This window comes from Melanerpes formicivorus, unplaced genomic scaffold (genome assembly GCF_026170545.1).
Source record: "Melanerpes formicivorus ecotype bairdi unplaced genomic scaffold, bMelFor1.0.p_v2 SCAF_21, whole genome shotgun sequence".
Classification (NCBI taxonomy): domain Eukaryota; kingdom Metazoa; phylum Chordata; class Aves; order Piciformes; family Picidae; genus Melanerpes; species Melanerpes formicivorus.
Window position 1 is genome coordinate 11,040,824 of NW_027142373.1, and position 106,467 is coordinate 11,147,290.

The 106,467-nt window shown below is 53.9% G+C and overlaps 4 protein-coding genes across 9 annotated transcripts in view; 2 read left to right on the plus strand and 2 right to left on the minus strand.

Annotated features, from left to right (window-relative positions):
* The window catches only part of GRIN2C (glutamate ionotropic receptor NMDA type subunit 2C), a 17,485-nt gene extending 353 nt beyond the window's left edge, over nt 1–17,132 (plus strand). The window contains exons 1-13 of one of the 2 annotated variants that reach the window (XM_068151588.1): nt 646–682; nt 4,036–4,459; nt 6,051–6,646; nt 7,391–7,505; nt 8,279–8,490; nt 8,863–9,031; nt 10,404–10,557; nt 12,392–12,517; nt 12,609–12,838; nt 13,186–13,346; nt 13,862–14,049; nt 14,789–15,021; nt 15,400–17,132. In XM_068151588.1, the coding sequence (XP_068007689.1) occupies nt 663–682; nt 4,036–4,459; nt 6,051–6,646; nt 7,391–7,505; nt 8,279–8,490; nt 8,863–9,031; nt 10,404–10,557; nt 12,392–12,517; nt 12,609–12,838; nt 13,186–13,346; nt 13,862–14,049; nt 14,789–15,021; nt 15,400–16,824 (4,053 nt within the window). In that variant the 5' untranslated portion in view covers nt 646–662 and the 3' untranslated portion in view covers nt 16,825–17,132. Of the gene's footprint in view, nt 1–645; nt 683–4,035; nt 4,460–6,050; nt 6,647–7,390; nt 7,506–8,278; nt 8,491–8,862; nt 9,032–10,403; nt 10,558–12,391; nt 12,518–12,608; nt 12,839–13,185; nt 13,347–13,861; nt 14,050–14,788; nt 15,022–15,399 lie in introns of those variants that run through there. The other variant, XM_068151587.1, reaches the window with a different exon arrangement.
* A 5,811-nt stretch (nt 17,133–22,943) lies between these two features.
* On the minus strand, nt 22,944–85,480 carry TMEM104 (transmembrane protein 104). Of its 3 annotated transcripts, none has more exons than XM_068151591.1 (10): nt 85,400–85,480; nt 83,492–83,615; nt 80,939–81,060; nt 78,270–78,351; nt 76,580–76,682; nt 75,480–75,560; nt 67,754–67,853; nt 66,865–66,970; nt 44,151–44,244; nt 22,944–26,563 (listed from the first exon to the last, which is right to left on the minus strand). In XM_068151591.1, exons 2-10 carry the CDS (start codon nt 83,534–83,536, stop codon nt 25,803–25,805), a joined length of 1,494 nt encoding a protein of 497 aa, XP_068007692.1. In that variant the 5' UTR covers nt 83,537–83,615; nt 85,400–85,480; the 3' UTR covers nt 22,944–25,802. The 3 variants fall into 3 exon arrangements, with proteins under 3 accessions (XP_068007692.1, XP_068007690.1, XP_068007691.1); XM_068151589.1 differs by having other exon boundaries at nt 66,865–66,973; XM_068151590.1 differs by lacking the exon at nt 85,400–85,480 and adding an exon at nt 83,724–83,783 and having other exon boundaries at nt 66,865–66,973.
* Nucleotides 85,481–85,579: 99 nt separating this feature from the next.
* NAT9 (N-acetyltransferase 9) lies at nt 85,580–91,351 on the plus strand. 3 transcript variants are annotated; one of them, XM_068151593.1, is made up of 7 exons: nt 85,580–85,663; nt 86,168–86,254; nt 87,852–87,961; nt 88,888–89,019; nt 89,206–89,265; nt 89,442–89,536; nt 89,616–91,351. In XM_068151593.1, the coding sequence occupies exons 1-7, from the start codon at nt 85,593–85,595 to the stop codon at nt 89,760–89,762; spliced, it is 702 nt and encodes a 233-aa protein (XP_068007694.1). In that variant the 5' UTR covers nt 85,580–85,592; the 3' UTR covers nt 89,763–91,351. The 3 variants fall into 3 exon arrangements, with proteins under 3 accessions (XP_068007694.1, XP_068007695.1, XP_068007696.1); XM_068151594.1 differs by having other exon boundaries at nt 85,632–85,663; nt 86,173–86,254; XM_068151595.1 differs by lacking the exons at nt 85,580–85,663; nt 86,168–86,254 and adding an exon at nt 86,316–86,439.
* Nucleotides 91,352–92,879: 1,528 nt separating this feature from the next.
* Nucleotides 92,880–104,130, minus strand: NHERF1 (NHERF family PDZ scaffold protein 1). The gene is made up of 6 exons (XM_068151592.1): nt 103,686–104,130; nt 96,221–96,382; nt 95,307–95,460; nt 94,703–94,743; nt 94,136–94,234; nt 92,880–94,024 (listed from the first exon to the last, which is right to left on the minus strand). Exons 1-6 carry the CDS (start codon nt 104,091–104,093, stop codon nt 93,860–93,862), a joined length of 1,029 nt encoding a protein of 342 aa, XP_068007693.1. The 5' UTR covers nt 104,094–104,130; the 3' UTR covers nt 92,880–93,859.
* Between the last annotated feature and the right edge of the window lie 2,337 nt (nt 104,131–106,467).

Below are 106,467 nucleotides of genomic sequence, written 5' to 3' on the forward strand. Positions count from 1 at the left end.
GGGGCGGGGGGTTCTCTTTGGGTTGTGGGGGGGTTTGCCTTTGACATTTATCTCTGCCTCAGCATCCCCGAGAGCTCCTGCTCACGTCCTGGGCTGGGGACGGGATAAGCCTGGAATGCGGGAGCCGCGCTGTGGGGATTTTTTGGGGGGGAGCGGGAGGCAGGAACAAGCAAGGAGACCTCCCTGGGTGCCACCAGCCCTGCGTCCCCCCCTCTGCCACCTTGCGTAACCCAGCGACAGGCAGGACACTTGCCGTTTATTTTTGGTTAATCCATATTCGACCTTTTTAAGCTGCGTTTCGGCGCGGGCGAGCGCGGCCCCCACCCCCAGCCCCCCGGCCCGCAGCCCCCGGCCCGCAACTGTTGCTGTCGGAGGTGCGGGGGGAAGAAAAGGGGAGTGATGCTGGCTACCGGCAGATGAAGGTTGAAAGGAGACTGGCACCAGGCGGGGGCTGCCCGTGCTCCTTCCTCCCGAGTTGTCCTCCCTGCGAGGGGACAGGGATGGCGACGAGTTGTCTGTGGGGAGGTTTTGTTGTTTTCCCTCCTTTGGAGGAGGGGGGCTCCCGTCGAGCTCTCCTTGCTCTAAAGGGATGTTCCCCATCCAGGAAATGACAAGCCCTGGCAGAACCTGGTGCCCTCCCCGATGCCCCCTGTCCTCCCTGCATGGCTCCCACCACATTCAGGTTTGCTCTGCTCTTTGCATCCTTCGGCAGCAGATGCCCCTTCCCTGGCACAGGCTGCTCCTTCCGTGTGCTTTTGGGCTTGGAGGCTGTTTGAGGGGGGTGGGAGGGGATGAGGTTTCTTTTTCTTGAGCCACATTTTGCATCTGGGGATTTGATTTCTCCCTTCCCCGAGGTCAAAATATCTGCATGAGCTTCCTCCACCTCCGAGCAGGGGAGAGAGAGGGCAAAAAGGAGGTTCAGAGTTAGGAGTAAGCTTTCCCTGTTGCACTGAAATGCCATTTCAGGGGGTGGTGGGAGGTAAGGCCTCGCTTTTGGCGCCTTTAGCAGGAGGTTTCTGCGGGTGTTTGGTGTGTCAGGTGAAGCTGTGCCCAGCAAGGGGCTTAACCTGCTCAAATCCACTCCAAAGCAACCAAAACAAACCCCAAGTGCCAAAGCCACTGAGCAGCTCTGTGGGTGTCCTCTGGTCCCCAGGGAGGCTGCTGGGAGGTAGGATTGCCCAGCCTGAGCTTCCCAGAGCCACCTTTCTGCTGCTCTGCCAGCCCTTTGCCCAGCTGGAAAAGCTCCCTTTTGGGAAGGCCTTTTTCCAGAGGAGCAACCCCACACTGCTTGCTACAAGAGGTTGGAAAATGTGTGGGGGGGGTTGTTTGTTTGTTTGTTTGTGGGTTTTTGGAAAGCCCATGAGGGCTTTGCTGTGTTGTGCTGAGCCTGGGAGCAGCCCTGGCTCAGGCAGTGGCACAGGGACAGGCTCTGTTCCTCCTCTGCCCTCCACCACTTTCCTGCCATTTACCTTCCTCACCCCAAACCCACACTTTCCTGTACCCCTCCCGCATCCTCATGTTAAGGTCAGGCTGGAAGCAGAGAGTCAGCAGGGCTGGAGGGTCTGGCTGCTCTTCACATCCCTAAATCCAGCCATTTTGGAGCAGCCTTGGCTCTGACCCCTCTATGGAGCCCCTGCCAGCCCCAGCCTCACTGGCCCTGAACTCCTCCATCCTCTTCCTCTGCAACCACCGAGGGCTCTGGCTGGTGGCCTGAGATTCCTGGGAAGAATGTAAATTCATTCCCCTGGTTGTCTCAGCCAGTGCTGAAGGTTGTGATGTGCCCATGCCTGCCTCCCCTCTGCCACTGCCTGCACCAGTTGAGAGCACTGGGGATGCTTTCTACCTGTGGCTCAGTCCACTGGGAAACCAAACCTGTCCAAACCTGCCTCCAGTTGCAGCTGGGAGAACAGCAACCCCTTGGCAGGAGTCTTTGGCATCATGGGAGGGGGCAGCTGGCCTGTGCTTGGGTTACTCGGTTCTAGGAGAGGCTCCTGGGTGCCGGTAAGAGCTGGGCTGAGGAAGAAAAGGCTACAGGCCTGGGATGGGTGAGATGCCAGGGCTGGCACAAGCCAACCCAAGCAGTCCCCAGGAGGGCCCAGAGTACATTTAAATGTCCTTGAGGAGGGCTCAGATTGGCAGAGCTGCTGGGAGAGAGGCTGGGTTTGTTTTGGGTGACATGCTGCTCCCCTTCCTCTGGACTCGGGTAGCTGGTGTTGGATTCCCAATGAATTATTTATCATGGGACTAAAAATACTCAGGGATTTGTGGTGAGGAGCGGGTGGCACAGGCTGCCCCACCACTGGGCTGGCCATGCCAGGGCGTGGGACGCTGCCAGCATGGCATGACTCACCCACCACCCTCTCCAGCCCTGCCTGTGCCCATCGGTGTGGCGTTGTCGCTCCTGTGGCTCAGCTGGCTGCCATGTGGGTGGCAAGGGGCATGCGGCCAGGCAGGGCAAACCCAGCTTGGGTGAGGGTGGGTGCTGAGGGTGAGAGACCCAGCAGGCCAAGAGAGAGGCTGCCTGGTGAGCATTGGTGCCCAACTGTTTGCTCAAGCCCTGCCGGTACCCACATGGGGTGCAGGATTAGGGCACAGGGATTGTGTCCCTTGTCTGTCGGGGGGAGGGGGGACACATGGAGCCCTGGTGCTCAGAATCTCATCAAGCAGCTCTTTCAGGGTGCCCAGCAGCTCTGTCAGGATGCCCAGCCAGGCATCCTGCATCCGTGTCCTGCCTTTTGGTCCTTTCGCGGTGTGCCAGGGGTTGCGCATCACTGCGGCAAGGAGCGGTGCTGGGGTGAGGCTCCCCAGGGCAGCCTAGACCCCAACACTAACCAGGACTCAGCGAGGGGCTCCTCTGGCTGTGCCGAGGATGTGTTAAGCAACAGCAGCTTTTAATTGCTAGTGACGTTTTGGAGCAGCAGCTGGCAGCTTGCTGCATGGAGAGACACCAGTGCGTGGCCGGTGCCACCGCAGAGGCATCCTTGTCCCCCTCCCTGCTGCGCAGTGTGGCACTGGGGCGGTGGCACTGGGAGGGTGGCACTGGGAGGATGTCAATTCCTGCAGCGGGGGTCAGAGAGGCTTGGGTGTCCCTGGATGCAGGTCTCACCATGGGTTGGTTTTGCTGGTGGGCTCTGAGGAAGAGGTGAGCTCCAACAAGGGAAGGTATTGCCATGGGCAGAGAGGTGTGCCTCCCCAAAACCTGTCACCCTGCCTGCTGTGGGATGGGCATCCACACTCGGGGGCAGATTGGGGGCCTGGCAGGGAGGATGTGCCCAAACACCTCCCTCCAGAGCCTGGCTTTTGGGTGCTGCTGGCAGGGACACGGCGTGGTGGGTGTCTCAGCTGGGTGGGCAATGGCAGTGGGGGACGAGCATGAGGGGTATGGGTGAGCAGGGGTACATCTGAAGGATGGTGCCTGGGGGGAACATCTGGAGATGGTGGACCAAGTGGTGCTTTGGATGGGATTTGGGAAGTGGCAGTGAGGGGGCTGGGGCAGGGAGATGGGCAGGAGACAGCTGCTCTGGGGACCGTGTGCCTTGCGGAATCCCAGCACGGGGGTTGCAGAGTTGAGCCCTACCTCAAGGGCAAAGCCTTGAAGGGCTAAAGGTGGCTGTTAGCTGTGGGGAGAGGCACCAGGGAGCGGCCAGCTCCTCCTGTCACCTCTCGCTGTTGTCCCCTCCCCTGGCTGAAGGGGCCATAAGGAGCATCCACCAGTGATGTCTTCTAGAGAGGGGGTAAGGGTAGGGGGGGATGGTGACGGTGATATTAGGATAGAGCTGTAGAGGGAAGGGAAGGCCAGCCTGAAGAAGTTTTTGGTGGGACTGGGGACAGGAGACACAACACTGGGCTGTGCAGTGGGTAGAGCCCTGTGGTCACCCCTCCACCACTTCCATCCCCCAAAGAACAAGGGTCTCCCTCTCGTCCTGGGGTCAGCGCGCCCTGTGCAGTGCCGGGGTGGCGGAGAGGGCTGGGGCGAGTGGGGCTGGGGGTCCTGGCAGGCGGCTGGATGCGAGGGGCTGTGTCCTGTCCTGGCAGGGACGCGGCGGTGGACATGGGCAGAGCGCCGGCGCACGCTCTGCTCCTGTCCATGGTGCTGGGCTGCTCGGCTGCCTTCACGGACCTCCTGCTGCCGGGCCCCGAGGAGCCGGTGGTCAACGTGGCCGTGGTGTTTGGGGGCACATCCTACCCCCTGCACATCCGCTCCCGCCTGAGTCCCCAGAGCTTCCTGGACATGCCCCTGGAGATCCATCCCATCACCGTCGTGGTCAACAACACCAACCCCAGCACCCTCCTCACTCAGATCTGCGACATCCTCGCCAGCCACAAGATCCACGGCATCGTCTTTGAGGACAACGTCGGCACCGAGGCTGTGGCCCAGATCCTCGACTTCATCTCCTCCCAAACCCAGGTCCCTGTCATCAGCATCAGCGGGGGGTCTGCCGTGGTCCTCACCCCGAAGGTGAGCCATTTGCTGGGGGCTCTCTCAGGGGCGGGTGGGTGAAAGGAGAGGTTACTGGAGAGGGGCAGATGTGGAGAGTGAAGTGCTGGAGGACAGAGGAGCTGCTGGGCTGCAGTGTGGGGGTTCAGGGGCAGGAGTGGGCAGTGGCTGCAGCAGTGTGGCCAGCTGGGGTGGCAGGACACGGAGTGGACTTCAAGGAGGTGTCCTGTTATGGGAAAGGGACCTCAGAAGGATCTTCCCTGGTGTCATGGTTCCCATCCCCTCCAGGATGTACCCACCATGGGGTGCCAGGGCAGTGTGGGGTTGGCAGTCCCTGTCCTCTTCCTTCCCCACTGCACTGGGGCCAGATCCAGCCCTGAAATGGCCGGGAAGGCAGCGTGGAGAATCTTTGCTCCTCTGTGGCAGCCATCTCAGGTGCACCATGGCCTAAACTGGGATTTTTGGCTTCTTTGCTCCTCACTGGCATCAGATGCTGTCACTGTCACTGTCACTGTCATTGTCACTTGCCTGCAGGGAAGTGCTGGTGGCAGGGAGAGCTGGATCTGGGCTAGAGGGTGCTGGGCAGGAGGCAGTGAACTGCAGAAAGGTTCCTGTCCCTCCCTGGGAGATTTGGGTTATCTCCTGCTGGCTGCTTCTCTCACCCTTCCCAGCCTGGGCAGTGGAGGGGTCCTGACACTGACTCCTTCCCATGGCAGCAGCACCTGGCTGCTCCTCAGGGCACTGCTTTCATGATCTGCTTGCCCAGAGGTTTTGGGGGTTAGACTCCCAGCTTGGCAGCCCTGCCTGCACCCATTGGTGTCTCCGGACCACCCAGAGCTGCAGCTCACTGTGGATGGGTGGCAGAGGGTGCAATAGACTCGTGGGGGTTCAGTGGACTTGGGTGGGTGCAGGATGCTCAGATGAAGCCCCAAGCAACTCAAACCCATGGGTTTGCTGTGACCTGGCTGTTTTAATGCAGCTTTCTCTAGGTGTTGGGTATTTTGGGGGTTATGGAGGGACTTGTCTGAAGGTTCAGTCTCCTCCACCCATGGGTCAGAGGTACCTGCAGCTCCCCGGGGCTCACCCCTCACCAGGGAAATTACTTCTCTGGAGTTGGAGGAGGTCAGGGTGGCAAACCCCTGGTGCCTGCATATGACCTTCTGCAAATGCCATTGGCTGAATCATTTAAGACAGAATCAGATCAATTAAGATTTGCTAATGAGAGGCCAGATGGCCAGGGAGGTGGGGCGGGAGGGAAGGAGCAGTCTGGGCTCCGACAGCAGGTAGCAAGTCAGAGCTGGGATGGTATTTACACTCCTGGCAGAGCCCTTGTTCCCTCCTTCTCCTGTCTGAGAAGAAATCCTTGATCTCCTTTGGAGGATGGATGAATTTTTGCTCTATAAACTGAGAAACAGAGGAGAGGCTTTGGCCCTTTGTATGGGATGAGATGCTTGGAGATCACCAGTGGATCAGCCCCCTTTAGGGTGTCTCTAGCCCATGGACCACTCTGGTTCCAGGCTCACTCCAAACCCTTCCTGATGGTGAATTCAGGGGGGTGCAAGAGCCCTGGACCGTGGTGCCGAGCAGCCCCTGACCCCTTCTCGTCCCGCAGGAGCCCGGCTCAGCTTTCCTGCAGCTGGGTGTCTCCATCGAGCAGCAGATCCAGGTGATCTTCAAGGTGCTGGAGGAGTACGACTGGAGCTCCTTCACGGTCATCACCAGCCTCTACCCGGGCTACAGCATCTTCCTGGAGGCCATCCGCTCCTTCACGGACGCCAGCTACTTCGGCTGGGAGCTGCAGGAGGTGCTCACCTTCGAGATGAGCCAGGAGCGGAGCGACTCCAGGACGCAGCGGCTCCTGCGGCAGGTCGACGCCCAGGTCCTCATCGTCTACTGCTCGCGGGAGGAGGCCGAGTACCTCTTTGCCATGGCGGAGCAGGCCGGCCTGGTGGGGCCGGGCTACGTCTGGATCGTGCCCAGCCTGACGGTGGGCAACATGGAGGTGCCGCCCGCCTCCTTCCCCGTGGGCCTCGTCAGCGTGGTGACGGAGAGCTGGAAGCTGAGCCTGCGGCAGAAGGTGCGCGACGGGGTGGCCATCATCGCCATGGGGGCGGCCAGCTTCTTCCGGGCCCACGGCTACCTCCCGGAGGTGGGCAGGGACTGCTGGGCCCCTGCTGGGGCCACCACTGCCAACAACAGCTTCTACCGGTGAGGCTCTGGGGACCCCCCGGGCTGGGCGTGGAATGGGGACGTCGTAGAACTGTAGGACCGTAAAATGTGTTGGGTTGGAAGGGATCCTCAAAGGTCATCTTGTCCAACCCCCCCCTCCCCACAGACACCAGGGATGTTTCCAACTCAATCAGGTTGCTCAGAGCCTCATCAAGTTTGACCTTGAATGTCTCCAGGGATGGGGCCTCCACCACCCCTCTGGGCAGCCTTTTCCCGTATTTCACCTCCCTATGGAGATGGAAGGGGTGGAGGAGGAGGATGGAGCTGGTAGGCAGGATGGTGATGCTTGCTGTGGGCTGCAGCTGCTGGTCCATGCCTCTTGATTGGGTTTCTCCTGGGGCATCTGTTACGGGGTGCATCAGCATCTCCCCAGAGAAGCTCTTGCCTTTTCCTGTGCTTGTCAGCAACCCAGAAACCATGGAAGGTCTCAGGGTGGGGGAAGGTTCACATCTCTGCTTTGCAGTGCAGATATGGCACCACAGGGCTGCTCCGGCAGTCTGTGCGTCCTCAACTATGCAGCTGTCCAGCTTCGGTGCCTCCTTGATGCCAGGGCTTCCTCCAGCTGCTTGCTGTCCCTTGCAGAGGAGATAAACCTAATCCTCAGCTCTCAGATCCACATCTCTCCATGGGACCTATGGCAGCCTGCCTAGAGCTGGAGGAGGAGGAGTGCTGCATGGGGCTGGGATGCACAGACAGGGGCTTATGGGCGTTGTGTCCTGCCAGGCATCTCCTCAACGTGACATGGGAGCACAGAGACTTCTCCTTCAATGAAGGTGGCTACCTGGTCAGACCTACCATGGTGGTGATCACGCTCAACCAGCATCGGCTCTGGGAGATGGTAGGACCCCTGACTCCCCAGGATGGGCACAGCCAGGGGTGGCTAGGCAGGGAGAGCCTGGAGCCATGCACAGGCTGAGGCCTCACTCTGGGGCAGGTTGTATGAAGCTCCCTGTGGAGCTTTGCAGCAGTGCTGGGCACCACAGCTCTGCCAACAACTGGGGTTTTTTTTTCCTGTAATGTGGCTGAAAAATTCCCAAAGAGGCAAAAATACAGCTCTGGAGAGCAGCACCCAACCATCTAGACCTGAACCAAGCTGTGTGAAGGGGCTTTTCTAGTCTAAAAATCCCACATTGGGTGAAGTTTGGCCAGGTTTGTGCTCACCACGGACACCATCTCGGGTGGTGCCATTGGTGGGACAGATGGAGAGGACTCATTTTGCAAGCACCTTCTTCTGAGCTAGAGAATCTGCATTGTGTTGTAGTATAGATTAAGGAGCAGTTGAAAAGGATCTCTCCTTTCATCCCTAAGGTACATGCAGGATGAAGCATAATTTGTTGGCATCTTACACTGTCAGGCGCTGGCTTCAGTGAGAGTTGTCCAACAGAAAGGGACGAGAGTCAGCAAAGCTTTTTCCCTGGTGCTTGGGACCCAGGAGAAAGCACCTTGAAGTGGGTGCATGGGGAGAAGGGTGCTGAGATAGGTCTCACCATGGCTGAGCTCCAGCCTAACAAAGCTGTGGGAGAAACAAGGCGTGGGGAGGATGGACATGAGGCCTTGTGTGACCTCCAGGGCGCCTCACTGGGGTGACTGTGTGCTCTCCCTCATGGGCAGGTGGGCAAGTGGGAGAAAGGCATCATCCACATGAAGTACCCAGTGTGGCCTCGCTACGGCTCCTTCATGCAGCCTGTGGTGGACAACCGGCACCTGACGGTGGCCACGCTGGAGGAGAGGCCTTTTGTCATCGTGGAGAACACCGACCCCAGCACCGGGGTCTGCGTGCGCAACACCGTGCCCTGCCGCAAGCAGACCAACTCCTCCCAGAGGTGAGCACCCAGCGTGGAGCTTGGCACTCTTGGCCACCGCTCCCACCAGGCAAAAGGTGTCCAGGGGGGCACCCAGGTGCTCAGAGCATCTTTGCTTACAGAATACAGAATTAACCAGGTTGGGAAAAGACCTCCAAGATCATCAAATCCAACCTCTCACCCAGCGCCATCTAATCAACTAAACCATGGCACCAAGTGCCTCATCCAGGCTCTTCTTAAACACCTCCAGTGATGGTGACTCCACCACCTCCCTGGGCAGCCCATCCCAATGGCCAATCTCCCTTTCTGTGATTGCAAGCTCCTTGTTTCTAACACCCAGCCTAAACCTCCCCCGAGGCTGGGCCAAACCATTTTGTCCTCCTGTGGTTTCAGTGTCAATGGCCTCGTGGATCCCTACACCAAGCTGTGCTGCAAAGGCTTCTGCATTGACATCCTGAAGAAGCTGGCCAAGGCAGTGAAGTTCTCCTATGACCTCTATCTGGTGACCAATGGCAAACATGGCAAGATTGTCCGTGGGGTCTGGAACGGCATGATTGGGGAGGTGAGAGTGGGCATGGCTTTTAGTCTGGGCTTTTTAGTCTGGAAAAGAGAAGACTTGGAGGGGATTTAATAAATGTTTATAAATATCTGAAGGCTGGGGGGCAGGAGGGAGGGGACAGGCTCTGCTCACTTGCTCCCTGGGATAGGACAAGGAGCAATGGGTGTAAGCTGCAGCACAGGAGGTTCCACCCCATCACAAGGGGGAACTTTACTATAAAGGTCACAGAGCACTGGAGCAGGCTGCCCAGAGAGGTTGTGGAGTCTCCTTCTCTGGAGACTTTCAAGGCCCTATTTGGATGTGTTCCTCTGTCACCTGAGCTAGATTGTATGGTCCTGCTCTGGCAGGAGGTTTGGACTCGACAGTCTCTTTGGGTCCTTTCCAACCCCTGACATCCTGTGATCCCGTGATGGCTCAGACCCTACTTCCAGCCCTCCCTGGGGATGCTGCTGCCCTGGGACATAGAACCATAGAGTGGTTTGGGTTGGAAAGGACCTCCAAAAGTCATCCAGTCCAACCCTCTCTGCAGTAGGCAGGGGCACCCTCAACTAGATCATGTTGCCCAGAGCCTCACCCTGAATATTTCCAGGGATGGGGCCTCAACTACCTCCCTGAGCAACCCATTCCAGTGTTCCACTACCCTCATGGTAAAGAACCTGAGAACTCCCTGCTGGAGATGGGGGTCAGGGTGCCTGTGGTGGGACCCTTGGCAGGGGACAGCTCGGCATGAGCCCAGCTTATGGGGAAAGCTTGGTGGAGGAGGACGAGGAGAGAGTCAGCTGCAAATGTGTGAGCCCACATCTGGCTGTGGTTGTGCCACAGTGGTCATTTAAGAAGCTAATATTAAAAAGCAAACCAAACAAATGAAAAAGAGAGAGAGACACACACATACACAAAAAAGGCAAAAGAAAAAAAGCCACAAAAAAAAAGAGAGAAAAAAGATGAAAGAGAAAAGAAAATAAATGAGAAAAATACAAAAGAAAAAAGACCAAATAAAAAGAAAATAAAAAGACAAAATAAAACGGACAAAAAAGAGAGGAAAAAAAAGACAAAATAGAGAGAAAAAAAGACAAAAGAGAAATAAAAAAGAAAAAAAAAACAGAAAAAAAGAAAAAAAAGATAAAAGAAAAAAAGACAAAGGAAAAAGACCAAAAAAAGAAAGGAAAAAAGACAAAAAAGAGAAAAGAGAAAAAAAGACAAAAAAAAGAGGGAAAAGAAGACAAAAGAAGAAAAAAAAAGACAAAAATGAATTTAAAGAAAGGACAAAATGCAGGGGTTTGAACCGTTGGGGATGAGGGAATGCCTGGGGAAGGTGCTCTGGATCCCTCTGCCGGGCCACGTGCTCCCCCCCCGAGCCCGGCTGCCCCTCCTGCAGGTGTACTACCGGCGTGCAGACATGGCCATCGGCTCCCTCACCATCAACGAGGAGCGCTCCGAGATCGTGGACTTCTCCGTGCCCTTCGTGGAGACAGGCATCAGTGTCATGGTGGCCAGAAGCAACGGCACCGTCTCCCCCTCTGCCTTCCTGGGTGAGTCCCAAGTCCCTCCTCCTCTCTGTCTGTCGGTCTGTCTGCATGCTCGTCTCAGGCTGCTGGCTAAAGGAGATCAGAAATCTCGTTCATGTTTAATAACTTCAGGGGGAGGGATGGGGGGTGGGAAGCCAAAGTCATAAGGGAAGGAGATTGTGCTGCTGGCTTTGGGGCTTCTTCCTCTCCTCGCCTGAATAATCCTTTTATTGAGGAGATGGAGGCTGGGATGGGTGGTTGCCTCCTCTTCATTACTTGTGTGGAGGAGGGAGGATGAGGACATGGGGGGAAACCAGGCAGGGATTTGCCAGCTCTGAGCTCAGCTCTGGGCAGCTCTTCCCTGCCACCACCACCAGAGCCTGGTGGCTGAACTGGGCTTAGGAAATCACCAGGGCTAAAAACTTCTATTTACTGAGTCTTAGAAAAGCAGAGCTGCAGCCTGGGAAGGGGAGGAGACTGCCCAAGGTCAGCAGGAGATGTAGGATGAGAGGTTGGCAGGGCCTGGGGCTCTCAGCAAGGGCACAGTGGTGTCACTGTGGCTCAGCTGGAGGGAGGGGCTGGGTGCCAGGGATGCTGTGGGATGGAGGAGGCAGGGATGTTGTGGGGTGTGGGTAGCAGGGATGCTGTGGGGTGTGGGTACCAGAAATATTGTGGGGTGTGGATGGGTGTGGGTACCAGGGATGCTGTGGGGTGTGGGTACCAGGGATGCTGTGGGGTGTGGGTACCAGGGATGCTGTAACGTGCAGGTGGGTGTGGCTGTCAGGGATGCTGTGGGTTGTAGGACATCATCGGCCTGGACACATCTTATCCCTCCTGTCCCCCACCATACCACAGGTCCTGACCACCCTCCTTTCAGAGTGGGGGTCACCTTCAGCAGGCCCTTGTTTCGGCAGGGCAGGAGCCAGTGGTCCCTGCAGCTCCGCTCCCTCCTCGCTAATGAGCTGCATCCCCGTCAGGGCAGGCCTGTCCTGGCTGACAGCGAAGGACGCGCTGACAAATGGACCTCGGCAGCCACACGTTGAGGTCTCAGATGCCTCCTGCTGCCCCATCCCAGCTCAGCCCGGCCAGGCAGGGGATTGCTGCCCACTCCCAGCTCTGGAGGGGCTCTGCCAGGGCCTAAATGGGGCTGAGGGGCTGGTCCTGTGCCTGCTGCAGGCATGATCCTGTGGTCAGAGCCATGAAGGGCTTTACGATCCCATGGGAAACCCTTCTGCAGATGGCCCTGGAGATGGGCAGCATTTCATAAGTATCTTTCCACTGATGAGAGCCTCAGAGCACCCCCCTTCTCTCCTGATTCACAGGAAGAGGATTGGGAGGGACCTTTGAAGAACATAGAGTCCAACCCCCTGCCAGAGCAGGATCGCCTAAAGCAGATCACACAGGAAACACATCCAGGTGGCCTTGAAAGTCTCCAGAGATGGAGACTCCACCACCTCTCTGGGCAGCCTGCTCCAGTGCTCTGCCACCCCCAAAGTAAAGAAGTCCCTTCTCTTGTTTAGATGGAACTTCTTATGTTCAAGTTTATGCCCTGTCACTGGGGACCACTGAGAGGTGTCTGGCTCCAGCTTTCTGGCACCCATCCTTTACATATTTGTAAAGCTCCCCCCTCAGCCTCCTCCCAGCTAACCAGCCCCAGGTCTCTCAGCCTTTCCTCCTTTGCCAGATGTCCCAGTCCCCTGTGGATCTGTTTGACTGTGGTGCTGCTAGCCCCTGGCTCCTCTCCAAGGAGTGACAATATTCAGCAGGATGAACCCTGACCACTGGGGAGGGTTCCTGAGGGTCTCTAGGGGGCTGTGGGGTGTCCCAGGGGGCTGACAGAGTCCTGCTTGCCTTGCAGAGCCTTACAGCCCGGCCGTGTGGGTGATGATGTTTGTGATGTGCCTCACCGTGGTGGCCATCACTGTCTTCGTGTTTGAGTATTTCAGCCCTGTTGGCTACAACCAGAACCTCACCAGCGGCAAGAGTGAGTTGCAGGAGGAGGGAGCTGGGCAGGAGGGGGTGGTGCACGTCCCCAGCTGTGCTGGCAGCTGTCCCCTCTGTCCCCTGTCCTCCAGGACCAGGCGGCCCCACCTTCACCATCGGCAAGTCAGTGTGGCTGCTGTGGGCTCTGGTCTTCAACAACTCTGTGCCCATCGAGAACCCCAAAGGCACCACCAGCAAGATCATGGTGCTCATCTGGGCCTTCTTCGCCGTCATCTTCCTCGCCAGCTACACAGCCAACCTGGCTGCCTTCATGATCCAGGAGCAGTACATCGACACCGTGTCGGGGCTGAGCGACAGGAAGGTGGGGCTGACACCTGGCCTGGGATCCCCAGAACATAACCCTGGGTTTGGGTGGGCAGAACCTGGGGGAGGTGGGGGTGCTGCATGTCACCAGCACCTGGGCTGGGATCCCCAGAACATAACCCTGGGTTTGGGTGGGCAGAACCTGGGGGAAGTGGGGCCACTGCGTGTCACCACCACCTGAGCTGGGATCCCCAGAACATAATCCTAGGCTTGGGTGGGGAAATCTTGGGGTGAGGCTGCATGCCCCTGGCAGGCAGGTGGGAGTGGAGGCCGTCTGTGGGGAGAGGGGAGACGGCAGGGACACGGCCACAGTGTGATGCGGCTCCCTGGGGCTCCCCATGTCAGTTTCAGAAGCCGCAGGAGCAGTACCCTCCCTTCCGCTTCGGCACCGTCCCCAACGGCAGCACCGAGAGGAACATCCGCAGCAACTACCCCGACATGCACACCCACATGGTGAAGTACAACCAGCGCTCCGTGGAGGATGCCCTCACCAGCCTCAAAATGGGGTACGGCCCCTCCAGAGGGGATACAGCACCCCCAGATGAAATATGCCCCCCCCGGAACGGGGACAGAGACTCCCAGATGGGGTGGGGCTTCCTCAGCTGGGGTCACAAATGAGATAAGGGCTCCCTAGGCTGGCTAAAGCTCTCCCAGATGGGGATGGCTCTGTAAGGCACCTCTGCATGAGGTACAACCCCCTCGCCAACTCCCAAAAGGGTACAGCGCCCCTGAGGATGTGCTATAGTTTCATACAGCTCCCCTCAAAAGGGATGAAGCCTCCCCAGATAGAATATGGCTTCTCCAAATGGGATACAGCATTCCCTCCCCGCCCCAAGTTGGGTACTTCCCTTCCAAATGGGGTTAAAGCTCTCCAAGATGGGGCAGAGACCCTCAGAGAGGACACACCTCCCTCCGAGACAGGCTACAGCTTCCCAAAAGGAGTAGAGCTCTCGCAAAGAGGTACAGCCCCCCGCCCCAAACCAGCCCCTCCCCCTCACCCTCTGTCCCGCTGGCGGAGCAGGAAGCTGGATGCCTTCATCTACGACGCGGCGGTGCTCAACTACATGGCAGGCAAGGACGAGGGCTGCAAGCTGGTGACCATCGGCAGCGGGAAGGTGTTTGCCACCACCGGCTACGGCATCGCCCTGCAGAAGGACTCGCGGTGGAAGAGAGCAATCGACCTGGCCCTGCTCCAGTTCCTGGGAGATGGTGGGTGTCCTCCTGAGCTTCTCCTTACCCTGTCCCCTGAACTTCTCCTTAGCCTTGTCCCCTGAACTTCTCCTTAGCCCTGACCCCTGAGATCCTCCTTAGCCCTGTCCCCTGAGCTTCTCCTTAGCCCTGTCCCCTCAACTTCTCCTTAGCCCTGTTCCCTGAGCTTCTCCTTACCCTGTCCCCGAGCTTCTCCTTACCCTGTCCCCTGAACTTCTCCTTAGCCTTGTCCCCATCCTTATTCCCACCCCAGCCCTGCAAGTTAACCCAGAGAGAAGCACTTCAGTCACCAGGCCCTGTGCAGCTCCTTGCAGGATGCCACCAAGGGGCTTCTCCACCAGCTATGTTCAGGGGACATTAAATCCAGCAGCAGTTCTCATGCTGAGTGCTGGGGGTGGTTGTTCCATCCAGGGCTCCCTCCTCTTCCTGCAGGCTGTAAAGTTCTGGAGCTGGCCTTGCAGGACATCAGAGGGTCAGGGGGAGAATCTTGGGAAGGGGACAATGAGCACAGCTGGCTGATGCATGGGTGGGGAGACAGAGTCCTGGAGAAGGACAAGTGACTGGTGGAATTCTCAGGCCCAGGGCAAGGCCTAGGTGATAACAGCTCCAGGGGCCTTGTGCATGGCATTCTTCTCCTTCAGACATGGTGGAGTGGGGCTGGACTGGGGCTGTCCTTGGGGAGATGATGCCCAGGAGGGTCATGTTCACCCCCACCATCACTGTGTGTGTCTGTGGCCAGGTGAGACCCAGAAGCTGGAGACAGTCTGGCTGTCAGGGATCTGCCAGAATGAGAAGAACGAGGTGATGAGCAGCAAGCTGGACATCGACAACATGGCTGGGGTTTTCTACATGCTGCTGGTGGCCATGGGGCTGAGCCTCCTGGTCTTCGCCTGGGAGCACCTCGTCTACTGGAAGCTGCGTCACTCTGTCCCCAAGTCCCACAAGCTTGACTTCCTCCTGGCCATCAGCAGGGTGAGTGATGCTGGCAGGGGCTCTTGAGGGGCTCAGATGTCTGCCCACAGTGTCATGGTGATGGGCATGGCTTGGTGTGCATTGTCCCTTTGACTCCCACAGGAGGGAATGGAGATGTTCATGCTGATGTGACCTTTCCTTTGGGAGGTTTTGGGGAAAGAGCTCAGCTCTGGGAATGATCCCATGTCCATATTAGCATCCCTGGGGAAAGGGGTGATGGAAGATGGTGTCATCCACCCTGGCACGGCTGGGGGATGCTGGGCAGGGGACGTCGGTGCCATCAGCTGCTTCAGCAGCAGCATCTCCGCTTGGCAAGTTTGTGGGTGCAGGACCCCAGTGCCCCCGCTGATGGTGAGCCCCCTCCTCTTCCCTCTGCAGGGCATCTACAGCTGCTTCAGCGGGGTGCAGACCCTGGCGAGCCCCAGGCGGGTGCCCACGCCTGACGTCACTGCCAGCTCTGCCCAGGCCAACGTGCTGAAGATGCTGCAGGCAGCCAAGGAGATGGTGTCCACGGCCAGCGTGGGCGGCTCCTTGGAGCAGGCCACCCGCACCATCGAGGACTGGAGCAACCGCAGCGAGCACCTCCAGACCACCTTCTCCCTGAGGGCACCCCAGCTCGTGGTGCAGAACAGCACTGGTGCCCACCGAGCCCCCTCCTCCTGCCCGGCCCCCTCTGAGAGAGTGGGGAGAGGCTACGCTCCCAAAGGTGCTTCTCTGGGGCCACCGCTGCCCCAGCCTGTCCCTGTGGACCCTCGGCTGCCCGGGGAGGACAAGTGGAGAGGGGCGAACGAGCACGACCCCCGCCTCCTCCACCCTCTCAAGTTCCGGGGTGGCTGTGCAGGGGATGAAGCCCTGGTGGGTTTCCCCCACCTCCTGGTGAAGACCTCTCCAGGGGCGGAATTTGGGGAGCAGGTGCTGGTGGGGAACCATGTTGGACCTCCCCTCCCACCGCCCACATCCCCCAGGGACCTTCCGCCACCGGACATCTACAGGGAGCACAAGCGGCCGGCAGGGCGAGGGGACCGGCTGCAGAACACTCTCCTCCTGCAAGGGGATGGGGGACACAGGGGACACGGGGGCTCGGGGACGCTGCCTCGGGTGCTCTCAGCAGCAGAGAAGAGGCGGGAGGTGGGCAGCCCCTTCCTGCCTGCATCTTGCCCTCGTGGAGCCTTCCCGAAGGCCACCAGGACTTGCAGAGCCAAGACTGAGCCTGCCCGGCCGGAGGCTGCGGGGCTGGAGCGGGAGAGGCTGAGCCGCCGGGCGAGCAGTGCCAGGGTGCCAGGGGAGAGGGGCGAGAAGCGGCGGCCCGGGGGGCTGCGGCGCTGCGCTGCCGCCCACCCGCTCACCCGCGCCGACGTGCCCGACCTCTTCCCCGAAGTCGAGGCCGCCTACGGCTGTGGCTCCCGCTGCTTCCAGGCCACCGGCCGGCTGGCACCGCGCTCGCCCATGGCCAGGCTGCCGTCCTACCGTGAAGCTTGCCGGCAGAACCCCCGTGCCACCGCCACCGTGCCGGCGTGCACGACGTACTCCTGCATCAACTCCTACGCCAACCTCCCTCTCTACCTGGGACACCTCTCACGGGGATCGCCGCCGGCCCGTGACCACCCCGGGGTGCCAGCGGGCTGTGCCCGGGGGGCCGGGCGCTGGGAAGGAGGCTGCAGAGACTGCGGGAGGCGCGGGGAGCCGACCCTGCTGCGGGCGGCGGGCACGGAGAGGAGGGACCCTCCGGTAGTCCGTGGGGTGACGATTCCCTGCGCCGGCGGGTCCTGGCGGAGGGTCTCTAGCCTGGAGTCAGAGGTGTGATGGAGGGGCACGGGGGGGAGGGCGTCTGCATCTCTCTGCCTGCCCTTTGCCACGGCATCCCCATGGGCTGGCCAGTGGCTCCCAGCTGGGCTCCAGCCTTCCAGGATCCTGTGGTGCCGGCAGCAGGATGCTCCAAGCAGCTCGGCGGGTCCAGAAGAGCTTGGTGGGGGGCGCCCAGCGTGCACTGGCTTGGGCTCAACCCACAGGCAGCGCTGGCATCGGGGACACCAGACTCATTGCCACCGTGTTGCTGTCACGTTCTGGTTTCATTTAAGGGACTTGAAACTCCATGTCCTGGTCATTAAAGAGACATTTTCAACCAGCTGGGGACCCTTCTTCCATCCTCCAGCAATGAGTCTGGGGCTGCCCTTGGCTTTATCCCACCACTGGTGCTCGTGGTCCTGTGCACCCCCTCCCTGTTCACCTCTCTTTGCTGCTGAACTCTGGCACATGCTTGTCTGACCACAAAGGAAAATGGCAATTCACCAGACTGGGCTGAGGAATAATTCCTGTGCCAAAGCTGGAGCCCAGCACTGCAGCCAGAGTTGTGGCACTTGCTCAGGTTTTTGGGGTGCTGGGCTTGGTTGGCTGTGAGCCCAGGTCAGAGAGGGCTGCTCCCAAACCAGGCAGGGAGCTGTGACATGACATGGCACAGCAGGCCCGGGAGGGTGTGCTGTGGGGGAATGAGGAAGGGAAATAAATCCCTCTCACCAGCCCAGGGCTGATGGAACCATAAATCAGGTGCGATGGATGAGCTGGGTTCAGTTCCTCTCCTGATGATCATGTCTCACACAGCACTATCCCTGCCGGGCCCGTGGGTGCAGGCAGGGGGACTCTGTGATTCCCAGGCAGCGCTGGGCAAGGGAGAGGAGTTTTGGGAAGCAGGATCAAAGGACAAAGCCACCAGGGCCTGGGGCAGCAGAGAAGGCTTTGCTGGGAGGTCCTGGCCCCATTGTGGGGCAGCTGCCCATGAAGGGCAGTTGGTTGTTGCTGGGAGGTTCTCCAGGGAGGTGCCAAGCCCCAGTTCCTCTTCCTGGCTGTTTCAGCATCACTTCCCTCGATGAATGTCCCTCCCAAGAAGCTGCTCTAAAGCTTCATTATGTTTGAGGTTTTATTTCTCCATTTCAAAGCAGCTGTTGGGGTTGCTGGCAGGCACTGAGCAGTGGGGCCAGCACCAGCATGGGGATGACAGCCAGGGCTGCTCCCAGGTACCTAGCTCTGCCCCAAGGATGGCTGCAAAACCCCAGGGAGGTCAGGAAGGGGCTGGTCACATGCAGCCCAGGAATGAAAGCCTTGGCAATGTCTTGCTGTCCATCCATCTGTCTGTCTGTCCATCCATCTGTCCATCAACCCATCCACCCACCTGCCTGGGGTTAAATGCAGCCAGTTCTCCTCCTCAGCCCCCCAGCCTGGCTGCCATCACAGGCTGGTGCCCGTGCTTTGATTCCTGTTACTTATTTATCATCCCAATTGTCTCTTAATTGCTTTGGCAGCCCCTCTGAAGCCTCTGGCAGGGAAGGAGGTGCTGGGATATAAATAAAGGCCATAAATAAATAAACTCAGTTGAAGACAAGGGGATCCTTGCTGGGCTGCCCCAGGCAATGGCATCTATTTGCTAGGGCAGCTTGCCCCAGCTGGGGGGCCCTGAACACCCCTGGGGGTGACAGGCTGGTCCCCAGAAGGCTCCAATGTGCCCTGGGGGAGTCTTCCCCCAAAATTGTGGCTTTCTGGTTCCAAGGCAGCCAGCGCACACAGCTGCACCTTCGGGATACAGGCCAAATCTGAGCTGGAGCTGGAGCTTTGAGACCAAAAAAGAGCAGAAAAGGGAAAAAGGAGAAAAAAGTATCAAAAATCCCCAGTCTACATTTTAAATTAATTAGTGATGTCCCTGGTGACTCAGCAGAGGCCAAATGGATTTGCTTCATGTTTTATGGAAGGGCTTTGCTGCGGGAGGCTGAGGGCAGCGAGGGACAGGGAGGCAGGGACACAGTGCCCCAGGCGTGGGTGTCAGCACCATGGGGGAAGGCCAAAGCCATCCTGGGTGCCCCACGTGGGTGCCCACACTCTGCTCTCTTGCCACCACGGTGGCACTTGCATAATCATCTTTATATGCTAATTGGGAAGGCAGTGCAGTGGTTTTCTTCCATTGTGGTGCTTGGGGTGGTCTAAACAGGGTGCTGCTAGGACAGAAGCCAAATGGGGCAGAGGGCAACCAGCAGCTCGGAGTGGGTGAGATCTAAGAAGATCTGGGCTGCTCACAGTATCACAGTATCACAGTATAACTTAGGTTGGAAAGGACCTCGAGGATCATTGAGTCCAACCTATCAACACAGACCCCATGACTAGACCATGGCACCAAGTGCCACATCCAATCCCCTCTTGAACACCTCCAGGGTCAATGACTCAACCACCTCCCTGGGCAGCACATTCCAATGGCTAACAACTCGCTCGGTGAAGAACTTCCTCCTCACCTCGAGTCTAAACCTCCCCTGGCACAGCTTGAGACTGTGTCCCCTTGTTCTGGTGCTGGTTGCCTGGGAGAAGAGACCAACCCTCACCTGGCTACAACCACCTTTCAGGTAGTTGTAGAGAGCAATGAGGTCACCCCTGAGCCTCCTCTTCTCCAGGCTAAGCAACCCCAGCTCCCTCAGCCTCTCCTCACAGGGCTGTGTTCAAGGCCTCTCCCCAGCCTTGTTGCCCTTCTCTGGACACGTTCAAGTCTCTCAATGTCCTTCTTAAACTGAGGAGCCCAGAACTGGACACAGGACTCAAGGTGTGGCCTAACCAATGCAGAGCACAGGGGCACAATGACTTCCCTGCTCCTGCTGGCCACACTATTCCTAATGCAGGCCAGGATGCCATTGGCCCTCTTGGCCACCTGGGCACACTGCTGGCTCATATTCAGGCGGCTGTCGATCAGCACCCCCAGGTCCCTCTCTGTTTGGGAGCTCTCAGTCACTCTGACCCCAGCCTGTAGCTCTGCATGGGATTGCTGTAGCCAAAGTGCAGCACTCGGCACTTGGACTTGTTGAATGCCATCCCATTGGACACTGCCCATCTGTCCAGTCGGTTGAGGTCCCTCTGCAGAGCCTTTCTACCCTCTAACTGACTAACATCTGCTCCTAACTTGGTGTCATCTGCAAACTTGCTGATGACTGACTCGACCCCCTCATCCAGATCATCAATGAAGATGTTAAAGAGGATGGGGCCCAGCACTGATCCCTGGGGGACACTCCTGGGGGGGGACGCTCCCTGGGGGGACATTGCTCCTGCAACATCCCCTCAGCCTGGGGGAGAAATCCACAGGGAAGCAGCAGTCTGGAAGCACCCTCTGAGCAGGCTTTCCAAGCAGGGCTTGGCTAGTTTAGTGCTTAACAACCTCTGAGGGATATTATTGCCTTTTTTTTTTTGGTGAAATTGTCTAATCAATCACTTTTTAATTCAGCCAGCTCTGGCACCCAAGCTGCCCTGGGATGCTGTGGGCTATGTGCAAAGAGAAATATGGCCGCTCGGGGCTGGCCACCCACCTCCCCGGGTTCAGCCCTGCCGGGGAGGAGCAGGCAGTGCCCCTCCAGGTGTATTCTGTTCACTGCCCTCATTATTCAGCACTGTCAGAGGCAGAAGGAAGAGGGAACAAGGCAGCACGGATAAGCCATGGGGAGAAGGTTTCCACAGGTTTCCAGCGTCATGGATGTGCTGATGATCAGGGCAGGGGCAGCTGCTTAAATCACAAACCAGGAAAGACATGGGACTGGGAAGGTGCTGGTGGCAGGGTGGGGAGAGCCGGGTATCGCCATGCCTGTGGCCAAGGATGCTCACGGGAGCAGCACCTGCACCCACCTCCCAGTTCCTGCCTCTTGCCAGGGCAAAGCTGTGGCACAAACCTTTCCCCAGGGCCCCAAGCAGGGTACAGCACCTCTGTCCTGCTCCCTGGGCTGAGGAGAGCTGCAGCACCTCGTGGAAGTCAGCAAGATGCTGCTGGGCACCAGCTTCTGACCCAGTGGAAGTCACCTGAACATCACCTTGGGCTACCAGCAGCCCTCATGGCCAAGCCTGCATGACTGAGCAACCTTCCCCAGACTGCCCACAGCTCCTGGTGTCAGAGCCCAGCTGCCCACTGCTGGGGGTGGGGGGGGAGGAAAGGCTGGTGGGCACAGGCTGGTGGGCACCTTCCCCCAAACCTTTCAACAGCAAAAAGCCCTGAGTGACACAGTGCTCCCACATGATGCTTGAGCCTTGCCTAAGCCTCCCTCCCAAGCACAAAGTTTCTCTTTCTCCTTCCCCGGCCCTTCCTCTTGGAGGCGTTGCAAAAGCCCCAAATCCATCCTCAGCGGCAGTTTGAGCTCAGATTTACTGCCCCAGCCCCCAAATCCTCCTCTGCCTGTGAGGTCCTTCGAGAGAATCCCAGCAGAAAGTGTTTATTTCCATCATAAAGAGCTGGTGTAATATTTTACCATAAATCAAGCCGCGCTTTATGGTGACAATAAATTGGTTGGCAGAAACTGCCTTTGCAGCCCGAGGCGGTGGAGCAATTCAATTTGTTTGGTTTTAAGTGTAAGGAGCAGTAATTGAGAAGGGGAAAGTACCAGCTGTTTTAATTGAGTCTGCTGCTACCCCCCCCGAGTTGCAGGAGGCTAATAGAGAAGAAGAGGTGAGGGTCTCCATTAGCCTCTCTGCTTGTCGTTTCTCCTTGGCCCACAGCCCCATCAGTCACAGCCATCCCCTGGGGAATGGCAGCTCCCTGCACGCCCAGGAGAGGAGGATGGGATACAAAGATGCTGAGGGGACTGGAATGTCTCCCTTAAGAGGAAAGGCTGAGAGAACTGGGGCTTTTTAGTCTGGAGAGGAAAAGGCTGAGGAGGGAATCTCATTGATGCTTACAGCTTGAGTACTGCGTCTAGTTCTGGGCCCTCAGTGTAGGAAAGATGTGGAGTTGCTGGAACGTGTCCAGAGAAGGGCAACAAAGCTGGGGAGGGGTTTGGAGCACAGCCCTGTGAGGAGAGGCTGAGGGAGCTGGGGTGGCTTAGCCTGAAGGCTCAGGGGAGACCTAATTGCTGTCTACAACTACCTGAAGGGAGGTTGTAGCCAAGTGGGGGTTAAAATAGAATTAACCAGGTTGGAAAAGACCTTCGAGATCATCACATCCAACCTATCACCCAACACCATCTAATCAACTAAATCATGGCACGAAGAAAACACCTCCAGTGATGATGACTCCACCACCCCCCTGGGCAGCACATTCCAATAGCCAATCTCTCTTTCTATGAAGAACTTCTTCCTAACATCCAGTCCCTGGCACAGCTTGAGACTGTGTCCTCTTGTTCTGGTGCTGGGTGCCTGGGAGAAGAGACCAACCCCCGCCTGGCTACAACCTCCCTTCAGGGAGTTGGAGAGAGCAAGAAGGTCTCCCCTGAGCCTCCTCTTCTGCAGGCTAGGCCACCCCAGCTCCCTCAGCCTCTCCTCACAGGGCTGTGCTCCAGACCCCTCCCCAGCTTTGTTGCCCTTCTCTGGACACTTGGTCTCTTCTCCCAGGCAACCACCAACAGAACAAGAGGACACAGTCTCAAGCTGTGCCAGGGGAGGTTTAGGCTGGGTGTTAGGAAGATGTTCTTCACAGAGAGATTGGCCATTGGGATGTGCTGCCCAGGGGGGTGGTGGAGTCACCATCACTGGAGGTGTTTAGGAAGAGTCTAGATGGGGCGCTTGGGGCCATGGCTTAGTCGATGAGATGGTGTTGGGTGAGAGGTTGGACTTGATGAACTCAAAGGTCTTTTCCAACCTGGTTAATTCTGTATTCTGTGACTATTTAAGGGTGGGTGTCAGGAGGATGGGACCAGGCTTTTTTTCAGTGGGGCCCAGTGACAAGAGGTGATGGGCACAAACTTGAACATAAGTTCTACATGGATGCACTTCTTTAATTTCAAGGTGATGGAGCCCTGGAGGACACTGTCCAGAGAGGTGCTGCAGTCATTCAAAACTCACCTGCACCTGTTCCTGTGTGACCTTTTCTAGGTGAACCTGCCTTGGCAGGGGGGTTGGACTGAATGATCTCCAGAGATCCCTTCCAATCCCCACCCATTCTGTGGAAGGAGGGGATAAAGAAGTCAGAGCAAAGCAGATGTATAATGTGCAGTTTATTGGTTTTAATCCCACTTTAGGAAAACTAATTACAGTCAGGACAAGCATCACATGAGAATCTGTAATAAGGAGTTGTTAGTGTTGGTAACAGCCACACAAAAATAGACTCCTTTGTGATGGGTGAGAGAGGAGGCAGCTCCTGCCCAGGCCGGGCTGGGGTCACCCAGCGTCCCCACAGCTGAGCCCTCCCCTCCCTGCTTCCTCCAGTAAATTTTAAGGCATTGCTCTGTCATGTTTGATATGAAAAATGTTCTCTCTGCTGTAGAGCTACTTTCCCTTCATCACCCCCAGCCCTGGGACAGATTTGTGGTGCTGCTGAGCAAGGACAGACTGGTTGTTCATTTCAGAAAGTGCTCGTGCTCCCTGGGGAGCAGAGTGCTCCTTGGTGAGGTACCAGGGCAAAGGATGGGAGCCCTCACCCTGCCACTGCTTCCCAACCCTGAACCCCAGCAGCTGAGAGGTAAGGCCCCTTAGAGTGCACTGCCACAAACCCTGCTGAGGAGGAGAAGAGGTCACCCAGGCCAGGGAGGAGAAGGCACATCTTTAAAGAGATGGCAGGAGAGGGGATGCCAAGCTCCCTCCCTCCTCCCACCCCAGGCAAGAAGCTATGCTGTATGAAATACAGGAGGGAGGGAGGGAGCCCAAGGGCAGCCTGAAGCGGGGAAGGGAGGATGAGAGAGGAAATAATGAGAACAGCCCCCTTCTTCTCAGGCTGGCAATGAAATGTGAAGGCAAGAGACCAAAATGGGCACTTGAAGGGACAGGGGCTGAGCCAAGATCCTTGTGAAGCACACACAGCCTGGGGCAGGTGGAGCAGTAGGAAAGGCCTCAGCCCCCTCTATAACCCTGCACCTGTGCACTTGTGCAGAGGAACAGCCCCCACAGCCTCTCCAGCTTCCCAAAGGCTCATTTCACCAGCATGAAACACCTCCCTCCAGCTCTGCCCAGCTCCCAGCTGCCTCACAGGTGGCTCCCAGCTCAGCTGCCCCCACAATTCCTCCTCCAACCTGCCTCTTCCTAAACGAGATACCAGCATTAGCTACCTGTACACCAACTTGTTCATTTGGCACTGAAGATGCCACCTCAGCTTCCCCAGAGCACTTGGGGGTGTTTAAACTCACTAGGCAAGAGCTGTTTAGGCTCAAGCTGGAGAGGAGACAAACAGTTTCTCCCCCCAACCCCGGATGCTCTCCAGGCAGCTCGGCAAGGACGCAGCGGCGGTGCTCAGGCTCGAGAGGTGCAGGGTTTTTGCTTTAAAAGCCATGAAGTGTTTTTATACAGCTCCAGGTACTTGCATATTCCCCCAGGAGGAGCACTTCAGGTCATATGGAAACCAGAAAGTCCTACTTGAAAACAGAGCTTGATTAAAAAGAGCTGCAGTTCAAAGCTTGCTTTAGCGAGCGGTGACATTTAATACGGCAGCGAGAGCAGAGGGCAAGAGGCTCTAACAGGAGTGACATGCACCTGGCTCTGAACTCCCTTTAAAAATAAGGGGAGGGGGCATTTAAAATAGTTCAGATGGAAACTTTTAAAGTAGTTCCTTTTGTCAGGAAAACCTGTGTGGTCTTTGCCCAAGGGCCTCAGAGCACAGGACCTGCTGCTGCTTGTCACCGTGTGGTGTAAGAGCGGCCACCAGCAGCCCTCAAAGCAGGGACTCACCTGGAGCACTGGCTGCTGAAGGTGACAGGCAGCCCAGTGCTCAGACAAGCTAGGCAGGATAAGCCCAGAGCCCACCATAACCCCCTGCAGAGAGAGAGGATCAGGGAGATCCAAGCTCAGTTCCAGCAGGGTTTGGTTTTGCGCTCCTACAGCACTCAGAGCTCTACCGCTGCAGGCAGGGCACTGCCACTGCCTCCTGGCACCAGCCCAGTCCCTGGAGTGAACACCCACCTTGTTTCAAGGCTAATTACCCAGCACAGGAGGCTGGGAACCAGCAGTGTGCAGAGAGCCCTCACAGGCCTTCTGCGTGTCAGGACTGGGTAATTAGCACCTCTCAGCCAGCACCAAGCCTGACCGCTGGAGCCAGGCTCTGCCTGCTTGTACCAGCACCTCGCAAAGGTGGGAAAGGGAGAAGGGCTCTGCCAGCTGGAGCTGCTGAGCTGCAAGCAGAGCCAAGGGGAGCAAGGCTGCAGATTCCTCTCCAGAGGTGAGGAGCTGTAGCCCTGTCCATCTGGGGCAGGAGAAGAGGATGAGAAGTGCGAATGTAAACTCCTGGGCTGCAAAAATCCAGCTGTAAGCTAAAGATCCCAGACCCCAGGCAATCCATGGGGCACAAGTGGGCTGATGCCTCCATAAAATGTAACAGAGCACAAAGTTGTTTTCCTCTGAATTAGGTCTATGCCCACCCTAATTTCACCCCTCACCTGGCACAGGAGGTTGGTTTGAAGGAGTCTCAGAGGAAGGAACAGACTCAGTTCTCCCAAACTCCTGCTGGATCCTGCCTCTGGCAGCAGGGGCACTCAGCCGACGAGGCTGTCTGCTCTCCTGTGTGCTGGCACCCGCAGCACACCAGAGCTGCTGTGGGGATGCAGAGTGCCATGCTCCAGCTGAGGGCTCAAGTGGCTGGACACTGGTTAACTGTGCAGGCTGCCAAGGGCTCAGCCCCATGGCTTTGTGGAAGAGGTCTGAGAACCAGGGCTCTAAGCAGGGCTGAGCCCACTCCATCCCCACCCAAAACGGAGCGAAGAAAGTCCGTGTCCAGGCCTAGCCTGCGCCACCAAGCTGATGACCTGGATGCTTCCCTTTACACCGCCTCTCCCCACCCCTCAGTCCCAGAGGGGGAGCTGCAGCGCTGGGGTCTCTGGAGCCCAGGAGGGAGCGAGCTTCCCGCCGCCCCCGCGTCAGAGCTTGGACTCGCTCAGGACGATGTTTGCAGTCACAAACACGAAGCAGGAGAAGCCCCAGATGAGCACAAAGACGATCCAGAAGGAGTGGTGGAAGGGGGAGCGGTGCTTGTTAACCGCCCCGCTGCCAAACGCCAGCTCGGTGTCCTTGCGGCTGCAGTAGGCCAGGAAGGCCGGGATGAGGTACTGGATCCCGTTCCCAGCGTAGGCTCCCGTGATGCCCACCAAAGCCTCCAGGTCGTGGGTGCAGAAAGCCACCAGCACCGGAGGCGCGAGGGTGATGGCAGGGAAGACGACCCTGTCCACCAGCCAGGGGTAGGTGCCCCCCTCCCGGTGGAACAGGGTCTTCCAGTTGTTGCGGAGGGTCACGGCGATGATGGGGAAGTTGGTGCTGATGGTGAAGACGGGGAAGAGGCCCAGGAAGTAGCGGATGAAGGCCAGGCTGGTGATGTCACAGCTGGTGAAGTTGAGCGTGTACATGTCCAGCAGCGAGTCGTTGCGGAAGCAGTATATGGCGGTGAAGGAGAGGAGGCTGTAGAAGGCCAGGATCAGGATGTAGTCGAGCAGCACCAGCCGGCTGATGTGCTGCTTCTTGGAGATGGGGGTGAGCAGGGAGGGCAGGGAGTGCTGGCACATGAAGGAGTAGACGCACACCCCGAAGAGATTGCGGATGCCTGACAGCTGGGCCATGGACGGGTGACCTTCAGCCTGGCCTCTGCTGATGCGGATGAGGGCCAGAATAATCATGAGGATGAAAGCTGCAGGGAGAGAAGGTTTCAGGTCAAGCCCAGGTCTACGCTGCCCATGACCCCCAGCCCATCAGCAGCCTTGGCACCGGCTCTGCCCTGCTCCAGAGCACCTCCTGATCTTTGCACAAGGTGCTACATCAAAGGCAGGCTGAGCAGGAATTAATCACCACCTGCTCTCAGTGCTACTCGGCAGATAAGGGAATGGGATAAGGCAGGCATCTCCCTCCAGCCTCCTCCCTGCGGGGACTCAGCCTCCCACCCCCAACAGCAAATGGTTGCTCTGGGCCTGTCAGAAGTGTAACACTAACACAGCTGAGCCCAGAGCCCTCAAGCATCTCAGCCCATGGCTGCTTCTGCCATGCACCTTGGCCAAGGGTCACCAGTTACAAAGAGCTTAGAGATGTTTGGGCTTTGACCTCTAAAAGAAGAGATCAAACCCAGCTGCAGTCAATCCCAGCAGTATTCCTACGCATTTGCAACGGGACTAAGGTCTGCAGCAGCTCACCTCCATGCACAGGCAGGTGCATGGGAGCACTACCAAGCTCTCCTGTCCCTGGGATCTGTCAAGCACGACAGAGCAAGAACCAGCCAGCCATTTCCTGGGCAGCAGGAGCAGGCTGGCTGTAGTTAATCCCAGGGTGAAGCTGGTCTGGAAGGGACTACAGCAGCACCGAACAGGCTGCTATTAAAATTCATCACTCCTAGGCACAAAGTCTGCTCCTCTAGCCTTTACCTGTGTCAGGGAGAAGCCTAACAACATTTTACAAAGCTGATCACAAAAAGCAGCGTGCTAGGGACAGGAATGAATTGAGGAGCCTGGGCTAATGCCCTTATTTACTCTGCTGCTGGAAATTCCAGCCAGCAGCAGTTACTGCTCGACTGTTATTCCTAGCATGGCACATAAAACCAGCAGAAAACCAATTCTGGTGTGTCAGAAATCACATCAGCCTGGGAAAGGATGATCATCAGCTGCAGGAGTTAACAAGGAACCGGGTAGGGGGAAAGGCTGCCTAGCAGGGCAGCGAGCAGTTAAGATTTACAGGCTGGTGCTGGCCATGGATGATGAGCCACTGTGGCTGGCACTGGGCTGGCTCCTGCACTGGTTTGAGGCATGGCAGCAGAGCTGTGAATTATCAGGTAATGGAAGAAGTAACAGAATGCTGAGGCTACTGCTACAGACAGCTCTGAGTGTCAGCAATACAAAGAGAGGAGCTAACCAGAGCAGCAGGCAAGGCAGTGTTGAATCGTTTGGTTGCAGAAGACCTCCAAGATCGTTGACTCTGTCAACCCAACACCACATGGCCATCAAACCATGGCCCCAAGTGCCATGTCTGCACATTTCTTGAATGCCTCAGGGATGGTGACTTCACCACCTCCCTGACCACTCTTGCAGCAAAGAATTTTTCCCTCCTCTCCAACCTAACCCTCCCCTGGCACAATTTCAGGCCATTTCCTTTCCTTCTGTCACCTGATACTAGGGAGAAGAGACCCACCTCACTCCAACCTCCTTTCAGGGGGTTGTAGAGAGTGACAACGTGTCCCTTCAGCCTCTTTTTCTCCAGACTAAACGATTCCAGGTGCCTCAGCACTCCTCCTGCAGCCAAGCCCACAGGAGGCTGGCCAGGGGCACTGCGAACTGAGCTGGCTCACCATGGCTTGACAGGGACATTGGCTTGCTCCATGCCCAGTACTACTCCAGGCAGCTGGTGGTGGGAAGCTTCCTGCCAAGGATGGGGCTGGCAGTTACAGACCAGTTAGTGAGCACTGCTGCTCTCCAGTGAGACCAGATTAACCTGAAGTGAAGGCTGCTCCCCAAGCCCAGGTTCTCCTCTTGCATCAATCCTCCTGCTCCTCCTGTGGCCAGCATCAGCGTCCCGCTGAGCCCTCAGCAAGCCCCACACCACACTGCACCTCCTGCTGCCTCAGGAAACCTCTTGCTTCCCAGTGACAGGGCAGAGCTAACAGCTCTCTGCAAACATTGGCCTGATGACAGCAGATCCATTCCTTCATGGCACCAGTGGGGCCAGGCCACTTTGGGAGTGCTGGGCTCTATTTACCACCCCAAGAGCAGCTGCAGAGAGCAATGGAAAGCAACCACTCATTACTCTGGGGTTGTGCAGCCCCCCTTGCCTCCACTCAAGCCAGCAAATGAGGAGCACTGAGCACTGGGAGGGTTGTGGTGCCTCCTCTCCATGGCTCCCCGGAGGGGAGATGTGTGCCAGCCGTATCCGCTACAGCAAGAGAGCTGGAAAGAGCTGTGCTCAGGTGATGTGACATTGGCTGTGCTCCCTGGGGCTGCACAGGCTACAAGGAAGAGGAGAAAATGCCCTGAACAAGAAGACAAACCAGGTTAGGTAGCTCTGGAAATACACTGAGACTGTTCCTTTCCTCCTTGTCTGAGAGAGGTGGTCAGCCTCTGCAGCCCAGTCCTGAGCTGGTCCTGGACTGGGTGGAATTCTTCCCCTGCACACCAGACAGGAAACCTCCACCTGCTCTGCTCAGCAGAGTGAAAAGTGACCTATTTCCACTCCCCAAGCTCACTCTCTCCCATCAACTCAAAGCCCCACTTTCCACAGCAGTGTTATCAGGACCAGCTCAGGGGAACTTCCAGGCTGCCAGCCCATGCTCAGAACATCTCTTCAGCCAGAGACCCACAGGTTCCCCTTTGCCCCAATGTGCTTTGCTGGTAGGAACCACTGAAAGCAGAGAATTTCTGTAGTGATGAATAGAAATCCTCGGTTTAAGCAGCTGGAATTCAAACCTTTGCTCTTCCTTAAATGCTTCATTCAAAAATGAAAGCCCTTAAAGTTACAAGGAGCTATGATGCAACACCAAGACCTCACCAAGGCAAGCTGTGCTCCCCCTGCCCCCATGCAGATGCAGGATCCTTGAGGGGTGGGTGCTGGGTAAACTGGAAACCATCCCAGCACAAAGCCAGCCCCAGAGGAGGTAACAGCAACCCTGCCCCAGCAGTTGTGTTTGCCCTCTCACTCCCTGCAGCAGCAGAAGAATCTCTCACTCCTGGAACTGGAGAGCTAGAACATTTGCATGCCAGATTTATCTGCTTGCCCCTGGGAGGAAGCAAGTCCAAAACTGCAACTCAACCCTAGTCATGCTGGATGATACATCAAGATGAAGGGAAGATGACAGACAGCTTTGAGCAGACAAGAGGCAGCTCAGGATCCTCAGGCACACTCAAAGCTCCTGCTCACACTCTCCTCTACCTGGACAGCAGGCTGAAGGCAGAGTCACACCACACCACTTCAAGTCACCTGCAGTGGCCACATCAGCTGTCCAACAGTGTTCCTGCACCACAAGGGCCCTGGCAAAGTCAGACATCAGTTCATTGAAAAAAAAAAAGAAAAAGCCTTGACCTGTTCCTCTAGAGGCAGGACAGAGGATATAAACAACAAGCCCCAGGGGGTGCTGGTGCATGAGAAGCTCAACAGGAGCTCTCAGTGTGCACTTGCAGCCCGCAAAGCCAATCAGATCCTGGGCTGCATCAGGAGAAGTGTGGCCAGCAGGTCAAGGGAGGTGATCCTCCCCCTCTACTCAGCTCTGGGGAGACTCCACCTGGAGTACTGCCTCCAGTTGTGGAGCCCCTATTACAAGAGGGATCTGGAGGTGCTGGAAGGTGTCCAGAGAAGGGCCATGAAGATGAGCAGAGGGCTGGAGCACCTCTCCTATGAGGACAGACTGAAGGAGTTGGGGCTGTTCAGTCTGCAGAAGAGAAGGCTCCAAGGTGACCTCATTGTGGCCTTCCAGTATCTGAAGGGGGTCTACAGGAAGGCTGGGGAGGGACTGCTCAGGATCTCAGGTAGTGATAGGACTAGGGGAAATGGAATGAAGCTGGAGGTGGGGAGATTCAGGCTGGAGGGGAGGAGGAAGTTCTTCCCCATGAGAGTGGTGAAGCCCTGGAATGGGTTATCCAGGGAGGTGGTTGGGGTGCCATCCCTGGAGGTGTTTAAGCCCAGGCTGGATGAGGCTCTGGCCAGGCTGATCTAGTGTGGGGTGTCCCTGCCCATGGCAGAGGGGTTGGAACTGGATGATCCTTGTGGTCCCTTCCAACCCTGACTGATACTATGATACCCTGGCCAACAGCCCCCTGAGCCACAAAATGAGGGGGGGCAACGATGCCACCATGGACTGGCAGTAGGTTACATCAAAATTAAGGTTTAAGCCACATTCTATACAAGGGCTTAAAAAGCAATCCAGGGCTTTGCTTCTCCTGATTGTTCAGTGGTGTCCAACCCCTCACACCACAGACAGGCTCAGCAGCCAGCAAGGCACAGGGGACACACTTCCTGCCTCATGTCCTCTCCTCCAGGTGTTTGAGCATCGTTGTTACTGAAGGATGTAAGTGAGGCTGCAGGGAGGAAAAAAAAACCCACAGCACAAAAAACAAAGGATGTGTATCATGAAGGAAGGGTTGTGATGAATCTCACCACAACTGCTCAGCCACCTCCCCTCCAGACCCCTTCCTTGAGGAGCAAACCCTGGCCCTTCTCAAAGCAGGCAGTTCCAGCTGCCTGTCCTGCTCCACTTGGGAGATGTCGAGTCAGAGACAGGGCAGCTCTGCTGTGGTCCTTGCAGGTGGGAGGAGGATGAATATGGATGAGCACACATCCAAGTGAGAGCACTTTGGGAAAGATGGGAGTCTGGGGAGATTAAGAAATACATTTTTGTGAACTTTGGTGGAAGTCTGAGAGAGCTGCAGAGGAGCAGGGAAGATAATTTAGCCATTGAGTGCAAGGACCGTTTTGCAGAGTCAAAGCAAACAGCTCTGGACATGAAGGATGCTGTTTGCACTCCAGCTTCATCTCTCTGCAGAAAGCCCTATTGCAGAGAAAAAGAAAGGCAAGGCTAAATCATAGCTCTTCTTGGGTTTCTTTTTCTCCCATCATGGTAGGGCTCCTGGAGGAATGTGGTGGGTTGAGAAAATTCCTCCCAACATTAAGTTTGCCAGCCCAGCCCAGCCGGAAGCAGCTGAAGCTGTGTTTACAGGCAAAACTACAATCTACAATGAAATGCCATGCATGTGTACAAAACATACAGCATCTACAAACATTTACAGGCATTTACAAGTGATAAACAGCACAAGAACCCCACTGGCCAAAACCCAGGGCAGCTAAGAGCTTCCCACTCCCTGCCCCCACCCCTACCCCCTTGGACACAAAGGGACATGAGAAAGAGCTGAGATATGTTAGACTTAGCCAAAACAATGCAGCCAAGGTCAAGCAGAAGCCAGCACAGCCCAAAGTTAGTATCTGCCAGCCCAAGGAAGCAAGGAGAGAGAGAAAGATTGCTCTGTAGAACTAGTTGAAGTCCATTATCTCTCCATGGAATTGTTCAGAGTTATTTGTATAGCTGTTTAGAGAAGGCTCCGAGGAGACCTTCTTGTGGCCTTCCAGGATCTGAAGGGAGCTACAAGAAAGCTGGGGAGGGACTTTTGAGGGTGTCAGGGAGTGATAGGACTGGGGGGAATGGAACAAAACTAGAAATGGGGAGATTCAGATTGCACGTTAGGAAGAAGTTCTTCCCCAGGAGGGTGGGGAGACACTGGCACAGGTTGCCCAGGGAGGTGGTGGCAGCCTCATCCCTGGAGGTTTTTGCAGCCAGGCTGGATGTGGCTCTGAGCAACCTGATCTAGCCTTGAACACTTAGAGGGTGGAGAGGTCCACAGCCTCCCTGGACATCCCATTCCAGAGTCTCACCACTTTTGTAGTGAAGAACTTCTTCCTAAGATCCAGTCTAAACCTACTCTCCCTCAAAGCCAGTCTCCCTTGTCCTGTGTCTAGACACCACTATGACAAGTCCCTCTGCAGCCTTTCTGCAGGCTCCCTTCAGGTATTAGAAAGCAGCTCTAAGGTCTCCCCAGAGTCTTCCCTTCTCCAGCTGAACAACCCCAGCTCCCTCAGCCCCATCCTCACAGCAGAGGTGCTCCAACCCTTGGATCATCCTTGTGGCCTTGCCTGGACTCACTCCAAAGCTTCTATATCCTTCTTACGATGGGGACAGCAGAATGGAGGTGGGGGTCTCACCTCCTCCAACCCTATCTCCAACTCTCATTCCTTCTCCCAGAAGCAAAGCTTGGTGAAACCACCACCCTACCCACCTGCCACCCTTCCTAGAGATATGGAGCAGCAGTGGCATCCAGCCACAGCACCCTGCTGCCAGGAGGGCCCACAGCCGGCTGCAGCCCTGTCCCCCAGCCTGGCCGCGCCGGCGCAGGCAGCGCCATCCGTCACAGCGGCTGCAGGGCTGGCAGAGCTCCCCTGTCGAAGCAGAGAAGCAGGATGCCAGGACATAATGATAATGAATCACCCTCCCCCACGCCTGCCACTCGCTCCCCTTTTCATACATTAAGTGGCATGATGGATTCTCCAGCAGGACAATGTTTGCATGAGCTTCTGAGCCCGTTCTCTGTGGAAGGAGGAAGAGCTCTCCCCAGCTTAACCTTGGTCTCGATGCTTCCTCAAGCCAAAACACAGCAGACCTGTCTTAACCAGAGGAACAGATCTCATTTAGCTTAACCTTAAGCAGCTCTTTCAGGAGAAAGGACATCAAACTAGGAGCATGGATGGGATCCTGTGTGACCTGCATTAGGTGATGTGTGGGAAGAGGTTGATCTACCTAACAACAGTGATCCTACTCTGGCAGTGGGGTTGGACTGGATCATCTTTTGTGGTCCCTTCCAACCCCTAACATTCTGTAAAGAGCATCTGCTCTGTGCACACTGAGCAGCACAGCACTGGGCCATAGAAACATTAAGGTTGGAGAAGACCTCCAAGAACAAGTCCAAGGGAGCCTAACCTCTGCACCCCTACTCAACACTGTAGTTGTCTACTTCACCACCACCCCCTAGGATGCTGGTGTACCCCTGTGGGAGTTTTCAACCCACCACAACCCCTTGGAGCCAGATACCTTCCATCTTCCAACTTTTGGGTAAGTTTAGGAGCCCACTGCAACTCTGGAAGTGCCAGGCATCATGGAAGCTGTGGCATCGGGCATGGCTGGAGCTCACCATGCTGGCAGAGCAATGAAGACATCAATTCTTCAATTGAAAACTCATTTACCCACTTTCTCCTGCAGAAGCTATATCCTGGCACTTAGATTCATAGAATCAGTAAGCTTGGAAGAGACCTCAAAGATCATCCAGTCCAACCTGTCACCCAACACCTCATGAGTACTAAACCATGGCAACAAGTGCCATGTTCAATCCCCTCTTGAACACCTCCAGGGACAGCGACTCCACCACCTCCCTGGGCAGCACATCCCAATGGCTAACAACTCTCTCTGGGAAGAACTTTCTCCTCACCTCCAGCCTAAACCTCCCCTGGCACAGCTTGAGACTGTGTCCTCTTGTTCTGGTGCTGGTTGCCTGGGAGAATAGACCAACCCCCTCTTGGCTACAACCTCCCTTCAGGTAGTTGCAGAGAGCAGTAAGGTCTCCCCTGAGCCTCCTCTTCTCCAGGCTGAACAACCCCAGCTCCCTCAGCCTCTCCTCATGACCTCCAGCTTGCTGTAAACTCCAGAGGACTACATTTCTCCAACCTTCAGAGGAGGTTTCTATATCAAATGGAAGTACAGAGGCAACATGAAAACCAGGTTTACTCCATCAAGATGTGGGAGCTGGAGTAGTTAAGGAACAGATTTGGCAATGACAGAGCCTAAAACACCACCCTGAGGAAGATGAAGGATTTATGAGTACAGAGACTGCAGGGAAGCAAGATGGATCTGTTCATAGAAGACAGCAATTCTCTGGAGAGAGATGCCAGAAGGAGAAGAGGAGAGAAATTACTTCCCAAAAGAAAGGTATGAGCAAAAGCTGTGGGACCTCAAAGTGGCTTCTACCAGAAAGCAGAGACTTGCAGGGACAGTGCTACCCTTCGTGCTATAAAGGCTAAGGCAGGGGACCACTGCTTGTACAGTAGTGGAAGCTCAGCCACATATGGGCATGTGAAGACCACAGAAGTGGGATGCAGCTTACAAGAAGGCAATAAAAAGCCTCTTGGGCACCTCCATTCCCCTGCCATGTCGCCCTCTCTGCTGGGCTTAGGCTAGCTCCTGCTGCAAGCACCTCCGACAACGCTGCGGCTGCCCTGGCTGCGGGCCAGGCAGAGCCCATTGTGCCCACAAACTTGATTACAAAGTACCACCAGGACTTTTGGGCTGGCAGCAGCAGTTCAGCAGGGCTGCTGTGCTCTGAAGGCATCATCATTTCCCAGCTTCAGCGTCTGGGGGGAGAGTTTGCTATGCGACAACCAAGATTTACAAGCAGCCTCCCCCGCCACAGTAACAACTTCTGCTGCGGAACCAACCCGTGGAGCTGCCCTCTCTCTCAGCCCACATCAGCTGCTCTCCACAGACATCTGCACAGCAGCAACAGTTCACAGGGAAGAAAAAAAAACACCCAAACAAACCCAAACAGCTCTCTGCACTGTAGCGTTTCTCACGGATGCTTTATCTCAACATATGGGAAGGAGAGAGCAGCCAGCGAGGCTTGTTTGCTTCTGGTGGAAAATTACCCACGTCGTTTATTGTCCTCTCTCCCCCAGTCACCTTTGGCAGGAGCACCACAAAGCCTCTGCAACCAGAACAAGGCTCTCAGCTCTGCTGTTGACTGGGTCTGTTAGCTTTGACAGTCACTTCTCTCTCCGCGTCAGGATTTACTCTCCTGTCAGAAGGGACCAGCGCCTGCTGTGGGGTCACCACCAGCCTCAGCTGGGGCTGGCCAGGCTTTGGGAAGCACTGGGTGCAGTGCACTTGTGTCCAATGGAACCCAGATGCCCTGCAACCTACTCCCATCCTGCTTTGGATCCTACTCAGTGAAGTTTGTATCCAAAGCAAACCAAACAGAGTGGAGGTTTGAATGCCTCACAGCCACTCTGACAACCTGGGCTGGGACCCATCATGGAATTGTTTTGGTTGGGAAACACCAAAGCGTTCAACCATCAACCTAAGGCCAGCATGGCCATTAAAGCACAGAATCATACAATTGTCATGGTTGGAAGGCACCTCAAGGATCAGCCAGTTCCAACTCCCTGCCATGGGCAGGGACACCTCACACTGCAGCAGGTTGCTCACAGCCACATCCAGCCTGGCTGCAAACACCTCCAGGCATGAGGCTTCCATCACCTCCCTGGGCAACCTGTGCCAGTCTCTCACCACCCTCATGGGGAACAACTTCCTAACATCCAATCTGAATCTCCTCATTTCTTGTTTTTTTCCACTCCCCCCAGTCCTATCACTCCCTGACACCCTCAAAAGACCCTCCCCAGCTTTCCTGTAGCCCTCTTCAGATACTGGAAGGCCACAATTAGGTCTCCTCGGAGCCTTCTCCAGACTGAACAGCCCCGGCTCTCTCAGTCTGTATCAAAGTGCCACATCAACACATTTCTTGAACACCTCCAGGGCTGGAGACTCCACCACCTCCCTGGGCAGCCTGTTCCAATCCCTGACCACTCTTTCAGGAAAGAAATTTTTCCTAGTATCCAACCTAAACCTCCCCTGGCCCAACTTGGGGCTGGTTCCTCTCATCCTATCACTTGATACTAAGGAGAAGACCAGACCTTTCTGCAGGGCTGAACATGTCCTTATGTTTCCAGCTCCCCTTCTCCAGCTCTCAGAGGCAGCAGCTCATCTCCTGCTGCCTGGATCAAGTGTTCTTTTCAGGAACACTTCAGGCAGGATCTCAGTGGCCCTATCCAGCACTGCATGTCACTCTCCATCTGCATCTGAAGCTAACAAGGCTCTTCCCCTCACCCAGGCACTGCTTCATCCCACTGCCCCCCACAAGCAGCACTGGGATGAGCTCCTCAGCAGACAGCCCTGAAAGCAGGCATGACAGAAGCACAGCCTTTTAGCTAACTCTTCATGAATATATTCACTTCTCTTAGTGAATTATTTACCCTAGGCTCTGGGAGCAGCTTTCTCTGCTCCAAAAGGGAGGCAGGAACGTGAAGTAACTTTGTTGAAGCAGCTTTGCCAGAATGAGCATGCAACAGCGTCCTGATTTACAGGCCAGTTCCCCCTTCCTTGCCACTCCTGGGTGCCCTGCTCTGTGAAAGAGAAGGGGTAGAGATCAGACTTGTCCCTTCTTTAGCTGCTTGCACAAAACTCCATTTCTGAGGTGGAAAAGAGGCCACCTTGAGGACTGGGGACACTGGCAGACTAAGCTCTCTGCAGGAGACTGGAAATGCAGGGCTTCAGGTAATTGTCACACCCTGTCCTGTGTCAGCCTCCTCTGTAATTCTCATTCTCTGCAGCTGAAGGGGCATAGCAGAGTGACTCCTGGTTTCCGCACCAAATCAGACCCTCTAAGGATGGCAGCTCTACCTACTATAGCAGCTGAAATCTTCCCAAGTGAGATGGTTTGAGACCAGCTCTCTGCAGAGAAGTGGTGGGGAGTAAAGAGCAGGGTTCTGGTGGAGAGAGCAGAGCTGGCAGAGAAAGTAGTGGATATGGAAAGTCAAGCACACCAGCATGCTCTAGAGAGGCCTTCCCCAGTTTCTTGCCTCAAAGCCTTCTACCAAGTGTCCTGGCAGGAGAGATAAAGAGCTTAACACAGAGTTCCTGGCCATTCTTGTCTTCTTTTTCCTCTCTCCTCTGGCCAGGGAAAAGAGTTAGGGGAAAGGATTTATTTGTGGGCATGTAGCTGTGAGACTGTAATTTGGGCAGGGCTGGGAATGGTCTGTCCCAAGGGCTGCAGTTGATTGGATAGATGGGCTATGATCTGGCTGTGCTTCAGGGAGAGAAGCAAGCCTGCAGCAAGCAAGCCCACAAGCTTCTTCCCCTCTAAAATATCTCTTTATTAAAATACAATACTTTCTAATAACTCCAATCCAGCATCCAGGGCAGCACACAGAGCAAATGTGCCACGTGGGAGCCGTCTGGGAACATTTGCTGGGGACTATTCAATAGCAGCAGCGATGATCATGCTACCAGTGTCTTGAAAGCCAACAGTCCCCACCTGTAGCGCTGGGCAGCTCAGGCTGGAGCGGGCTGCAATTAATCGGGTTAGCTGCTTAGTGCACAACAGCCCAACGTTTGCTGCTGAGCTCCACCAAGCCCCTGGCCTTTTGTTCCCTTGCCTAATCCACAGCCTTCCCCATGACGCTGCTGGACAGTTATTATCCAATGTTATCCAATAATGAAGAGGGAGGGATGTGTCCCAGGGAGCTGTGTCCCCTCCTCTGCTTCGAGAGCGCAGCAGAGCGGCCTGGCTCAGTCCCTTGTGCCCTGCGTGCCCTCCAGCAGCTCATCCCTAACACCACCCACTTGAACAGGATTGGAGAAGGGGGACACACACACACACGCACACAAACCAAACCCAGCCCAGCTAGATATTCAAGTCTCTTTAGGGAGCAATTCATCAGCACCACAGATTTAAACCCTCCAGAGAAAATGAGCCTGAAGGCCAAACAGCAGAACTGAAAATACCAACAGCTCTAATTTATTGATGGCTTGGTTGGCTTAGCCTTCTGCAAGAGATGCCCTTTTCCAAGAGCCTTGTAGAAGACCTGGAAGTGGGCTCCAAAATGGGTGAAGGGCTTAGCTTAATAACAGCTCCACACTTTTGGGAGGCTGAGGTGGAAGGGAGAAGAAAGGAAGGAAGGAATTGAAGTTTGGGGAAGAAATCCTCATCCCAAGGGGACAATTCATACTGACCTGGTCAACTAGTCTGGGGCCTGTCTCTGCTCTTAAGAGCACTGCTCAGGAGCTGGGTGAGCCAGCAAGGTTTGATCCCTAATTCAAATCAAGACTTCACTGTAAGCACCAGGGTTTCAAACAAGTAGTTTTCCTGAGCAGCCCTTTCTCCAGGAGAGCACAGCAGACATGTTCCCCATCACACCCCTCAGGGTGTCTGTGCTCAGTCTCCCAACGGCTAATGAAGCAGCCTAAGGAGTTTCTGGAGCTGGAAAAGGGCTGAGAGCTTGTGCAGGCAAATCCCTACCCAGCGACAGCTCCCAGGGAACAGAGATCTCTGAGCACAGACAGGGCCAGCAGTTCAAGCATTGACTGCTGCACTGAATTTAACCACTGGCACTCACCCATGCGAGGTGGCAATCAGTTCTGCAGCCAAGTGTGTAAGTTGTTACTCTCCAGAAGACTGCCAACAGCTCAATGCCTCTGGAAGCCCTCGCTGCCATCAACCCTGCTCCACCTGGAGATGCAGATCCACCCTCTGTGCTCTATCAGTCCTGACAGGGAAACGCCTTGCTGTGCCAGCCTGGTTTCCAGATGAGCTCACTGTGTTCAGCAGGCCCAGACAACCACAGTCCATCTGTCTGGGCTGTCTAGCAGGACAGCACTTGGGCTTGCAGCTCCTCCTTCAACTTTCTCCTTTCTGAGGCTTCAAAGGTGCCTGTCTCTGCTAGTCCCTTCCCACAGGCAGCTGAAGGGCTGATCCCGGCCACATCTTCACGTTCTTTCAGCTGGCCCTTTTTGAATTCCCAGGGTTTAGTACTGTACTTCTCAGAGACAGACTGAGTCTTGTCTGGGAGGTGTGGAAAGAGACTGCTGTAGGCTTTGTAAGCTGCTGTGCAGCCTGCGACGAGCACGCGGCTCTGGGAAGAGGCTAGTGACATTTGATTATCACTTAGATTGGGAGGAAGAGGGAAGGCAACCTTCAAAGGCAAGGCTGACACTGTTACAAACACCAGCAGAAATGACCTTCACACACAGCTAGCTCTCCCTGCTGCCAAGAACCATCCTCTCAGCCACTGTCATCTGAATCGCCAGTACACCTGGGGCACTGCAGCTTACATCAGCCGCCGCCGCTCCTCCATCCAGGGGCTCCACAGCAGGCTGGGGAGAAGGCTGCACAGAGGGGCCTGCTGTAGGCACGTTGCAGAGCTTGTGCTGGCCTCTCAGCTCAAGGGGGCCTGAGGGTTTTTTCATTTCCCCCCCCCGCCAGGATCATGATGCAAAACGTGGGGCAGCTTCCCGTCCACACCAGAGCAGCGGGCACAGATAAGCTGCAGGAGCCACTATCCCCCTGAGAAGTTTTGTATTAGCAATTCCTTCCTGTGAGGGGTGGTGAGATACTGGAACAGGGTGCCCAGGGATGTCATGGATGGTCCCTCCCTGAAGGTGTTCAAAGTCAGGCCTCCAGCAGCCTGTTTTACTGTAAGGTGTCCCTGCCCATGGTAGGGGCATTGGAGCTAGATGATCTTCAAGGTCCCTTCCAACCCATTCTATGACTCTGTGAAAGAGGTAGGCTGGCAGCTCTGTGTTCAGCTCTAGCTAGATGATCAAGGTCCCTTCCAACCCAACCCATTCTAGGACTCTGTGAAAGAGGTAGGCTGGCAGCTCTGTGTTCAGCTCTAGCTAGATGATCTTCAAGGTCCCTTCCACCCCAACCCATTCTATGACTCTGTGAAACAAAGAGGTAGGCTGGCAGCTCTGTGTTCAGCTCTAGCTAGATGATCTTCAAGGTCCCTTCCAACCCATTCTATGACTCTGTGAAACAAAGAGGTAGGCTGGCAGCTCTGTGTTCAGCTCTAGCTAGATGATCAAGGTCCCTTCCAACCCAACCCATTCTATGACTCTGTGAAACAAAGAGGTAGGCTGGCAGCTCTGTGTTCAGCTCTAGCTAGATGATCTTCAAGGTCTCTTCCACCCCAACCCCTTCTATGATTCCGTGAAGCAAAGAGGTAGGCTGACAGCTCTGTGTTCAGCTCTAGCTAGATGATCTTCAAGGTCCCTTCCACCCCAACCCATTCTATGACTCTGTGAAACAAAGAGGTAGGCTGGCAGCTCTGTGTTCAGCTCTAGCTAGATGATCTTCAAGGTCCCTTCCACCCCAACCCATTCTATGACTCTGTGAAAGAGGTAGGCTGACAGCTCTGTGTTCAGCTCTAGCTGGATGATCTTCAAGGTCCCCTCCAACCCATTCTATGACTCTGTGAAACAAAGAGGTAGGCTGGCAGCTCTGTGTTCAGCTCTACCTAGATGATCTTCAAGGTCCCTTCCACCCCAACCCCTTCTATGACTCTGTGAAGCAAAGAGGTAGGCTGGCAGCTCTGTGTTCAGCTCTAGCTAGATGATCTTCAAGGTCCCTTCCACCCCAACCCATTCTATGACTCTGTGAAACAAAGAGGTAGGCTGGCAGCTCTGTGTTCAGCTCTAGCTAGGTGATCTTCAAGGTCCCTTCCAACCCAACCCATTCTATGACTCTGTGAAACCAAGAGGTAGGCTGGCAGCTCTGTGTTCAGCTCTAGCTAGGTGATCTTCAAGGTCCCTTCCACCCCAACCCATTCTATGGCTCTGTGAAACAAAGAGGTAGGCTGACAGCTCTGTGTTCAGCTCTAGCTAGGTGATCTTCAAGGTCCCTTCCAACCCATTCTATGGCTCTGTGAAACAAAGAGGTAGGCTGACAGCTCTGTGTTCAGCTCTAGCTAGGTGATCTTCAAGGTCCCTTCCAACCCATTCTATGGCTCTGTGAAACAAAGAGGTAGGCTGGCAGCTCCGTGTTCAGCTCTAGCTAGATGATCAAGGTCCCTTCCACCCCAACCCATTCTATGACTCTGTGAAAGAGGTAGGCTGGCAGCTCTGTGTTCAGCTCTAGCTAGATGATCTTCAAGGTCCCTTCCAACCCAACCCCTTCTATGACTCTGTGAAACAAAGAGGTAGGCTGACAGCTCTGTGTTCAGCTCTAGCTAGGTGATCTTCAAGGTCCCTTCCACCCCAACCCATTCTATGACTCTGAAACAAAGAGGTAGGCTGACAGCTCTGTGTTCAGCTCTAGATGGCTTTGCAGGAGATCACCTTCACTACCACATGGCTCAAAAACAGCTAGAGGAGGATAAAGAAAAGCCATCTGTGACTCTGGAAAGGCACAGATGACGGCAGGACAACATCCCTGCATCTGGTCACTGGCATTCAGGCAGAAGAAGTTCAGAAGATCACAAAACACCAGCCAAGACCATTCTTTAGGATCTAAGCTCTCAAAGCATCAACAAAAGACCAGCTCACAGCTCTGCTTTTGGAGGAGGGGAGAGGAGTGATGTGAGGACATGGGAGAAGCCAGCTTGACAAATAGGGGCAGGCCAGGATCCATCCTCAGCCCGCGGTCCGCAGGCAGAGCTATGCTCCGTTCCCTCCGTCACGTGGCTGTTTGATAAATTGTCTTTCCTAATAAATCTATCCCTCACTGTACACATAAGGAATCTGTAGCTCTAAGTAGCCACTGAGGTGCTGTCAGGGTCATTAAATATCATTATCTGGGGCAGCTGTTCCCCAGCGTGCTGACGCAGGAATCAATCAGGCTAAAGCATGAATTTCCCCTACCCTTCTCCAAACACTGCCTTTGTCCCTCTCCATCAAGTGATGAAAAAGGGAAACTGTTCTGCCTCTCTGCCAAGCTTTAGCAATCCTCAGACTGCAAGGAGCTGGCTGGAGGGAAACCAGTGGCAGAGCAGGCAGGCAGGCATCAGGTTGTCACAGAGACAGGATGAGGTCTGACCGATGTCTTTAGCAGCAAAGGGGATGTGGGGCGACTGGAAACAAGCAGAGGTTACACTTTTCTGCTAACAAAACCCACCCCAGAACTTCCTTTAATACCCCTTAGGAGATAACCTCTATCTCTGAAGAGCATGGGGGGGGGCTTTCAACCCTTTCATGTGCTCAGACCACAAAAGGGAAAACCAGACACTCTGGATTTGCACAGCATCCAAGGTCAGGATTTGTTAACTCGAGCTCCTCAGCAGCTGAGACTCAAGGGCTTAAAAGCCAACCTTATTTTCCTGGGTGATAACTTCTTAACCCTGCCTCAGATGTTCTCAAGAACAGAGAATCTCTGTTCCTCTCCAGTGACTGCCAGTCACTTCCAAAGAGACCCACAGGCCTCTGAACCCACAGAGAGTGGATGATACCCAACTGAAGTCAGGGCAAGTGGAGGTGTGTGGTGGGGAATAGTCTGAGAGTGGCTTTTATTCCTGTTCCAGGTCAGTGATGAGTATATACAGAATCAATTCTGTGCTTGAGTGGTGTGGACCCATGAACCAGGAGGCAGTCTGAAATGCTGCTGGTGCTGTAAATCTCTCTGCTAGCCATGAGCAGTTTCTCTGTCTAGGTCACACAAAACAATGCAAACCTTAATATACGGATTCTGAGATAAGCCTCCAGAACACCACCTCCTCCTCCCCAGCCTTTAAGGGTATGCTCACACATGAGGCAGAGGAGAGACAGCTGCATCTTTGGATGACAAAAGCACTGCAGTAGCAACATCTTACTTCCCTGAAGGGAACTCTTGTCTCCACCAGAGCTCTTCTTGGCAATAAGATGTTGAAAAGAAGTCACAAGAGAGGATGTTCCCAAGCACAACAGACCTGGGTTTGGGGCTTCCAGTGCAGCACATCCTATGCTAAAGCAAGGCCCAGGGAAAAGCAATGCAAAGAGATGCTAAACCAAGGGTGGGAAGCCTGACAGAAGTGCCTTTTGTTCTCAGTCCAAAACAAAGAGTGTGCAAAATCTGTTGGCCACATGCTGAGAAAGTGAGAACCTCACTGCTGAACAGCAACTGGTGGGAAACATAGAATCAGAATTGGTTTGGGTTGGAAAAGACCTTTGAGATCATAGAGTCCAAGCACACTCTGATTCTACCAAGTCTGGTGCTAAACCATGCCCCTCAGCACCACATCTCTGTGTCTTCTAAACACCTCCAGGGATGGACATTTAACTACCTCCCTGGGGAACCTGTTTCAGTCTTTGAGAGTTCTGGAACTCTTGATCCAGAGGCTGGAGAATTCTTTCAGTGACGAAATTTTGTGTAATATCCAACCTAAACCTCCCCTGGTACAGTTTGAAGCCATTTCCTCTTGTCCTACTGCTTGTTCCTTTGGAGAAGATACCAATCCCCAGCTGGTTCCCACCTGGCCTCCTCTTCTCCAGACTAAACCACCCCAGATCCCTCAGCTGCTCCTCAAGAGACTTGTACTCCAGACCCTTCATCTTCACTGCCCATCTCTGGACCCACTCCATCACCTCCATGTCCTTTGAATGAGAGGCTCAAAACTGAATGTAATACACAAGGTATGGCCTCACCAATTCCCAGTACAAGGTCCAATGACTACCCTGCTCCTACTGGCTACACTGGTTTTGACACAGACCAGGAAGCTGTTGGTCTTCTTGGCCACCTGAGCACACACTGGCTCACATTCATCTGAGTGTCTGCCAACACCCCCAGGACTTTCTCTGCTGAGCAGCTTTTCAGCCACTCTGCCCCAAGGCTGGAGTGCTGCAAGGGGTTGTTGTGACCCAAGTGCAGGACTTGGCACTTGGCACATTGTTAACCCCCTGCACAGCAGACTCTTCCAAAGCTCCTCTGCCTCTCACACAAACCAGATTCAACCTTCCTCTACCAGCTCCCACCTGACTCAGAACTGTGTGTTCTGTTTTAATCTGAAATTTCATCCTAGAACAAAAATCCTGTTTCTCAAAAGTTTATCAGGCCTGGACAACCCTCCTCAGAGAGGCAGTTCTGGCAAGCACTGGCTTCCAAACAGGAGCACCTGGCCTAAGAGCTGCACTGGCAGCATGACTCAGGTTCTACCTATGGTAAAGAGGTAGCCAAGACTCTGCCAAGACTCACCTATCCATCTCATCAGGGATGTCACAATCTGAAGATATTTGGTCTTCTGCACGTTGAAGAAGGTGAAAGGACCCAGAAGGAGAGTGAATGCTGCCTGGAAGGACAACAAAAACACACAATAGATTAAAAGCCAGAAATGCTACAACCACAGAATAGTTTGGGTTGGAAGGGACCTTAATAGCCTTCTTGTTCCAACCCCCTGCCACAGGCAGGGATAGCTTCCACTAGCCCAGCTTGCTCAAGGCCCTTTCCAGCCTGGCCTTGTACACCTCCAAGGAGGGGACATCCACAACTTCCTTGGGCAACCTTTTGCAGTGTCTCACCACCAAATTCTGCTAGTAAGATGAATTTGTCAGTAAAGCAAAAGCTGGCCTTGGATGCTCACCTCCAGACACATCTGTTTTTTGTGGACCTTTCCTTGTTGCTTAATGTTACAGCTAAGTTGGCTGAAAAACAAGGGGTCAAGCAAGCTGTTCAGTATCAGAGAACATGCCTCAGGCAGAAACAGAGCACAGGATCCTCTTGGCTCTGGCTGCTCCAGCACTCCTTTACTGACACATTTCAGTTAGAGCTCAGGGTGCAGCCTTATGGAACATGAAATATTAAACTGTGGCCTCTTTGTCTCAGTACATGCTCAGTTTAGGTTTGAATAGCAATAGCCATGCCCAGTCTGCTCACATTAACATTGATGGGGGAGCTTCAGGGTGGCCCAGGCTCAACAGCAGTGGAGCCAGCTCTGCCCATGCTTTAAGCTGTCCCTTTTGGAGCAGGAGGCTAGAGTGTTAACAGTTAAGCTGCTGACTTGCAAGCTGAAAACTTGGGCAAATTGAGGAAGTAAAACTAATCAAAGAGATACCCAGAAGAAAGGCCTTCATTCAGGGTGGAAATTACAGGCCCTGTCAATGAAGACAAATCTTTCTGCACTGCCCTCCAAGACAGATATTAAGAGCCCAGTGTTTCTCAGTAAGTCAAACTGGGAGATGCTGCAGTACCAGTCTGCTGCATCTCTTTCAGCTGGCTGCAAAAGTATATCCAACCAAGCTGGAAATTCACATTACACAGCTTCCCACACTGAGTTTCTTCTAGCAGTCTCCTAGGACACCAGGCAACCAAAGTCATGGAGTACTCCAACTATGGAGTGCCATGCCCAGCTCTGGAGTCTTCAGAACATGGACCTGTTGGAGTGGGTCTGGAAGACTGGAAACTCTCTGCTCTGAGGACAGGCTGAGAGAGTGGGGGTTGCTCAGCTTGAAGAAAAAAAGGCTCCAGGGAGACCTTATTGAAGCCTTTCAGTACTTGTATGAGATAAGAAGAAAGCTCAGGACAGACTTGAGCAGGGCCTGCTGTGACAGGACAAGGGGTGATGGTTTAAAACTAAGAGAGATTCAGACTGAAGAGAAGGAAGCAGTGTTTGACAGAGGCTGGTGAGACCCTGGTTCAGGTTGCCCAGAGAGGTGGGAGATGCCCTATCCCCAGAACTATTAGAGGTCAGGTTGCTGGGGGACTCCGAGTAATCTGCTCTAGTTGCAGATGTGCCTGATGACTGCAAGGGTTTGGACTAGATGAGCTTTAAAGGTCCTTTCCAACCCAAACCATTCTGTGCTGTCAGCCCAAGCACAGAGCAGCAGTGTCCCATTCAGCACCATCTCTTCTGCTTGGGTTCTGAGCAGAACTTGAGTCCTGCCTAGACCAGGCAGAAGAGAAAAGGCTTCACTGAAGGCAAACCACAGGCCTGGACTGAGGTCTGAACATGAACTGAGAGAAGTTACTGAAACCAGGAAGGCAATGTGGGTGCTGTAACACCAGAGAGAGCCCTGCCTGTCATTCATGGGATGGCACAGGCTAGTGATACACAACAGGTCCAAAAGCTGTTAAGCCAGAGCTCTCCAGCAAGTCACAGCACACATTGTACAGATTTGTTGGGCATCCCAAAGGGATTTTTAAACACCAACATGCAACATTAATATTTACACATTGCTCTTTGCCATGACTCTTTCAAAGCACTACCCAAAAAAAACACCCAGGTGTCACCAGAAGGGAAGGACTGGGATTCAAAAGGGCAGGCTGTGGAGCCTCAAGGTCTCTGTCAGCCCCAACAGAGTCAGTGCCAGAACAGAACTGAAGCTATTTTAAGAGCAGTCCAACCCCAAGAAACCTTTTTTTTGAGACAGTTTCAGAATATCTGCAAGGCAAATTGGAAACACCTCACATCCTAAGTATTCTCAGGTGACCAAAGTAAATCCAGAAGGGGAGCAGAGGGGAGCACCTTTGGTTTCACACGTTGCTTGCTGCAGATGGATTCTGATCTGAAGCCACCAGTTACACCAAGTCTTGTTTTTTCCCTCCTTGGAGGGGGTGGGGAGGGATGGGACACAGAAAACAGGCCCAGAATTTAGATTTGGGAAGCAACTGAGAATCCTTGGAGGGAATGCTGAAATCACACCATCACAGGCACCACTGGGAAGACTAAGAGCTAAACCAGCCTCAACACTTCCAGTTTTACCACAGAAGCAAACCAGCCAGTTGCAATCACAGCATTGAAGGGTACAACTACCTGGAGGGGCCAGGAGGGGGTTGCCTCTTCTCCCAGGCAACCAGCACCAGAATGAGAGGACACAGTCTCAAGCTGCACCAGGCTGGAGGTGAGGAGAAAGTTCTTCCCAGAGAGTTGTTAGCCATTGGGATGTGCTGCCCAGCGAGGTGGCAGAGTTGCCATCTCTGGAGGTGTTCAAGAGGGGATTGGACATGGCACTTGGTGTCATGGTCTAGTAGACATGAGGTCTTGGGGGACAGGTTGGACTTGATGATCTTTGAGGTCTTTTCCAACCTTGTTGACTCTATGATTGCTTTGGTTGGCAAAGCTCTCCAAGATTATCAACTCCAACCACCAGCCTAACACCACCATGGCCACTAACCCTGTCCCCAAGTGCCATGGCCACACATTTCTTGAACACCTCCAGGGATGGTGACTCCACCACTTCCCTGGGCAGCCTCTTGCAGTGTCTGACCACTCTTGCAGTGAAAAAATTTCTCCTCATCTCCAATCTAACCCTCCCCTGGCACAATTTCAGGCTGTTTCCTCTTGTTCTATCACCTGATACTAGGGAGAAGAGACCAACCCTCACCTCACCCACACCTCCTTTCACAGAGTTGTAGAGAAAAAGCACTGTTCTTTTAATGAAGAACTTAGAGCTAGTGTGAGGTGTCCCTGCCCATGACAGGGGGGTTGGAACTAGATGATCCTTGAGGTCCCTTCCAACCCTAACAGTTCTATGATTCTTCTCTCACCTTCTCCTGTCCTCCACAGCCTTGGGACAGCGCACGAGCTGCTGAAGAGACTCAAGAGTGACATAGGTGAAGGACTCAGAGGCACAGGAGACACCAACTCCCTCACTGGAAATTGGTCTGGAGTTTGTGACTAATTTCTTTCAGGCTCTTCTCCCAGCACACAGCCTGCTCAGTGCAGCCTCCCTTCAAGCCGTGTTAATAGCTGATGTGTCAGAAAGAGGCGAAACAAAACGAGCCGGAGGAAGGATGGTGGCAATTAAGGAACAGGTGTCCTCTGCAGATTAGAATGCTCCAGAACCAATTGCCAAGGCAGCACCTCAAACCACAGCAAAGACTGACACAAGATCACTGAGCACCAAAGCAGATGGGCCTGGAAACCTGATTTTCCTTGAGCAGAAGGAAGGAGCTGTGTTAAAGTGGACTTCAGGCTCAGCTGCTGAATAGCAGCATAAGGAGCTGGAAGAATGGCTTCAAATGGGAAGAAGCTTGATGCAGAGTAGAGCAGAGTAGAGCAGAGTAGACCTTTGAGATCATCAACACCATCTAATCAACTAAAGCATGGCACCAAGCACCCCATCAAGTCTCTTCCTAAACTCCTCCAGTGATGGTGACTCCACCACCTCCCTGGGCAGCACATACCCATGGCCAATCTCTCTTTCTGGGAAGAACTTCTTCCTAACATCCAGCCTAAACCTCCCCTGGTGCACCTTGAGAGATGAGGTATTAGAAGGGAATTCTTCCCCATGAGGGAGCTGAGGCACTGGAACAGGTAGCTCAGAGAAGTTGGGGAGGCTCCAACCCTGGAACTGTTCAAAGCCAGGCTGGATGAGGCCTTGAGCAACCTGGTCTAGTAGGAGGTGACCTTGTCCACACAAAGCGGGCTAAGAACTTGGTGACCTTCAAGGGCTCTTCCAACCCAAACCTTTCTGTGATCTCCTAATGAAGCACAAGGAATTCTTCTGGATGTTCCACTCTACTTCTTGCAGTTATTCTCCAGTGCTCAAGGCATCTTAAAACAACTAAATCCATGCAATTACTCTCTCAACTCTTTGTCTCCTCTTGGGGGCTTTTCTGCTCCATTCATGGGGAAAAGATACAAGTCTCTCTGCCTGCACGGTCAGATTCCTCTCCCATCCTTTAGGAGGGTGTTTCTCTTCCTAACAAGATCCTGGAACTGGTCCAAAGGGACCAAGTGAGAGATGAATTGAAATGCAGCAGAAATATATCAACTTTTCCACTTGATGCCTATTAAGCAAAGCAAGATGGATACCCGTGGATCAATACAAACAATGCCAAGGGCTGGGAATGAGATCAGGCTGCTTTGCTTTGCAGAGATTTGTGCCAATCAGGGCACACTGAGCTGCTTGAAAGGAGAGAGCAGAAGAGGGCATTAAACAGCCAGGATAACAGCACTTCAAAGGGAAATTTTGTCAGCTCCCCAGGGTTCAGCACCGGGAAGGAAGGAGGGGTCAGAGCCTCACCAATAACCAGGAGGCCCCACCTTGAGTGCTGGGTTCAGTTTTGGGGCTCTCCCTACAAGAAGGACATTTGTTGGGCAGAGAGGGCAATGAAGCTGGTGAAGGGTCTGGAAAAGAAGCCTTGTGAGGAGCAGCTGAAGGAACTGGGGTTGTTCAGACGTAAGAAAAAGAGGCTGAGGAAAGATCTCCTCACTCTCTACAGCTTCCTTTTCAGGAGAAAGGAAGTTAGACTGAGGTGAGGGTTGGGCTCTTCTCCCAAGTGAGAGGACAAGAGGGAATGGGAATTCCTCCTTGGGGTGAATCAGAAATAGCCTCAGGCTGCCCCAGGGAAGGTTTAGGTCAGACATTAGAAGAAACTTCTTCACTGAAATAGTTCTCCAACAGTGGAACAGGCTCCCCGTGGAGCTGGTTGAATCCCCATCCCTGGAGGTGTTTCAAAGAGGCAGAGATGTGGTGCTGTGGGCCATGGTTTAGCACCAGCCTTGGTAGAGTCAGAAGATGGCTGGACTCAATCTTCAGTCTTTTCCAGCTAAAACTATTCTCTGATTCTGTGACACAAGGGACAATGACTCAGTCCCTGGATTAGAGCTCATCTCATCATCAACTGTCAAAAGACTCCCAAGACCAGGAAGCCTGTTTAAAAACACATCCTCAAAAGAATGAGAAGAGACCATGATGCTTAGGAGGAGGAGGTCTACTTTCTCTACCTCCCTGTGCCAGACACCTTAATGCTCTTCTGACCCAGTGATTACACATGAAGAAAAGCTTTTTCCCCCCCTGTCAGGGAACACTGGAAGAGGCTGCCCAGGGAGGTTGTGGAATCTCCTTCTTTGGAGATATCCAAAGCCTACCTAGATGTCTTCCTGTGTGACCTATTCCAGGTGATCCTGCTTTGGCAGGGGGTTTGGACTGGATGATCTCTGAAGGTCCCTTCCAACCCCTAACATTCTGTGATTCTCTAAGTAGTTCCATAGCTTCTAAGTAAAAAGGAACCCCAAAATAAGCACCTCTAACAGACCCAAACTTTCCACCCTCAGGTTCCCCCCAGAGGGACATAATTCACAAAGTGTTTTTGTCACCCCTGCAGTTCAAACCAGCTCAAAACCACACAGAGAACTGCACCATTCAGCCCTGCCACAAGTCAATGCTGCAGAGCTCCTCCACATCCAATAGCGCTCTCAAGTTTTCCAGACCGCCTCTTGAGCCAGCTGAGATGTTTCCTTGGCTTTTTCCCCTCCCACCCCCACTCATCTAAAGCTTCAGCAAAATAACCCAAGGCAGAATGAGCACAGTCTCCTTTGATTAAAGGTTTTTCCACCACCAGTGAGGTGGTTTCCCTATTAGGACCAGGCAGGAGTACGTGGCTGATTCACTGCTGAACTCCAACAAGGTAAAGGAGTCCTTCCTTCAGCTAACTTAAGGAGGATCAGGTCTATTAAATGCTCTTTACATTCACAGGGTGGCACAGAGAGAAACCTTTACTGTGTTTTAGCACTGGAGTTGTTCCCTCCTTTCTCCTCAGGCTCCTCCATGAATCAGAAAGGGTCAGACAAGAGGCCAGGCTTGCTGAAGAGGGTCTGTGGAATCCACAGGCAGCAAACAAACGCAACAGACACAAACCTCTCTACTTCCCCTTCCTTTCCTATGCTGGAAAACAACATGAAGAGCCAGCACATCAGTGACCAAAAAAGCTGAAGTGTTTTTCTTGCTTTTACTGACACTTCCAGTCAGATAATTAGAAGCCAGCTAGTGTAGAGGAAAGAACAGCAGCTTGTCACCCTGCATTACGCTCTTCCCTGCAGGCTAGTAGGAGCACTGAGCAGTGCAGCAGCTTGCTCAACCCCTGGGAGGGTCTTGCCATCCACTCCTCCCACCAAGGCAAGCCATGCCAGCACAGGCAACGGAGGTTTGGGAGCCTCTCTGAGCCCACAACTCAGCTGACACTGCTTTCCCAGCCTCTGCACCTGTCAGCTCTTGGCATTTCAAAGTGCAAAGCAGGCTGGTCAGCTCGAGTCCTCTTGCCACAGGGGAGACTAGCTGGGGCTTACCACTGCCTGGGGTGTATTTGTCCATACACTTCTGCAAGTACATGTTATTAAAGCTCTTATGTTAAAAATTGGTTACATAACCTTGTTTATTGGCTTAGCTTCAAAAAGCAAAAGTAAGATCAAAGTGCTAATAGGACATCTGGCTGGTTTTATCAGCTTAGTTTCAAGCCAAGAGGGCCACCAAGAGAGCTCTCAACTACTAAGTGATGGCCAGCTAATGCCAAGAGTCTTTCAGACCATACAAGCACGTTTTAAACCACTCCAAGGACTGTATTGACCAAACAGGCTCTTCATTGACCTGAAGAGTCCATCTATCACTGAAATCAGCGTGGTTCAATAGCTTTCATCTAGTTGCCAGCAGGCAACTTCTGCACAGAAAGCCACTGGAGTACAGGAAGCACCATTAGCATCTCGAAGGGAGCTGACTCATGGATTAGGAGGCAGGAGCTACAGCATTAAGCCTACTGCCTGCACACATTGGCAGGAGGACCATCTGAAAGCCAGCTTCATTCATAACTGTCATCAGAACCTGCTTGTTTTCATGCTCCACAACCTCATCTGTAAGACTTGCATCTGTCTGTGGAGCTTGCTGAGTAGTGAATTAAAAAACAGGGGAGCTGCTGTTTCTTGTTGATTCAGAGCCTGGAAACTTTCTGACAGGTTGAGAAGCAGCAGCAAATTTACCTGAGCAATGGAGACGGTGAAGACTGACCTGGTTGAATGCAGCAAACACACCAGGAGCAGAGCAAAAAGAGTTGGAGGGGTTTTGGATAAATGCATTTGTGTGGTGTGGGGCTACCATACCAATACTAAGTCTCAGACATCAGGGCAAGGATCCCTCAGGTTTAATATGAAGACAGTAAAAAGTAATGCTCTCTCCTCAAGTACCTTTGGACTGGGGCCCTTCCTTTTCTCTTCATCCTCACTCAAAACCAGAACTCACCCCAAACCAAATCCTTCCTCAGAGACTCTTGCTTCTTCTTGATAAAAGGCTGGAAAAGACCTTTAAGATCAGCAAGTCCAACCACTACCAAGTCTACCTCAGACAAACTTCCTTCTAGGATAGTCTCAACTCCACCTCTGCAGACAATGATGTTTGGATTTCACAGAATCACAGACTAGTAGGGGTTGGAAGGGACCTCTGAAGATCATCTAGTCCAACTCCATTGCCAAAGCAGGGTCACCTAGGGCAGGTCATACAGGAACATGGCTAAAAGGGTTTGGAATCTCTCCAGACAAGGAGACTCCACCACCTCTCTGGGCAGCCTGCTCCAGGGTTCCAGCATCCTCACAGTAAAGAAGTTTTTTCTCACATTGAGGTGGAACTTCCTGTGCTCTCCTGTGGAACTGACTGTGTCAGTCTCCACTGGCCCTTGTCCTATCACTGGGCACCACTGAAAAGTGGCTGGCCCCTTCTTCTTGACACCCACCCCTCAGATATTTGTAAACATTAGTAAGATCCCCTCTCAGTCTTCTCTTTTCCAGGCCAAACAGCCCCAGGCCTCTCAGCCTTTCCTCATCAGAGAGATGTTCTATTCCCTTAATTACCTTGTAGCCTCCAGGGGACTCTCTCCAGTAGTTCCCTCTTTTGAACTGAGGAGCCCAGAACTGGACACAATACTCCAGATGAGGCCTCACTAGGGCAGAGTAGAAGGGGAGGAGAATTTCACAACTGTTAGCAATAGTGCCTCTCTCCCACAACAGAGAGCACAGCAAATAACCCAACTCTAATGGGGAAGCAAGCTGAGTTTTAAAGAAAAAAGTTACTGGTTGAACAGAAGAGGTTCTGCCCCCTTGGCTGGGAAGCTGAGACAGGACAATGTGCACACAGCATCCCCACAGCAAGGCAAGGTACGGGCAGGATGAAGCAAGCTCTCCTGAGCCAGCACCTCCCAGAGTAAGCCTTGTTTGATTCAGTGCTCAGGCACAAGGAGAGCCTCCTTCAGCAGAGCAGGGAGAGGCAGACATTTCATACATGCTGTCAGGAGTAGCAGCCCTGACACCCGTTCTGCTTCTGCAAGACAGCCCCGAGCTCGGAGCGATTTCACAACCCAGATGAGCACTAGAGGGGACAGACAAAACACTCCAAGGAAACCACACTGCACAAGTGCCAACATCAAACAAGATGTTAGCAGAACAAGGGGCCTGGCTGCTCTGCTCCCACCTCTGCAGTGTCTAAGGAGGCATCCAGGAAATGAGCAAACCAAAAAGCAAAACCTGATTTACCAGCATTGACAGAGGGTCAGAGGTTCTAGCCCTGGCTGGAAGCTTGAAGCAAACCTCTTTGTCTTCAGCAGAGCAGTTTCTTACGAGCCACTGCTCCTATTCACACCTCCAGGGGAACCTAGTGTTGGCTTTGGAGAGAAATATTAAATGCAATTTACAGTTCCAGCTCCTGTCTGTGACCCCTAGGTAAAGAAAGCAGAGCTTTGTAACATTTCAGAGCTGCCTGCAGCCTCTGGTAGTTCCTCTGCACCCCTTTCAAGTTGTGGCAACTGCTATACTACCCAGCAGCAGGCTCCAGCTGCTCATGCCAGGGCTTCAGCGCTTTTCAGCTAAAGGGTATCAAGGGGACAGGGTCTCAAGTGCAACACAGTGTCCCCTCTGCTATCTCTCCTCCCCTTCACTAGGGTGACAAGGCCACATTTCTCTCCAGCATGAGCTCATATCTCAAGCTAGAGAGCCAGATGGCACATCAGTGAGGGCAGCAATCCAAGCTTTCGTTGGTAAAGCTTTACCCCTCGCAGTGGACGGTACAAATATAAATACATGAAAGGAGTCTGATTGTTCAGGAAGGAGCTTTTTAGAGAACTGAAGGAGAAAAAAAAAGTAATAGAGCTGAAGGTCCACAGCCTCTCAAGGCTGGAGGCAGGGCTGCAGCAGGGGTTGTGCTGATAGGCAGCAAGTTATCATCAGACAAGCGATAATGAAGCTCAGAGCTGGTTGAAGGGAGATAAACCAGCCACAGAACATGGATTGGTCGAAGAAGTTGAGAGGCAAGAGGGATTTTAACCTCCAGATCCCCTGTTGAGGCAGGAAGTCACAACAGAGGGAGGATGCAACTGCCAGATATCCCACAAGGAATATTTATAGATAAAGCAACAAGGGCAGTTCTGCTCCGAGTACCGCAGGCATCTGCTGCCACAGCAGCTCGGGTGATTAACATCCTGCTCTTGGGACACCTGGCAGAGGCTTGGGCTCATAACTCACATGCAGCATAATGCTGGCACTGAGGAGCCCTCACCCACCTTTCTCCCAGTACCTCCAGGCAGGGAGGAGGTATCCTCCAAGAACTAAGACCTCAGCTGCTGCCAGGTTGGTTTTAGCCAGCGAAGCAAGTGGCATTTCACCCACCTGCACCTGTGGTACCCTTCAAGCTGGATGATGTCTCTCATGGTTCCTCTGCCACCACATGCCCAGCACTCCCTCCAAATGGAAGGCCTTCAAGAGCTGGCAAGAAACACCTGTATCCCCAAAAGTACTGACTTCAGCAGAGCTGAATATGACCTAGAGATGTTCAAAGGCTCTAGTTCAGCATCAGCTTCTGATTTTGACTTCCCAGGTAGCACACAAGTGTACTTGTCCCAGCTGCTGCCCTTGGAAGCAATGATGGAGCTGTTCAAAAAGACCATGGCACTTCAGGATGTGGTTTAATGGGCATGGGGGTGTTGGGCTGACAGTTGGACTCGATGATCTTAGAGGTCTTTTCCAACCCTAATGATTCTATGATCTTGCTGGGCACCCAACAGACCAAGGGCCAAGCAAGCAACTGAGCAGCCTCTACATGCAGCTCTAGGAGGTCAAGGCAGAAGCAGCACAAGGACAGCAAGGTGGTACCAGAAGGTGCTGCTCTCCTCTCCCCATCCTGGCTCAGGACCACAGCCAGTTTCTGGAACTGGCCCATCTCTGAGCAGGAGAAGCTTTCCACTTTGGAAAGAACACCCTGGAAAACCAGTTCTTCCTCCCCTTTAAAGTGAAGAAATCCAGACCCAAAGTCATTCAGTGCAAGGATTGCAGCTCCTGGCACACCTGGGATGTGCAGGATCACAGCCAGCGGCAGGCTCGCTCTCTCTGGGGTAAATACACTTCCATTATCATTTTTCACAACAGAAGGAAGATGGAGGCCAGTAATAACCCTGAGGTGACTGGCATCTAATTTTTCATCATTGGAGTATTTATGGCACAGCCATTTGCAGCATCTTGTAATCACTTTACCGCCTCCTTGACCCCTGGCTCCCCCTTATTCTGCATCTCCTAATTGCATCTGAACGAGCAGGAGGAAAGCAGCAAAGTGGAGAGATGCAGGAGAGCTGAATGGTTGGTTTGTGATACTTGGAAGGACAGCAGAGGAGTTGCAGAGCCAGGTTTGGCTGTACCTCCCACCACCAGCTTGCTTTGGCCTCCCACAGGCACTGAAACAGGAGCCTTCCTCCCTCCTGACACCATGAGGAGCTGTCCTCTGCCTCCCCTATTTATCAGCACGGTACCAGAGATTAATGAGTTCCCTCCACCAAAGTGTGAGGGCACAGCCATCACACAGAGACACTGCCCCAAATCCTTGTGCATTCACAGCCTCTCCTGGCAGGGTATTGGCAACTACAACAATATTTATATTGACTGCAAAAGCCCCTGGGTTAGACAGCAGCAAGCGAGGGAGACGCGGAGCAGTGTGACATGGATGCTCCGAGGGCCCTGCAAACCTATCAAGCTACAAACTGCCAGGGTTAGGAAGCACTTGGGTTCAGCAAGGATGACTGTTCCTGAAGGCCACTAACTCCTTGTCTGCCACAACACAACCAGGGCCTCCACCACTAAGTCATCACTTCCCTTTTTCACTCTACAGACTTCTCAGTTGAGTTTCCCACGATTCTTCAGCCGGAGTTTTGGGCTCTCCTGTTCAAGAGGGGCAGGAACCTACTGGAGAGTGTCCAATGGAAAGCTATGAGGATGATGAAGGGACCTGAACATCTCTCCTATGAAGAAAGCCTGAGTCCTGGGGCTGTTTAGTATTGAAAAGAAAAGGCTCAGAGAAGCTCTTACTGATGTTTATAAATATCTGAGGGGTGGGTGTCAAGATGAAGGAGCCAGGCTCTTTCCAGTGCCCAGTGACAGGGCAAGGAACAATGGGTACCAGCTGGCACACAGGAGGTTCCACCTCAACATGAGGAGAAACTTCTTTACTGTGAGGGTGACAGAACACTGGAGCAAGCTGCCCAGATAAGTTGTGGAGTCTCCTCTGGAGATTCCAAACCCACCTAGATGCATTCCTGTGTGACCTGACCTGGGTGATCCCGGTTTGTCAGGGGGACTGAACTAGATGATCTCTAGAGGTCCCTTCCAAGCTCTAACATTCTATGATCCATTCCCTTCAGGCAGCTCCTGCCTGACACTGCAAAAGGAATGGTCCCACACTTTGTAACTCCTCTGCAGCAGCGCAAAAGCAAGAGGTAAAGCCTTGCTGCTTGGGGCTAGTGGGGAGCCTGCTTGCTCCAGGCCTTCCCCGTACAGTGCCGACCAAACTGCTGCAACAGGCTTCGGAGATCAGCCCTGCCTGAGAGCATTATACCTACTCCAACTGACAAGATAAATCCCAGCTGCATTATTTGTATTTATAGTCCTGCTTACAGAAGCATGAGCCACGTGTGGGATTTGCTGATGTAGTCCAAAAAATCCACATTTTTGGACAAGAGCGTCCGTGATCTCACCCAGACAGAGAGCGCGATTTAGGAGGCTGTTAAGAAGCTCCAGACTTATTTAGGAGCATCAAGAGATACCAGTGCATCCAAAGCTCTGCCCTCCACGGCCTCTGCTAACGTTCAGAGTGCCCAGGCTGCACAGTTCTGCAGCCCTGCTGCTCCCTACCTGTGTGTTAAGGAATTCATGATCGTTTCAGGGGAGGAGAGCTCAAGATTGCTGTCTTAACCGGCTGAAAACGCTGATGTGAATCAGGCAGGCAGCAAGGTCAGACCTCTGCTCAGAGACAAAACTGGTGTTAAAGCACTGACCAAAATGCTGGAAAATGAGCTGGGGAGAAAAATGCTGGTGTTGCACCTCCCAGGGGAGCACTTAGCTGACTTAACAGGTCTCCTCCAAGGCTGGATTCTAGGGTGCTGTCACTATCACTGCGCAAAATAACAGCATGCAGGGGAAGTGCATTTAGTGCTTGTTTTCTACAAGCATGCCCCCAGTGAAAGATCTGAGAGTCTGCTGGAACAGTCTTGACCAAGCAAAGAGGCTTTAAAAGGCTCTTTTTATAGAATCACAGAATGGTTTGGGTTGGAAAGGACCTTAAAGATCATCTTGTTCCACACCCCCCCCACCGCCATGAGACTGGACACCTTCCTCTAGAGCAGGTTGCTCAAGACCCTGTCCAGCCTGGCCTTGAACAGGGCATTGAGTCCATCATCAGGAAATTTGCACCAAACTGGGGTGCAGGAGTTGATCTGCTGGAGGGTAGAGGGGCTTTGAAGAGGGACCCCGACAGGTTGGACAGATGGGCAGAGTCCAAGGGCATGAGATTGAACACATCCAAGTGCCAGGTTCTGCACATTGGCCACAGCAACCCCAGGCAGTGCTACAGGCTGGGGTCAGAGTGGCTGCAGAGCAGCCAGGCATAGAGGGACCTGGGGGTACTGATTGACAGCTGCTGAACATGAGCCTGCAGTGTGCCCAGGCAGCCAAGAGGGCCAATGGCATCCTGGCCTGCATTAGGAATAGTGTGGCCAGCAGGAGCAGGGAGGTCATTGTGCCCTGTACTCAGCAGTGGTTAGGCCACACCTTGAGTCCTGTGTCCAGTTCTGGGCCCCTCAGTTTAGGAAAGATGTTGAGTTGCTGGAAGTGTCCAGAGAAGGGCAACAAAGCTGGGGAGGGGTTTGGCACATAAGCCCTATAAAGAGAGGCTGAGGGAGCTGGGGTTGCTTAGGCTGGAGGAGAGGAGGCTCAGGGGAGACCTTCTTGCTCTTTATAACTACCTGAAGGGAGGTTGTAGCCAGGTGGGGGTTGGTCTCTTCTCCCAGGCAAGCAGCACCAGAACAAGAGGATAGAGTCTCAAGCTGTGCCAAGGGAGGTTTAGGCTGGAGGTGAGAAGAAAGTTCTTCCCAGAGAGAGTTGTTAGCCATTGGAATGTGCTGCCCAGGGAGGTGGTGGAGTCATCATCATTGGAGGTGTTTAGGAAGAGACTTGATAGGGTGCTTGGTTGCATGGTTTAGTTGATTAGGTGGTGTTGGATGATGGGTTGGATGTGATGACCTTGAAGGGCTCTTCCAACCTGGTCTATTCTATACTATTTCCAGGGAGGGGGCATCCACAATGCTTACAGTATGCTGCAGTGAGTGGGTGGTCACAAACAGGTGTTGGTTCTGACACTGTCCCTGCTTGGGAAAGATTGATTTCCAGGACCAAGAGAGACCAGTGTCAACTCTGGTGTCCTGCTGCTGAGCTCACTCCCAAGCACAGCTTTCTTTAGAAGGAGCAGCAGCAGTGTGGCCTCTCAGCCCTGACAGGGTGACTCTGTTGGGAAGCAGAAGCTGTGGCCCGAGCCCAGAACACACCACTGAGGAGTTTGTAACTGCAAGGACTGCACAAAAGCAAAGACAGATACATCTAGGGCCACTTCTCTGCCCAGTGTGCTCAGCTGGCTTGCTTCCAACGTTCATGTCCACCATCCATCATCACAAAGAATCACAGAATCATTAAGGCTGGAAAAGACCTTTAAAATCATCAAGTCCAACCATAACCTAGTGCTGCCAAGTTGTCACTAAACCATGTCCCTCAGCACCACATCTACACAGCTTCTAAATCCCTCCAGGGATTGGGACTCAAACCAAGCACTGAAGTGTGCAGCCCATTTTTCTCTGGGGAAGCCAAGTGCATCTGAGCTCATCCAAGGCCTCTGCCCATCACAGCAGCCACCTTGCTGCTCTTAAGGGCTGACAGCACCCGCAGCACATCTGGCCAGGCACACAACCAGCAAGCCCAGCACTGTTCTGTCCTACAAAGCCCTTGCCAACCAGCTGGAAGTGGCAGAAGGCAAGGACTGGCCCTCTGGAAAAGCTCAGCATCCCAGTGGCAGCATAACCCAAGCTCCATTTAAAGAAAAAAAAAACCCACTTCTCACTGTGAAAGGAACAGACAGCTCTGTGCAGAGAACACATTCCAGTCCCCTGCACTATTGATTTTCCAGTGAAAAGAGACAAGCTAATCCTTTAAAGTTAGTTGCTTCAACCTGCAGGTCTTGCAGTTGCTCCACTATTGCATTGAGGGCTGCCTCTCCCACCCAGCCCTGGCAGCAGGGAGCCTTCCCTCTTGGCTTTCTTTACTCACAATGCAATCAGTTTCAAGAAAAGCCAGAAAAATCACACAGCAGAGCCTGAACTCCAGCTCCTGGGTCACTGGGAGAACAAGTTAAGGTTCCACAGAATCAACAAGCTTGGAAGAGACCTCAAAGACCATCAAGTCCAACCTGTCACCACAGACCTCGTGACTAAACCATGCACTTCCACAACACCACACTCCTCCACCTCTGCTCTTGCCAGGTCAGGGAAAAAAAACAAACTTCTTATTCACAGGGCCAGTTATGAACAGAAGTTTCCTTTGCAGCAGAAAACAGAAGGGGTGTGGGGAAGACCAGAAGAGTCAGTTTATCTGTCACAGGCCTATGACGAGTTAGCAATTGAAAGAATTTATTGACAAGCCCACAGAAGAAGGATGGCCCAGGATGAAGGAGGCAGGATTTATGCCACATTAACGAGGCTGTGTGCCAATTTCAACCTTATTAGTTTCACACTAACAGATAGCTGAGAGCTGCCTTTCCCCATCCCACATCCAGACGCCATTTATCTGAAACAAACTTGGCTCCTGTCCTTCTTTAACCACTTCAAAGCAACAACTTCACTGACCTTACTTTTTGGAAGCTGACTAGATGAGATGCATGAGAAGAGTCTGACCAGCCTCTGAGGCTGGGCTTTTAGCCAAGCCAAGCTGTATTTCAGAGGCACCTGTAACAAACAGTTGGGGCTATTGATATTTATGCTTAATGCGGTACTAATTCCTCTGCTACCACAGCAATGCCTCAAAGCTCAGGTGCCTCTACAGCACAAATGGTACAATATTCCAGACCCTTGAGAGGCTTTTTCCCCCTCTTTTGAAGGCTTTCAGAACTGCATCTCTGCACAGAAGGCATTTTTTTTCTTTGGGCACATTCATTGCTATTTCTAAATCAGCATCACAATAAAGCACTTCAGAGCGTTTGTGGGAAGGAAAATAATGCAATTATCTTGGGCAGGAAGGTCTTGCCAGGAATCACTTCTTACAGGATCTGCAGGGTGACATGTCAACAGTCCTGCTGTATTCTCACTGCAAACTGGGTTAACTGGAACACAACCATGTTACAGCTTGAGTGGTTCAGTTAAACAAGGTGATGGCTTCACACCAGCAGGTTAACCTTCCAGCAGCTTTCCTTCCTTTCCCCTGGGAAAAGCACCCCAAACCTTCCTGATTGATGTGCTGTGAAAGCAGCCCTCCCTGCTCCAGCCACCTGCCACTGAAGCAGCTACTTTCCCCAATGCTGGTTCTCAAGGTCTCTAGACACTGAGACCTGTAAGAATAAATATCCAGGAGACAGCAGCTGTGACCCATTTATTACCGGATGCTGCTGCAGGGCACAGCTGAGGAAGGCAGGGCAGAGGAGAAGCACTTGCTGCAGAGGGAACGCGAGGAGCAAATCCAGGTGTCCTTGGAAGAAGCACTCTGCTTGCAGCACTGCTCCAGATCTGTCTCTCCACCTCTCAGCTGGCAAGAGACAGCTTAGATCAAGCCTGGATGTTCAAGTACTGCCACGAGGGCTGGCCTCACATCGCTGCTGGGTGGTAAAAAGGTAAATCAAACCCCCCCCAAAGAAAGCCCACCATGGAGAGAGAGAGAGAGGACACCAGAGTCTCCTGCACTGAACAGCCTGACAGAACTACCCTAGTGCAGGCAAATGTATCTGGAAGGATCCGTTTTGACAGCAAAGATCAGAGCTACCTTTGCCCAGAGCAGGGGCTGCACACACACGTGGCACAGGCAGGAAGGAGAAGCGCTGGGGAGGGAAGCGCAGCACAGTACACCAGTGGCACAGGGTGCAGCGCTCCAGCCAGCGCCAGAGAGGCAGCAGAGCAGCGAGGCAGAGGCTCTACATCAACACTTATCAGTGCAGCCCTGCACTCGCCGATTAAGTTCCGCTGGCACTGAGCAATTGTCCCTGTCCTCAGCCTACCTCCTCAGCCCCCTGCACTGCCTCCCGCGGCCGCCAGCCCGGCTGCGCTCCGGCGGCTGGGTGTTCTGATCAGAGAGTCGGGCTGGGGTGACATTGTCCCCTCCTGAAGAGGGCCGGGAAGGGCCCTGCAAGCCCTCTCATTTTATTCACTGCACAAGCACGTTTCCAACTGGGATAATCTCCATTAAACCATCTGCGCTCCCATCCTCGGCCGGCCCGCACCCGCTGGGCTGCCTGCGGTACTGCAGCATCTGCGAAGCGGCAGCAGCGGATGCCACGTCCCCTTCCCCAATCAGCTCAAAGCCCAGCAGAGACTCAGACAGAACAGATGCACCTGGTGGCTTTGACGCGCTACTGAGCCAGGCTACCAGGAGTACCTGTGCCAGTGCCTCTTCTGAAAGGCACAGGGCTCCCCTGGAGGGTTGAAGCCATTTCCTCTCCACCCTGGGAAGGCACCGTGCCCCAAATGGCCAGGAGAGGGCTGAGAGGAGAGGTTTTAGCTACAACGGTGCAGAAGAGAGGCACTGTTTGCCAGGTCATGAAGGCATTTTGGATCAGACACTCTGAATGGCTGCTGATCCCCAGGATTTAATCTCTTCTTTATCTCAGGATCTGCTTTCTAGAAACAGGGACTATCATGTCACATTCCTGCAGTACTGGAACAGAGCGACAAGGAAGTGTTGAGAGACCTGAAATGTAAGATCTGCTGCCCCTTCCCCTCAGTCTCCCCAGAAAACACCCAGAAAGCAGGACAGAGCAGCTGCACCAAAGAGTGAATTCACCACGGAGCAAAGCTGACCCTGTCCTTAGCATTGCCATGGAGGCAGCCAAGGGACTCAGCAGTCACTTGGGCTGCTGAGGACATGGCAGCACGGCGAGGAGCTGAAGCGAAGATAGAAAGCCATCGATTTGCTTTATCTGCAATCAGTGCTTGCCTTCAACAAGGACAAGGGACCATCCAACACGTGCCTTCCCTCCAGCTGACTTACCCTGCGTGCCCTCACAGGGGTGGGACAGCATGGCAAGGCTCACCTTTTTAACCTCCCAGCACTCCGGTGGTCCCAAAGAGAAGGCAAATATTAGCAGCAAGTGATGGGACAGGCACTAAAACCTATTTCAGTGCTTCCTGTGCTTGCCTTCACTTGGTTTTGGAAGCCTTTATCTTCCAAGGCAATTTACCAACAAGCAGCAAGATAACCATTTGCTCAGACAAAGGTTAATAGGGGCCCAGTGGTCTCTGAAGGCTCTGCAGTCACACTTAGGTGTGAAATTTCGGAGCGGCAATAAAGATGCTGCCCAGACAAGCCAGTCTCAGGAGAAGAATTTAATCTGTCTAAATATTCTCATTATGTACATAGCTTTCAGTTCCCATTCACAGTGATCAGAGCAGACAGCTTCCAGAGGCCTTTTTGGACAATACACCGTGAAATAGGATTTTTTACATCAGTCATTATTCCCCTTCTCCACCTCCAGCTCAGAAAAGTCAATGTTTGAAGTGGGTTTTGTTGAAAAGAAGACCTGGTATTGGGAGAGAAAGAGCTGACAGGAGGAAGGCAGCACAGATCTTTGGCAGACTGGTGGTACTTGGCATCAGACAGCTCCCATTGGCATCATTTTCCCAGAAAACCTTAAATAGATTATTTCTCCTGGTAGTCCAAAAAAAGGCTTTCTGCAGGGTCAGGCACAGAGTAAGAAATGTAACACTGCATCCAGAGCCCTGCTTCACTGGAATGGGCAAGAAGCTCTAGTTACACCCACCCATCCTGCTCCTGAAAGTCCCTTATACCTAAAGAAATTAACAAGATGAGATGAGAAACACTAGAGGCCAGCATCTAGGACGAGAGGGCTGATCCAAAACCTCAGCTGCTTTCTTTTAGGATCGCAGTGTCCATCTGTCCCCTTGCCACAGGGGAACGTAGCCTGCAAAGAGAGACCTTGTTTGCCCACTGAAACGTGGAACCTGTATTATTCCAACAAGCAAGAACTCCAGAAAGAACAAGTCAAGACAACAGAGCAAGTTCTTGATGGCTATGATCCCCTGGAAGCAAGGGAACAGCTCTGCTCTTGATGCATCCCATCCCTCCTCACTTCAGTGCTGTTTTCTCCCCTTCAGACAGGCAGGTCACAGCTTTTCTTACATCTCCAAGACTGCACTTGAACAAGAAGCTTGGACAAAAGTTGTAGGGACAGTGACAGAGTTTTGCTATTGCATTTTTCAGCTGAAAGTCATAGAATCATAGAAATTACCTTAAAGATCATCTAGTTCCAACCCCTCTGCCCATGGGCAAGGACACCCCCTAATAAATCAGATTGCTTAAGGCTCCATCCAGCCTGGCTTTGAATACTTTCAGGATTGGAGACTCTACAACCTCAAGCAACTTCCTCTCCCTGGACTTTCATCCCCAGGGCCCTCTCAAAAAATTTAAGAGCTTCAGCTACTGATCTGCTAGGGGAAAAGTATTAATCAGCACAGACTCTTCAGGGGTAGCCCAACCCCCAAGCTTGAAGGTGGTGTCAGCACTGTGGGCCTGAATGTTTTATGAGTGATTACATTCCTCTCTGTGGAGAACATCATCATTTCTGCTTTCTGGAGAATAAAGCCACCCAGGTCATGCAGAGTGAGGCTAGCAGAGCTGGTGGTACAAGCACCAGTTTAACCATACAATGGCCTAGGCTGGAAGGGCCCTTAAGAGATCATATACTGTAATCTCCCCACCAGGGGCAAGAACACCTCTCGACTAGACTCAGCCGCTCTAGACCTCATCAAGTCTGACCTTGGACACCCTCAAGGAGGAGGCATCCAAAACCTTCCTGGGCAACCTATTCCAGAGTCTCACCACCCTCCTACCAAAGAACTTCTTCCTAAGATCCAGTCTAAACCTACTCTCTCTCAGCTTAAAACCATTCCCACGTGTCCTATTGGTAGATACCCTTATGAAGAATCCCTCTCCAGCCTTCCTGTGGGCTCCCTTCAGGTACTGGAAGGCACCTCTAAGGTCTCCCAGGAGACCTTAGACCAGGGTGAACAACCCCTCAGACTATCCTCACAGTAGGAGGGGTCTCAGCCCTCTCCAGGCTCACTCCAACAGCTCTGTGTCCTTAGAATCGTAGAATCAACAAGGTTGGAAGAGACCTCAAAGATCATCGAGTCCAACCTGTCACCACAGACCTCATGACTAGACCATGGCACCAAGTGTCACATCCAATCCCCTCTTGAACACCTCCAGGGATGGGGACTCCACCACCTCCCTGGGCAGCACATTCTAATGATGAATGACTCGCTCAGTGAAGAACTTTCTCCTCACCTCCAGCCTAAGCTTCCCCTGGTGCAGCTTGAGACTGTGTCCTCTTGTTCTGGTGCTGGGTGCCTGAGAGAAGAGACCAACCCCTACCTGGCTACAACCACCCTTCAGGTAGTTGTAGAGAGCAATGAGGTCTCCCCTTAGACTCCTCCTCTCCAGGCTAAGCAACCCCAGCTCCCTCAGCCTCTCCTCACAGGACTGTGCTCAAGGCCTCTCCCCAGCCTTGTTGCCCTTCTCTGGACACCTTCAAGTATCTTGATGTCCTTCTTAAACTGAGGGGCCCAGAACTGGACAGAGGATCAAGGTGTGGCCTAACCAGTGCTGAGCACAGGGCAGACTGACTTCCCTGCTCCTGCTGGCCACACTATTCCTAATGCAGGCCAGGATGCCATTGGCCTTCTTGGCCACCTGGGCACACTGCTGGCTCATGTTCAGGCGGCTGTCACTCAGCACCCCCAGGTCCCTCTCTGTTTGGCAGCTCTCCAGCCACCCTGACCCCTTCCCTCTTTCTAAGGCAGAGCAGAGCGGGGGGGGGGGGGGGGGGGGGGAAAGCACTGAAACCCTCCTCTCAATTACTGAGCAGGGAGGGATTAAGCACTACCAAAGACTTTGCAGATATTTGTTCTCCAAATCCACGAGAGGAGAGAAGCAGAGGGCGGGGAGGGGGGGGAAGCTCCTCAGAGAGTTCTGTACACAGCCAGCAAGTCGACTGCTTACACAGTCTTAATTTTTTAATTTCTCAAGTCCTCCCCACAATTATCTTCATGAATTATAGACACAATATCCGAGAGATGCAGGCAGTAATTAATGCATGCCTGCCTTTCTCTGACTAGCTCCTTCTGCTGGGTCAGGGAGAGTTATTGAAATTCAGGGAGGAAATCTTCCATCTCCTGGCAGTTTTAAAGAAACAGACCAAGCCACAATTTAATAAGGCAATAATATTTCTCTTAAATAATTAACTAGGCTTTGACAGTGCCTAATATTTCTGAGGCCCAGCTCTCACTTTTGTAATAAGTCTGGGACAAGTGCTTGCAGGGATGTGAGCCGCTGCAGGTCCAAAACGTACTGACCGGCAAATTTGCTTCTGAGGGTCTTTGCCCCTGGATAAGAAGCATAAGAAGGACATAGAACTGCTGGAGCGGGTCCAGAGGAGGCCTCAAAGATGATCAGAGGGCTGGAGCCCCTCTACTACGCAGACAGGCTGAGAGAGTTGCTGTTGCTCAGCCTGGAGAACAGACGACTCCAGGGAAAGCGTAGAGCAGCCTCCAGTACCTGAAGGGGGATACAGGAGAGCTGGGGAGTGACTGTTGACAAGGGCTTGTGGTGATATAGGATAAGGGGCAATGGCTTCAAGCTTGAGGAGGGCAGATATAGACTGGAGATTAGAAAGAAATTCTTCAGAGTGAGGGTGGTGAGACACTGGACAAGATGCCCAGGGAGGTTGTGGATGTCCCCTCCCTGAAGGTGTTCAAGGCCAGCTGGACAGGGCCTTGAGCAACCTGGGTTAGTGGGAGGTGTCCCTGCCTATGGCAGGGGGGGTTGGAACTGGATGATCTTTAAAGGTTCCTTCCAAGCCAAACCATTCCATGAATCTGTGGATTTCTCTGCACCCACATAGCCACTTTCACTCTTTTTTCTTAACATTCTCACTGAGACCCTCAACAGAAGCCCTCCTATGCAGCACTGCCATATCTCCCCCTTCTCATTCTGCCCTACTGCTATCTGTCTCCAGGTACAGGCACTCAGCTTTTCCCCAGCTCAGAAGTGGCATTTATCATCCTTTGGGAAAAGCCTTGATTCCACAGCAGCACCAGGGCACAGTAATAGATGCAATAGACCATCTTAAACTAGACAGAAAGCCATTACTAAAGCAGCATACAGCACTGGATGTTGCTTAAGAGAGCTGTTTCCATCATCTCTCAAAAAGCAGATTCTCCTGCAGCATAAACAATTTTATCCACATAAAGCATGTACTGAAGACAGCTTAATATACTCAACTATATTGACAACAATTACCTCAAAGCAGGAATTACTTAGCCAGCCACTGAGAAAAACCCCACCCTGTGGCATGGACTTATCACCTGCTTAAGCAATATATAACTCCACAAGAAGGACAAAAGCCCAACTCAGAAGCACAAGGATTATTCTGATGGCTGAACTGCAACTCAGCCAACGTCCCCGAGCAGAGAGGGAGAGAGAGAGGGCATTCAGCCAAAATGGTCAGACTGAACTGACTGAAGCTTCACACCTCTGCTGTTCACTTGAGCCACATCATCTCCACAGGTAAGAGTCCCTGCCCAGCAGAAGTAGAGTTGAACTGGAATGCCAGTTTCAGGAACTCACCAGGTAGAGTCTGTAGGCATCGATCCGTCGGATTGGCCCCCAGCACTTGTCTGTGTCGTTGTACTTTGTGCCATCTCCAACGCTGCAAGAATGGTTGCCAGTGGCACTGCTGGGAAAGGAGGGAGGAACAAAAGACAGTAATTAACTCCTAGCAGATGTCTTCCTCTCTCCTGCATTCGAGAGAGGAATGGTCAGAGGCCTGCAGTGTTCATTCCTACCCTCCCTCCCTGAACGCTGGGCTGTGGGGCAGAGCAAGACACTGAGCACTGTACAGTTAAAAGGTAAATTCTTGACTTGCCTGTAGTTATTTACAAGTTTGGGCAGTCAGCCCTCAACCCAGCAAGTCTGGGTGATACACAGGGCCCTGAGGATTTTAATTTCCATGTCTAGAGTCCAAATCCAGCACAGCACAGATTTGCTCAAGCAAATCTCATTTGTTATCTGTTTCTGTGAGAAAAGCTGGTCTCAGTCCTGAGCTAAATCCATGTAATGTCACCACTCACTGGTCACAGACCAGGTAAGCATCACACCTCTCACCTCTAATCTAAAGAGACAGAGAAGACAACATATTGCACAGAGTATGGCAATCAAACTGGTAAGCAACAGGTCCCACATCTGCAAGGGTGCTGAAGCTGGAAGAAGTACTTCAGACCTGAGGAGCACTCTGAAATCAGGTCAGCTACTTTTCAGGCAGGCAGCTGGCACTGAGGTGGGGAATCTACACCAACTTCACCTTCCCACCCACAAACAATGAGCTGTCCTTGAGTCATTTCTCCACGCTCGTCTTGAGGAAGTAGAGCTGATCCCAGTCAGACTTCTCACCCCATCAAATGCCAAGCCTGCTCTCTTCTCTGGTAGCACACAACCCCCCAGCAGCAAGCACACTCACCAGGTCACTTGCATGAGGGAGACTGGAACAGCCGCCGCGTAGATGGCCAGGTCCCCGTAGAGGTAGATAATTATGCAGAAATAGAAGAGGTTGACACCCACTGCAGGAAAAGAAAGTGTTGTACAGAGACAGCAGAGCACACAGAGGCTCTTGAACACTGCACTTCAAAGCCAAAGGCTTCTCAAGGTCTCAAAAATAAATCACTATTTGCCTCCACAGCTTACTTCGTTCTGCAGCCAGCTCCACCCAAGGGTGCCATCAGCAGCTTAGGGAGCTTGGACACAGCAGAACCTGATGGGACATGAGCTGCCTCAGAGCTCAGCTCTGCCTCAGCCCTTTGGTTCAAGCCCATCCTCCAGTGGCTGGTCAAGGCCAACAGGTCTCACATAAGTCATCTGCCAGTTGAAGCTGTCAGCTCAGAGCAGCCACAGGCAAACATCTAGCTGATGCTCACAGACGTGGTGCAAGTGCAGCTTGACAAGCAGTGAAACGAAAGAAGATGCTTTTAGTCTCTGTTGATTCCAACCCCTCTGCTTTGCAAACCTGCAGGACCTTCACAGCAGGCATTTGGCCCTGCAGAGATCAGATTCCACAGGGCTGAAATGGAGCTGCTTTGGGAGATTCCTTATCAACAGCAACTTGAGCCAAGGCTCAAACCTGCAAAGCTCTGAAACTGTTTCTCTGACCCTCTTACCCTACAGCCACAACCTGTGCTATTCCTGCCCCATACTTCCCCTTGGCTTTTTTCTGCCCTGCCTTCACCTAGGAGATTAAAAGAAAAACAGAGTCTATCACAAGTTAACTAGGTGCAGAGCCCAGCCTTACTGGGGCACAAGAAGACAGTGCTGGGGAGGGCTAAAGTCTGCAGGGATAAAGAAATGCTTGATGAGATCCCAGGATTCTTTTCTTCCGAGCAAGTCAGTATAAATCACACCAAGAAAACCAGACTGGTACATGTTTTAGTTCAAAGACAAGTGAGCTGCAGAAAGAAAAGACAAGAAATGAAAACAAAAACCCCTCAGATTTATTTCATTTAGAAAGCTGACACTGAGAGAAGACAGCCCAAGGAGCTTGCCCATATTTTCAGGTTGTGCTGCTGCTGTCCAAAACCTGGGTTCCATGCCTGGTGTGCGAGGAATAATTGGCACACAGAGTCGAGATGCTTGTTTTGTTCCAGCTCTCTGCAGACAAGAGGGCTGGGTGGCAAACTGCAAAGCTACCACATCTAGTTACAGCTACCCAGAACATTTACATTATATAGGATACATAAACACTCCTAGTGAGGGTAGAAGCACACTCCTACTTGATAACCATTCTTTGCTTGGTTGAAAGTGTCAGGTTCTACACACTGGCCACAGCAACCCAATGCAGTGCTACAGGCTGGGGACAGAGTGGCTGGAAAGCAGCCAGGCAGAAAGGGAGCTGGGGGTACTGGTTGATAGTAGGCTGAACATGAGCCTGCAGTGTGCCCAGGTTGCCAAGAAGGCCAATGGCATCCTGGCCTGGATCAGAAACAGTGTGGCCAGCAGGAGCAGGGAGGTGATTCTCACCCGGTACTCAGCACTGGTTAGGCCACACCTTGAGTCCTGTGTCCAGTTCTGGGCCCCTCAGTTTAGGAAAGATGTTGACTTGCTGGAAGGTGTCCAGAGAAGGGCAACACAGATGGGGAGGGGTCTGGAGCACAGCCCTGTGAGGAGAGGCTGAGGGAGCTGGGGTTGCTTAGCCTGGAGAAGAGGAGGCTCAGGGGAGACCTTCTTGCTGTCTACGACTACCTGAAGGGAGGTTGTAGCCAGGTGGGGGTTGGTCTCTTCTCCCAGGCACCCAGCACCAGAACAAGAGGACACAGTCTCAAGCTGTGCCAGGGGAGGTTTAGGCTGGATGTTAGGAAGAAATTCTTCATAGAGAGATTGGCCATTGGAATGGGCTGCCTAGGGAGGTGTTGGAGTCACCATCACTGGAGGTGTTCAGGAGGAGACTGGATGGGGTGCTTGGTGCCATGGTTTAGTTGATGAGATGGTGTTGGGTGATAGGTTGGACTTGATGATCCCAAAGGTCTCTTCCAACCTGGTTAATTCTATTCTAAAAGTACAGGGTATTCTGAATGTCCTGTGCATGCTCAGTAGGTTGGGGTCTTTACTTGGAGGTAGGTACCAAGTTCTGGAAGTGTGATTTTCACACTACAATGAACTAAGCTTATCTAAAGGACACAACTCAAGCAGTTTATACAGAAACTTATACAGAATTAGCCAGGCTGGAAAAGACCTCAGAGATCATCAAGTCCAACCTATCACCCACCCAACACCATCTCATCAACTAAACCATGGCACTGAGCGCCTCATCCAGCCTCTTCTTAAACACCTCCAGTGATGGTGACTCCACCACCTCCCTGGGCAGCACATCCCAATGGCCAATCACTCTTGCAGTGAAGAATTTCTTCCTAACACCCAGCCTAAACCTCTTGTGGTGTCTCTGGCCCCCAGGACCAGGTGAACCTCCTTGTTTCTTGCTTGAAAGTCTGCTTGCTTCTTATTTTCCCTGTTTGAAAGGCTCTTCTGCTGAGCACTCCAGCCTAGTCCCTCTCCCCAAGGCCTGCTCTTGGGGAATGTGTCCTTCTGTTTTAATTTTTAACCTTTCACCAGTGCCACCTGATGCTTAATCCTAATGCAGTTTGGGCAACTCAGTTCACCTCTCCAAGCCTGTCACAGCTATCCAACAGGGCTGGCATTATGGCAAGAACATGGACTAACATTCCTACGGTGCCTGCATGCCCCAAAGTCTCACCAGGCTTTGTCATCACACTGCCTGGATCTCTGGATGTCAGGAAACATTAACAGGCCCTCTCCTTCATTTAAATCAATTATTCTATGTGCTTAGCATAAAACAAAGGCTGTATTGGGAAAGCAGCAAGAAAACCTTCCTGGTCCTGCCAAGCAGCACACTAAGGCAGTCCTCTGGAGTTGGTCCTGGTTTCCCTAAACAGATGGAGATCTTAAAGAAATTGTCAGATAATTTCACATAGTTCCTCCCCCCACCCCCCTCCCCCAATCCTTGTTTTCTTCCCCTGGGAAAGATTTAAGATGGCTTCACACTTGAGGAGTCTCTGCATTGCTCTGAAGATGGCAACAAACTACCCATCAGTTTTCTCCAATTTCCCATTAAAAGAGTTGAAGGTTGTAACAAATGTCTGAGGCAGGACAGAAGCTGCAAGACAGAGGACTACACAGTCCCAGAGAGAGACTCTGTCTTAGGATCTGCTTAAGATTTGAGGTCTCAGCTGCCCCCCATCCCCCAAATAAGGGTAACATGGCCAGCTAAGCCACAGCAGCACCACCAGGTACCCACCAAACACACTCTGTATCTCTATTCTAGTGCCCACCTATCTGGCTGTGGGAGGTCCAGGTGACACTCCTCTCTCAAACTCATCCTCTTGAAGGCAGGAAGACTTCAGCATCAGTTCTTTTACAAACTGCTGCTGACCCTCCCTAATCAATACTTTCATTACTGGACACAAAACAGGGTAAAAATAAAAATCATTGGCTTCCTGTGAGGCAACAGCATGATAGATGTGCCTGGAATCCATTACTGCAATAAATGACTGCTCAGTCCCAGGGGACAGCACCCAGCACTGCAAACTGAAAGAAAGCAGAAAACAGAAGCTGCAGGTCCTCAGAGGCAGCTGCCTTGAAAGAGCAGGGAGGCCCCTCACAGCTCAAACCTAAGCCAGCTCCCTTTAAGAGAGCAGACAGTCTGAAATGGAGATTTATCTCCAGCTTACCTCCCAGGACTGCAGATTCAACTGCTGTCAGACTGGTGAAAATAAAAATCAGTCAAGAGAAAGGAGCAGACAACTGGCTGGAAATCAAGAGGCTTGGGGGTCTGCTGCAAAGCTCTCACCAAGCTTCCCTCGGAAGGGCTGCGAAGCCCTCGGACACCCTGGGTCTGGATCCAGGCTTTGGATGGCATGAGCAAAAACCCCCCCAGATGGCTGCACCACTGAAGCTGGGGCCTGGAACTGGGACTTCCCAAGCACAGCCCAGCTTCTCAGCAGTGGCAACTGGGCACCGAGCAGCTGCCCCTAGTGAAGGCCCTTCCGTGCCGAGGAAGCAGCTCAGCAAGGACCTGCAGAGGGAGGTACTTAGCTGGTCCCTTCTCTGCAACACACCAGCAGACCAGACAGTGACTCTGAGCTAGGACTTGGCACCAGTGCAGGGATGGAGCCTCACTGCTGAGCACAGAGGAAGGGAAAGCAGCATACAAGCTCCAGCTGCCCCAGAGCCCTCACTGGGTGTCCCTCATCTCATCAGGAAGGCACCACTGGTTTCAAGCTACGGTCTGCAGCTGTTCCTTGTTTCCCTTCATCCCTTTGTACTGGGCTGAGGAGGTCCCAGGGAGGATCCCTAACAGAGAAATCAGATAACTCCATCTAAAGCAACATTAAGAAGAGGGATTAAGATTTAGATACTAAGCAGTTTATATCACTTTGCCAGGCAGCCCACATCGGCGCTCGACAGGAGGCAGGATGTGGGTTTCCAGCACCCTCTACTGACTGAGCAGCAGCCAGCACCAAGGCAGAGGCATAGAAGGCAACTGCCCGGTGTTTGACTGGCTTTAGGGGGTCCTGACCATCACCCCGTGTGGCACACGCTAAGCAGGGGCTTTCTGGAACTTGTTCATGGGATCACTCTGCCTCCTGCAGCCTCCCAGCCCTCCTGCAGCTGAGCAGACCCACTCTCAGCCCCCCAGCAGCCGAGCAGACCCATCCTGCAGCCCTCCTAGCTCTCCTGCAGCCGAGCAGACCCATCCTGCAGCCCTCCTAGCTCTCCTGCAGCCAAGCAGACCCATCCTGCAGCCCTCCTAGCTCTCCTGCAGCCGAGCAGACCCATCCTGCAGCCCTCCTAGCCCTCCTGCAGCCGAGCAGACCCATCCTGCAGCCCTCCTAGCTCTCCTGCAGCCAAGCAGACCCACCCTCAGCCCTCCTAGCTCTGCTGCAGCTGAGCAGACCCACCCTCAGCCCCCCTGCGGCTGGGCAGACCCACCCTCAGCCCTCCCAGCCCCCCTGCGGCCGGGCAGAGCCAGCCTGCAGCCAGGCAGAGCCAGTCTCAGCCCCCCTGCGGCCAGGCAGAGCCAGCCTGCAGCCCCTCTGCGGCCAGGCAGAGCCACCCCCAGCCTTCCCAGCCCCCCTGCGGCTGGGCAGGGCCAGCCTGCAGCCAGGCAGAGCCAGCCTCAGCCCCCCTGCAGCCAGGCAGAGCCAGCCTGCAGCCAGGCAGAGCCAGCCTCAGCCCCCCTGCGGCCGGGCAGAGCCAGCCTCAGCCCCCCTGCGGCCGGGCAGAGCCAGCCTCAGCCTTCCCAGCCCCCCTGCGGCCGGGCACAGCCACCCTCAGCCTCCCCAGCCCTCCTGTGGCCGGGTAGAACCACCCCCAGCAGTGCTGCTATGGCCTGTAACACAGTGCTTGCTCTCCCAGCACTTCCCAAACATCCCTCCCTGGAGGGTGACAGAGAGCCAGGGAAGCACCCAGGGTGTTTTGCACGTGGCAAAGTATCCAAGCCAGAAAATTTGCCTAAAGTCAGAGCAGCCCAGTGCCACAAGCAAGACCAGGAACAAGGGGTTTCTGAGTCTCCAACCTCCCCAAATCTCCTCTCCTCTGACTAGAAGAGTGGCAGCCTGGGCCAGGGTGGGTTGTTTTGACAGTCACAGAATTGTTAAAGCTGGAAAAGACCTCCCAGATCGAGTCCAACCATCAACCCAGCACCACCATGACCACTAAACCGTGTCCTACAGTGCCACATCCACACATGTCCTGAACACCTCCAGGGCTGGGGACTCCACCACCACCCTGGACAGCCTGTTCCAATCCCTGACCACTCCTGCAGGAAAGAAATTTTTCTCAATATCCTACCAGCCCTCCCCTGGTGCAATCTGAGGCCATTTCCTCTTGTTCTGGCAGCTGATACCAGGGAGGAAAAAGGCCCAGAAGAGGCCTGCAGGGAAATTAGAAAGGTTTTCCAATAGGACTTTCCATCAGAAACAATCTAGATCAAAACTCCTCTCTCCTTAAGCCCAGCTGTCCTTCAGAGGCAAGAGTCTTACACTGGCATAAAGCTGATGTAATGTAGTGGAAAAACCCAGCCTGTCCTGTCTTTGTGAGGTGGCCAGCAAACAAGAGGAAAATGTCACTTTCCACAAGGAACAGGGCCTGACAGGCTCCAAACTCCACAGCCACAGTGTCTGATGACTTCCTGGCTCCAGACAGCACTGCAAATGGACTCTTCTGCCAGGGGGAGAATTCCCAACCTTGCTGTCTGCACTTCCATAGAATAGAATAGAATTAACCAGGATGGAAAAGACCTTTGAGATCATCAAGTCCAACCTATCACCCAACACCATCTAATCAACTAAACCATGGCACCTAGGGCCTCATCCAGGCTCCTCTTGAACACCTTCAGGGACTGTGACTCCACCACCTGCCTAGGCAGCACATCCCAATGGGCAATCACTCTTGCAGTGAAGAATTTCTTCCTAACACCCAGCCTAAACCTCCCCTGGCACAGCTTGAGACTGTGTCCTCTTGTTCTGGTGCTGGTTGCCTGGGAGAAGAGACCAACCCCCACCTGGCTACAACTTCCCTTCAGGCAGTTGGAATGGAGTAGGAGTAGACCAAACCAGGCTGGAAGAGACCTTCCAGATCATTCAGAGTCCAACCTATCAATCCAACACCATCTAATCAACTAAACCATGGCACCCAGCACCACTGCATGCAGCAATGGAGAGGGCTCTGCTGCAGCAGGGTTACAAGTCTGCTCCCTTGCATGCAAGAGACATTTCTTGCTTTTAAAAGCAGAAAGACAAGAGAGCTGCTTATCACATGCACAACAAGGACCCTTTCAGCATTTCCTCTCCCAGCAGCTCTCTGGCTGACTCCCTAGACACACACCATTCTCAGAAATTCTGCCCTGAAGCCTCTCTCCCTCAGGCTGCTGCTTCCAGAGTTCAGGGAAGCCTCAGCATCTCAGTCTCAAATGCTAGAACCAAACTGGAACTAGGGAACACAGCAGCTGAGTTCTGCTGCTTTAGACTGTGGAGATCAGAGTTCAAACAGGTTAAGGGCAGGCAGAAAAAGCACTGAATTGCAGTTATCTGTCTAGAGAAACTGGGCCCACACCCTGCAGTACTTTGGCTAGTTCTACCACCACAGCACCCTCTCCCCTTCAGGCAGGTTCAGGCTCACCTGGCCTATAAATACTCTTTGTATAAAACACCAGAGGGATGAACACAGCTCACAAGAGAGAAACACAGAAGAGCAGGTTGGAAGGGACCCCAAGGACCACCTGGTCCAGCCTTTAAAGGAATGGCACTTTTGGGTAGAACCATCACAAACACAGGATGCAACCCACAGTCAACTCAGTTCAGTGGTTTTAAACTAAAAGAGGGAGATTTGGAGATTAGAAGGAAGAATTTTCTTATGCTGAGGGTGGTGAGCCCCTGGCTCAGGTTGCCCAGAAAGGTGGGAGATGCCCCATCCCTGGAGCCACTCCAGGTCAGGTTGGTTGGGGCTGTGAGCAACCTGCTCCAGCTGCAGATGTCCCTGCTGACTCCAGAGGGGTCTGACCAGATGAGCTTTAAAAGGTTCCCTTCCAACTCAAAGCACTCTGTGCAACTTCAGGACAGAGCTACAGAGCAGACATGCAGGAGGACCTGAAGGGCCTTTTGAAGACATGAATCACTTGCCTTTATTGAAGAACATGGAGGCCATCTGGCCCATTTCCACCCTCTCAGTGATTTCAAAGATGTTGGGGGAGCCACGTCTCTCTGCAAGGTGAAAACAGGAAGGGTTGCAACCAGTCCCTCCAACAAACTCAGAGACCAGGCTACCTGAAGAGCCTCAGGCAGCTCTACCAACAGTCTGAAGGACAGGACTGTAACTCCACAGCTGCAGAGTCACTGGTCCAATTACTCTGAGGAAGTTAGCTTAAAAGTGTTTCCAAAGTAAGATGTTCTCATCTTAGTGACCTAGAAGGAAAAGATCTCTATCAGACTGCAGAGGGTGAATTGAATTCTCAATGAGTCTTATCTGGCACCTGCTAAGGACTTTGGGATGTGAGCACGTGGAGTTAAGGGTGAAATGGACAGAAGAGTTCTGCTCACTTACTGGAGCCCACTGGGACACTGCAGAGAAGAGACATCAAATGAAGTGGAAGCATGCCTTAGTGGTACTTGGAGCCCACTGGGACACTGCAGGGCAGAGAGCTCAGAGGCAGTGGAAGGGTGACCTGGTGGTCCTTGGAGCCCACTGGGACACTCTGCAGGGCAGAGAGCTCAGATGCAGTGAAAGGGTGACCTGGTGGTACTTGGAGCCCACTGGGACACTCTGCAGGGCAGAGAGCTCAGAGGCAGTGGAAGGGTGACCTGGTGGTACTTGGAGCCCACTGGGACACTCTGCAGGACAGAGAGCTCAGAGGCAGTGGAAGGGTGACCTGGTGGTACTTGGAGCCCACTGGGACACTCTGCAGGACAGAGAGCTCAGAGGCAGTGGAAAGGTGACCTGGTGGTACTTGGAGCCCACTGGGACACTCTGCAGGGCAGAGAGCTCAGAGGCAGTGGAAGGGTGACCTGGTGGTACTTGGAGCCCACTGGGACACTCTGCAGGGCAGAGAGCTCTGATGCAGTGGAAGGGTGACCTGGTGGTACTTGGAGCCCACTGGGACACTCTGCAGGGCAGAGAGCTCAGAGGCAGTGGAAGGGTGACCTGGTGGTCCTTGGAGCCCACTGGGACACTCTGCAGGGCAGAGAGCTCAGAGGCAGTGGAAGGGTGACCTGCTGGTACTTACGCACTGACAGGATAGGTCGCGTCTCTGCTCGCTCATAGCCATCTTGGATGAGAACATCACTGTCAGATACTCCAGAGGAAGAATCCTCATCCTCATCATCCTCCTAGAAGAAAAGGCCAGAGCACTGCTGAGGTGTCTGCTACCCACAATACAGGCTGTAGCATCCCCAGTGTCATGGTTTAACTCAAAGGAAGGTCCCAATTAGGGACAGGACTTGCAAACCAGGGCAGCAATCCCAGGCCTGGGGTGCTGTGCAGAGCAGGCTGAAGTGAGTGACAGGCTCTGCTGTCCTCCCCTAGGTCATGCACAGTGTCAGGTTCATGCAGTGACATATGGTAGAAGGAAGTTAGGCCCTCCTGGCAGATAAACAAAATGAAATTGTATCTGGTGAACGCTGGGAGGTCTGGCTCCTGACTCCCACCCACTAAGAGCAGGGAAGGCAGGCTGGGCAGTCACTGGCTGGAAAGCAGCCCTGAGGAGAGAGACTTGGGGGTGCTGGGGGACAAGAAGCTCAACAGGAGCTCTCAATGTGCACTTGCAGCCCAGAAAGCCAATCAGATCCTGGGCTGCATCAGGAGAAGTGTGGCCAGCAGGGCAAGGGAGGTGATCCTCCCCCTCTACTCAGCTCTGGGGAGACTCCACCTGGAGTACTGCCTCCAGTTCTGGAGCCCCTATTACAAGAGGGATCTGGAGGAGCTAGAAGGTGTCCAGAGAAGGGCCAGGAGGATGAGCAGAGGGCTGGAGCACCTCTCCTGTGAGGACAGACTGAAGGAGCTGGGGCTGTTCAGTCTGGAGAAGAGAAGGCTCCGAGGTGACCTCATTGTGGCCTTCCAGTATCTGAAGGGGGCCTACAGGAAGGCTGGGGAGGGACTGCTCAGGATCTCAGGTAGTGATAGGACTAGGGGGAATGGAATGAAGCTGGAGGTGGGGAGATTCAGGCTGAATGTGAGGAGGAAGTTCTTCCCTATGAGAGTGGTGAAGCCCTGGAATGGGTTGTCCAGGGAGGTGGTTGGGGCCCTGTCCCTGGGGGTGTTTAAGCCCAGGCTGGATGAGGCTCTGGCCAGGCTGATCTAGTGTGGGGTGTCCCTGGCCATGGCAGGGGGGCTGGAACTAGCTGATCCTTGTGGTCCCTTCCAACCCTGACTGATCCTATGATACTATGACCTCAAGCAGTGCAACCAAGCCTGCCTCACACTGGTCCAGAAAAGCCACTAAAGGCAGGATCCAAAAAATCCCCAAGGCAGTTCTACAGCAAGGACATACTTCAGGAGTGTCCATTCCCTGGGAGACAGCCCAAGTGACAGCAAGAACATCCAAGCTGTCCCAGTTAAATGACCTGAGATCAGCAAGGATTTACAGACCTCAGCACACTCCAAATGGCACCAATATATTGGCTGCCACCTCTCCACGTTCACAAGCAGTGCTTCTGGGCAAGGAGAGCACAATCAGGGAGAAATGTGAACAGCACAAGAGATTTCTCAAAGCAGGAACAGAAAATCCTGTCTTTAATGAGCAACCCCACAGGGAACCAACAGCAGTATTTTAGATGGCAAAGTTAAGTACAGGAGAAATTTATTCCTTTAGAGTTCCTAATGAGGCAAGGCAAAGATACAAGGGAATCTCAGGCAAGTCCTGCAGGATAAAAGAACAAGGGGAAAATGGAAAGCTGAGAACTGAACCCCACACAAACCTTGTGTTTTTCCATTCTCTTCCATCTCAGCTGGGCATTTGCAGCAGCCATGGCTTCCACCACAAAGGTTGTGGTCATATAGCTAGAGAGAGAGAGAGAATCCATTGATATCCATAACAGTCAAGAACTGCCACTGAAGGGAGATGGAGAATTATCCCCAGCTGTTTGTAGGAACAAACCAACCAACCAAAACAACCCTTCAGAAGCTCCCCTCCCACACAGTGTGCTGCTGGTGCAGTGTTTCATCTCAGTTTGCTGCTCCCTTCTGCTCCTGAGATTCATGTGCTCAAGCAGACCACAAAACACAGCAAAATATAACAGGCCTTCAGATCTAAGGCAGCAATTCAGCTATCTGGAAGGCACCTTCCTGCTGCTTCTGTGGGTAAGCAAGCAAGAGGACTGTGCCCTTGGCTAGAAAGCAGATTTCCTTCCTCTTTTTAGGGCCTAGGAGAAGCACAGCACTATTGTAAAACTTATCTCTTGGGGCCTGTGGCAAAGGCACTTATGGTCCCTTAAAGGATCTTACAGCATCAGAAGCAGAGCAACAATACAAGACCAAGGAGCAGATTACATCTGCATGCAAACAGACTTTGCTGAAGGCCATAGAAATGCTGTCCAGGAAGAGAGTGAGAGCCCCTGATAGAAAGAAAAATCAAACTCAGGTGAAAAGCAGCCCTACCATAAAAAAGCAACAACCTACAAGAGTGAACAATCCAACCTCCAATCAATCTTACTTAAGGCTTTAAAGTGGGTTCTCACAGCTTCAGGAAGTGGACTCACTCACCAATTAAAAGCAAGAAGCCCTGTCCTGAGCCCTGTGTAGCAATTTCCCCCTGGACTCTTCATGCACCAAAGGGTCCCCCAGTGAGCACGAGGAAGTCACGAGCACCAGAACAAAAGCAACAGGGCAAGGGAGCTGCCTGGGCATGAAGCACTTGGAGCTGTGCCTTCCCAGTTGAAACCAGTGCAGTTTTAGTTTGCTGGTTGATGCTCTTCCACTGACCTTGAAGGATTGCCTGCTGCTGCCGAGTTTCATGTGGTGAATTTACACTTTTAAACTGATGTATGCAAAAGGAATTGCCTCCAAAGCCCCTGAAACTCCCACAGTGGTCTCTTCTCCCAGGCAAGCAGCACCAGAACAAGAGGACACAGTCTCAAGCTGCTCCAGGGGAGGTTCAGGCTGGGTGTTAGGAGGAAGTTCTACACAGAGAGAGTTGTTAGGCATTGGGATGGGCTGCCCAGGGAGGTGGTGGAGTCACCATCACTGGAGGTGTTTAGGAGGAGACTTGATGGGGTGCTTGGTGCCATGGTTTAGTTGATTAGGTGGTGTTGGATGATGGGCTGGACACGACAATCTTGAAGGTCTCTTCCAACATGGTTTATTCTATTCTAATTAATGATAACCTAAGGCTTTGCAGCACACAGCTTTGAACTCATAAGCATTGCTACAGTCAGGCCTATGCCCCTGGCTCAGCAGCACCTAACAGGTTCCAAAAGCACTGCCTCCGAATCAAGGGCATGTTCTGGCTGACCCAGCTGGTTACTGACAAGAAAGGGACCTCTCAGTGCCACTCCTGCAAACAGCAGGAATGGATTTTGGTTTATTTGATTGTAGAACTAAGCAAGAAGGGATCCACAGCCTGTCAGAATTATGATTCCATTGATAGCAACTTAGACATCAGTGCTGTATCTGCAGCCTCCAGCTCCACCTGCTGCTGCTGCAGCAGGGAGACATCTGGGCAGAAGCTCATGGTGAGCCAGTGAGGACGTCACAGAGACCAGCTCCAAGGTCCTGAGCAGCAAAGGTGTGGGGGGAGTAAGAAAGGCCTGGCTATACAGTGACTTGTTTTCCTGATACTTGCAGCTGCCCAGAGCACTGCTGGAAGCCAGGAGAAAGTGAAACACAACAGGTCTGCAGCACATCTGCACCTCACAAAGCAGAGAAACAGCCACCTGTCACCTGGTTAGTGAATGAATCATAGAATTGCTCTGGTTGGAAAAGACCTCTGAGAAGGTCTTGAACTGATCCAGGACAGAAGCAAGCATGGGATGTATCCACAGCAAGGAGAGAGAAAGAAAAAAGGAGGAAGGTAAAAGTCCCAGAAGCCTCCAGACTGGAGAAAAAAACCTTTCCCATAAGTCAGGAAATAGGATGGGATAGAATAGACCAGACCAGGTTGGAAAAGACCTTTGAAGTCATCAAGTCCAACACCATCTAATCAACTAAACCATGGCACCAAGTGCCTCAACCAGTCTCCTCCTAAACACTTCCAGTGATGGTGACTCCACCACCTCCCTGGGCAGTACATTCCAATGGCCAATCTCTCTCTCTGTGAAGAACTTCTTCCTCACCTCCAGCCTAAACCTCCCCTGGTGCAGCTTGAGACTGTGTCCTCTTGTTCTGGTGCTGCTTGCCTGGGAGAAGAGACCAACCCCCACCTGGCTCAACCTCCTTTCAGGTAGTTGTAGACAGCAGTAAGGTCTAAAAGGATGTAGCACTCAGAAAACACATCCCTCCAAATAAGGTCCACAGGTAACATGAGTGCAGAGACCAAAGCCCAAGCAGCAGCAGAGGGACCTGGTTACCCAGAAAAGTCTTAGCACTGTCCTTGCAGTCCCACCTAACCAACCCCCCACCAACTCCCTGAAGGCAGAGGCTCATGTCCTACCTCATAAACCCCAGGAACATCAGGAGAACGAGGCTGACAAGCCACCCTGCTGTTGCAAAGGCCTTTGGCATGGTCAGGGCTCCTGTTCCAACGATGAGGTTGAACATGTAAACCAGACCAACCTGCAAAGAGCCAGACAACCCAACATGAATGCTTGCAGCCACATCAGGGAGAGAATCAATGGAATCATTTTGCTTGGAAAAGACCTCTGAGATGATCGCGTTCAACCATTAATCTAACACTACCAAGTCTGCTGCTAAACCATGTCCCTCAGCACATCCACATGGCTTTTAAGTATCTCCAAGGATGATGATTCAACCACTGCCCTGGGCAGCCTGTTCCAGACCTTAAGAACCCTTTCATTGAAGGATTCTTTCCCAATGTCCAATCCAAAATGCCTCTGGCACAACTGTTTCTTCTTGTCCCATCACTTGCCACATGGGAGAAGAGACCAACCTTCACTTGGTTCCAACCACCTTTCAGAGAGCCAGAAGGTCTCCCCTCAGCTTCCTTCTCTCCAGGCTGAGCAACCCCAGTTCCCTCAGCTGCTCCTCACCAGTCCTGGTCTCCAGACCCTTCACCAGCTTTGGTGCCCTTCTCCAGTCATGCTCCAGCACCTCCATGTCCTTCTGTAGCGAGAGGCCCAAAAGTGCATCCGAGGTGTGGCCCTCACCAGGGCTGAGTACAGCTCTCTAGTCCTGCTGCCCACACTGCTGCTGATTACAGGCCAGCACACCTCACATCGATACTGACCTAAGAGAAATCTTGCAGCAAGCAGGGTGGGAGTAGGTCCATGCTAGAAATAAACACAGGAGGGGACTGAGAACCAAAGAGCAGGAAGTCAGCATCAGCACATTGCTGGAGAAATTGACATTCCTCTCCATTCTTCTAATTAACCCACACTGTGTGCTGGAGCCTCTCCCTATTTTCTGCCCTGAACCTAAGTAGTTATGAATATGTCCACAGGCTACCTTTCAGAATCTCCTGTTCTTTAGGTCTTAGTTAAGCAAGCAGAAACTATCCAAACAGAATTCCAATTCAGAGGACATTCTGAAGAAGAGAATTTATTTCTGGCAGGAAAAGGATTTTGTTCTCTCTGGCAATCAGCTTTTTTTCTGCCCAAGGGTAAATGATAACCTGGACAAAACCACTCTAGACCATAAGATCCAGATCAAAAATTGCCCTGAAGTTGTTTTGGGTTTTTTAATGTATACACATCAGAGTCCCTCCAGAGGGGAATCAGTGAAGAACTGTGTCTAAGTAGACTTTCTGGGTGTGGAACAATTAAGATGAGGAGAACTATTCCCCAGAGACCCCACAAGCACTCCTGCCCTTCCTTCTCCGACGTAAGCACAGTGAATTCATCCTTTGATGAGCCTCCCAGGACAGTAACTAAAAGAATAAAACCAGCCATTGCAGCTTCCAGGAAAGTTCTTTCCCTGCAGCTGGCAGAGCTGTCATTCCCCAAGCACAACTCACATGCCCAGGGCCACCAGTTACTTGAAAAAAATACAAAGCCTCAAGTGATTTTCCTTGACTTGGGTCAAGTTTGATGATCTTTGAGGTCTCTTCCAACCCTAGTGATACTGAATAATCCTTTCTAGCAATTAAAGTAGGCAGAGCAGAGGATGGTGTCCATGTCTTCAGCCTGGCCAGACATCCTCAGGGACTGAGGAGAAAGAGCCTTTGAGATTAGACGCCAGGACACCCATGCAACACCAGTAAAATAATGTAAGAGCAGGTGACACTAATCCTTCAGGGTCCAGACGTCCCACTTACAGTCCTGCTCTCCATTTCCTCAGCTGTGGCCTGTTTCTGCAGCCTAACAGCCATTTGTTCTCAATTCCATCAATGGCACAGGGGGTGAAAGTTTTGAAGCTTTTAAAAGCCACTATTGCTGAACTGAGCAATGAGTTCACTTCAGACAAAAACCCCAACCCAGCAGCATCTTTGCAAGGTGCTGTTTTTAATGGCTGACATTCTGTGAGCACTTGTGGCTGGGGAAAAATCAGCATTTCCAGCAAGAGAGGGAAGCAGGAACTGGCACTGCAGTTCACATCACAAGGAAGAAACACCTCAGGTGCTGATTTTTTAAGTGAAGTGGTTTCAAACAAAAATACCACAAACAGCCACAAATGAGTAACCTTGAAGGAATTCAGGAGAGGTTGTAATGGAAGTGAGAAGAGAAGCAAAGATAGTTTCAACTGTTTAATGCAGTTGCACTTGACAATTTGGGCTGATAAACACATTAGGAGACTGTAAGGAAAGTGTATAGAAGGATGCAAGAGTTGGTGTGGGGCATGAAGCTGTCTTTAACACTCTCATAAACTATACCTTAAGTGGAAGTCATCCCTTTACATTACAGAATGGGATGTGTGATGTGAAAAACACTCCAGCAGCTACAAGTATGAGGCATTCTGAGGCACCACTGGACCCCCATCATCTCTTGAACTGCTGAGGTTATGTCCATGGGAAAAGAGGAAGTGGAAACAGTGCTGAGAGAAGAGGATTTGGAAAAGCCACGTGAGCAAAGCCACAAACAGCAGTACTTACATAGGGAGAGTAAAGCTCTCCTGTGTCAGTGATGCCACCAGCCATGTTGAAGATGGTGGGGAGGCCCAGAGGGGAGCAAGCAGGCTGTTTTCAGAGAATGTTTTCAACTTCTGTTGCCTTTAACCTAGAAAAAGATCATAAAGTTGTGTGAGCTTTGTCACAAGGAGAAGGAACTCACAAGTCAGCTTTTGCATGTGGCTCTTCTGGTTCTTTGAGCAGCAGGACCTTGTACCTTGGGACAGATGGACCCCACTTGGTTCAATACTCTGTGTAAAGAGTTCCCTTGCCTGTTAAACAAGTTTGAAAGTAACCAAAAGGCCTTTTGCAGCACGGATTTCCAAACCTCACCTTCCCCAAACAGCCAGAGGGGCCCTTTCAGACACTAAAACCTCAAGAGGAAAGATGCCAGCCTTGAGGATGAGCTCACACCGCTGCTCCAGGCAGCTACTGCTCTTAATGAGCACGTGCCTGCTGCAAGTCAGAGCAGTAACAAAAACTGTCTACAGAACCTCCTCATAACACAGCAATTAAAATATTGAACCTATCAAAAAAACTCCACCACCAAACCCACACAAACACCCCCAAGGTTTGTTACATGCACCAAGGCTTCCCAAGCAGAATTGTTTGGAGATGTTGACATTGGATTTCATGAAAAACAGCTGAGGGAAGTGGGGCTGTTCAGCCTGGAGAGGAAGAGGCTGAGGAGAGACCCTCTGGCTCTCCACAACTCCCTGAAAGGAGGTTGGAGTGGTGTGTGTGTTGGTCTCTTCTCCCACATAAGGAGCGATAAGACAAGAGGAAATAGCCTCAAGTTGTGCCAGGGGAGGTTTAGGTTGGATATTAGGAGAAACTTCTTCACTGAAAGGGTTTTCAAAGGCTGGAACAGGCTCTCCAGGAAGGTGGTCAAATCCCCATCCCTAGAGGTGCCTTTTAGACACAGAGATGTGGTGCTGAGGGACATGGTTTAGCCCCAGACTTGGTACAGCTAGAGAATGGGTGGACTCAATAATTTTAGAGGGTTTGTTCCACCTGCAATGGTTCTCTGATTCTATTCTATGACTGTCTCAGGAAAACTTCAGGGGAGAAGGAAAACCCAAGCCTTTTGGAGTCAATAAACAAGAGATGAATTGCCTAAGTGCTTTATCAAATCCCCTCATGCTTTTACATGTGCTCCTACTTCACCAGTGCCGGCTGGGACAAGTCACCAGCACAAACTTCACAAGCTGAGTGCACCATGCAGAAACCCAAAGGGTTCCTCAGCTTCCACATCCATGCCAGACAGCTGAAATCCAAGGGGCAGCACAGTAGCTTGCTGTGGGCACAGAGGAGCGCTTCGTAGAATAGGCTAAACAGCTTTTAGAACAGACCAAGACCCAAGTCACTAAAGCCGAGCTTAACAAGCCAGGAGCAAACAGCAGGGCTAGGGGCGCGCGAACAGACCCCTACGGACACAGCCAGGGGATGCCTGCTGGTGCAGGGGACCCACCCCAGCCCGGGAGGAGCCCTGCCCCAGGGCACACGACGTGCCAAGGCCTCCAGAGCTCCCCGCTCATGCCGCTCCCAGCTGCCCGGGGGCCTGCCCCACAGCTGGCAGGGCTGCTCGCCCCACCTGCCCATCCCGGGAAACCCTCCCGGCCACAGAGAAGCCCCTCACAAGACCGACAGCACCTCCCCACCCCTCACAGCTCCCACGGCCGTGCCGCCCTGGCGGTGCCTTGTCTCCCCCAAGCACCCTCACCCCACACCGAGACCCCTCCCCAGGCCTCGCTCTGCACGCCTGCCCCGCCCGGCGGAGCCCTCTCCCAAGCTCAACCCGCCCTCCCTCTCCCCGGGGGCCCCCCTAGACGCCGCTGTCCGGCGCCGCGTCCACCCCCGCCTCGCCCCACAGGCGCCCCCCCGGCACCTCACCGGCGGCGGCGCGTGCCGGCGGCCCCGCCTCCCTCATCGCGCGCTGCGCAGGGCGCACGCGCCGCTCGCCGCGGGCACTCTTCCGCACAAGTGACCGGCTCCGGGGAAAGGGAGCGGCGAAGGTTCCGGACTGTCATTGGATATCGGAATCACGTGAGAGCCGGACGGGGCGGGGATAGGCTGGGGCGGGGTGATGGCAAGAGCACAGGGCGGGGTAGGAGAGAGTCCAGGGCTCTGCGCATGCGCAGAAGAGCGACGCGGCAGGTAGCGCTTCTCTCGCGGTGCCGGTGGTGCCCCCTCCAGCCCCCGATCTCCCCTCAGGGCCCTGGGTACCCCCTCCTGTACTGCATCTCCCCTCGGGTCTCGATTTCCCTTCAAGCCTGCATCGCTTCTTAGGCCTCGGAGTTCCCCGCGGGCTTAGATCGCTCATTGGGCCCCGAATCTCCCCTCAGAACCTGGATCTTCCCTCAGGTCTCGGTCTCCCCGAGGTCCTCGGATGTCCCTGAGGCATGCGGTGTGTCGGACTCTTCCACCAGCACTTGGGTCATGGAAGTGTTAAGTGACCTCTGTCAGGGCAGTCTGCTAGCCGCTTTTGGGCCTCCGCGGGCAGCTGGCACCGATACAGACCTGCTCTGGGTGGAGGGGGCCAAGGGGTTGCGGGAAACTTGTTGCCGGGTATACCGGTGTGAGCTGGGGCCTGTCCACACGGAGAGCAGCTGCCTCTGGCTCTCGCTGGATGCGAAGTGAGGTGTTGGGTCTCTCTGGCAGTGCAGAAGCCATGAAGATTAACCAGAACACTGTGCTGCAAGGACAGAGGGTGGCCCTGGTGCCGTACACTTCTGCACATGTGCCCCGGTACGTGGCTAATGACCTCCACTGAAACTCTGTACTGACCTAGTTCTCTTTTTAAAGGGAGTGTGGTGTTGGGAAAGGGCGTTGGCTTGATGGCTGCAGGGCATGCATCTTCCTGGGAACTGCACAGCAGAAGGATGAACCATCAGTTTTGTCCTCTGTGCCTGGGCAGCAGACATCCCTGGCAGGTCGGTGCTCTTTGCCAGGTCTGCTGACAAAGAGAACTTTGTGCTGCTGTGTACCCACAGGAAAGGAAATACCTGGCTGTGAAGGAACTGCCAACAGTTCTCTTGTTCTGTCATGTCTTTCTCTAATGGCTATGAAAGAGCAAAACTTCAGTGTGTAAAAACCAGATGGATGTTTGATAAATTAGAGGCAGGAGTGCAGACAGTTTGTAAAGTGCTGGCCTGGCCAGCTGCAGCCTCAGCACAGAGAGGCCAGTATTAGTCATTTTGTCAGTGGCTGGGGGATGCTGTATCAATCTCAGTCAGGATGGAATGTACCAGAATTCAGTTTTAAAAACAATAAGTTTGCATCAGGCATTATTCAGACAAAGCTATGGGATGGAAAAGCTGTAAAATTGCCATGGAGAACACAAATACCTTTGTGAGATGAGAGAGAGGCTTGTGGATACTTTGAAATTGCTATGAATGTAGTATTGGTGTGAGTCCAGGCTGGGGGATGAGTGGATGGAGAGTAGCCCTGTGGAGAGGGAGTTGGGGGTGCTGGTGGGTGAAAAGGTGAACATGAGCTGGCACTGTGCACTCCCAGCCCAGAACCAACTGTGTCCTGGGCTGATCCCTAGCAGTGTGGGCAGCAGGTGAAGGGAAGGGATTCTGCCCTTCTGCTCCCCTCTGCTGAGACCCCACCTGCAGTGATATGTCCAGATCTGGAGTCCTCAACACAGAAGAGACATGGACCTGTTGGAGCAGGGCCAGAGGAGGCCACAGCAATGATGGAAGGGATGGAACCCCTCTGTTGTGAGGCCAGGCTGAGAGAGTTGGGGTTGTTCAGCCTGGAGAAGAGAAGGCACCAGGGAGACCTTCCTGTGGCCTTTCAGCACGCCAGGGAGACCTTCCTGTGGTCTTTCAGCACTCCAGGGAGACCTTCCTGTGGTCTTTCAGCATGCCAGGGTGACTTTCTTGTGGCCTTTTAGTGCTTAAAGGGGCCAATCAGAAAGTTGGGGACAGACTTTTTAGCAGGTCCTCTTGTGACAGGACAAGGAGTGATGGTTTGAAACTAAAAGAGGGAGATTGAAACTAGAGAAAGGAAGGAATTTTTTTACACTGAGGATGATGAAACCCTGGCCCAGGTTACCCAGAGAGGTGGGAGATGCCCCATCCATGAAACCCTTGCAGGTCAGGTTGTTTGGGGCTGTGAGCATCCTGCTGCAGTTGCAGACGTCTCTGCTGGCTGCAGGGGAGTTGGACTGAAGGAGCTTTAAAGGTCCCTTCCTACCCAAACTATTCTGTAGTTCTGTGAACACCAGGTGGGTGTTCCCCACACTGGTGTGTGACAGGCTGACCCTCAGAGCTCTTGTGGAGGTCAGGCTGTGGTGCTGTAGCTCACACTCTGGTCTGGTTCTGGGTCCCCTTGTCAGGTACCACGAGTGGATGCAGTCGGAGGAGCTGCAGCGCCTGACGGCCTCGGAGCCGCTCAGCCTGGAGCAGGAGTACGAGATGCAGCGCAGCTGGAGGGACGACACAGACAGTGAGCATCTCAAGCCTTCTCTGAGGGGGGGTGGGGGTGCTGAGCAGGTTCCTTCTGCCCTATAAAGGGCCCACAATGGGCTGAGGCACCTGGTGAGTTGGTTCTCCTTGCTGAAATGGGGGAGATGTGAGACCTTCTGCAACAGTAGCTTCAAACCAGCTTGCTGCTTACAGCTGCTCGGGGAAGTGGGGGATGTTCAGGGCTGTTGGTGTCCATTTGCTGCAGTTTTTCAAAGATTACAGGAATTTACCTCCCACAGTGTTATCTGCTGGGTTGCTGCTGCAGAGTCAACACCTCCCCTCCGTGTCTGATCACCATAAAAAGGTGGAGGGGGCTGTATTTCACTTGGAGACATCAAATGACTTTACAGTGACCTGCTGGAGGTGTGTTAGTGAATCCCTTCCCTCTCTCCTAGAGGTGATGAATCACTGCCCATAAAAGCCTGGTAGGAATGTGGTGAGCCAGGAAATGCTGAGGTTAGCAAAGACCTCAGCCTGGGGCTTTTGTCTTTGCTGGCATTAAAAGCCCTGCTCAAAGCAGCAGTGATACAGACTGGGTGAATCACTGGGGCTCAGGCTCTGGTGCCCGAGCCCAAGCGATGTGTGCTCCAACCTGAGCAGTGGTTGTTCCTTGCCCAAACTTGCTGCCCAAGAGGCAGGGAGACCTCAGACATGGGATGGGAGCTTTGCTATTTCTTAAATGCACTGTTTCCAGTCTTGGTGTCTACATCACCCTCATATTTCTTACACTTCTGTGGATGGGAGCAGGCACACATGGTTTGGGAAGCTCAGGTGTTCGCTCTTCCTCACTGCTAATCCGTGGCAGCCATTTCTCTGTCCATCCCATGCTTTGAATTTCATCCCTCAGTAATTTGTGGGTTCCTCCCTGCATGCCTTGAACATGCTGCCCTGTTTCTGTTTCCCCAGAGTGCACCTTCATCGTGCTGGACAGGGAGCAGTGGCGTGGGCAGGACCAGGACTGCATGGTGGGGGACGTCAACCTCTTCCTCACTGACCCTGAGGATCCTACTTTGGCCGAGGTTGAAATCATGATTGCAGGTCATGTTCTGCTTCATGGCTTGGACCTTTGTCACTGTGGCTAAAGCCAGCTGCAGACAGATGTTGTTTTTAGTCCTGATCAGTATTCTGTGCTGGTCCAGGCCACAGCCTCTTCTGAAGAGGGCCCACCATGGCTGCTCTGTCTCGCCTGACTGGATGCTGACTTTGTTGCTCTCTCTCTCTCAGAACCTGGCTACCGTGGCAGAGGGTTTGGCAAGGAGGCAACACTGATGATGATGTCCTATGGTAAGGGTGGCTCAGTGCCAGGGAATGGGAGCACAGTGGGGACATGATCTAGAAACATGCTGGTGATACAGACAGGGCAGCAAGGCATGTTTCTGCCCCAGAAATTGGAGCCCTGTGCTTCCAGGGAGGAGCAGCTGAAAGAAACACTTCTCCTTCTGGATTTTGTGTTTTAACAGGAGTGAGAAACTTGGGGATCACCAAATTTGAGGCTAAGATTGGTCAGGAGAATGAAGCCAGTATCTGCCTGTTCAAAAAGCTCCATTTTAAGGAGGTACCAGCCCACCTTGTACCCAGTCAACATGATCAACCTGTGTCCTGTGTCTGAGCTGGTTTCCCTGTCTGTGCTGCAGGTTGCTGCCAACAGTGTTTTCCAAGAGGTGACACTGAGGCTGGATGTCACTGACCAGGAGAGAAGGTGGCTTCTGGAACAGACAAACCATGTGGAGGAGAAGAACTACACAGAACTGAAGCTGCCAGCTGGGGTGCTGGAGAGCTGACAGGCACAAGCTTGGTTTCCAGGGAGGAGCTGGACGCTGTGGCAAGGGCTGGGTGTGGAGGACACCAGCCTCTTGACTGTTTTCCTCTGTCTCCTTTGGTTACTTGGTCTTCTTGTCAACTTTGCACCTTGTTGCAGCAGCCAGGATGATTGCCTGAAATTTGGACCTGGAGAAAGGACAGCTGCTAATTCACAGGCTTGGCAAGAAATGACTTTAACTTGTTGCAGCAGAGCCTAGAATTTCCAGCAGTTAGTGATTCTTGGGTGCCACCAGTTTCTGGAGAAGCAGCACCCACTGTTCTTTCTCCCACTGCCCTTCCAGCAGGACTCAGCAGCTTAGCAGAAGCAGTTCTCAGCATGCTGGTAGCTCAGTCTGTTTTCTCCTGAATAAAAAAAGTGACAAAGGTCTGAGGTGCCCAAGCAGTCTGAGAGCAGTGAGGCTTGGCTGCTTGCTTTGGCCACCTAAAGGGTGATGACCAGGTGAGAAGGAGAGTTAAGGACTCTTTGAGCCTTCTTTGGAGACTCTTTGAGGCTTTCCAGTTCCTGAAGGGGGCCTACAAGAAGGGAGGGACTTTTACAAGGGCTTGTAGTGATAGGATGAGGGGGAATGGCTTTAAGATGGAACAGGAGAGATTTAGACTGGAGATTAGGAAGAAATTCTTCAGTGAGGGTGCTGAGACACTGGAACAGGTTGCCCTGGAAGTGTTCAGGGTCAGGGTGGATGAGGCCTTGAGCAACCTGGGCTAATGGGAGGTGTCCCTGCCTGTGGCAGAGGGGTTGGAACCAGATGATCTTTAAAGTTCCTCCTAACCCAACCCATTCTATGTTTCTAGGGTGTGGGGGATTGCAGGGGGCTGGAAATAAGAAGCCAAGGTGTGGGTGAACCCAAAATGGTTGTCTTCTGGATTCTGAACCCAATTGCTATGGAGCAAGGGGGATGCTGAGAACCCCCCTCAAGTTTCAAGGCCATGTGGTGGAGCTGAAAACCTCATTCCATCGATGGAGTGATGTTGCACCTCATTTTGCCAGCCTGCTGTCATGAAAATGAGGGGGTGCTCACAGCTGAAAGAAGTCCAAAGAGTGTTCCCCTGTTTCAAGGAGCTCAAGGCTTGCACTGCTGAGCCTGGGGGCTCCATTTGCTGCTCTGCAGGAGGATGAATGAGGGCAGGAACCTCTCTTACTTGGGGTAGGTATATTTGAGGCAGGAGCTGTGACAGATCTGTGACTGCAGAAGAGGCGCTTGCCTGTCTCCCACTGGCCAGACTTTTCAGTGCAATTACTCAGCCTGCCCTTCCCTGCCCTCCACAGCAGGGGAGCCTGCTCAGAGGAGAGGACAGAAGGTGGAGAGGCCAACTGACAATCCTCTCTCTTTTGCCACTGTCACAGCAGCCCTGATGGCTAATTCTAGGGCAGAAATTAATTTGTTCAGTCAGACAATGTCAGGTAACAGCTTTCAGATTTACCCAGGGATGTTTCAATCACTGTGGTGTGTTTAGTGTTGCTGTGCCAGTAATTTTAGGGCCTGGGGGTTTTAGTTTTTCAGTTCTAGTTAATTAATCACTCCTCTGACTGACATTAAAACCAAGCATAGGAACGGTGTGCCATGGTGTTCTACCCAAGTGGTTAGCATGGACTTAGTTGTAGCAAAAGCTTTGTGTGGTGGTGCTAAAGTGAAGAGCGACTCACCTTCCAGCTGGGATTACCATGATGAGGGCTGCTAATCCCTGTGTTCCTCATCACCTGCTGCAGGCAGGGATGTGTTTGATCCCCCTGGGACCTGCACGGTGAGCTGCTGGCTCCGAGCGTCTTCCCTGCAGCCTTTCATCCCTCTGCCAGAGGAGCAAGGTCAGGCTGGCAGGAGAGATGGAGCAGGGCAGGGATCCTAATAAGCAGCTAAAGTGGGAAAAATAATTCCTCCTAACCTTTGCTGCCAGGGCTGAGGGGGGCAGCCCCAGCCCCGCCGTGGTTCCCAGTACCCAGCTGGTTGCTGCGGAGCCGGCGAGTGCCCCGCGTGGCATCCCCGGTCCCCCAGCAACGCCGGCACTCCCCCGGCACTCCCCCGCCTCCGGGGGGCTGGGAAAAGCCTTTGCCCTGGCAACTCAAAACAAAGTTGGGTCTGTCCCGGAGCCACAGCCCTCCCCCCAAGCTAGGCTCAACCAGGGTTCCCACAAGGAGCCAGTCCCCAGCCTGTTCTGACTGGGCAAAAAGGCAAATGCTGCTCCTGGGACACACTGGGTGCTCCCCACTCCTGCCCTCCATGGGCAACCCCAGCCCAGGCAGGGAGAACCCTTAGTTGCCCCCAGGGGCTGTGGCTTTGGAGCATCCTCCAAGTTGAAATGGACTGCCCCAGCAGGGAGTGACAGCCTGCATGTCCCCCACAGGTGTGATGGCATTGTCACTTGGTTGTCATTCGAGCTGCACACTCACCTGCTCAGGTAGAGAAGCTTGTCTGGGGGTTTGGAACAGGAAACGAGCATGCAGAAGGGCTGGAAGTGAAGATGGCAGGGGCAGAGGCTAGGGCTGCAGGCCCACAGCAGTCCACAGCCACCACTGGTACCACAGCCCTGCCTTGTCCTCGGGAACATCCCACCCTCCCTGGTGCAGCCATGGTGCCAACCAGTCTGGACCCACTAAGCCACAGTGGCTTAAAAACAGCCTTGGGGAGCAGGCAGGGTGGCTTGAGGTGCAACCAGGATGCAACCTTGGGAAGGGCTGGGGTGAACCTGAGTGCTAAGAGGGGCTGGGGCGACATTTGGATTGCACCTGGCAGAGCTGCTATCATCCTCCAGCCTGGGCAGCAGAGACAGATTAAAGCCTTGCACACCACCCCCCACCCCCTGCACTTCCCAGGGGATTTAATCCCCTCTAATCACCCTGAGGCATTAACCCACACTAGGACCAGCCGGTCCCTCCCTGACCCCGGTCCCTCAGTCTGTTCCACACCAGGTGCCGAGGGACACCCATAGCAGCTCCAGTGTCCCTGGCACGGGGAGAGTGGGAAAGCCTCTTCTCAGCCCCTCCGTGGCACAGTGTGCCCCCTGGGGAGCCTCTGCATGCCCCCTGGGGAGCCTCTGCATGCCCTCAGGCTTCGAAAGGACCGAGCCTTAACCCAGACACGTGAAGTCAGGAAGGTTTTATTCCAGTAAACAGAATTTCTCTCGAGCTGGACAGTAAAACACCACCGGGTCGCAACACACACAGAAACAAAACAGCCACAGGAAGAATTTCCACAAAGCACATTAAAAAAAAAAACAACAACAAAAGAAACAAAGAAACAACAACAACAAAACAAAAGGAAACCAACCAAAAAAAAAGTGTGATTGGAAAACTCCTACTTCAAAAAACAAGAAAGCCCCAAAAGTCTATCGAGAAGCCTTTAAAATAAACAGTGTTGGATTCAAACCCTGATCAGCTCCCTCGAGGAGTGAGTGGGAGCAGAGGAGATGATTTATTGCTTGCTGTGCTGGCTCCAGGCACCCTCTCTCTTCCCCAAAATAGCCCCCACCACCGAGGGCAGGGTGCTGGGGGCTTCCCTGCTGCGCCGGGCACCCACGTCCCTCCTTGCAGCACTTGAAGGGGCCAAGGGACAGGGTCAGCATGGACGGAGCTTGCCAGGTGAGGGTCAAATCCCCCAGGAAGGAATGGCTGTGGTTGGTGGCTGGGTAGGGAAGAGTTGCTAAAAAGTCACTAAAAGCCTCAAGTTTTGCAGTTAAAGGGCAATTTGGCAGGGGACGGGGGGCTCAAATGGAGATGGGAGTTTGGGAACAACCAGGGAACAGCAGGGATCAGAGGTGTTGGGCCTCCCCAAATCCTTGATCCCTCACCCTAAGCCCTGTTTGTGCCTACCAAGGAGTGCATGGCTTCAAGGCAGGGCTGGAGGAGCACCCTAGAGATAGGTCCACAGGAGGGGGCACCCCCAGAATACCCCAGGCTCTCTCTAGCCTAAAAGCACCACCCAGGACCCCGCTGTGGGGATACTCGCTGGCCACCGAGCTGCCAGGAGCCCGTGGTGGGACAAGGAGGATACAGAAGAGGTGGGTGCAAGGTTGGGGGGGGAGCATGGGGGCAGTGGACCCTTTGCCCCACCCCAGGGGGTGTTCACAGGTTGCTGAACAGTTCGTTTTTCTTGCTCCAGTCCATCTGGGGTGCTCGCTTGCTGGTGCGCTTCTGGTGCGCCCGCTCCTTGGCCACGGCCAGCGGGATGTCGAGGTCCAGGAGGGAGCCGGACGCTGAGTGCCGCTTGTCAGCCTCCTGTCCGTCAGGCTGGGGGGCAAGAGGCTGCATCAGCCCCACTGTACCCCCCCAAGGACAGCCCCGTGCAGGGTGACTTAGCCCAGACCCCATTTCCCAGCCCCTGCTTCCCCTCAGCCCTACCTCGCTCTGGGTCTCGCCGGATTCGGGGGACACAGTCAGCAGCTGGGGGCTGGATGGGCTCTCGGACACAGAGTTGCACTGTGGCTCTCCACCGTTTTCCTGGGAAGAGGGAGCAGGGAGGAAGCATGAGCAGGGCCTAGTGCTGCCAGTCCCACCTGGGGGGCCACAAAATCCACCCACACACACTCCATGTAATCCCCTGCGAGCTCCAGGCTCGTAAATACCTCCAGCTCTGCCCATCTGGGGTGGGGAAGGATTAAACCCCGGCCTGGCTGTCCTGGCTTTAGTAGGTGGAGGAGGAGGGTGGCTGCAGGGCTGCATGCTACTGCCCTGCAACAGCACAAGGGCTCCCAGCCCTGCAGCATCATGGGGATGCAGGCACTGCAGCCCTTCCTGAGGGGCACCAGCTCCCTTCTCAGTTTCACCTGCTCCTCTGTGGCAGCTTGGGAGCACGGAGATTGCTGCTGGCATCACCCACCCATGGGCAGAAGGGACACCTAAAGTGACCAGGTCTCTGCCTGGAGACTAGCATAGATGGTATTAAAAGCAGTATGAGGCTTCTCTTACCTTCCCTATTTCACCATTGGCAACTGGTTCTGGCAAGGGACCTGTGGGGTAAGGACACAGGCACTAGGTCAGGATGTGTTTGCTCTGCCCCCTCACCAACAGGCACAGCAGTGCCCAGTAAGGGCTGCATGTCACCAGTGCTCACCCAACACTGCCTAGATTCTGGCTTGGTCCCACATTCAACCCAACCCTCTCAGTCAGACCCACAGCATGGGGAAATCTGTTGGGCATCAGACCCCACAGGGGATCCCCAGGGATCACTGTGACAGCTGGGAAGAGGCCACAGCTGAGCTAAGGCTGTGGAGGAGAGCAAAGGGCAGCTGCTGCATGTTTGTTCCTCAAGCCATAAACCCTGATAAAGTGCAATCCAGGGCCATAAATCCACCTACAGAGCCCACATCAGTCCCACCACCCTGGCACGAGGCCCCCAGCCAGGAAGGTTCATGCTAAAGGCAAGTGACTCTGCTTGGCCCCAGCGTAGTGAGACTCCCACATCCCAGGGCTTGATGACCCCCCAGCACCCCCAGGGTTTGGTGACAAGGTGGCAAAGAGCCAGCAGAGGTGGTGCAAATCTCCCTTTCTGCAGCACAACTCCCTGGCCCACCTGAAAGGTGCTCCTCCGAGGGCACCACCTTGCACTTCTTGAAGAACTCATCTGTGAGGACGTCCACCACCAGCAGCCTGGTCTCGTCGCCACCTGCCTTGATGGCTGCCACCACGTCGGAGTGCTGCTTGCCCTCCATGCACACCCCATTCACCTGCAGGCACAGAACCATGGCACCACTGAAGCCAGGGCACATCTCTCCCTCGGGAGCTCTGGGTACCAGATCCTTGGTACCAGTCACAGCCCCAGCACGGCCACCCCGCAGCCCCCACAGGTATCTGCAGCCTGGCAGGGATTAGCAGTGAAGCCAGCAGAACCTCATTAAAAGCAGATTTTCCTCTGAGTGATTAGGACAGGATCACAGGGGCAAAGCTGGCAGGGAGCACCCAGCAGGGCATGGACCCAGGGCTGGAGCGGGAGATGGGCAGCACAGACAAGGCACAAAGCCTGAGGGCCGTGGCATGAACCCAGGAGACCCAAAAGCTTCACCCCAGAAGAGGCTGCAGCCCCACACCCAGAAGAGGCTGCAGGGTCATAGCTCAGCTGATCTTTGCCCTCATGGGTCACCATCCCTCTTGGCACAAACCCTGTCCCCATCCCCGCCCTACTCATGGCTGACAGCAGTGCCTGGGGCCATGTGCACCTTGTCCCCAGACTGCCCCACCCCGGGGACACTCCTGCAGCATGCAGGGTACAGTGCTACTATCACTTAACCCCTAGTCAGCTCTTTAGTGCCCAGCCCCAGCCCTCTGCCGTGCTGCTCCTCTGGGTGGGGTCCAGCACGCTGGCACAGGTCAGGCTGCTGCACCATGAGTCACCGTCAGTGCCATCCAGCAAAGAGCAGCCCCGTGCCAGGAGCTGGGACGTGAGGGAGCGCTGAGCATCATGAGGAGCCCCCTCTGCCCCAGCCTTACCTCAATGATGCGGTCCTGGGGGGCCAGCCCCGCGGCCTCAGCCGGCGAGTCGGGGTCCACGGCGCGCACATACTGCCCCGGGCGGGACTTGTCACTGTGCAGGTTGAAGCCGTAGCCATTGGGACCCTTCTTCATGTGGCACAGCCGAGGCCGCAGCTCCTCCTGCAAAGAGCAAAACCTGTGAGGAAGCTGCTCCCAGACCCCTCCCCACCACACTGTGGTGGGTTGAAATTCCCTTTCCCCTCCTCCCCCTCCCCGACATTAACTTTGCTCAGGTGGAAGCAAAGGGAAGCTGTGTTTACAAGCAAGCTGCAATCTGCAATGGAATGCAATGAGTATGGACAACATCCACAGTATTTACAATACCTATAGATATTTACAATTAATAAACAGCACAAAGACCCCCAGGGGAAAGCTACTAGCTACTCCTCCTCTGCCTACCCACACCCCCCTGTATAGAAAGAAGGGCGAAAGGAGCAGAGAAAGTTACTGTTGGTTTGGTACAACCAGTTTTATGATAGATCTCTCTCCAAAGGGATTGTTTAGAATTCTCCTTGTTTTCCCTTTTTTTTCCCCACACCCAATAGTGATTTATTTCCATTTTACTACTTTTCTGTTCAAGATCATAGTATCAGTCAGGGTTGGAAGGGACCACAAGGATCATCTAGTTCCAACCCCCCTGCCATGGGCAGGGACACCCCACACTAGATCAGGCTGCCCAGAGCCTCATCCAGCCTGGTCTTAAACACCTCCAGGGACAGGGCCTCAACCACCTCCCTGGACAACCCATTCCAGGGTTTCACCACTCTCATGGTGAAGAACCTCCTCCTCACAATAGTATCATAAGATCTGTGAAAAAGTTTAAAGGCATAGCCTAAAACTACCACACACCCCCCCAACACCCAGGGATGCCACTGGATGTCTGCTCAGGTAGCAGGGACATCATCCTCAGGTTGCCACCATCCTCAGGTGGCCACCCGCACCCAGACAGCTTGAGCTAGGATACTAGGTGCCAAAACCCCTTCTGAGGCCAGGCTCTACTTAGCTAATTAGGTGCAGGGCACACTAATTGCAGTGAAACCTTAAAGCAACATGGTATTGGGTGCGTCCTCAGACCATGCTCCTCCTTTTGGGATCAGGATTGCAACTGCCATGTGAAGGTGGAGGAGGAAACACAGCCCAGGCTACTGGGAAGCACCCACATCCCATCCCACCCAGGAAGGCTTTGCTCCTGGGGAAGTCTCAGCCATGGGTGCAGGTCCCCTGCACCACAGCAAACCCAACCACGGGATCAGCAGGACAACCCCACCTCCAATCACCCTGCAGCCATTGTGGGCAGAGCAGGGCCACGAGGAGCTCCAGCAGAGAGGCAGACAGAGCAGCACAGCCCAGTACGACCCTTTTGTGATTGCAAAACAGAAACCAGCTTGACCAGCCTGGCACAGGGTGGGATGTTCATCTCTCCAGCAGGCAACACCCAACTTGTCTGGGCCTGGTTTCACCCTGACCTGTGGATCTAGCAGCACCTGGAGCTGGGGAACCTGCCTGGGGCAGCCACAGCCCCACTCCCAAGCCCCCCCACAAGCACAGTTCCCCACACTGCAAGCAGCAGGGAGAAGCAGGAGCATTCCCAGGAGCATCCCTGGCAAATAGGAGCTGCCTCCACTCCTTCAGCTGGCAGCAGGATGCCTGGGAAGCACCAGAGGAACCAGGCAATACCAACCAGCTGCCTGCCCACAGTGCTCTTGGAACTGCTCCAAACCAGCACCCAAACTACTTCTATCTGGGCTTGGGTAGGGCTCTCCTAGACATGCTCACCAGCTCCTGGTAGAACCTGGTGGAGTTCTCCCAGCCTTGCCCACCAGCTCCTGGTGGAATTTGGCAGGGCTCTTGCAGCAGCCAAGCTACACTTGAGCTCCTCAAATACTCCTCAGTGTGGGGGGTTAATATTTATTCTTTCTTCTGAGACTGATTGTTCTCCTTTGATACCCACAGCATCCCTGGGGACATACACTGCAGGGATTTGCCCTGCCATCCCCTCCTTGTGCTGCTCTCTACCCTTCCTGCTACAATATCCCCTGCAGGGAAAGCCCTGGGGTGCTGCCACCCTGCATGTCTGGCAGCACCATGGTGGCACATGGTCCAGGGTGACACATTTACAACTGCTAAGGCCAATGCTGTGATAAAAGCCCCATCCTCTTGCACAATGCCTTCCTGCCAGGGTTAAGAATGGATGCTAAGTCAGCACCACTCACCAACACCCCAGGGAGCAAAGGTGAGCCCAGGACACCACACAGCACTGGCAATCCTGTAGGATCCACTCCAGCCATGGCAAAGCCCAGTGTGACAGCCCAGCTGCACCCCCAGCAGCTGGCAATGTCTTCTCTGCAGACAGGCAGGGGGTTCCTGGCTGGGTGGAAGATGGTGACACCTTGACTTTGCCCCAGCCACTCCTTGGTGTGTCCCCTGTACCAGAGGGCTGGGCTGTGAGCTCTGCACTGGTCCTCGTGCCCAGCTGCCAGCGGGTTGATGCAGTGCCCAGGCTGCTGTGACTACACCCTCCCTCCACCCAGGCAGTGAGGGTGGGGATAGGGAAGAGCCAAAATAAGCCCAAAACACACAGGAGCTGGTGGAGCCTGGAGGAAGGCAGCACCTCCCTGCCCTGGCTGTGCCCTGGGAAGGGGGTTTGGGCTCTGCAAGCACCCACGCTCCTGGTGCCCTTGGCAGCACCACGGGGTTGCTCCACACCGATAGCTCGGGACAAAGCCGGAGGGAGCACCCAGAAAATAGTGCTGGCAGCACTCCCGGGTGAGGAGGAGGAGGTGGAGGGGGAACTTGGCTTCCACCCATACTAACAAAGTCCTGGCAGCCTGGGCTCCCTGAAACACTCCAGCCATGAATTTGGTGGGGTATGGAAGGGAAACAGCCTTCCAGGATGGAAAGATGCTTTGAGAGAGGAGGATGGGCTATGGCCAGTGTTGGCAGGGGCACCTGGTGTGATGGCAGCCCTGCTGAGATGTCACCTAGTCCCCCCAATAACCCCTCCTCAGCAGCCTATCCTGTCAGGCCACTTTCACCCTCCCCAAACCTCTAGTGACAGCACAAACCCTGTGGGCTGCCACCCTTCTGCCTCTCCAAGAGAAAAATATAAAGGCAGCTGGATCCTGCCCATCCGTGGGGTGAGCACTCCCCAGGGGGGTGCCAAAGTGCCCCTGGGCAGAAGGGATCCGAGGTGAGGAGGTTTGAGGTCAACACCTGGGGTGCAGAGAAGCCCCCCCCAGTGTCAGGGCTGCGAGCTGGATGGCAGGAAAACGGAAATGCCCCTAATTTCTCTAAGCTTCTGCATCCTCTCCTCTCAGCCCAGCAGCCCTCCCACTGCGCTGGGGCAGGATTAGCTCCTTAGGAGCAATTACAGCCTCCGGTGGGGAGGGTAGGGGGGGAAGCCAGACTCAGCCCCCAGCATGGGTGTCCCATGCCACTCCTCTCCTCAGCACCCAGGGCTGGCAGAGGGACATCTCCTGCAGAGATGCCCACTTGAGAAGTGGAGCTCAGCAGCACTGCAACCCTGTTCCTGCACTGGAACAAGATTTGGAGTACCTCAGGATCCTTACCCATCCAGAATGATGCTGGATCATCCCTGCCCAGCACCTCCTGCAGGATCAACAGCCCTAGAGACACAGGACACCCACCACAGGGTGTGCCAGGATCTGTTTCCCAGCTCCCAGCCCCCTCCATCAGCAATTTCAGCCCAGATTCTGAAGACAAAAGTTGCAGGGAACTCCCTCCAGGATCCTGCTGAACAGTCCCTGCCCAGCACCTCCTGCAGGATCAACAGCCCTAGGGACACAGGACACCCACCCCATGGTGTGTCAGGATCTGCTTCCCAGCTCCCAGCCCCCTCCATCAGCAATTTCAGCCCAGACTTTGAAGACAAAAGTTGTAGGGAACTCCCTCCAGGATCCTTCTCCCTCCAGAATCCTGCTGAACAGTCCCTGCCCAGCCCCTCCTGCAGGATCAACAGCCCTAGGGACACAGGCCTCCAGCCGCATGGTACGCCAGGACCTGCTTCCCAGCTCCCAGCCCCCTCCATCGGCAGCCCAGCTTTTGAAACCCCAAATCCCAGGAAATTCCTCCCAGCCCAGCAAGCAGCAACAAGCCCGTGGGCAGCAGCATTCCCAGTTGCTCAGAGGAGCACAAGGGCTGCGAGGATGCCTGGGCCAGCAAATTCACACGGGTCCCAAAACCTGGCGCAGGCATTTGGGCTTCACACAAAGGGGATGCAAAGCAGCCTCCTCGAAGCATCCCTGTCACGTCCCGTTTGACTGGAGCTGCTTTTCATGCAGCTGCCTCGAGAGGAAATTTAATTCATTCCCTAATTAGACACCAGCTACCCCCAGCACAATGCTGCAAAATGGTGGTGGGGAGAATCTGCTCTCTGCTATACCCCCAAAACCCAGCCCTGGGAGGCTTGCCCAAGCTTTACAAGGAGGGATGAGCGTTGCTGGCAGGGAGGGCTCTAATTTAGCATGAAATTTGGAAGAGAGAAGCCCGGGGCTGGTAGCAAAAGCCTTGCCCTGCTAGCCTGGTGAAAACAGCCCCAGCCCATGCCAGGGTGCTGGGCTGGCAGCTGTGGGTGCTGCTCCAGCACCGTGTGGTTTGCATGAAACTGTCAAGATACACGAGCAGCAGAAGCCTCCGGAAACACAGGCAGAGTTGGGGGGAGGGGGGACAAGGCTGTCATGGCTACTGGCAGAGCTCTGGGGACAGTCCCCAGGGCCCCCAGAAGCAGGGTTGGCCTCATGGGTGTACAACTGTCACCTCAGCGGCTCAGTGCCAGAGGAGGAGGGCACGGTGCAGCTCCTCAGGTGACTGCAGGGAAGCTCAAGACCTCCACCCCAGCATCAGGGGGGGTTGCATGCCCGTGGCTTTATAGCAATAAGAAGGGAGCCCACAATGACACCCCCAGTGTCATCCAGCAGTGGGAGCCGAGGAGGTGTCTAAGCTCCCTGCACAGGGGGTTCCAAATCATGTAGGACCCAGCAGGGATTGCAGAGAGGCTGGATCCGGCTCTCCCAGCAGCGACTGTCTCCAGGCTGGTTAAGCAAATAAAGGCAAGCCCAAGTCAATAAAGTAAACAGGACTCTGACACATACAAACCTCCTGGATCCTGGGGGAAGCCCATGGAACTGCTGGGCTGGGACAGGGGACTGCAGGGAGATGGGGCACTTTGGCTGCCCAATGGGGCACACCGGCTGCCCACTGGGGCACTGGTACATCAGTGTGTTCCCAGCTTGCCAGAGAGAAATGCCTTTCTGCCTGCTTTGGCTCGGATGGGCATCTCACACGGCATCTTCCCACCATTCTTGGAGAGCACCAGGCTGTGGTGGTTTCTCTAAACCTGCCTTTGGTCTCCTGCACCTAGCCCTGCCCCCCAGCCACAAGATTGCCTGCTACCTGTTGAGAAACCGTCCTGGGCTGTGCAGCAATGTCACCCCACACCACCCTCACCACCCACTTCCTGCTCCCATGCAGAGAGAAACCGCTTGTGGTAACTGTGTGGGGGGCACTCTGAGTCTGTCACCCAAACCTGGGGGACATCTCCAGCCAGAACAAAGCCCATGGACATCTCCGGCTAGAGCTACTCCCCCCCCAAACCCTGTGGGGTATCTTCAGCTGGAGCTACACCTCCAAAGCATGGGCTGCACCCTGAATCTGCCTCCCAAGACTGGGAGGTATCTCCAGCAGGAGCTGCCGCCCTCCAAGCCCATAGAGTATCTTCAGTCAAGGCTATCTTCCCAAAGCCCATGGAGCATCTCCAGCCAGGGCTGCCCCCAACCAAGCCCATGGGGCATCTCCAGCTTCCTGGGCCTTTTTACATCACTGTGGCTGTTCAGCCCCTGTGAGAAGCCACCTCACAGCACTGGGGCTCTGTCCTGCTTTGGGACACATCCTCAGCCCCCCAAGCCCGGCAGGGAAACTCATCCAAGCAGCATTAACTACATCCCTTTTATTACTCCCAGCCCCCAGAGGGCTCTGGGAGCAGAAAGCAGAGCACAGACGGTCTCACTGGCCCTGGGGGAACACTGACACCATGACATACGTGAGGGCATCACCGCAGCCCAGCACAGGGCCAGACCCGAGGGACCAGGGATGCCACAAGGACAGGGAGCAAGTGGGTAACTGACAGGAGCAGAGCCTGTTCCTACCTGAACAAGCCCAACAAGGAGGTGCCAGAGCAGAGTTTTAGCCAGGCAGGAATGAGACCAATGCCCTGTGATGGATCAGCCCCACTTGGGGCAACGAGCTGTCAGCACGAGGCTGAAGTCCAACAAGAGACAAAACGAATGAAAACATCTCATCCTCAGCAAAACTCTATGTGACAACAGCTCAGTCAGGCACCCAAATCTACCTGGAGCTCAGTACCAGCACTGAGAAAGTCCCACAGCACCGATCCTTCACAGTTGGTCTCTGGAGGCAGATCTTAAAAGCTCCTCAGAAGCTCCCCCTGACCCCTGAGCATACTAGAAGCCTGATTCCTGGGAAGCCCATTCACCACTGTGTTGTAACAACAAACATCTGCTTCTGCTGGGGAAATAAAGAGCAGAATGGTCTGTGGCAGCCAGAGCTGTCTCCTAGGAACGGCTGCGGGCAGGAAAGGTCAACTCCTCACCTTTCTACATCACTTTGTTTGTGCAACCACTAACTCCCACACAGGGGTAAGGACATTCCTGAGGTACTAAGTGTCCGTACCTGGGGACAGACAGACACGATCAGTCCTCTCATCCTGGGAAGGGCTTTCCCATGTCCTCTCCGCAACAGAGATCAGACACACTCATGACCCAAGTGACTGCCACAAACACCTGCAGTCACAGCTCACCCCACCCTCCCCCAACCTTTTCTACAGCTCAGACCTCACCCCTGGTGCTTTTCTCACCCTGTTTTACTGGCCCTGCAACACAGAGATGAGCTCCGGGACACCACGGGCTGTCTGGTTATAGGTCCCCAAAGGACCCTCGAGTAGCTTAAGGTGGGGGGGCAAGGTAAGTCCAAAGGGATCCCTGGGTGGCTTGAGGAGCCAGAGGGAGGGTGGGTCCCGGGTGCCCGCCTGCCCCTGCTCGTCACCCAAGCAGCCTGGAAGCACAAAGCGTTAAGCAGTAACAAGAATCATTGAGTATCACAAAGACAAAGCAGCGGGGGGGCGGCGGGGCCCGGAGCTCCCCGGGAACCGCGTTTAAAGCGAAGCGAAAAAGAAAGTACCGAGAGCGAAACCACACAGAGTATCCAGGGCGAGGGGGGGGCAGGGCAGGCGCCGCGATTGCTGTTCCCGCTCTCCCGGATGGAATGCGACGACCGCGGCCCGGTCCTAAGACTCCCAACCCCCATCCCCTCCCCAAACACTACCCCTGCACCCGAAAACTTCCCAGGGCCTCCGTCCCGTCCTCCTCCGCGACACCCGTTTATTTACCCGCTGACCGCCGCCGCCGCTGCTGGGCTCCAGCACCGCGGGCACCGCGGGCTCCGCCGGCTCCGGGGTCGCCTGCCCGCTGCTCACGGGGGGCTCGCTACCCGTCCCGCTCCGCTTCTGCAGATGCTCATCGGCCACCGAGTCCACGACAAGGAGACTGACAGCCCCGGCGGCGGCACGGATCCGTTCCACCACCTGCTGATGGCTCTCCCGTTCCACGTTCTCTCCATCCACCTCCAGCAGCCGGTCCCCGGCCCGCAGCCCCGAGCGCTCGGCCGGTGAGCCCGCCTCTACCAGCCGGATGAACTGGCCCGGCTTGCCCTTCTCGCCGTGCAGGTGGAACCCATACCCGTCCGGCCCCCGCTCCAGGCGGCACAGCCGCGCCGCGGGGCCCGCGTTGCTGCTCATGGCGGTACCAGCTCCACCTCTGGCTTCCGCGCCCGTACCGAGCGCCTCTGCTCGGCCGGCCCCCGCCAGCCGCTCTTATACCCGGGGCGGGGCGAGGCCCAGGAGGCCGCCAATTGCAGGGCGGAGCGGGACGATACCCGCCAAAGAAGGAGCAGAAAGGGAGGGACATATGCATAATGGGCGGGGATATGCAAATAGAAACTCGCCGCGCCGGGCCGCCCAGAGCGCGGCGCCGTGGGGTCCCACTGACCGACCGCCCTCTATCGGGGGGCCCGACCACTCCCGCGTGGGGTCCGATCACTGCAAGTGGGGCCGCAACGCGCCCCGTGAGGTCGAACCACTCCCCTGTGAGGTCGAACCACTCCCACTGCGACCACACAGCTCCTGCGTGGGATGCGATCGCTACCAGTGGGGTCGAACTGCTCTCCCATGTGGCCCGACCACTCCCGGTGGGTTCCGACGGCTTCCCCATGGGGCCGTCTCCACCCCTCCCCGCCAACCGATCGGGACCGCCAGGGCAGTCCCCGCTCCACGCTGAGCTTCTTGCCGTGGACTGGCTTTGCCTTCCCCAGGGGTCACAGTTCCGCCGGTGCCTCTCGGGGCTCGTTCTTTCTCTCCCTTCTCCCGGTCCTTGCCGCTGCCGGCCTAGGTTCTGGTGGGATGCTCGCAGCTCCAAAAGCTGAATAAAACCCACAAACTGGAACTGCATGGGAAAGCAGCACGAAGGCCTCGCTCGCCAGTAACCGGCTGTGTGGTGGGAATGAGAGAGCAGCCCTGCTGCCCTGAGCAGCCCCCGACCCCCTGCTCGGCAAGCTGGAGCTGGGGAGCCCAAAGGGAGATTCATCTTGCTCCAGCCCCATGTGCTCTGCTTGCAGCTGGGGAACCAAAAGTGGCTGCAGGGGGCTATGCACGTGGGACACCCTGGGGTTTCGAGACAGCAAGGACAGAGCAAGGCAGCAGCAAGGCAGAGCTCTCCAGATTGTCCCGGAGGAGAGTGCGACTCAGGCATCATTTCACTGCCAGGCTTCAGGGCCTGGCTGAAGTCCACAGTTGCCAAAGGCCCCTGGAGCAGTCGGGATCAGGTTTAGCTGGGCTGCTGCTGAGCGAGCAAGGAGGTTGTGGCAGTGTGGACACAGCTCTGCGCCCAACCCCTGCTGCAGGGATCTCAGTGGCCAAGAGACACCCCACTGTGAGCTGGGGGTGGCTGTGCTCCAGCTCCATGGGGCTGAACTGGAGCGGATGGTGGGCTCATTTGTTTCCTCCACTCGGCTGAGCATTTGCCCTGAGAAAGGCTGTGGAGAGCAATCCCACGGCGGCCGGCGGCAGATGCCTGCAGAGAGGAAAACCAGGGCAAGTGTGTCATGGTATGGCCCCAGGACAGGGAGGGGAGGGTCTTATTGCCTGTGGCATCCACTCGGCACAGCCCTCCCCTCGGCAAAGGGGTTGTGAGTGGCATGCATGGTGGGAGGGGACACTTTTTGGGAGCACTGCCCTGAGTTAGGAAACAAGCCCCAGCTCCACGAGGGTTGCTTTGAGCACAGAACTGCGGTAAGGAGAAAGGGCAGCAGCGAAGGAAACAGCTGGAGCTGCTTTTGGGCCCAGCACCCTCTGGCAGTGCCCGCGGAAGGGCAGGGTGCGGGTGGCACCATCGAAGCCCAGCTGCCTCCTACTGCCAGGGCCCTTTGCGGATCAGCAGGAGGTTAAAGGAGCTCAGCTGGGGGGGAGGGGGGATGGGAAGCAGAAAAGAGCCAATGTCTGTTTGTGTTGAAACCGTCCAGCATTTTTTGCAGACATCAGCCAAGCAGCAGCAGCAATGCCATTGGTGGGAAGACGAAGTTATTTGGGGAATGCTGGACTCCGCACCATGAGAATAGCAGGGGAGGAGGTTGGTTTTAATTTAACAGGCCGTGTTTACTCTTCCCCTCTCACCTTTGGACTGTCTGTAATGTGCAATGAAAGCCCCGAGGAGGAGGAAGGGGCTGTGGGTGGCTCCCTCTCCCCACGGGGGCTCCCAGGACCACCCCCTCCTCCCCAGCCCCCCTGCTCTGCAGCCCGCGGACACAGCAGCCTTCCTCCTACGTTGCAGACCCGGGGCAGGGGTTTCTCACGCAGTAACAAACCAGGCTGATACAAAGCCTTGAAAATACCCAACTTGAGGCTGTAAACTTGCAAAGAGACAACCAGGAGCAGAACAGAGGTGAAGGAAGCACTGGGGCTGGTGAGAGCTGAGCAGCTCAGGAGCAGGACCAGGGAAGATGCTGGCACAGACAGATGTGCAGGACAGTCTCCAACTCCTACGTGCAGCACTGCCATGCCCTCCACAGCTACCCTTCATATCAGCTCTTCAGCTGCACAACCAAGTATTCACTATCTC

Coding starts and splice junctions, on each gene's coding strand:
- NHERF1 (XM_068151592.1), bottom strand. CDS start 104,093: ATGAGCAGCAACGCGGGCCCCGCGGCGCGGCTGTGCCGCCTGGAGCGG. Junction 96,383..103,685: donor GCGGCGGCGGCGGTCAGCGG/GTAAATAAACGG, acceptor TGCTCTTTGCAG/GAGGAGCTGCGGCCTCGGCT. Junction 94,025..94,135: donor CCGGCGAGACCCAGAGCGAG/GTAGGGCTGAGG, acceptor CTTGCCCCCCAG/CCTGACGGACAGGAGGCTGA.
- TMEM104 (XM_068151589.1), bottom strand. CDS start 83,536: ATGGCTGGTGGCATCACTGACACAGGAGAGCTTTACTCTCCCTAT. Junction 78,352..80,938: donor ATGTTCCTGGGGTTTATGAG/GTAGGACATGAG, acceptor CTCTCTCTCTAG/CTATATGACCACAACCTTTG. Junction 76,683..78,269: donor AGAGAATGGAAAAACACAAG/GTTTGTGTGGGG, acceptor CTTTTCTTCTAG/GAGGATGATGAGGATGAGGA.
- NAT9 (XM_068151593.1), top strand. CDS start 85,593: ATGGCAAGAGCACAGGGCGGGGTAGGAGAGAGTCCAGGGCTCTGCGCA. Junction 86,255..87,851: donor ACTTCTGCACATGTGCCCCG/GTACGTGGCTAA, acceptor TCCCCTTGTCAG/GTACCACGAGTGGATGCAGT. Junction 89,537..89,615: donor AAAAGCTCCATTTTAAGGAG/GTACCAGCCCAC, acceptor TCTGTGCTGCAG/GTTGCTGCCAACAGTGTTTT.